Source organism: Lepisma saccharinum, chromosome 12 (assembly GCF_977018435.1).
Source record: "Lepisma saccharinum chromosome 12, izLepSacc3.1, whole genome shotgun sequence".
NCBI lineage: Eukaryota > Metazoa > Arthropoda > Insecta > Zygentoma > Lepismatidae > Lepisma > Lepisma saccharinum.
The window spans coordinates 23,169,436-23,313,614 of record NC_139240.1 but is presented as its reverse complement, the minus strand read 5'-3'; the positions used below and the strand labels follow the sequence as shown (position 1 = coordinate 23,313,614).

Sequence of the window (144,179 nt, the reverse complement as noted above, 5' to 3'; positions counted from 1 at the left end):
TTTTACTGTGTAATTTCGTCGAGAAGCCGCAGTTCAGTGGCATTGCCGTGAGTCGAACCAGCAGCCTTGGTGACTTGGATGGATTTCCGGGAGACTGTCTTTCATTGGTCCAGAAGAAAGGATGGGAAGAGATGCTGAGTGGGTAAGAATCGACGTGAGTTAACCAGCTCCAGTGCTGAGGGAAGAACGTGGATCTCGAAGTGTGTTTGTAGAGAACAGAAACTGCGGACAAGTGCTTTGTGTATATTATTATTATTTTTCTAGGTTACAGAACTTTGATTTTTCTCTCTTCAGGAAGGGGGGACTATGTAATGATGCGATCATTACTGGATCCTTTTCTATAAATTGTGTAAGTCTATGTATTCCTGGACGTTTGAGTTCTTGGCCTTTGGGGAGCGGTAAGTTTCCAGTAACAGTTTAGGTCATTAGCGGGGCCTATAAATAGGAAGAGCAGGGGAGCAGTGGGTCTCAGATGTTTGGCGCAGTACAGCAATGTAAGAGGTATCTTTTTCTCTGAGGGGAGCAGCTGGGCGAGCTTCCTTTCCTTACTATGTGAACCGACGGGGATGTTAACTTTCTTTCTTTTAATACACACACTTGCTCTTTTCACATTATTCCAATGGTTTATTTCATGTGGGAAACCGGGTACACAACACACATATCTTCAGCCACCTTTTTTGGTACTGAGGGTTATATTTTTTTTAAACTCGTGGAGCCAGTGGCTACGCGAGTCTACACACTCTCTTCGGGAAGGGGGACAGGGTACACCGGAATGTAATTTTGAGAATAACGGTCAATTATTAACTTCTGTAAATATAATATGAATAAACCTATATATATCTAAAAGGAAATGGGCGTTAAGCTATAATTTGAAGAAGTATGTGTCTATTGCCTAAACTAGCATCCACAGAACTTCAGGTACTGCAAGTTTTGAACCTCGGGACAAGTATTCAAAAATGTATGGTTGTGTATATTGTGTATGTTGCTGAGAATCAGCTTAAAAGCACAAAATATACCGATAGAACCTGCAAGAAATAAACGAAACCGAAACAATGAAAACGATAAACAAAATATCATCCAATGCCACTGGCAATGATGGAATGAATATTCATAAAATTGATTAAACTATTATTACCGCACATCTTACGTCCCCTGACACACATCATAAATTTCTCATTCTGGACTGGACAATAACTGGCCAGCTGGAAAACAGCATGTGTTGTTCCGATACCAATGAAAAAAGTAATAACGTCCCTGAATGACCTTCGGCCAATAAGTCTCTTATCTATATTATTGTTTACAAGCAAACTCGCAACCACGTTAATGACCTAGATCTGCTTCCGAAATGTTAATCCGGTTACCATCCTTCAAACAGCATGGCGACGGCGTTACTTAAAATCACAGACGATTTATTACGATCAATAGACAAGAGAATGACAGTAGCGTTAGTATTACTGGATCCCACTACAGCCTTTGACAGTGAACCTGCTCTTAAGCAAATTCAAATACTACAATTTTTCACCTCCCGCTCTCCGATGGTTTAGATCGTATCTGAACAACAGAGAGTATACACAAACGCTGCCATTTGCCCTCTCTCTCTCACACCCTGCCATTGGAAACTGCTGTCCCACAGGGATTCATTCTAGCCCCTATCTTGTATACCATTTTTACAGCTGACATACCTACCATAATCAATCACAATAAAGTTCACTTTTACGCAAATGACACTCAACTACAAATTCCTTTTCCATATATATATATATATATATATATATATATATATATATAGTTTTATCTGATACTTTCTCCCCAATCCTACCCCTTCAACCGGCAGTTGCTTCCCTGAAACGTAGCTAACTTAAGGAGTAGACTCACAAATACGTAAGTAAAACAGTTTTTATATGATATTTATATTGTGTTCATAATATAAATATTTTTGAATATTTAATATTGAGAGTAATATGCACCAAATTCAAAATGAATCCCTCAACAGTGGAAAGAATCCATAATTGTTCCTGTATTTAAAAAAGGTGATAAAATAAACTGCAATAATTACCATGGAATTTCTCTACTCTCAACAACAAATAAAATATTATACTGGTCAACAAGATTTTGCTTAATATTGTTCTATGATGAATTCTTATAGATTTCGACCCACTAAACATGAATCCGGCAACACTTTTTTTTTCAAAATACCAACATTCTGAAAGATATTAACATGTTTTGTTCTCTCACACTGTTGGCTTAGCCACAGGAGTATGGATGTATTTACGTTACAGTCGCTAGATGGAAGCACAGTTGCTGTTGATTATAGCTCGTGTAAAGGTCCGAAACTCCCCCTTCATGTCTACCTCGTCTGTGTGGTTTATCTAGATGAGTTTGTGTTTTTATCGGTGCGTAAATTTGAAGAGTACAAGCACCCACCTGAATTCCTACTTTGGCCTTGTGGTTGTGTGTTTCAATGTTGTTGTTTTTTTTGCCACCATGTCTACTACTTCAGTCTGTGTGGTGTGTGTTAATCTGCGTTAAGTTCATTTGCTTTGTTATGGAACAGTATGTCAGCGGGTCGGAAGTGCAAATTACATGCAGACTTGTTCTGTTATGTATGTGGATACTATATTGGGCCAAAGCAAGTTAAACATGTCATTGTGCCAGGGACAAAATTTTGTGAAGCCTATAAAGCGTACTTTGGAATGGCTGTTGGTGATCTGGACAAACCATGCGCTCCACATGTTTTGTGTGATAACTGCAGGTTGATGCTAGAACATTGGTTGCGTGGTAGCAGGAAAGGAATGCCGTTTGCGATTCTGCGAGTGTGGAGGGAACCTACAAATCATCACAATGATTCTTATTTTTGCATGATTGACCTGACACATTTCAAGAGAGGGAAGAACAGGCGTCAGCTACAATACCCCTAGCATACCGTCCTACCGAGCACCTGTTCCTAACAGTGAAGATCTTCCTATACCATCGCCTCCAATCCAAACCACCTTTGCGGAAGAAGGCAGTGATTTGGACAGTTCTGGTGACCCTGTTACTGATGATGAGGATAGCAAGAAACCACATTTACTGAACCAGAAAGAGCTAGATGACCTTATTAGAGACCTGAACTTACCAAAAAATAAGTCTGAACTTTTAGCTTCATGACTGAAGGAGCAGAACTTGCTACTTCCTTCCTGTAGAATAACAAAATACAGAAAGACACACCAGGTTTTTTTTTTTTTTTGCTGTGGAAGAGTCGCTGTGCTACTGTTTTGATATAAGGGGTCTCTTTAGTGCAATTGGATTTCAGTACGAACCAAAACAATGGTGTTTATTCATCGACAGTTTCAAAAGTAGTCTGAAGGAAATTATTTTACACAATGGTGACCAGTATCCTTCAATTCCAGTCACGTACTCCATCCACTTGAAGGAAAGTTGATGTTGGAGAAAATCCAATGTGAGAAACACCAGTTGGACATGTGTGGTAATTTCAAAATAATTGGTTTTCTTCTTGGGTTACAAAGTGGGAATACTAAGCATCCTCTGTCTCTGGGTCAGTCAAGCAAGAAGCAAGAACTACGAGCAAACTGTGTGGCCTGAAAGAACAGAGCTAATCCCAGGAAAACACAATATGATAAGTGCAGCTTTAGTGCCCAGAGAGAAGATTGTGACAGCATTGGATACTGAGTCAGCTGCTCTACAGTGCATAAAAAAATGTTTCCTAATCTGTCAGATGCAAAAATTGTGGGTGGCATTTTTACAGGACAACAGATTCGTTTCATGCTAAATAGTAATGAACTTAAACAAATTATGACCGAGCTGGAAAGAAATGATCGGGAGGCCTTCCACAACTTGGTGAAGGTATTTCTTGTCCACAACAGAAGTGAAGCTCTTGACGATCAAGTTAAGACACTAATTGATAGATATAGAACACTGGGCTGTAGAATGTCTGTAAAATTACACATGCTTCATTCGCATCTTCATTTCTTTTGGGAGAGATAAGCGAAGAACATGGCGAATGCTGTCATAAGGACATTCATTTCATGGAAAGCAGATACCAGGAAAGATGGGACTGTGCCATGATGGGCGATTACACACATGATGGGGATTAGTTCGTGACTAAGGGGAAGGGAGCATTTCCCACAAAAAAAACCTAACAACAAATATTCAATTTTGAGCATGTTGTCACATAAGATGAACTAACTGTTCATTTCATTGTATTGCTTTAGCTATTTTTCATTGTCTAAGGAATTTCAAATAGAAAAAGGAATTAAACAGGGAGATAGTCTCAGTCCTTTACTTTTCATTAATGTAATGGATGAAATAACTAAAATTTGCAAAAGAACCACCCCAAGAGTACAAATAGGATATTGGAATATGAGAGTAATACAACTCAAGTACTGCTATATGCTGATGATATAGTCTTAATTGCTAGCAGTGAAGAGAATTTACAGAGGAGCGTAATAGAATGGGGAGAAGAACTTGCGAGAAAAGGGATGAAGATTAATATTAAGAAAAGTAAAGTTATGCAGGTGGCAAAAGGAGAAAAAGATCATGAAATAGCAATTAGATATGGAAACGAGAACTTGGAAGAAGGAGATGAATATGAATATTTAGGAACCATCATAACAAGTGATGGTAGGTGTGATGAAGAAATCCTAAATAGGAAAAGAAAAGCAAATACAGTATATTATCAGTTCAGTAAAACAATAATGGGAAAGAAAGAAATGGCAGTAAAGACAAAAATGCAGCTATACAAATCAGTATTGGTCCCTACATTAACATATGGAATGGAAAGTTTACCACTTCAAGATAAACATCTGAGTAAAATTCAGGCTAGTGAAATGAAATACCTGAGAAGAGCTGTTAATAAGACTAGGAGAGATAAAGTGAGGAATGAAAGAATAAGAAGAGAAGTGGAACAGGAGTCGCTAGAGAAAATAATTGAAAAGAGACAGCTAAAGTGGTGGGGACATGTATTCAGAATGAATGAAGACAAAAAGGTAAAGCAAATTCTAGAAGTAAAGGTGCAAGGTAGGAGAGGTAAAGGAAGACCAAGGATAATGTTTGAAGACAGAATGGAAAAGATTGGAAGAGAAAGGAATAAGACAATAAGTATGATGAAGAGAATGATGAGAAACAGACAGGAATGGAGGAGATGGATCGAGGCAACCAACCCTACACTATGATGGCAGAAGGGGACTAGAGGAAGAAGAAGAAAATAAAAAGCAGGCTTAATTCAGGAAATGCATGTTACTTTTCCCTTCATAAACTTTTGTCTTCTCGTTTAATATCTAAGACACTAAAAGTTAAAATATACAAAAATACAAGTAATTTTGCCTGTAGTATTATATGGATGTGAAACTTGGTCCCTTACATTGAAAGAGGAACATATATTAAGAGTATTTGAAAATAAGATCGTTAGGAAAACATTTGGACCTAAAAGGGATGAGGAGACAGGTGAGGGGAGAAGGTTACATAATTTGCATTCATGTCCAGATATTATTAGAATAATTAAATCAAAAAGATTTAGGTGTGCAGGCCATGTGGCACGAATGGGAGAGGAAAGAGGAGTTTACAGGATTGTTGTTGGGAAACATGATGGTAAAAGACCTGTAGGAAGGCCGAGACGAAGATGGAGGGACAACGTTGAGATGGACCTAAAGGAAATTGGTAGGGATCGAAAAGAGTATATAGATCTTGCTCAGGATAGGGACAGGTGGAAGGCCTGTGTTGCTGCAGTCATAAACCTTTAGGTTTAAGATGGCTAGAGAGTTAAAGTTAGTTAGTTAATACAATCATTGATCTTTCCTATACTAGACTACTGCGACGTGATTTACGGACTAAATCTATCCATTTGAAACAAAACCAAAATTCATGTTTCCGTCTTGTGTACCATATAAGAAAATATGATCATATCCTCCCAACCCTAAATGCAAACAAAATTTTGAACATGGCCAGATGACGAAAATTACATCTGTGTTGTTTTATTCATAATCTTTTAGAACCTAAACACCTGAAAACCTATACCAGAAATTAAAATTCAGAATGGAAACACATGATTACAAGACAAGGGGAAAATCGAAACTTGAGCTTCCAATGCACTTGTACACAATAGTGCTTTTCGAATCATCATTCAATAATTCAGTGTCAAGAGCATGGAATGAACTTCCTCCTTCCATGACATAAACACAAATCAAATCAATCAATCCCTTCTTCTCCATCATGATTAACCACAAGGTAGAAAAGCGATGATAAATAACTCAGAGTGCATCACAAAGCTTCAGAAACAGGCTAACATTTTAACCTTGTATACAGTGGTGGTGATTGAGTTCCAAAACTAGGAGGGCAAGGACAGTTTACTTTCCCTTGGTAGATAAGATTTAGTAGGACTGCGCAAGAAAAAGTTGCAAAAAGTGGGAGGTACTGCCCCCTCGCACCACTAATCGCTGCCACTCCTTGTATAAATGCGAAAAGCACGCCCCCCCCATTTCCAAACCGATTCTAAAGGCATAAGCTGTGGTATTTCATTTCAACCCCATCGCAGCAATCACCCACAGACACGTAAAGAAAAACTACATAATATCCATAACTAAAAATAAATAACAAGTCAATCAAATGAAAGGATCGCCCATTCTTGTGTGAAGATAGCTAAACTATGAAATTTTGTCCCCCCCAAAAAAATTCCCATAATGCAGGCGTGTCATGAACCCCCCCCTTCCCCCTGTGGGCATCCCTGTCAAACACACAAGTACAGATCACCATCAGGATATGAATCTGTAACCACAGAATGCCCGTTCTCGAGTATTCTACAAATTCCAGAATGAACTGCACTGGAACAAGTGTTCCCTTTTGGTTCTTTGTCTCAACCAAAGAACTAGAACAAAGAACTACCTATAGAATGTCCATGGACTCACACTTCTTGGTTGTAAGGCTGACAGTCAGTGACTTTGAAAACATGTCAAACTCTTGAATACTATTGTCCTGACTGAAACATGACTCACTCCATCACCCCATTCCATTAACAATTTTCTTCTTTAAAAAGGAAACTCACTGTATTTGACTGTATTTAAGAAAAGATCGTTTTGCCTGTGAAGACACATGTTTAGGGCACAGGATTGAAGAACAGGAGTGATATTCAGAAATACATTATGTAAAAAAGTATGCTTCTAATATGGTTCTCCCTTCACAATATAGGCAGAATGAAATTACTATTGATTAATATTAATCAAACACTTCAAATCTCATATAGCATTAAGAACATTTATCTCTGAACAATATCTGAGTAAAACAAAATTACGAAAGGTACAGTGCAGCTGGGTATTGGTAAAAATAAAATCTACTGGTACAGATCTTGGTTCAACTCTACTAGATCAATATTCTGGGTGGCCACTCTAGGATCATGATAAAATTCAATATAATTTCCAGTTTTGAAGGCAAACTTTCCAAAAATTCAAAGGTACAAGCTGATGCTTTCTCTATTTCAACCTTATGTATTACCACCTTTCACCACCCACACACAAACACATAATTAACAAATTAATGGGTCTGTGTGATTCCATTGAATCCAAAAATTCTCATTTAATTCAATGTAATGCTATGGTATACACTGTTTAATATATTCAATTTAAGGTTTGGAGTTTTCATTTGCCAAGTTTAGACTCTAACTATTATCTTGAAAAAGTAAATTATGGCACAATTAACATCAAAATGAAAAACCAAAACATAATTTATGCATCAACGGTTAAAAATCTGAACCTTACTTTTGATCCAAATTTTTCCTGGTCAGCGCATATGTCAGCGCAGTGCACAAAAGCACTAACAATAATGAGATCACTCTACAGGAGAAGATACTTTTTCACTAGAGAAACGAAATTATCTCTCATCGAAACTCTAATATATCCTATTTTTGATTACTGTGATGTGGTGTACAGTATGAATTAACAACGTAAAATATCGAACAGAATACAAAAAATACAGAATTCTTGCTTTTGTTAGGTACTGTCGATCAGGAGAAATCAGCACATCCTAACCTTGCTCAATACAAACAAAATCCTTAACATGTCTAGGCAACATCTTCTGCATCAGTGTTCTACAATATATAAGGTGTTAAAATTGGAAACACCTAGCTATCTCCACGAGAAACTGACATTTTGAAATTCCATACATCCATACAATACTAGAGGTCGGCGAAAAATTGACATTCCCTGCCACTCTGCTGTCAGTTTCGAAGGCTCCTTCTCCCTCTGGTCTGCAAAAGTTTGGAATGTTCTTCCTGATTATGTTTCTTTTGTTACAACACCCAAAAACTTCAAACATCAAACAAGACGTATTATATTTATTGCAATCGAGCATTAGCTCATACGGATAAGCAACAAGAATCAAGTAAAGAAAAAACATGTATTTTGCAAACACTTATCTGACACAACGAATATTTCAATCTGTGTGCATGCCATTTTAGTCTCAATTTGGAAATTGCGTATGTACAAGTGTGTATGGGTGTGCGTGTGCATGTTAATGTATCTGTCATTGCATTCTCATAAAATTTTATTTTTTCATTTATGTCAAATTCATTCATGTTATGTTATATATTTGATTCCAGTATTATAAATATATGTATTGTAACTTTTAATCACCAGAGTTAGGTGGTAGAACAGCCCAAGGCTGAATCTTGCTCTGTAGCAAATAAAAATACTTTTCAATTCAATTCGATTCAATTTCCACATACTCAGGCTTAAAATACATCTACAAACAGAAGTAATAAATGTTACATATTATACTATTCTACAAAAAAATGTTAATTATAAGAATTTCAAACTCAAATTTACACAATCAACTTCATGATATCTTGCAATAATAGATTGTTCTACAAAGGGCACTAACAAAGTAAATGTATTGAGAGAGAATTCTGTTACATTTTCAACGCAGTTTTCTTTTCGTCCCTTCCTGGATAAAAATAAAAGTTAGACTGTGAAAAACTTACCTCGGGGTATTTGTAAATGTGTGAATTCATTTGGATTTTCCAAAGTTGCAAATGTTTACATAGAATTCACGCATAATTAGCCACCCTGATTTAGTATAGTTGTTGCAGAAAACATATATTTCAGTATGTATAAATGTTCTGAATGTGTATAATTGTTACAGTATTGTACCATCACGATCAAGGAGGAAGGGGACTATAAGGTTATTCAAGTAGTCTCAACTTTGTCCTAATTATGATATTTGAAGTTGTAACCAATGCTTTAAGCCACCCCCCTCATGTAAAGAAATTGCTCCCCTCGGTGACAATGGATCATTCGATCAGCACTGCTTGGCAGTATGTTGAAAGATAAAAAATGAAAAGAAGGAAGAAAACAGATGGGAGAGCGCCAACGGTTTTCTTAATGAGTCTGCATGGTGAGCTTGTGCCAAATAAGTAATTGCGGTGTACGGCGAGAATTAATACTTTTTTTAGAGGTATTTTATAACGTGGACTTGAAATTGAACAAGACCTAGACAATTTAGTATTGTGTCTAGTTTCTAAGGTACTTTACAGACAACATTACGTTCATAAAATATACTTTTGTGTGAACGTAATCACAAGAAGGAAGTTTATTATTGTGAGTATACGCAGTAAAAATATTGTTTATTAATTGTAATCTTGAATTGTCTGATAACGATAAATAGCTAAAGCTTCGGCTTAATGTATATATTGAGTAGGATCTCGTAAACCGTAGAAAGCCGAGTACCAGGGTCCTTTATGTAAATAAATATTTGTAAGGGTATTATTTAAACATGTAAAATTTATAAAGAAACAAAATATACCTTCTTGCGTTGTATGGTGCACGAAACACGGGAACAACTTTTGGTTATGTCATGTGTATAAAGAAAATGCAGACCCGTGCCCAGACATTCTGTCATCGAGCGAAATTGAGTTGCGTCAGCTGTTAGGCTTAAAGGAAAAAACTGACACCTCCTTGTTATGTGTTATCAGAAAGGGGAGAAGTAGGTCAGTAGAAACATGAATCGTATAACAGTGTCACCTTATGAGAAGGATCAGGCCCCCGAAATTCCCTGGGATACAGTGTTAGAATGCTGCGGGAAGAGACTGGACATTGATTGCACTGTTGAATGTACATTGTGTAAGAAATGGTAGCACAGAAAATGCGAAGATATGAGTGAAGAGGAGTTTATAAAATTTCAAGATAAGCCTGAGGAAATCTTTTCTTGTAAGTGTTGTCGAGATCAGCTGGAGAATGAAATGTTTAGAAAGGGAAAAGACAGTGAAATTTCACAGGGTGTCTCGAAAGTAGTGGACATATTTAAAGAAAAGGCAGATGTAGTTCTTGATGAGAGCTGTGATTTGAAATCTATTTTGTTTAGCATGTGAAAGGATCAGCTTAAATTTAGGGAAGAAGATAAACTAGAGCAGAGTAGAGATAAACAGGAACTACTTAAAATTATCGAGCAAAACAAGTTAGAACAGGATAAAAGATTTGATTTCCTATATCAGAGTATAGAGCAGACTAAACACACTTTTCAAGAAATAAGTGACCGATAAGGAGAAAAAGTAGAGAAATTAGAAGTTAGGGCACAAGAGAATGATCAGCAGAAAGCCAATGCTTTAGGACGGTATGCCAGTCCACGGCGTAATGTGGTCGTTGTCGAGGACAAACCAACTCAAACAAAATCGAGTTGTTGTGGAAATCAAGAGAATGCTGAAAAGATCCAAGATCTTTGTAAACAAATAAGTGCGTTAGAAAGAAAGATGGCAGATAATCAGGCTAGAATGAAAAAGGAATTAGAAGAGGCAATACATAATGTTAGGAATGAACTAACCTTCAAATGCAGTTTAATAATAATTATTTAAGCAACGAAAGGGAAAACACAAGATGACAGGTGACAGGAATGCAGTCTTCTAGTTCAAGGGATATTGTGATGGGCTATGGACGACGACAAAATAAGAAATTGAAAGAAAAGAAGGAAAGGAAGAAAAAATTGATAGGCAGAGACAAGGACATCAAGCAGTTCCGAAAGCGAGTTTTCACTGAGGGGTCGCAAGAAATAGAAGCTGTACCGAAAGTATGTAGATTCTGAAAGATCAGCAGGTAGGGAGAAGAACAATTGTGAAAGAGAAAAAGACTTGAAATATCTTCAGTACACAAGTAGTAGACAAGAGGTCGGCATTATGTATAGTGAAATTACTAAATTGAAAAAATTCTCTGGAGAAATGGATGAGCAACTTCCATCAGAATTTCTCCAGTACCAAGAGGAAAGTTTAACTTTAATGGCCTTGAGAGAGCAATAGTATTTGAATGTAATCCCTTTTGTTCTTGTGAAGACAGCTAAACTGTGGTTAATGGAAAATAAACACAAATTGAACAACTATGGTACTTTCAAGAGAAAATTTCTCAAGACCTTTGAATTCAAAGATGTTAAATCTACCACACAGACGCAAATTCTTGTGAAAAAATTTGTGTCATGTAAAGGAAAAAGGTTAGAGGAATTTTTCTGAGACGATTGATTGATTGATTTAGTTTATTTTACTTCGCGTTTTGTGCCTCTTGGCTAATTTGCGAAGATGGGGATGAGTGATGAAATGATGAAAATTGATGAATGGACATTCACAAACAACCAACCCCGACCGGGATTCGAACCCGGGACTCTTGGCGTCGCAGCGCGATGTGCTAACCACTCGGCCACAGGGTCGGGCTTTTCTGGGACAATGCCAGACAGCTCAGACTGCTACAACCATCTTTATCCAAAGACAAATGTATAAGCTTGATTTCTAACCAACTCCCGTTCAGATTGAGAGAAATACTCTTAACATTTAGATGCAAATCTTTATCTGCTACTGCTGACTTGTTACGCAGACATGAATTGCTCTGGTTGGAGGAGAAGAATCAGTCTTCCTATCGGAGTAAGAAGAATGATCAAAGAAGCAACAGAGGGAAGAACAGAGCTACAATGTTAGAAATGTTAATGTAGTTCCAAATTCTCCTCGTAGAGATGATTTTACAATTGAACAGAGTGGAAACAGAAATGGATTTGGCAATGGTGATAGGGGACCAGAGCTCAAATAGAAACCAATTTCAACATGGAAGAGAACGTAACTATGGAAGAAATTCCAGATTTCAGTGGCGGTCAAGAAGTGGTACCCAGACCAATGATCCTCAACAACAGTCCACTATTAGGGAGGCACAGCACTGAACATATGAGCGAAATTACTCTCCAATTGGATGATATGGAAATAGTGAAACTACCATAGCAGAAGTTCATCATGAGAATGATCCAAAAAACAAGGAAGCTGTCTGCCACTAAACAGTGAGCGGATAGAAAGAACGACTGGGGAAGACAACGATGAAACTACTATATTAAAAGTCACTCAAATTGACAATAATTATGCTAACACAACAATGAATAATTTTGAATATTCTCGAAATTTTGAAGTGTACTGTTCTGGATATTTAGAAGAAAAGAAAAATAAAATTTTAGAAATTCTCGAACAGATTTATAAAAGAGAAAGAGAGGAGAGAAATTCAAGAAGGTAAATTGGTATTTCTGAAAGTTAGTACAAGTAAAAGAGGTTTGTATTTAAGCAAATTAAAGCAATGATAATAACACACAAAAATATTTGTATTTGTTTGTGTGTAAAAATGAATATTTTTGTACCTCACTTATCTACTGATAAGTAATTATGTTATTAGAGTGCATTTCTATTGTAGTTAGGAAAATGCACTATTAAGAAAGGTTTAATTTTCCATTATTTAGTATATGCAGAAATATAAGCATTTTGGTTCAGAAATCAATATTATTGTTCTGTACTAAACTTCAGCATTTGTTGTGCTTGAGATAAGTTTACAGAATACCTAAAAAAATTTGATAAAAATTAATCAATAAAAATGATTTCCACAATTAGAAAATAACGAAAACAATTTGGAAATTGTAAAAGAAATAATAGAAATCTTTCTGCAATAGTTATGGTTTAAAGGTATACTTATTGCTAAAGTTGTAATACTATGTTCAAGTGTTATTGTGTTCAAGTGTATGTACAAGGAGTGATTGTCAAGTTTGGGTTAATATGACTCATAACATCATTAGCTCTCCAAATTTGTCCATCTAATGATTTTTTGAGGAAGTGGGCAATTGTAACCAATGTTTTATGCCACCCTCCTTGTACAAAGAAATTGTCCCCTCGGGAGAGCGCCAATGGTTTTCTTAGTTAGTCCGCATGGTGAGCTTGTGCCAAATAAGTAATTGCAGTGTATGCCGAGAATTAAAACTTTTTAAGAGGTATTTTATAACGTGGACTTGAAATTGAACAAGACCTAGAAAATTTAGTATTGTGTCTAGTTTCTAAGGTACTTTAGAGACACGATTATGTTCATAAAATATACTTTTGTGTGATCGTAATCACAAGAAGGAATCTGTATAAAGTTTACTATACAGTTAGTGAGGAACGGATCCAGCTTTAACGCAGTGTATAAAGCAATAAGAAATAATCTAATGAAGACAAGAACAAGTACTTACCAGTGTTTAGTGTTAGTGTGAGTACAAGTGAAAGAAGAATAATACTTGATACATTGGAATGAAGTCGTAGTTTATTATTGTGAGTATACGCAGTAAAAATATTCTTTATTAATAGTAATCTTGAATTGTCTGATAACGATAAATAGCCAAAGTTTCGGCTTAATCTACATATTGAGTAGGATCTCGTAAACCGTAGAAAGAAGAGTATCAGGATCCTTTAAGTAAATAAATATTTGTAAGGGTATTATTTAAATATGTAAAATATATGAAGAAACAAAATTTACCTTTATGCGCTGTAAAGCCTATATTAAGAATCTTCATGGGTAAAATCTATCCTCAAAATTGAACAATTAAAAGGCTTCTCCTTCATGTGAAGCCTAATATGTAAATAATATGTGGAACTTTAAAGTTGGGATTTAAAAGGGTTCTCATTGTGATGAATATTTATAAATGTGTTTCAACACCAATCCTCTCAAGTATTCACAATACAACAAATAAAACAATCATATATAGTGTTTTATTATAAAAAGACAGGATATTACATACACAGTGCAAAATAGAAAACAAAACATATTTTTAAGGTTCTGCCAGTTCACATGAACCAGTGAAATTATATGGTGATTTCTCAAGAATGGAAATTTTTTAAATATACTCGCATTACAAGTTATAATTTACAGAATTCTTCAACATGCATAAAACAACATATTCATTCTGATTCACTCAGAGTAACTCTAAAACAAACCCAAACTTGATCACCATTTCAAGTTGATTCAAAAGTGTGGAACCAGCCATATAATTTCTTCAGATATCACTGTACATGCAAGGAAACATGAAGTAACTGGAAGACCACTTGCATCATCCTTATACAACATCTTGAATTCAACTTAACATCTTCAAAATGGAATAAGAGCAAGTGACACATCAAAATCATGTGACATTTTCTGGCAAAGAGAATGGTGCAATCCATTTAACAATGTATTTAATCATTATCAATTTATTCAATGTTAAGGATAAAGACTGCCATTGTTGTGTGCATTCTATTCAAAAATGTTTGTTCCTTGTTATGCAGTAAAGCAACATGACATTGATCAAAGAGCACATTGACACTAGATTACATTGTGGTGAACAGAGTGCAAGGAAAGTTGCACATCTCTTCAACTACAGACACACTGAGAGGTGGCTGGCCAATTGTTCGTAGTGCAGTGGTGAAACTCATCCAGAAGTTGATGAAAATTAAATTCATCAATTTTATGTTCAAATAAATGTTACAATATTTCAGTGAGAGATACATCTTTTTAAGAGCTACAATCAGTTTTTTATAAATATCATTTTAACATGTTGTATTATGTAATATGCTGAAACATGATCATGTTTACATAGGTGACAATGCGCACAGCTCAGGACAATAAAAAATCCCTATCCACAATGGTCACAACGTACAGGAGAAAGTGCCTGCAATGACAGCTTCTTCTTTGTATGGTTTCTTGGATAAGAAACAGGCATAAGAAATGGTTTGCTATGTTAAAAATAAAGTATCGGCATTGATTGATTGATTGAATTGTTGTTTTAAGTCCACATTATGAACATAAATTCTAATCGGGACTGGACTTACACGGAAAGAAGGAGAGAAAGACCCAGTTTAAAGTGGGATCCAACCACTGTGTGCCTCCACCAGTTTTTGAACACGAGATCCCTTGATTACAAGGCGATGACGCTACCACTGTGTCATCAGGGAGGCTCAAGTATCTGTATTATCTTTCAACTACTGGTGAAATTTTTGAAAGCATGGTTGAGATCCCTGCTGGATATAGAGACATTCCTCCTGATGTGCAGACAATAGATTCTGATAATGCAGATGTCAAGATCCTAAAGCATGTGAGATGTGCACAGAGTCAAGAGATTTCCATTTAGAAATCTATTTACAAACACTGATGGTATGATTTCTAAATATTCAATACAGATCACTCTTTGCAATACTTCCTCAATGACTTCTGTTTGGAGTGTAATCTCCTCACATGAATAATAATAAGTTTATGCTTGCAGACAAAATATTTTATTCAAATTAATCAATTAATAGATTTCTGCTTCATGTGTGTGTCCCCATATGTACTCTGAACTTATCTTTACAGGAAAATCTTGTCACAAATTCAGTTTCACTTTAAGATGAAACATCCTCATATGTCTATTAAAGTTATCTTTCCGCCAAAACAACTGTTACAAATTGAAAAATTAAAATCCTTCTCTTTAGCATGAATGCACATATGCAAATTAAGACGTCTTTCATTCCCCAAACCCATCTTGCAAATTATACATTTAATATATTACTCTTGATTGTCAATCTTTATGTGTGCATTAAGGGTACTCCTCCAGACAAAACATCTCAGAAAATTCAACAATGGAAAAGCTTCTCCCTTCTGTGAATGCTCACATTAAGTTGGCCCTTAGAAGCAAAACCTTTGTTGTAAATTGAACAATTAAAAAGCCTCTCCTTTGAGTGACATTCATCCTACACTAAGATCTTTCTTACGGGCAAAATAGTTATTGCAAATTGAACAATTCGAAAGCCTTCACTTCAGTGTGAACCTTCACATGCATATTAAGATGATCTTTACGGGCAAAATCCTTGTTACAAATTGAACAATTGAAAGGTTTCTCTCCAGTGTGAACCCTCATATGCACATTAAGATGAACTTTACGGGCAAAATCTTTGTTGCAAATTGAACAATTGAAAGGCTTCTCTTTAGTGTGAATCCTCACATGCTGACTAAGATCTCCTTTACGGGCAAAATATTTATTGCAAATTGAACAATTAAAAGGCTTCTCCCCAGTGTGAACCCTCGCATGCACATTAAAATGATATTTATGTGCAAAATCTCTGTTGCAAATTGAACAATTGAAAGGCTTCTCTCCAGTGTGAATCCTCACATGCTCATTAAGATGAACTTTACGGGCAAAATCTTTGTTGCAAATTGAACAATTGAAGGTCTTCTCTTTTGAGTGAACATTCATATGTACACGAAGTTCTCTTTTACGGGCAAAATATTTATTGCAAATTGAACAATTAAAAGGCTTCTCTCCGGTGTGACCCCTCACATGATCATTAAGATAAACTTTACGGGCAAAATCTGTGTTACATATTGAACAATTGAATAGCTTCTCTTTTGAGTGACCACTCATATGTACATAAAGTTCTCCTTTACGGGCAAAATATTTATTGCAAATTGAACAACTGAAAGGCTTCTCTCCAGTGTGAACCCTCAGATGCTCATTAAGATGAAATTTACGTGCAAAATCTTTGTTGCAAATTGAACAATTGAAAGGCTTCTCTCCAGTGTGACACCTCACATGCTTATTAAGATCTCCTTGACGGGCAAAATATCTATTGCAAATTGAACAATTGAAAGGCTTCTCATTAGTGTGAACTCTCACATGCTCATTAAAATGAACTTTACGGGCAAAATCCTTTTTGCAAATTGAACAACTAAAAGGTTTCTCTTTTGTGTGAACACTCATAAATGTTTTACGCTCAGCTTCATGGACAAAAGTTTTATTCGAAACTGAACAATTAAAAAGCATCTGTCGTTCATGGGTAATCAAATCTACTTTGGCAGAGAAAGTGTTGTTGGAGATGGGATCTGTACATATCTTTCTCCTGTTATTAGCTCTGGAACCATCAACATATGTCTTGCTTGGAAGGGTTTTTGGTGAAGGTTCAGACTCAAAATTTTCTTCTCTACAGATACGTTCTGTAATTTCTCTTGGCTGCTCTTGTTCACTTAACTTTCCTCCAGATACTGGCAAATGTGGAACTGACCTTGGGACTCCTTGTATCTGTTCCTCCACATAGTTCTTGATCAGGTAGCTGAAAAAAATATGACACAAATGTAGTTTCACTTTCTGAGTAAATAATGAGAATGACTGACATGTGCAAAATCAATGAAAAAAAAGGAGAGTAAAATAGACTGTTGTTGGTGATGTATTCTTGAAAAAGTAAATACAAGTATATTATTATGTAGAACTTTCAGCAAAAAATGCAGGCTTCACCAGGACTTGAAGCCACATCTCTGGAATTCCACGCCATTGCTCTACCACTGAGCTACCGAGCCGGTCTGGAATTGACTGATTTTGAACTCAGTGGTCAAGGTCAAACTCCGGTCTTACTCTCATAAGTCTCTTGTAGGCAGGGAACCTGTCTGGGTGTTGAGCATTTGTAAGTAATTCATTCACAGTAGTTGGAATTGGGGGATGCCTCAAATAATTCAGAAAATGATTTAGGTGTTGCATTCACCTTACATATTCAGCTACACATTATGTCTGCTCCAATAACATTTATTAGGCACAAATACATGTTACCCTTCACCCTTCTCTTTCTTTACAATGCTTTCAAGATTGTAAGTACTTGTAAAGATGAATGCCATAGAAATTACAAATTGCTCCTAAAAATATTCTCTACATATTAAAATTACAAAAAGTCATTGTAAAAGGGCAAAATTCTTTTAAAAAATTCGACAATTGGAAAAAGAAGCTTCACATTTTTAGGAGTTTCCTGAGTTTTTAACATACCTGTACGTGCTCATACCTGTAGAGCACGATATCAGGCCCTAGCCTCCACGCTTCTCTGTCCAAAGCTTTTCTCCTACAATTTCTCATTTCTAACATTCCCTTCACACCTTCTTCCACAGCCTCCATACATCATCCCTTGAGCTTCCCTACAGTTCTTCTACCTCCTATACTATATGCATCTAACTTTAGTATGCATCCATTCCTTGGACATGTCCTGCCCACTCTAGTCTTTTTAAATTTTATGAAGTGGGATATACATAAATCTTTGTATAGATGGTACAATCCATTGTTATATCTTAATCTCCATCCATCCCTGTCTCTCACTGGTTCCCATATTCTTCTCAGAATTTTTCTTTCCAAAGCATCCAGGTCTGTCTCAGATTCCTTATTGAACGTCCAGCTCTCACATAGTACAATGTTGTGTACAAAGCCCTTAACATATTGTATACAAAATTATCGCAACTAGAAACAACGATCTTGGACGTTTTCCCACTCGTTCACAAATTACTTATTCTAGGTGAGGTAAACGCAGACTTCCTTTCTCCCCAATAACCAGAAACAGTATATTTACAATCAATTTTCAACTCTTTCCACATGGTCCAGATCATTAACCAACCAACCAGAATAACGGGAACCACTCAATCACTCTTCAATGTAGTAGTAACGAATGATCCGGATCTTGTATGCTTATCTAACGTACTACTCCTGTCGGAATGTCTGACCACTGTTTAATAAATGCGACACTTGCTATCAAAAAAACAAAATTAATTAAACAGTTTATCAAATATCAAAACTTATCTACCCTCGACAAAGAGATATGTGATAGGGATGTGCCACAAGCGAATGGATGCAAATAGATAGCTTTGACATTATCGACGATACAGTGCACTTCATTACTCAAAACTTAATAAATCTCTTCGACAAGCATGAGCCCCTTGAAATTAAATTAATAAAAACAAAAAATGTAAACTGGGGGTATTACAAAGAACTGAGAAACTTTTCCACCTCGGTCCAACGGCAGAAAAAGAAAGCCTATTTCAGTCATCACCTCCGCTGCAACAGTAACAGCAAAGAGTTGTGGAAAAAATTAAAAACGTGGGGTGTAAAGAGTAAAAATATCAACAACGAGATACCATCCGTCTTGAGAAACGTGGATTCAATTAACTGATATTTTTCTAGCGTATGCAGCAAAACGGATGTTTCAGAAGATGCCGTTAAAAAAACTCGAGACTTCTTCGATCGTAACACTTTTATCGAAAGCGCTCAAACTTTCCACCTCCAAGATATAAACAAAACCTAAACAATAAAAGCGATAAACAAAATATAATCCAATGCCTGGTAATGATGGAATATTCATAAAATTGATTATTCTATTATTGCACATCTTACCTCCCCTGACGAACATTGTAAATTTCTCATTCCAGACTGGAAAATACCTGGCCAGCTGGGAAACAGCACGTGTTGTTCCGATACCAAAGAAAAAAACTAATAACGTCCCTGAATGACCTTTGGCCAATAAGTCTCCTACCTATATTTTCCAAAATCACTGAAAAAACTGTTTACAAGTAAACTCGCAAGCACGTTATTAACCTAGATCTGCTTCCGAAATGTCAATCCGGTTTCCATCCTTCAAACAGCATGGCAACGGCGTCCCTTAATATCACCGACGATTTATTACAATCAATAGACAAGAGAATGACAGTAGCTTTAGTATTACTGGATCTCACTAAAGCCTTTGACAGAACTTGCTCTTAAGCAAATTAAAATACTACAATTTTTCACCTCCCGCTCTCCAATGGTTTAGATCGTATATGAACAACAGACAACAGAGAGTATTCATAAACGCTGCCCTGGCCCCTCCCTCTCTCACCCTGCCATTGGACACTGGTGTCCCACAGGAATCCATTCTAGCCCCTCTCTTCTATACCATTTTTACAGCCTACATACCTACCATAATCAATCACAATACAGTTCATTTTTACACAAATGACACTCAACTACAAATTCTTTTTCCCTATATATATAAATAGTTTTATCTGATACTTTTTCCCCAATCCTACCCGTTCAACCTTTCCTTGTATGAAAGAATGATGTGGCATGGCAGTATTGCATGCTTAAAGAATGCCTGAGGAAGGGGGCAGTTTGCTTCCCCGAAATGTAGCTAACTTAAGGAGTAGACTCACAAATACAGAAGTAAAACAGTTTTTATATGATATTTATATTGTGTTCATAATAGATATATTTTTTAATATTTAATATTGTGAGTAATACACACCAAATCCAAAATGAATCCCTCAACAGTTGAGAGAATCCACAATTGTTCCTGTATTTAAAAAAGGTGATAAAATTAAATGCAATAATTACTGTGAAATTTCTCTACTCTCAACAACAAATAAAATATTATCTAACATTCCTTCAACAAGACTAACTCCATATGATAATGAAATTATAGGTGATTATCAATGTTGATTTAAAAGTACCAGATCAACTACAGATCAAATTTTTCATATCAGACACTTGAGAAAGAGTGTGAATATAATCATAATGTAAATCAGCTATTCATTGATTTAAAAAAAGCATATGATTCAGTCAAAGGATATAAATTATATAATATATTAGTCGAGTTTGGAATACCTAAGAAGCTTCATGATAAAAGCATGCACCAGTGAAACAGAAAGTAATGTGTCTGCCAAATTTACAATTCATGATGGGATAAAAAAAAGGATATGCATTATCTCCATTGCTCCTTAATTTTGCCTTAGAATATGCTGATAGGAAGGTAAAAGAAACTAACAAAGGACTAAAATTAAATGGTGTGACTCAGTTGTTAGCATATGCAGATGATGTAGGCTTATTAGGGGATGATATAAATACAATTAAGAATAATGCTAAAATATTTTTCAAAACAGGTAAACAGATAGGTTTTGAAGTTAGCAAAGAGAAAACTAAATATATGGATACAGGCCAAAAAGCAAGTGTTAGGTAATAATCAAAATCTAATTATTGATAACAACTCGTTTGAACCAGTTTCCAAATTCAAGTACTTAATAATAATAATAATAATAATAATAATAATATTTTATTGTCATTAAGCTTGTACAGCAATAGACAACGTCAAGAACATAATACATGTGAAATATATTATAAAATAATATAAAATTATAACCCATTTTATGTTAAGTTGCACTAAAATACAATATTTTTAATTTCAAGAAATTCTTGAGTTGAGTACAATGGTGTAGCAACTAACCAGGCATACAGTTTATGTTTAAATATATTCATAGGCATATTTGTCACATCAAGAGGTAGCTTATTAAATAGTCTTAATCCTAGAGCTTCATAACTATTCAGGGATTTTGAGAGTCTGTGATAGGGTATATTTATACGCCTGCTGTTTCTTGTAGTGTAGGAATGTACATCTTGTCTACTTTGTAGCTGTGGCAAATTTTTCTTTACATACAACAGCACAGTGTAAATATATAGATTTATCACAGTCATAAATTTTAACTTAATGAACAGTGGCTTACAATGAACTAATTTGTGTGAGTTGGTAATTATTCTCACAGCTTTTCTCTGCAGTATTAAAATTTCTTGTACATAACTGCAGTTCCCCCAAAGTAGAATTCCATATGAAATAATGCTTTGAAAGAAAGCGAAGTAAGCTGATCTTACGTAATCTTCAGGTACATGACTGTTTAGATTCCTTAACAAATATATAACCCTGGATAGCTTGGCAGTTACATATTTAATATGTGGTTCCCATGATAATTTATTATCAATGACAATACCTAGAAATTTCACATTGTCTGAGCTATTGTCGATCGGGATGCCTCTAAGACTGAAAAACATATGCTGAGTTTTACTTTCATTCAGCAAAAAACCATTAGCTCTGAACCATAAAGAAGATTGATACAGGGTATTATCAGTTATGGATTTAAAAGTGTTAAAGTCAGAGCTGGCATTAAAGAAGGTAGTATCATCTGCATATAGTATTGTATGAGCAGTGACGCAAAATGGTAAATCATTCATCATGAGAGCAAACAATAAAGGCCCAAGAACCGAACCTTGAGGTACACCGCATTTGACCTCGGCTACATTTGACCTCTCCATTCCTATGCAGACAATTTGTTTACGGTTCTGAAGGTATGAATTATGTAGGAGTAATACTAACAAATGAAAATTATATTAAAGAGAAAATAAAAAGCAGGCTTAATTCAGAAAAATGCATGTTACTTTTCCCTTCATAAACTTTTGTCTTCTTGTTTAATATCTAAGAAACTAAAAGTTAAAATATACAAAACAGTAATTTTGCCTGTAGTATTATATGGATGTGAAACTTGGTCCCTTACATTGAAAGAGGAACCTAAATTGAGAGTATTTGAAAATAAGATCCTTAGGAAAATATTTCGACTTAAAAGGGATGAGGAGACAGGTGAGTGGAGAAGGTTATATAATTTGCATTCATGTCCAGATATTATTAGAATGATTAAAACAAGAAGACTTACGTGGGCAGGCCATGTGGCACGAATGGGAGAGGAAAGAGTAGTTTACAGGATTGTTGTTGGGAAACATGATGGTAAAAGACCTGTAGGAAGGCCAAGACGAAGATGGAGGGACAACGTTGAGATGGACCTTAAGGAAATCGGGAGGGATCGAAAAGAGTATATACATCTTGCACAGGATAGGGACAGTTGGAAGGCCTGTGTTGCTGCAGTCATAAACCTTTAGGTTTAAGATGGCTAGAGAGTTAAAGTTAGTAATTAATACAATCATTGATCTTTCCTATACTAGACTACTGCAACATAATTTACGGACCAAACCTATCTGTTCGAAAGAAAATCAAAATTCATGTTTCCGTTTCGTGTACCATATAAGAAAATATGATCATATCCTCCCAACCTTAAATGCAAACAAAATGTTGAGCATGGCCAGATGACGAAAATTACATCTGTGTTGTTTTATTCGTAATCTTTTAGAACCAAAACACCTAAAAACCTATTCCAGAAATTAAAATTCACAAGGGATACACATGATTAAAAGACAAGGGGAAAATCGAAACTTGAGCTTCCAATGAACACACTAGTGCTTTTCGAATCATCATTCACATATTCAGCTACAAGAGCATGGAATGAACTTTCTCCTTCCATGAATTGTGGGATGCCTCAAATAATTCAGAAAATTATTTAGATGTATTTGCCTCACATTTTCAACTACACACCATGTCCACTCCAATAAAATTTATTAGGAACAAATACGTGTTACCACTCAGCCTTCTCTTTCCTTACAATGCTTTCAAGATTGTAATTCATTGGAAAGATGAATGCCATAGATATTACAAATTTCTTCTATAAATATTCTCTACATGTTTACAGGTAAAATTAGAAAAAGTCATTGTAGAAGTACAAAATTCTTTTAAAAAATTCAACAATTGGAAAATGAAACTTCACATTTCAGGTTTTCTGAGATTTCAACATGCCTGTACGTGCTCCTTATGTCCACACCTCCCTCACTTCAAAATTCTGGATAAAGTATTCTGATATTTTAAATATTAGTGTGATTTTTTTTTTTTTAAAAAAAAAAAAAAAAAAAGTCCTCAGTTTAGTGAAAAGATTATCAATCAATAAGTATCACATGTTTTTCTGGGCAATCTTAAAAATGGCCACCTCCGTAAGCTTACTCTTTTGTTATTACCTACTAGCAAATGCACTTGTCCTGCACTGTGGCTGTGTGGTGTAAGACATCAATCAGGCTTTGGGTTCAGGGCATGGTAAGAGTGCTGGTTTGTTTCCTGGGTAAGTGTAACAACTATTCTCATGAGATTTCCTCCAGTGAATAAGACCAAGGTCACCCAACATCGTGAGAAAATTAATGAGCTATGAGTGAGTAGCATAACCCAGTCATCGAGACATGCAACAACGACTGGGGGTTTGATGTGCTGACCACACATCATTCTGTAAGTGGTTGGATGATCGCCAACCTCTGCTGAGGCATGTGGGAATAAGACAGGCAGTCATTATGTAGGCCCTGACCCTTACAGGCTGTTGCACCACAGGTTATGGAAAAAAAACAACTGCATTCATCGCAATTTTTATTGTATAAATAAGCCAAATTATATCATCTTTGAAGATATTATCAATGTACATTAATATCTCTATTTGGTGTCTGTTGCCATTGAGAGTCTCATGTTAATTATAATTGAATCTATTATCTAATAAGTACAAGTGCTAAGCAATTATTTTGAATATACATATGGTTGGTTTATTTCTTATGGAAAAGTACTAAAGCAGCCAGTATCACATAGAACAAAGTGTCTTTTTGGTACATGAAGATGTAGCTGCAACAAAGCTACATTTTTGGAAGATTAGCTGCAGTTGTAAAGAACCTACTCTTCAAGTGTAGCTTTCTCATTACTGCTAATATATTTCCTCAATATTGGTGCAGTACCAAAACAAAAATAGTAACAGGATAAAATTAAATGCTGTCTATTAATAAGATACAAATAAATTTTATAAAAATTCGTAAAAATGAAAAGTGTGCTGTATTTGATGAAAGGATGAACCTAGATTTATAGCTCAGTGTAGGTGCGAGAACATAGAGCTTTACACCCAACAGTCAAAATTGGACAGGCCAGACTCCAGACTTATCAATGAATGTGAATGCTGAAACTAAAAAGCCTTGGAATCTTGCCACCTTTTGGTGTGGGGATACTCAACTTTGAAGTAAAGGAGTCGCTTGTTGGGGTTTATTGCCTCTGTGTTCTGTAAAAATTGTTCTTAATATGATGAACAGTGACATATGGTAAATTCCCAGTAAAAGCAGAGAAAGAAATGATGACATATAGACAATTTTATAAGTCTCTAAGTCAAGAAACAAAAGATTCAGAAAAAGACAAAATCTTTAGTATGCTTCAAACAGCAGGGGTACCCATCCCCCAAGGCCTATGACAAACTCTTCCCAAAAATGGTAGAACATATCCCCCCTTTATGCCGAATCTCTTACTCAAATTATTTGGTAAGACAAAATTTTCGAAACAATGTAACACACACATTTAAGCATTATACTGTATGTTTACTTTAAGTATTGTTAAAATGAGTTTTCAATTTTACCATAAGGAAACATGCCCCACCGAACATATTCTATGGTCCTCAAAATTTAAACAGACTTCACTCGCAAGTGTAATGTGTTTTACATTGTTTCAAAAACAAACTAACTGAGCAGTATTGTTCCTCGATTTGTCACATGTTAAGTTTTAAATTCCATTCAATCTTCTACATTTTCGGTAGAAAATGCTTCTCATTGTGCATTTAGCAGAGCAACTTGTTAGCGATATGGAGATCATTGTATACAATACCTGCAAATTTGGAAAGGTCGAAAACTGGACAACAACACTGTATGGTTTAAGAAACCCATTCTTAACCTATTTCTGCTTACAAAAAATTTATTCAGAACCCGTCATGTTATCTGGACCGGAATTTTCTTTCTTTCTCAATCCCATCTTGCCGGCCGCCTTGGCGGAGTGATTAGCACATTGCGCTATGACGCCAAGGATCCCAGGTTCGAACCCCGGCCTGGGCATGGATGTTTGTGAGTGTCCTTCATCATTTTCATCATATCATCACTCATAGGGTGACCAGACACACACATTCAACAAAGAGGACAGAGCAGGCAAAAAAGGAGGACAAAGTCATAAAAAAGAGGATGCAGCAAAAAATGGCAACACATTTGACATTACTCATAATTTTATCAGTATATAAAAATCTTAATAACACTTTGCTTACAGAGACTTTTCAGGTGATCTCTATAAATAACTTTCTCTTATCTTTAAGCAAAGAAAGCAATATCCAAATCTGTCATTTAACAAATGACAAATAATATCTGAAATTTGAAGCACATATTTTTACTCCTTTTCTAATTCTTGGATATTACAATGAAATATCCCCACAAGTGAATACAAATGTAACAAGTAAGATTAGCTTTAACTTATTTCCAAACACAGAATTACAATTTTTAAGTTCTTAACATTTGGTAGAGAAATATGATTTTAATGCCATGAACATTTCTATCACTCTTTCAACAGCAGGGGAAAGTGACAGCCACCTTACAGTTTACCTCATATTAGTTTCTTCCTCCATCCTGGATATTTTCTTGCAAGATAACTGTTGAATTTACACTTTCGCATCGTTATTTCATGAAAGTAAGTATTACTTAATCAAAATTCTCACTATGCATTTCTGTATCGTGTATGTATAACTCGAAAAGGAACTGGCTGATCCCCGTGGCGAAGTGGTTTGCACACTGTGTCACAATTGCCGATTAGAATCCCAGCCTAGGCATGAGTTTTCTTTGTGAGTGCCCCTTCATCAAAATCATCATACCATCGCTCATATCCATCTTCGCAATTAGCCAAAAGTGACAGAAAAGCAAAGTATAATAAACCAAATCAATCAATCAAAAAGGAACTTAACAGACTACATGCGTTCCAGCAGTCTCAGAGGGCGAAACAACGAGTTAGAACTTAGAATAATAGCAATGACTAGGTGCCAAATTTTGCCTATTTGCCATTTATATTCCTTTGTAGTAAAACATAAGCTTCAATGTTCAAAGTTCGTTTCATTGTGTTTCTAGTCCTAAAACGCATTTTTATAGTGCCTATAAATGCCTATTTTGATTAATCGTGCCCAGAAATCACTATTCTGCAATTTTTCATACTTCAGCATTTTTTACGTGCCTTTGGCTTTTCCTAGATTGAACAATGTAATGCTTTGTTGATGTTGTACTGACTGAAATCTGGTATTTACCAGATTTGAGGGTCTCAATTGATTGGAACATTATTTCAAATTTTTATTTTTGTTACAATGGTGCAAATTGTTTTTTCATCATTTGTTCAAATTCGCACGATAGTTAGCACAAGATGTTTTTGTGAGAATTACTTTTCCCCACAAATGTGAATTTCAATCAAAAGAGTGTTAATTAATATTAATAGTTTGTTATCGTACTTTTATGGATAAACTGAAGTGTTAATACTAGGGTTTTGCAGGACAGAATTTTTTTGGTCGGGATGGGAATTTTTTTAAATCCCGACATTTGGGACGGGAAAAATTTACAATTTCCCAAAGCTCTGGAAATCTCAAATTCGACACGCCATTTTCACTTTAAGTTGATATTTTTGTATTTCTGGAATAAAAACTAACAATTTCCGATAAGTTCCAGACACTTACGGTCATTCCATGCGAAATCAACACAGCCTTTGACCTGACCATCTCCGATTTTCATGAAATTTGGGGAGTTGAAACTATCCATGGAACTTAGTAACTATGGAATTTTTTAGTTTCGTGCGTCTTGTAATTGTTAAATTATTCAAGGTCAAAGTTAGCATAAATTGCCCTTTTTGAGCCCGCTTAGCTATACTAAATCTGCTGTAACTCCGCCACTATTTCGCCTAGAAAGCTCAAATAAAGCTTATGGTACAGGGAATTGAACAAGCTTTCCAGTGATATATAACAAGCCTGCCTTTGGATAAAAATATAATTTTGTCACGTGACCTTGACTTTTGACTTTGAATATCTCAAAACATGTCATCACCAAAAATCGTGAAAAAAATATATTTGGTCCCTCATTCCATACTATAAAACATATCAAAAAATCATTCTGGGACTGCAATGGAATCAGAAGATACAAAATAATATGTGTAACTATGTGACTGATAAAAGCCCCATTACGTGAACTATGAAGAGTCAAATGTCTCTTAACACTCCCTACAAAATGTGAAGGAGTTATCCTGGGTATAATTGGTCATGAAAGAAATAGGTTTGGCACAGGGAGATCCCTAGCCGTGTGTGTCAAGTGCATGTCCGGCATATTGTTGACCACCATATTGAATTCAACGCAAAAATTTCAAAGGAAAGGGGTGAGGGGTTATTTTTATTAACTTCACCGTGAACATAAAAATTAGCCTCGTCACTGAAGAATTTTTCATTCCAAAGGAAGTGTCACATAATTGTTTGAGATACTTTTCCCAATATTCTTCACTATTCAACTATTTGGTGAATGAAGCTGATTAAAATCATATGCAATGGTGCGTATACTGCTTTCTCTCCCAAGATGTCAGCGTGATCTAGATGAGTTCCTAACACGTTAGGAACATTCCAATGATTTGTTTTTAACACCTCGAAATGGAGAAAATGGTTACAAGCATGCAGTAATAAATTTTTGCTGGTTAAATATATGTTGGATAAACCTTCGTCACTTCATTTCTCGTGAAATTCTAGCCTGATTTGATATATCACATCACCCCATTTCCTTTGAAATTTTTGCGTTGAATTCAATATGGCGGTCAACAATATGCCGCATCTGCGCTTGACACACACGGTTAGGGATCTCCCTGTGCCTAACCTATTTCTTTTATGACCAATTATACCCAGGATAACTCTTTCACATTTTGTAGGGGGTGTTAAGGGACATTTGACTCTTCATAGTTCATGTAATGGGGCTTTTATCAGTCACATAGTTACACATATTATTTTGTATCTTCTGATTCCATTGCAGTCCCACAATGATTTTTTGGTATGTTTTAGAGCATGGTATGAGGGACCAAATATATTTTTTTCACGATTTTTGGTGATGACATGTTTTGAGATATTCAAGGTCAAAAGTCAAGGTCACGTGACAAAATTATATTTTTATCCAAAGGTAGGCTTGTTATATATCACTGGAAAGCTTATTCAATTCCCTGTACAATAAGCTTTATTTGAGCTTCCTAGGCAAAATAGTGGCGGAGTTATAGCACATTTATTATAGCTAAGCGGGCTCAAAAAAGGCAATTTCTGCAAACTTTGACCTTGAATAATTTAACAATTAAAAGACGCACGAGACTAAAAATTTTCATATTTACTAAGTTCTATGCATAGTTTCAACTCCCCAAATTTCATGAAAATCGGAGATGGTCAGGTTAAAAATTGCACATATCTGTGTTGATTTGGCATGGAATGACTCTTACAATGCAGGAAATGTCGAAAAGTAATGAATTTTTAAAGTGAACATTCGGTATTTTATTTCCCGACTGCTCGGGATCCCGCATACCCCTAGTTAATACAGTCTGTGTGCATTGTAAGAAGAAAATGGAAATAAGTTCACATTCATTGCCTATTTTGATGTCTTCTCTTAGCTTATAGTGCCTATTTCAGAGGGTTTTAGTCAGCAGTATAGTGGTAAAATAAATAGTACCAGGGCTGTCCCTTCCCTTCAGTGTTTTCTTATAATAGACATCTTCGTGTCACTTACGTGGATGTTTCGAGGCATATTCACTGCACAGTATTTCATAAATTGAATAAATATTATCGTAACCTTCCAATTTCTCCCATAATGCAGCAAATGCCGAATTCCAATTTGGTTTTTAAAAATACAAGAACATTTTGATATGGAACTTACTTGCATATTAATAATTAAAAACTACAAAATAGAGGATAAGTCAAACGTTAAGGTAATAATTGTAAATAATTTGGAAATAATAATTAAGTAATTTGTAACCTTGTTCTCATACCTTCTTTTCATTTCAAACAGAAAATCAGAGAGCAACAGAAAAGACTTTTGTTTTAATCACCTCAAAACTCACAGCTGCTAAAAACCAACTGACGTCAATGTTTTTTTGGGGCTAACGTCAATGGTTTAATAATTACTCTTTATGTCTAAAATTGAACTTAATTCATGAAAAAAGCAAACTAGCACCTTGAAGAATCTTTCGCAACGCAGAATTGGTAAGTACAAATGCTATAAATGACTAAATAAATGAGGGAGAGGTGTTGGGACGCTATCGAAGTTTTATCGATTTAGGCTTTAGACAGGGGTGGTGCGAGGAGGTGCTTGTGCACCCCTTAATTTTCTTCTGCACCCACTTCAGCACCCTCTATCCAAAACCTATATTGTACCAAAAATATTACCTCTTACAGTGTCATATAATGTCATGTTGTTGTCATATTGAGGGCCGAATGTTATGTACTGAAGTGAGACTACTATCATTATTTACAACAGGCAAGCATTGATCCTACTCTCAATGAGATTCCACATTTATTTTCCTGTACTGTAACTTCAGCAGCCCTTGTCTTCATTTATTTAGATTTGTTGTTTCTGTCTGTTTGTGTTTTTCGTAGCTCAGTCAGGCTCACTGTCAGTTGTATTTTTTCCTCTGCACTGTTTGTACATGGTTTTGTTGTCCGCCTACTTGTTCATCCTCGTTTCCTCAAGTTGAATGGGAACAAACATTTAAGTTGCTTTCAAGTAAAATCAGGTCATTCTCGGAAAATTATTTAACGGGAGTTTTATCGTGACGGTAGTTTCTTTCTTGATTCGTTCTATTTGATCTAGGAACGTACCTTAGACTTTTTCAAAGACTGTTATGAAGATACCAAATATTCCCAAAGAAATGTTATAATTCGTTATTGGGGACAGTGCGGTCCAAGGAATTATAACTAAGAAGTTGCTATGCACTTATAGTCCTGACACCACAGCATCTGGGCAGACGAAAGGTAAGCAATGCATTATGTAAAATGAAAAGAGGGGTAACAAAGCATTGAAACATTTTCAGAAAAGTGGGGAGAAAAAAAAGTGAATTTATAATTACATAAAAGTGACTACATGATTTCGTATTTATTGTGTTATTTTATTTTTCAAATTGCAGAACTTTAGATTGCATACTACCGATTTCTTTCCTTTACCCAAAGCAGGCAAACTGAACACTCAGCAGTTGTTGTTAATTATTTGACATTTGATAAATAACTGAACTGCGTACCTCAACTGCTTGAGCCTTGTAATCAAGGGACACCGGGTTCGATTCGCGGTGGAGGCACATAGTGGTTCAGATCTCATTTTAAACTGTATGTCCACTCCCGATTAGTCTTATCAAGTGGACTTAAAACAATGGATGTCAATGTAAAGAGCAACGCTATTGGGTGGGGGGATATTCCTTTCCATGGAAAAAGGCTTTGCCTTGCTTGCCTTTCTATGAAAAAAATCCTCCAGTTCTCCATATATGCCATTGGCCTCCCTTGAAGAAGCTGTTCTTTTCAAATTTCCAAACGTCGTTGTTGTGCTAAAATCAGGCAAAAATGAAGCAAGTCAGTAGTATTCTTCAGTTTCATTAGCATATTGTCATAGATGCCTAATAAATGTTGATTATGTTTTCTTTATTTTCAACGTCGCACCCCATAAATTTCATTCTGTACCCCCTCAGCACCCCCAGGTGATCAATCCTGGCGCCGCCGACTTTAGATTAGGGTTTCATACATCCTTGTTTTCGCAGGACAGTCCTTTGTTTAGACTGCTGTTCTGCAGTTCACAGTTCAACTCCAAAAAAACAAGAATGTCCTGCATAACATGACTTATGAGCTTGAAAAATGCCTTCTTTTCAGTAGGAAGTGCATTGTAAGTTTCAATTAAAATACAGTGTGAATATTTTACAGGAATTCTGTGAATTTGTAGAAAAAGAATATTCCAAATTATACAGTTACAGTAACAAGATTAGACTTGAGTGGAAATTTTTGAACACTTCCTTTTTAAAGAGTTTGGTTCTCACAATTGCTGAACTTAGTTTATGTTTACTAGACAAAGAACAGACACAAGTGAGAGTCAGCCAGAAATTCTCCCTTTTTTATGCTTCACCGTCTTATAGCAACTAAAATCCATTGTTGAGAGCGAATGTTGTCCACACAATGCAGCCAGCTGATTGATCCTTTCGCCTAAATAACGGTTGCTTTACTGGCTATTTATAACAGAGTAGATGTATTCTATTATATCAGTTAATATGTTTTCGATATAGGCCTACATATATTTTAAGGAAGACTTTTAAAGGAAAAAATAGTTGTTACAAAAATAAAGAACCAGGGCGGTCCCAGGGGTTAAAAAAAAAAGTACTAGGGCGGAACCCTGGCACCACTGAACACCTGTTTTTAGTGCCAATAAATCCACACCCCATTAATGACTCAGTTGGGAAAGTGATTGTGTTGAGCTCACACATGCTAGGTGAGCATTGCTTGAATACTTAACGCACCCCAACTGATATGCCTTAAATGATGATCGTTATATGTAGAAGCATTCTCTAGGCAGCACATTGGCTATGGGCTTTGCTATAGCTACTCTTTCCAAAAAGGAGGACAGACACCTAAAAAGGAGGACATGTCCGGACAAAAGAGGATGTCTGGTCACCCTATTCACTCATCCCCATCTTCGCAAATTAGCCAAAAGTAGCACAAGAAAGCAAAGTAAACACAAATCAAATCGATCAATCCCTTCTTCTCCTACACGATTAACCACAAGTTAGCAATGTTAAATAACTCAGGGTGAATAATGTTTTCCATTGCAAATCTTCAGAAACAGTATCCTCTCATTAGGCTGATTTTGTTAACCTGGTCCTTGAACCTGAACTTGAAGCACTTTCATCATTGGTGTGATTTTGCCAAGGCCCACTTCCAAATATAAATTCCACAGTTAGAAGATTATTTTTAGTTTTATATACATCTTTAAGTTCAGTCTTTTCCACTTATCCTGGCGATGAATGGTATTACACATGTATTTGAACTGGCTTGCAAGACTCTTTGCAATGAATGTTCCCATTTGAATTTACATAGTCAACAAAAAGTAAGCTTTAGACAACGAAAAGTCACATAGAAAACCCCAGACATTGTTTACGATTGGCTGAAAATGCCAACAATCGAAAGGCGCATGACACTTCAAACTTTTCATTGCAGTTCAAATTAAAAGACTAAATAAAGAAAAGCACGCTCAATTTCATGTTTCCTAACATAAAACGTACAAAACTGCCTAGGCTCAGTGCCATTCTTAGTGTACTTAACCATATTCTTAACATTTTAACCTTGTATACATTGGCGGTCATTGAGTTCCAAAACTAGGAGGGCAAGGACAGTTTACTTTCCCTTGGTAGATAAGACTTAGTAGGACTGCGCAAGAAAAAGTTGCAAAAAGTGGGAGGTACTGCCCCCTTGCACCATTAATCACTGCCACTGCTTCTATAAATGCGAAAAGCACGCCCCCCATTTCCAAACTGATTCTAAAGGCATAAGCGGTGGTGTTTCATTTCAACCCCATCGCAGCAATCACCCACAGACAGGTAAAGAAAAACTACATAATATCCATAACTAAAAATGAATAACAAGTCAATCAAATGAAACGATCCCCCATTCTTGTGTGAAGATACATAGTATTGTTAGCTTAACTATGAAATTTTGTCCCCCAAAAATTCCCATGATGCAGGCCCGTCATGAATCCCCCCCTGTGCGCATCCCTGTCAAACACACAAGTACAGATCACCATCAGGATATGAATCTGTAATCACAGAATGCCTGTTCTCGAGTGTTTTACACCTTCCAGAAGGAACTCTACTGGAACAAGTGTTCCCTTTTGTTTCTTTGTCTCAACCAAAGAACTAAATGTCCATGGACTCACACTCCTTGGTTGACAGGCATGTCAACATGTCGAACTCTTGAATACTATTGCCCTCACTGAAACATAACTCACTCCATCAACCCATTCCATTAACAATTTTCTTCTTTGAAAAGGAAACTCCCTGTATTTGTCTGTATTCAAGAAAAGATCGTTTTGCCTGTGAAAACCACGTTTAGGGTACAGAATTGAAGAACAGGAGTGATATTCAGAAATACATTATGTAAAAAAGTATGCATCTAATATGGTACTCCCTCCTTCACAATATAGGCAGAATGAAATTACTATTGATTAATATTAATCATACACTTCAAAGCTCATATAGCATTAAGAATATTTATCTCTGAACAATATCTGAGTAAAAGAAAATTCCGAAAGGTACAGTGCAGCTGGGTATTGGTAAAAAAAAAATCTACTGGTACTGATCTTGGTTCAAAAGTGATAAAGAGGAACTCTACTAGATCAATATACTAGGTGGCCACTCTAGGATCATGATAAAATTCAATATAATTCCCAGTTTTGAAGGCAAACTTTCCAAAAATTCAAAGGTACAAGCTGATGCTTTCTCTATTTCAACCTTATGTATTACCACCTTTCACCACCCACACACAAACACATAATTAACAAATTAATGGGTCTGTGTGATTCCATTGAATCCAAAAATTCTCATTTAATTCAATGTAATGCTATGGTATACACTGTTTAATATATTCAATTTAAGGTTTGGAGTTTTCATTTGCCAAGTTTAGACTCTAACTATTATCTTGAAAAAGTAAATTATGGCACAATTAACATCAAAATGAAAAACCAAAACATAATTTATGCATCAACGGTTAAAAATCTGAACCTTACTTTTGATCCAAATTTTTCCTGGTCAGCGCATATGTCAGCACAGTGCACAAAAGCACTAACAATAATGAGATCACTCTACAGGAGAAGATACTTTTTCCCTAGAGAAACGAAATTATCTCTCACAGAAACTCTAACATATCCTATTTTTGATTACTGTGATGAGGTGTACGGAATGAATTTACAACGTAAAATATCGAACAGAATACAAAAAATACAGAATTCTTGCTTTTGTTAGGTACTGTCGATCAGGAGAAATCAGCACATCTAACCCTTGCTAAATACATACAAAATTCTTAACATGTCTAGGTGACGTCTTCTACATCAATTATCTACAATATATAAGGTATTACAATTGCAAACACCTAGCTATCTTCACGAGAAACTGACATTTAGAAATTCCATACATTCATACAATACTAGAGGTCAGCGAAAAATCGACATTCCCTGCCACTCTGCTGTCAGTTTCGAAGGCTCCTTCTCCCTCTGTTCTGCAAAGGTTTGGAATGCTCTTCCCGATTATTTTTCTTTGGCTACAACACCCAAAAACTTCAAACATCAAACAAGTCGTATTATATTTATTGCAATTGAGCATTAGCTCGTACAGATAAGAAACAAAAATCAAGTAAAGTAAAAACATGTATTTTGCAAACACTTATCTGACACAACGAAAATTTCAATCTGTGTGAATGCTATTTTAGTCTCAATTTGGAAATTGCGTTGTACACGTGTGTTTGGGTGTGCATGTGTGTGTTAATGTATCTGTCATTGCATTCTCTTAAAATTTTATTTTTTTCATTTATGTCAAATTCATTCATGTTATGTTATATATTTGATTCCAGTATTATAAATATATGTATTGTAACATTTAATCACCAGAGTTAGGTGGTAGAACAGCCCAAGGCTAAATCTCGATCTGTAGCAAATAAAAATACTTTTCAATTCAATTCGATTCAATTTCCACGTACTCAGGCTTCAAATACATCTACAAACAGAAGTAATAAATGGTACGGAATATACTATTCTACAAAAAAAAAAAATGTTAATTGTATAAGAATTTCAAACTCAAATTTACACAGTCAACTTCATGATATCTTGCAATAATAGATTGTTCTACAAAGGGCACTAATAAAGTAAACGTATTGAGAGAGAATTCTGTTACATTTTCAACGCAGTTTTCTTTTCATCCCTTCCTGGATAAAAATAAAAGTTAAACTGTGAAAAACTTACCTCGGGGCATTTGTAAATGTATGAATTCATTTGGATTTTCAAAAGTTGCAAATGTTTACATAGAATTCATGCATAATTAGCCACCCTGATTTAGTATAGTTGTTGCAGAAAACATATATTTCAGTATGTATAAATGTTCTGAATGTGTATAATTGTTACAGTATTGTACCATCACGATCAAGGGGGAGGGGGACTATAAGATTATTGGAAGTAGTCTCAACTTTGTCCTAATTATGGTATTCAATAAATCTGAGGCTCAAGTAAAGTATTCATTCATTTTGTTGAAACTTCTTTACAGAAACTACACATGATGCTATAGGAAGATAAAATTGATAACACTGGTCGACATTTTTTTAAAAGTTGAACGATGTTTTGAAATGAATAGGTGACTCTGAAAGGATTTTTCATGCTGAATTCAAATTTGAAAACCGTTTTGCTCCATCACGTCACAAGTTTTAACAAATCGTGAAAACTGAATAGCATATAGGGGTCTATTATGGTATTATTGGGATCATTTGGGGTTTATATAATCATATTACAGACACATAGAATAAATAATTTTTGCAAATATAGTAATCAGTGGGACATATATTGAGATTGTAAAATCTATATTATATACTATATTCATGTATATTTTCATTTACACATGTCTAGAAAGAGATATAACATAGTGCATTTCGAATTACTGAGACTCAGGATCGAACTTCATTCTTTTTGATTTTCTGCCTTCCCGACACCCAAAGTAGGAACATCTCTTATTATCATCCAACAAAAATCTGCCATCATGGAATCATTCCGTCGTCTCTGGTATCTCCGTTCCATCTCTGCTATGTCCTTGTGAAATCTTTCCCCGTGCTCCTCACTGAAGTGTCCGAGATTACTCGGAAAGAAATCTATATGAGAGTTAAGGAAATGCAATTTGAGGCTCATTTTACAACCAAGTTTACATAAATTCGTTAGCAGATTTTTCACAAAATGTTCATAGTTAACGTGTTTTTCATTGCCCAGAAAATGGGCAACCACCATTTTGAAACTTACCCAGGCATCCCTTTCCGTAGCAGTCATTATTTCTTCAAAATCTGCATCCAACATCAGTTTCCGTATCTGAGGGCCAACAAAAATACCCTCTTTGAGCTTACCCTCAGTGACGGATGGAAATTTCCTGGCAATGTATATAAAGCATTCGCCGTCTTTGTCTAACGCTTTCACAAACTGTTTCATTATCCCTAACTTAATATGCAACGGAGGAAGCAGTATTTTAGACGACTGAATTAATTGTCGTTGTGTCACATTCTTCTTCCCTGGGGAGAGAGATTCTCTACTTGGCCACGTTTTCACTTTCCAATGATTCTCCCTGTCCCGACTGTCCCATTCGTACAAGAAGCAGGGGAATTTTGTGTTCCCGGCCTGGAGACCCAACAACAAAGCTATCACTTTGAAATCTCCACAGACAGACCAACCATGTTCTTCATATTTCACTTTCAGTAGCATGAACCTCAAAGTTTCATAAGTTTCCTTAAGCGACACAGAATATGCAACTGGAATCGATGGGAACACATTACAGTTATTTAACAGAACACCCTTCAGACTAGTCTGTGATGCATCAATGAAAAGTCTCCATTCACTTACATTGTAAGAAATACCATACAATTCTATGACTTTCCTTATGTTGTTACAATAAACAAGGTTTTAGTCTTCAGTAAAGTATAGGAGTAGCTCTGTCTCTCAATGCCTGTACTATGAGAAATGTGTTCCTGGAGACAACAGGTTTTTCTTACTTAGTCGGGAACCAAGAAGTTGGGCACTCTCCTTTGGTAAATTTAGGTAGGTCTCTTATGAGATCATTCAGTTCATGTTGTGTGAAAGGTTGCGGAGTGCCTGTACTTGTACCAGGACAGAAATCGTCACTGTTATCATAGTGTGCACGTTCAACTTCAGTGTCACTTGAAGTGCTGCAATTATCACTACTCGTACGTGGTACAGGTACATTTGGCCCATGAGGCACGGGCCTAATGGTTGATTGTATGTTGTTGGGATAGCTCACATTGCTCTTGTTCTTAGCACTGAAACTGCTAACATCTATAGCACAGAAATAGCAGTCATCAATGTGATTTTTTGGTTCCCGCCATACCATTGGTATTCCAAATGGCAATGCTTTCCTCTTGCCACACTTCCACAATCGCAAAGCTTCCACACATGTTTTGCAAACTTCATGCGGGGCCCAGTTTTTGTCCTGATCACCTACTTTAACACCACAATATTCGTGGTAAGCAGACCTCACAAATGTGGTGATACGTTGTCTTTGCCTCTTCACTACATAGCTTCCACAAATGTAACAGAATACATGGGGCGAGTTCAAACACTTCCTGGACGACGACGACATTGTCTCTCGACACAACACAGCATGAACTATCGACAATGATGAAAACTTTATCAAATATCTTGCATTCCCTACTGCTATTTACATATATAATATCTACAATACACTTAACTAAGGTTTTCGGATCACATAACCTTATACACGGTAAATAAATTAAAAACTGTACTATTTGCATTAGTTGGTATCGAATAACAAAACTTAGAAACAAATTTATTGAATCATTCATTGTTACTAGGCATCTTCAGCAATTTTGTTAATCATATAATGTAATAAGAGGTGCACTGCCATCTATCCGGAATATTATTAACTTCTAATTTCTGGGCAGGAATTACGATTTATACAACAATGAAGATTTCTAAATAACTGAGGGTGATACAACAAAAACAAGGTCACTTCTGAAATCAGCATCAAATGTAGTTTCAGAAACCACAATTAGTTTCCAAACATCAGAACCAATTTCGACCAGTGTAATTTTTGTATCATACTGCCCTTTCTCCTTGTGTGCAGGTCACATTTTTTCCATTTGAATTTATTTCGCTATGAAGTTGTAACCAGTGTTTTAAGCCACCCTCCTTGTGCAAAGAAATTTCTCCCCTCGGTGACAATGGATTGTTCTATCAACACTGGTTGGCGGTATGTTGAAAGATAAAAAATAAAAAGAAGGAAGAAAACCGACGGGAAAGCGCCAACGGTTTTCTTAGTAAGTCCACATGGTGAGCTTGCGCCAAATTAAGTAATTGCGGTGTACAGTGTGTATTAATTAATACTGTTTTAGAGGTCTTTTATCGCGTGGACTTGAAATTGAACAAGACCTAGACAATATTGTGTCTTGTTTCTAAGGTACTTTACAGACAAGATTACGTTCATAAAATATACTTTTGTGTTATCGTAATCACAAGAAGGAATCCATATAAAGTTTACTACACAGTTAGTGAGGAACGGATCCAGCTTTAATGCGTGTTTAAAGCAAGAAGAAATAATCTAATGAAGAGAATAATTACTTACCAGTGTTTAGTGTTAGTGTGAGTGCATGTGAAAGAAGAAGAATATTTGATACATTGGAATGAAGTCGTAGTTTATTATTGTGAGTATACGCAGTAAAAAATATTGTTTATTAATTGTAATCTTGAATTGTCTGATAACGATAAATAGCCAAAGTTTCGGCTTAATCTACGTATTGAGTAGAAAAAAGAGTATCAGGATCCTTTATGAAAATAAATATTTGTAAGGGTATTATTTAAATATGTAAAATATATAAAGAAACAAAATATACCTTTCTGCATTGTAAAGTCTCACATGCAGTGGCGTGGCGTGGGATTTTTAAAAGTGTTACCAGTTATCAGTAGGACATTTAAGGGAGGAGCCGTCGTAAGACTTGGGCGCCTCCCCACCTCATGCCCCCCCCCAAAATGTCTTCCAAGTAGTTCATATAATATTAATCTGGTACGTCTGCAATTCAATACTAGATTTTGGTAAAGTTATTAATCAGAAATAAAAAAATGTTGACATAAGGACTGAAGTGAAATCGCAAACATTGGTTGTTGACACAATAATACGTAATTTGATACTTACAGAAACATCGAAGGCTACTTATAGAGCAGATCAATCCGACGACTCTTCTTTGAAAATGGTTATATGATGCTGGGGTCCCGGGTTCGAATCCTGGCTTGGGCATGGACGTTTGTGATGTCTATTCATCAATTTCATCATATCATCACTCATCCCCCATCTTCGCAAATTAGCCAAAAGTGGCACAAGCGAAGCAAAATCAATCAAATCAAATCAAAAAATTTCTATGATGCTGTCATAAAGTGAAGTTTCTCATTTGAATTTGAATTTTTGGGTGCATCATGGTCATGGTCCATGTTATCCACATCTGAATTCCACACGTTTTTTCACCCGAAAATAGAGTACATGACCAACAAAAGACTTTCGACAACTGCGTACATCCACATAACCACGGTTATCGTTATACCACGAAACATTGAAATGTCGGTCATATCCAGCAGACGACTTGGTTTTTAAATCGTTCAAAATAGGCTTTGGCCTCCCTTTCGCCACAATTTCGCTTTTTCATGCAAAACAACGAACCAAAAGATTGCTTCAGAATATCTTCTATCGCACAATTACACACACTGTTCAGATAGGATGAACCCGCCACCTCGGAACTCGGAGCAAGCTCCATTCCGCTTGTTAATTAATTGACAATGCCCGAAAACAACATAAAGACGAAATACACCATTCACAAAACTCGCACTGCACAGTCCCTCCTGCAAATCGTTGTTTACTTTTGTAACACGTGAAGCACCCAACTCGCCCCCTCCCCTCTCAGCATCAGCACTTCCCCATTATTTCCTTCGGAACCTGCAAGAAGTCCAGTTCTACTACTGTTGCCATCTTAGTTCTTTTGAAACCAGATTTGCCCAAATCGCAAAACTTTTCGTTTCAAATAAGACGTATGTAGAGTAGATGTAGTCTGTTTCCTAACTACTCCCACTCCCATGTTTCGCTAAATCCACAGAAATCTCATTTCTGACACCACTACTATTTCGTATATTTTACGTCCCTTGCTCCCTTTAAGGCTTTCGCTTTATAGGATAATCGTGACGATGAGGATGCATGGTGAATTATTGAAATAAAATTATTATTTCTTTGTGTATGTAATTATTAATTTTTATAATTATGTAAGTAAAATAATAACAACGAACATTGAAATAACCATTTGTTGCTGAGGATTCGAACCTGCGACACCTGACACTTCAGAGCATGCTAAGATGACAATCGGGAAATTATGCTTGTAAGTAATGTTTTCACCCAAAAACAGTTCTACCGCCTCAAAAACATTGCTTCAATCCGAAATTATCGTATTCCTGTCAATCTCAATCGGCCCTTTGAACAATTATCACAAATTCCTGTAACCAAAATAATATTATATGTGTGAAATATAGAATTTTAGGTTGACATTTTTAGAAGAACAACGGACCCCATGGCTATCCCCAACTCTCCTTCTCACCCATCATGTCAAAGAAGGACAAAGAGGACTTTCGTAATCGCTGATATTTAGTGTAAATACAAAATATCACTTGGTAGTTTGCTTTTCCCCAGTGTGATTTGACTTTTTAAAATTTTGATTTGGAGATTTAAGTTCACTCATGCACAGTAATGCTAATCGGGACAGTTTAAAGTGGGATCCGAACCACTTGTGCCTCCACCAGGTATCGAACCTGCGATCCCTTGATTATAAGGCGGCGATGCTACAACTGCACCATCGTTCCCCAGTGTGACTGGACACCTTCAGAGTAAGATAGACCCGATTAGGCAACTTAGCTCTTTTCTGTCAATTGAATGATCTGTATCCGGTAACGATCACCGGCAACAGCGGCGGCTAAACAGGCAGGTAATAACCCGCCTCCTCCTCCCACCATAACAGTCTTTGCTGCGGCGCGAAGTCTTCCTTGCGGTGGCTCAGGACCCTTTCCTCATGTTGCCTGAGGAGGGTACCAGATCAGTCCTCCTCTTCGCTTTTGCCGGTGTCAGAAAAAATGTCAGTCTGCAATGTTTACTTTACGACAATATTACCAGTTTATGTACGTAATAATAATATTTTAAGACAGGTTCTTCAATTCTTTATATTTTGGTGTTACCTGCGGTAACAGCGGCTACGTGCACACCACGCCTCTGCTCACATGCAGTGGTGGATTACCAACTAGGCCCACTAGGCACGTGCCTAGGGGCAACAACTCTTGGGGGCGGTAAATCTTTTTTCCAGAATATCAAGAATAATAAAAAGTGTCTTACGTACACAGTGACAATATAGACCTATGAAACCAATGTTTCAAATCAACGGTTTGCAACACTTTCACTTCATACGAAAGAAACCTTGATGTATCGGATTTATGTGTTATCAAGAAATGTTTCGTTGCTCTGCCTCCTTCAGGCGCCAATCAATTTGTTTTTAACCCGTGCTGTGGCTTTTATTGCTTACAATGACACATGGCCGTATTTAGAGGGGGGGTTTCTAGGGTTCAACCCCCCCCCCCCCCGAAACTTCTGACATGTTGGATTAATTGATGTTCAGAAGCCAAAATCTGTAACAAATTTTCAATTTTTTTTCGAAGCATCACAAAAATACAAGTAGACAATGTTGAAACGATCGAGCTAGAATTTTCACACATTTGGAATTCTGAAAGTTGAGTGAAACAGGATTTATTATCGGAATCGCAGCCCACCGGCGACCCCTCCTTTTTCACTTCTGCTGTCATCTTTCCAGTGTTGTTCCTGCGTCACAAGGAATATAGACTGAAGATTCCCTTCTGATTGTCCCAAAATTCCCTTTCCAGCTTTTAAATTCCCCGTTCGATAAAGTCGAAAATAAATCCCCCTTGATAGGAGTTCAAACCTAGTACCTCCAGTTTCGTAGCACATTACGTTCGCGATTGAGGTTACAATCCATGCACCAGGCTAAGCTTTTAAAGATAATAACTTGTTCCACACTTTTCAAAATTGCAGAAATTTAATTTTAAAGTCAAACAACAAAAACTTTATGACTAAAATTTCCATCTAACTTTTAAAGTTTTTTCTTGAAGGTATCTAAAGTTTAATGACGAAGTAAAATAATTGTGCATTTCAGTACACACTGTATGAAACGTAAAAAAAAACAAAAGAAACTTATGCTGGATATTCACTCATCTGCTGGATTGAGTAAGCCCCCTCAAGGATTTAACAATAATATAATAATTATTATTATTAGTATTATTATTATTATGGAATAAAATTGTTTTATTATTATGAAATTTTAATTATTATCGTACAATTATTATTATTATTTCTATTATTCAAATTTCTGGTGACGCCCTGGGAACAATTATGAATGAACCCCCCCCCCCCCCGAAAATTTTTCCTGCCTACGGCCATGCAATGACAATGCAATCCGCCCAGCCTTTGTTGATTTGTTTTTGTAAATACATACCCCTCGATCTTCCACTAAGCGTTTGTTAATGACCAGGCAGGAAAGAAGACTGATTGTTTGAAACTCGCATCTGTAACAATGCCAGTCTTAAAAAAAATAAACACATAAACACTGCTGATAAGTGAGTGAGTGAGTGCAGCTTTCGCGTGGACCGCAACTAGTTTTTGTCTTACTGGATTCTCTGGCTGGTGCATTCAGTTTGTTGCTAGTGCGTTTGCAATTGCGTGAAAGAGAAGCAACCTTACAGAAAAAGTTTGGTACAGTGGACACGTTTTTTAGGCGAAAAGAACAAGTGATTTCCGAAAGCAGTCCAAAAATTGAAGTGGAAGCAGCTACATCGAGTGAACTCTGTGAAACGCAAAATGTTAAAATATTGTGGGTTTAGTGGAGGAAGAAAGTGCACCTGAGGTAGTGTCCCATCAGTTCGTAGGAGTTCCTGATTGTGACAGTGAGAGTGCAAATTTCGCTAGTGACGATCCTGCCGAGTGGTGTCTGAATGAGTCTACAATTGACATTCTTCTAAGACATGGAATTAATCAGAATACTGAAAACGATTTTTCTAAATCGCAAAGACTCATAGCAGGTAAGACAAGATTTTTAAATAATAGTGTTTTTTTCGTAAACTTGTAAATGGAGAATCAATTTTGCGGAATTATTTGGTATATTCGTGCAGCACTGGTGCATCATGCAGGTTGTTCAAGGTCAAGACAAACATCGCAACTCACGGCATTTCAGACTGGAAAAACATTTCAAATATTCTAGCATCACACGAAAATTCTGAAGAACACAAAAACTGCGAGTTGGCACTCTAACCAAGGCAGAAATCTGTGTTGGACCTTGGGGAACAATTTTCAATCACATATTCAGACGGAACTTACGTACTAGGTCAGTGCAAATAAGTTACTACTTTTCTTTTGAGAAGGGCGCACATTAAGTTTGTGCCTAGAGGCGGCGAGGAAGCTTAATCCGCCACTGCTCACATGTATACATTGTATTAAGAATCTTCATGGGTAAAATCTATCCTCAAAATAAAATAATTAAAAGGCTTCTCCTTCATGTGAAACCTAATATGTAAATAATACGTGGAACTTTAAAGTTGGGATTTAAAAGGGGTCTCATTGTGATGAATACTTAAAATTGTGTTTCAACACCAATCCTCTCAAGTATTCACAATACAACAAATAATACAATCATGTATAGTGTTTTATTATAAAAAGACAGGATATTACATACACAGTGCAAAATAGAAAACAACACATATTTTTAAGGTTATGCCAGTTCACATAAACCAGTGAAATTATATGGTGATTTCTCAAGAATGGAAATTTTTTAAATATACTCGTATAACATGTTATAACTTACAGAATTCTTCAACATGCATAAAACAATATTTTCATTCTCATTCACTCAGAGTAACTCTAAAACAAACACAAACTTGATCACAAGTTCAGTGTGATTCCAAAGTGTGGAATATCCCATATAATTTCTTCAGATATCACTGTACATGAGTGGAAACATATGAAGTAACTGGAAGATAACTTGCATCATCCCTATCCAAAATCTTGAATTCAACTTAACATCTTCAAATGGGAACAGGGGGCAAGTGACAGACACGTCAAAATCATGTGATCTTTTCTGGCATAGAGAATGGTGAAATCCATTTAACAATGTCTTTAATCATTATCAATTTATTCAATGTTAAGGATAAAGACTGCCATTGTTGTGTGCATGCTATTCATCAATGTTTTTTCCTTGTTATGCAGTGAACAGAGTGCAAGGAAAGTTGCACATCTCTTCAACTGCAGACACACTGAGAGGTGGCTGGCCAATTGTTCGTAGTGCAGTGGTGAAACTCGTCCACAAGTTAATGCAAAGGGAAAGTCTGTGTGGTCACTATCAAGCAGCAACCATGGTTCTGGCAGTGCTTGTGAAAACAGTTCTGTAGGAATGCTGATATTGTTGATATTTAGAGGCACATCTGGGAAGAAGTCAAAAGATGAAAATTAAATTCATCAATTTTAAGTTCAAATTAATATATTGGTATTATCTTTAAACTATTGGTGACATGTTTGAAAGCATGATTGAGATCCCTACTGGATATAGAGACATTCCTCCTGATGTGCAGGCAATTGATTCTGATAATACAGGGTTATTACAAATGATTTTTCCGATTACAAACTTGAATAACTCACGTTTAGTAACACTCAGATACATGAAAGTGGTATCAATGGAAATGGAAACCCAAAAAGTTTTGTATTACATTTGGTATCACATCACATGTGCTCAATATGAACTCCCTGTGACATGTGACAAACATCGAGCCTGTAGTCCAATTCCTGCCATACACGTTGCAACATTGGATGATCTACTAATGCAATGGCCTCTGTGATGCAAACACGAAGATCCTGGATGGTAGGTGGTAAAGGTGGCCAATACACTTGTTGTTTGACAACACCTCAGAGGAAAAAATCACAGTGTGTAAAATCGGGGGAACATGGAGGCCAATGCAAATATTCACTATCGTCACGCCCAGCATGCACAATCCATCTCTTTGGTAGTCGCCTATTCAGTTCACGTCTGACATCTAAGTGAAAATGGGGTGGTGCCCCATCCTGTTAAAAAATTAAACCTTCAATATCCTGTTCCACTTGTGGAAGAAGCCATGGGCATAACATCTGTAGGTACGAAATCCCCGTGTGTGTTCTCGTCGAAAAAGAAAGGGCCATGAACCTTTTCATGGCTGATAGCACAAAAAACATTCAGCTTGGGGGAGTCACGTACATGCTCCACATAACCTCTAGGATTTTCCAGACCCCAGATCCTGACATTATTTTTGTGCACTTTGTCCGACAGGTGGAAGGTTGCTTCATCACTGAACACCAATGATTCCGTGAAACCATCAGTTTCCATTTCGATTTGCATATCCTCGCAGAAAGACAGTCTCTTGGCTTTGTCGACCAGTTTCAACGCCTGCAACAATTGCAGACGGGGAGGATGGAACCACAAACGTTTGTGTAAAATCTTCCACACAGTAAGTTGCAGGACGTCTAATTCTCTGCTGGCTGGGGTGGTGGATTTCTGTGGAATTCGTACAAAACTCTCTCTCACACGCTCCACAGTTGCCTCGCTTAAAGGTGAACGGCTGGTTGACTTTCACTTGCAGATGCATCCCCTTGCTTTAAAGTCAGAATACCACTTATGGATACTGGTCCCACTGGATGCATCTTCACCAAACATCCTTCTAAAATTATGTTGCACAGTGATAACAGACTGGCAGACATAAAAATCCAGCACACAAAAGTCTTCCTGCCTTCGTCGGCAGCCATTTTCTCTCCTATCGTCCCTAGCGACGAAATCAATAACTACGCGACAGTTGCACTAACCACTGAAACATTTTGAGTTTCAATTTCCATTGATACAACTTTCAGGTATCTGAGCGCTATTAAAAGTGAGTTATTCAAGTTTGTAATCGGAAAGATCATTTGTAATAACACTGTACAGATGTCAAGATACTAAAGCATGTGAGATGTGTACAGTCAAGAGATTTCTATTTAGAAATCCATTTAGAAACACTGATGGTATGATTCCTAAATATTCAATACAGATCATTGTTTGCAATAATTACTTAATGACTTCTGTTTGGTGTGTAATCCTCGCATGCATAACAACTTTAAGATGATCTTTACAGACAAAATCTTTGTTACAAATTGAACAATTGAAAGGTTTCTCTCCAGTGTGAACCCTCACATGCTCATTAAGATTATCTTCGAGTGAACCTTCATATGTACACTAAGATCTCCTATACAGGCAAAATATTTATTGCAAATTGAACAATTGAAAGGCTTCTCCCCAGTGTGAACCCTCACATGCTCATTAAGATTATCTTAGAGTGAACCTTCATATGTACACTAAGATCTCCTTTACAGACAAAACCTTTGTTGCAAATTGAACAATTGAATAGCTTCTCTAAAGTGTGATCCCTCACATGCTCATTAAGATGAACTTCATGGGTAAAATCTTTGTTGCAAATTGAACAATTGAAAGTCTTCTCTTTTGAGTGAACATTCAAATGTACTCTAAGATCTCCTTTACGGGCAAAATGTTTATTGCAAATTGAACAATTAAAAGGCTTCTCTTTTGAGTGAACAATCATGTGTCCATTAAGATCTCCTTTACGGGCAAAATATTTATTGCAAATTGAACAATTAAAAGGCTTCTCTCCAGTGTGACTCCTTAAATGCACATTAAGATAATATTTACGTGCAAAATATTTGTTGCAAATTGAACAATTAAAAGGCTTCTCTCCAGTGTGAACCATCGCATGCTCATTAAGATGAACTTCACGGGCAAAATATTTATTGCAAATTGAACAATTGAAAGACTTCTCTTTTGAGTGAACATTCACATGTACTCTAAGATCTCTTTTACGGGCAAAACATTTATTGCAAATTGAACAATTAAAAGGCTTCTCTCCAGTGTGACCCCTCACATGCTCTTTAAGATGATATTTACGTGCAAAATCTTTGTTGCAAATTGAACAATTGAAACGCTTCTCTCCAGTGTGAACCCTCGCATGTGCATTAAGATGAACTTTACGGGCAAAATCTTTGTTGCAAATTAAACAACTAAAAGGTTTCTCTTTTGTGTGAACACTCATAAATGTATTAAGCTGAGCTTCATGGACAAAAATTTTATTCAAAACTGAACAATTAAAAAGCATCTGTGGTTCATGGGTTATTAAGTCTCCTTTGTCAGAGAAAGTATAGTTGGAAATGGGACCTATACATTGATTTCTTCTGGTATTAGCCTTGGAACCATCAACATATGTCTTGCAGGGAAGGGTTTTTGGTGAAGGTTCAGACTCAAAATTTTCTTCTCTACTGATACATTCTGTAATGTCTCTTGGCTGCTCTTGTTCTCTTAACTTTCCTGCAGACTCTAGCAAATGTGGAACTGACCTTGGGACTCCTTGTATCTGTTCTTCCACATAGTTCTTGATCAGGTAGCTGAAAAAAATATGATACAAATGTAGTTTCACTTTCTGAGTAAATAATGAGAATGACTGACATGTGCAAATCTATGATAGGAAAGGAGAGTAGAATAGACTTGATGGGGACGTACTCATGAAAAGGTAAAAACATGTATATTATTACGTAGAACTTTCAGCAAAAAATGCAGACTCGATCATGACTCGAACCCGGTTTAATTAAACACTATACCAACACTAAGCATTATATTTTTAAGATGGAAGGTTATTAATGAATATCGAGAATATCGCTTGTCTTATAATGCAGCTATAGTATAAATCTTCACGTTCACCTCGGAATAGCATGCAACACGCATTCTTGAAACACCAATGAAGCGAGCAAGAAATTTTTTTTTTAGTCTTTTCCAGCTTCTCTTTTCGCATGTTCGGGGTCGAAAAAACATGTGGATACCATATCGCTAAATGCAGTCTCCAAAATTTAATGTTCAAACTCTCCCTCCTCTACAGAAATCCTTTTACAATCTAAGATTGAACAATTTTTCAAGAGCTTCCTATCTCCCCATCTAAATTTAATACTCAATCTTACCATCAAAATTTCCATGCCAATTTTAGACTTACTGTTGATATTGAAGAGTGGATATTGTCCCCCACAAACGTTTAACTCAGAACCCCCCCACCAGAACCGACGTGTCAATTAAGGCCTAATATATGTAGGAGTTGGATATTTTTCCCTTCCCCCCCTCGATAATACCCTTAAACACTTTATTTTCTTCGTCTAATGAATTAAATATGGTGTATTTAAGGTGTAAAATTTTTACACACTTATATTTTGGGAAAATATATAAATACTGAATATTATATTATTTGAAGGGAAAAAATCCCCCCAAAAATCTTGATGGTGCAGCCTGGGCACCCCTGGAGTTCTGTATAAATTGTTGTTGATATGATGAAGAGTGACGCATGGTAAATTGCTCAGGAAAAGCAGAGAAAGAAATGATGACAAATATAAAATGCGAAATGTTTATCAAACCACAATTTTATGTCAATAAGTCTTTATTGCTTAAGTCAAGAAACAACAAGATTCAGAAAGACATTATCTTTAGTATGCTTCAAAAAGACAAGTACGGATCACCATCAGAATATGCATCTGTAATTACAGAATGCCAGTTCTCAACTGTTCTACACCTTCCAGAAGAAACTCCACTGGAACAAATGTTCACATTTGGTTCATGCCCTCAACCAAATAACTAATGTATCTATGAAAATACACTCCTTGGTTGAAAGGCTGTCAGTCAGTGACTGTGAAAACATGCTGAACTTTTGAACACTCTATTGCAATGTCAAAAACACAACTCATCCCCCACATTCCAATAGCTCTTTCTTTCTTTGAAATGGAAACTCACTGCAGTTCTCTGCATACAAGAACAGATTGCCTTACCTTTGCAAAACTCATGTTTAAGCTACAGAATTGAAGAACAACAGAAAATGCATTAAAGAAAATAGTATGCATCTAATACAGGACTTCCCCTTTCACAATACAGGCTGAATGAAACTACTATTCATTAATACTACTGATTTGCTTCAAAGCTCATATAGCAATAAGATCATTTATCTATGAACAATATCGGAGTAAAAGTAAATTCCGAAAGGTACAGTACAGCTGTGTATTGGACAAAAAAATCTGCCGGTATGGATATGTATACAAAAGAGACAAAGTGGAACTCTACTAGATCAATGTAGTATACTTACAAAAGAAAACAAATATATAAGGTGCCATCAAATAAAAAGGTCCAATGGAAAATATCCCGAAATATGTGTTACCTGCGACAGTGCTTTCGGGTGCTGTGTATACCCATAGATGTATGTGACACGTCAGTGGCAGGGGATCAGCATATGCGCAATGTTGACTCGGGTGGCATTGGGTCATTGGCTCCCCTCCAGGTGAAACGTGGTACTGTGTAAGGGAACAATGGAGGAGCTGTTCACGGATGTGACTATGGAAGAACAACGTGGTGTGATACGCTTTCTGCACACTGAAGGTACGCATCCAGCAGACATTTACCGGAGAATGCAGGCTGTATATGGTGACAAAATGTGTATCGGACAAACAAGTGAGGAAATGGTGTCGACAGTTTCGTGCTGGACGCAACACATTGAAGGACGATTCACAGCCAGGACAATTGACAAAGCGAAATTCCTGATGTCAAAGTGAATGCTATTGACACACTCATTCAAGAAGACAGAAGGACACACCATTAATGTCAACATGTTCTGAGAAACATTGCATCATCTGCAGACAGCAATAAAGCATAAGCGACCCGGCAAGCTCAGCATGCATCATTTTACTGCACAATAATGTTCGTCCCCATGTCGCCATTCAAACACAGGACCTGTTGAATTCTTTTGATTGGGAAGTGCTCGACCACCCTGCTTACAGTCCTGATTTGAGTCCATGTGATTTCCACATTTTCGACTCAATGAAGAAACACCTCAGAGGACGCCGCTATGCTTTGGACACAGATCTGCAGGCTGCAGTGACAGAATGGTTTGCCTCACAACCCAAGGACTACTTCTACCAAGGCATTCATCAGTTGGTACCCAAGTGGGATAAGTGCCTTACCTCACATGGCAAAAATGTGTAGTCACCAAGGCATTCATCAGTTGGTACCCAAGTGGGATAAGTGCCGTACCTCATATGGCGAATATGTGTAGTCAATGTCAGTAATAAACTATGTATATGGAAATGGAGCTTTTCATTTGATGGCACCTTATATATTTCAGTATTTATAAATATTCTGAATGAGTATAATTGTTACTGTGCTTTACTATCAGGATAAACAGAGGCGGGAGGAGGGGGAGGGGGACAGTATGGTTGTTGGATTCAGTCTCAACTTTGTCCTAATTATGATATTCAATAAATCAGAGGTTCAAGTACAATATTCATTTATTCTGTTAAAACATCTATACAGAAACTACACATGAATAGTACAGGAAGTGATCATTTTGGTATCATGCTGTCCTTTCTTCTTGTAATAGGTCACAATTTTTTACCTTGAATTGTCCTTTGTTATGAATTCTGATAGGTGTATTAAGTTTCTTCATGGATAAAATCTACGTTTCAAATTAAACAATTAAAAGGCTTCTCATTGATGTGAAATCTCATATGCACATAATACACTCCTTGCAAAAAATTTGCAATATTGTTACATTAGGCACAAGTTTGGAATACTGTTATATTTGGAAGTAGGTGTTATGCACAGTGGCATATGTTGGTGAAAACATAAGAATATCCAGCAGACACAGATAGCATGTGCTGTTGCATTCCAAGGCTGTGTGCCAATCACCTAATGCCTAATATAACAATATTCAAACCCTTTTTGTAAGGAGTGTATATGGAACTTCTAATGTGGGCATTTAAAAGGGTTTTGATTGTGATGAATACTTAGATGAGCATTTTAAAACCAATCTTCCGAAATATTCATAATAAAATAAATAATCCAGTCAGACATAGTGTTTTATTATAAAAGGTCAGTGGAAAATAAAAAAAACACAACATACTTTTAAGGTTTTGCCATTTCACATTAACCAGCAAAATTAAATGCTCATTTCTCAAGAATTGAAATGTTTGAAATATAATGTATTTTGTTACTTACAGATTTCTTCAACATGTATCAACCAATATATTCTTATCAGATTGGGTTCCGAAACCAGGGGGGGCAAGGTGCCAAAACTGGGAGGGGGGCAAAGACAGTATATTTCCCTTTGTAGATAAGGTTTAGCATAGTGCAAGGGCAAAAGTGGCAAAAAGTGGGGGGCCAACTGCCCCCCCCCCAATCGTCGCCACTGATTCTGATACTCAAAGAGTAACTCTACAACAAACTCAAATTTGAACACAAAATACATGGTGATTGAAAAGTGTGGAACCATCCATATAATTTCTGCAGACATCAATGAACCATATGCAATATGTTCGAGACCAATTGCTTCATCCCTGATGCATGTTCTACACCCTACTCGGCATCTTGAATTCAACTCCAACTTTTGAAATGGGAAAAGGGGCAAGGGACACTTTAACCTGCCGTTACTCATGGGTGAGCACTGAGCTTACTTTTGCTTTGAAATACTTGTAATTCAAGCTTCATGGAAGTGTGAGGGCCAAACTCTCGTCTACCTTCCTTTTTGAGTATCCTCATGCAATAAAATACACTGAGCCATCTCTGTTTTCCATATGATTCAGAGGCGAGAAAAGAAAGGAGCACAAAGCTCACTCACGAGTAAATGCATTTTTCATGTGGCAATGAGTTACAGTTGATTTTATTTGATTATTAAATAAAGTAAGTGAAGCATTAAAAACAAAATACGGGGTGGTGCAAAATTCCGTTTACAACGAAGAGGAGGTGAATCGCCAAGTGAAATGAAGATGAAAATGTAAATGGAATTTTGTCGAATGACTCACCGTGTCAGAGCTAGAGGATGCCGAAATCGTGTGAAAATGGACTTCCCACCTCCATATGCCGACAAATAGTACTCATAAAGAAGATGCGGCACGATATCCTCAAAGAAAACACACCTTGGCTAGCGAATGATGCACAAATCGCATGTCAAAAATGAATGTGACAGGGATTCCCCAAAAGCAGTGACGGATTCCCGGGAATATGTCCGACATGGAACGCAGGTATCGAATGGGCATACAAAGGGAAATGACAGAGGTCACAGCACATGAAGAACATTTCGCCAGGAAGTGTCCAAAAAGCAGGCTGTAGAGGGGGATTCCCCAGAGAAGAGGGGACACAGACAACATGTGCAAGAGGTGTACTATGATGACACACACGTACACAAGTAGTATCCAAGGCTGTACGTAGAAATAAAATATGTACGTACACGTGAGAGAACAACCAGCACGTACTGATATCGGCTCCAAATACTACGACGGAAGACGTAGTAGTACATAAAGCTCCGCTAGAGGTGCTCAGCTGGATGCTACCTGTAATGGCCTGCTATCGCTGGTATACGTACATACAAACAACGCGTCAGTGTACACGACTAGCGATCTGCCTGTCAGTTATGTGTGTTGTCGCAAGGTGTTCATCCTGAGGCATGTGGTGAAACTGAGCACATTGCTAAAGTGACCATTAGGAAGTACGTAGTGCGTACCATCTGCGTTGTCTGTACGGGCTGGACACCTGTGTGGAGTGTTCAGTGCTGTAGTCGTGAACGGTACATCACAAGTTAGTTTTGTATATATTCGTGTGCTCCTTTTTGAGCCTGACAATGGCGACATACACCACCAACGAGCTTGCCAATATACGTGCATTTGGTTTACGGTGAAACACACAAAAACAGCCATCAGGCAAGGTGTGTGTATCGCGAACGATTTCCAAATCGGCGCCTACCATCACATGTCCTGTTAGGTCGATGCTCGTTTACGTTAAACTGTATCTGTATGACCTAGGTTGTGGGATCGTGGAAGACCACGCAGTGTGCGCAGTGTCCAATTTGAGGAGGAAGTGTTGGACAGGATACAGGAGACGCCAGGCACCAGCACCCGTGCCACTGCCCATGTGCGACACACGCACCATACCAATGTATTACGCGAGCTGCACGATGAGGGTATGCACCCATACAAAGTGCAGAGGGTGCAACACCTGCAGCCAATGGACTTTCCCCTACACCTTGATTTTTGTCAGTGGTATTTGCAACAAACCCTTGGAAACCCCAAATTTTCCAAATGCAGTGTTGTGGACCGACGAGGCACTATTCACCAGAGAAGGCGTCTTCAATACCCATAATAGTCACGTGGGGATGTGCAAAACCCGCATGCAATCATTGAGTGCCATTTTCAGCGACGGTTTGCAGTGAATGTGTGGTGTGGCATTGTCAGGGACAACCTGATAGGTCCATACGTGTTGCCCAATACTTTGTCCAGTGGGAACTATTTTGTGTTCCTACGGGAAGTTCTACCTGAACTGTTGGAAAATGTACCCCTTGCAATTAGGCAAGCTGTATGGTATCAACATGACAGTGACCCTGCACATTTTGACCACCAAGCCAGAGCTGTACTCAACAATACATACGGTGATAGATGGATTGGTAGGCATGGACCTGTTCTGTGGCCACCTCGGTCACTCGACCTCACAATGCTAGATTTCTTCTTGTGGGGCGAAATGAAGAGGCTGGTCTACGAAACCCCGGTGGAAAGTGTGGAGGACCTCGTTGCTCGAGTCACCGTCGCTGCTGGAATGATCACTGACATGCCCAACGTATTTGAGCATAGCAGAGCATCCCTGCTACGCTGATGCAGTCTGTGTGTAGATGTGGCTGGCGGACATTTTCCACAACGTCTGTGATATGTATCGTATGTCATTTCCACAGCCAATAAAGAATACTACTTGTGTACGTGTGTGTCATCATACACCTCTTGCAGATGTCCCCTCTTCTCTGGGGAATCCCCTTCTGCAGCCTGCTTTTCGGACACCTGCTGGCGAAATGTTCTTCATGTGCTGTGACCTCCGTCATTTCCCTTTGTACACCCATTCGATACCTGCATTTCATGTCGGACATACATATTCCCAGGAATCCCTCACTTCTTGTGGGGAATCCCTGTCACCTTCATTTTTGACACGCGATTTGTGCATCATTCGCTAGCCAAGGTGTGTTTTCTTTGAGGATATCATGCCGCATCTTCCTTATGAGTACTATTGTCAGCATATGGAGGTGCGAAGTCCATTTTCACACGATTTCGGCATCCTCTAGCTCCGACACGGTGCGTCATTCCACAAAATTCCATTTACATTTTCGTCTTCATTTCACTTAGCGATTCACCTCCTCAGCGTTGTAAACGGAATTTTGCACCACCCTGTATATATATATTGCATAAACTTCCTGATCTGACTCAAATTTAGCAACCAAAATCATTACAAATACGGAACTACTTCGGATGAGTGCCACACTCACCTGTGAGTAACAGCATGGCAGATCTGGCCACAAGTAGTACCAGGTTAAAATCAAGTAAAATTTTCTGCCAAATAGAAAAGTGAAATTCATTTTACAATCATTTTCAAGTTATTCAGTGTTAAGAATAAAGACTGCCATTGTTAAGTTCACGCTATTCATCAATCTTAGTTCCTTGTTATGTAGTGAAACAAGATGTCATCGATCAAAGTAGAGAACATTAACATTAGCTTACATTGTGGTGGACTGAGTGCAAGGATAGTTACAGACCTCAACCGCACACATCCTGAGAGATGACCGGTCAATTGCTCATAGCACAGTGGTGGCACTCATCCAGAAATTGAAGCAAAGGGGGTGTGTGTGTGTGTGTGGTCACTACGATGCAGCAAGTACTGCTTGGAAATGCTTGTGAAAAACTAACAAAAGCTGAAAGCCACCCTTTGTAGTTTTAGTGGGGGCACATGCCCCATTCATGTATGTTTGGAATGCAGATTCGGAAAGGCGGGGAAAAAATATGATTGTCATATGAAACATTTGTCTGTACCACTTACCATTTTCCGTGTAGATATTGGTTTTGCAAAAAAAGGAAGGTGAGCCAAATTGAGTATGCCGAGCTTAACAATTAACATAAGTGCAGCACCATAACAGTTTCGGAAAGTGCAGGACTCAAGCTTTCCAACAATATGCCACATGATGACTGCGGGACTAAAAAAGGATGAAACAGCATGACCCAAAAAGGGGGTCTAAAGTTAGGGAAGATCTCCAAAATTTCAAATGGCAAGGGGTTTCGAGTTTTAAAGGTCACAGAAAATGTAAAAAGGATGCGAACATGATTTTGCAATCCACTGACCGGTTTCAAAATGGCGACCAAAACAATTCCGACCCCTGAAGCTGGTGTTCCAAAGTGAGGAATTACGTATGTAAATAGCAAAACACAAACACTGGACAGAGGACGCTACATCCTGTACAAAGAATGCCAGCGGAACAACTGTTTATTCGTAACAACGTTTCTAAATGGTTACTGGTTCGCTACCATTGTCAGACCATGCCACCCGTCACATGTAACGTCAGTGTACTGAACGTCTGGGTGAGAGGTTTGCGGTTTCGTATTAGTACATGCCTCTGTGAGTGTACAACATGCAGTGAGTAGAACTTCAGGTCCATTGTGTACTACCAGGAATAAGCATAAGCCCACGTGTTGGGTAGGCTGAAGTACACAACACAGCATGCTGGCCCAGTCAGCAAATTACAAAGTACACCAATTACTGGTGCATCCAGTTCCATTAGACTGCACGTACGCTGTTCCCACTGCCCGGTTCAACAAAGGCAATCGGAAAGTACCACGGGTCGAGGTGTGACGAGCTCTCCTGCATAGCAGTCGTTTCCAGTGTGCTTCCACTGATAACGCGAATATGCCCCTCCAATCTTGGTTTCATTCACCGTTGTCTGTTACAAGTGGTTGCATCGTCGAAGGCATTGTGTGGTACCTCAGGATGTTCTACAGTGCATTCCTCGCAGGTAGTGTGCATTCCTGTACTTAATTCGCAGTGGCAATTTGTTGAATGTGAAATAATAATGCCTTTCACGAACGAAGAAACATTTGATATGCTCATGGTGTTCGGTGAGTGCCAACGAAATAGTTCTGCTGCTGCTCGTGTGTATGCCGCAAGGTATCCCGATCAGGAACATCGTTCAAGACATGTTTTTCGCACCCTTGCCGATTGTGTATGCAGAATGGGCAATGTTCAGCCTTCTAGCAGTCACAAACATGAATGCATTGCTCTGCCTGTTCGAGATGAGAGGTCTGCTGGTGTACTTGCAGTCTTCCATCTCAATCCTCACATGAGTATCAGGAAGTTGCTCGTTATTCTAGTGTCAGCGCAAGTACAGTGAGAAGGATTTTAAAGGATCACAGATTTCATCCGTACCACGTGTCCTTGCATCAAGAGCTACACGGAACTGATTTTCAAAGCAGGCTAGACTTTTGCATGTGGTCTCAAGCTCAAGTGAATGCATATGTTCGATTCTTTGACGAAATGTTGTGGTATGACGAGGCTACATTTAAAAGTGATGGGTCAGGTTATGACAATAAAAATATTACATTGTCATAACAACATTTGAAAATGGTTAGGCTAAGTTCAAAGTTCCACATTTGTGCAATATTTATAGTAAGTTAGTCATAACAGTTATTTTTGACTGGCAATATGAAAAACAAATATCTTCATTCATATGTGTTCTTTCAGACAAGAAAGATATGATATATTCAAATTTATAATTAAATTTATTGAAATTGTGTACATTTGCATTGGCTTCAAGGTTTATATACAAAGGTCAACTCTTTAAAATTGTTCAATGTACATTGTGATGTCATACTTGGTATTTTGTATCAACATTCAAAAAATGGTAATTGTGATCAATAGATAAGTATATTGTGATATACATAGTAAAATAGCTGTAACAGATCAAATATGTACATTTACTACACAAACATTCAAGCTGTTAAGCACTTATGGACAAAAATATAAAACAAAAACAATTGAAGATAACACATACTAAAAAATCTGGCTTGAACTAGTTGCTCTAATACTAGTTGTCTGTGACTTGGTGTGGAGCTCAAGATGGAACAAAGATAAGGACAGATATATCAATATGGGATGGTGATATATTTGTATAATAATTGTTGCTTTTAAAGATTAAACTTGGCAACGTTATAATAACTTGGATGTTTAAGTTATATAGAAGCCTTTTATGACTTGAATGAACTTTGATCATGATATAATCTTATAAAGATTCGAAAGTTATGGAATGACACTGATATGTATAAAAGATGCCATGTTGAATTGGAAGCAGTGAATAAGTATCTGTTTTCATCTTCCTTAAGGGGCTGGCTTGTGAATGTTACAGTTCCTCAAATGAGTGCTTGGAGGAAGGTCGCATAGAGTGACACTTATATGTTCTACGTTTGGAGGTGATTTGAGAAGATGATGAAATTCGAAAACTGAAGCTCAGAATTGTAGATACAAAGACTTGCTTTATCCTGGAAGGAGATAACAAAGATAAATATATATATATATATTCTTATGTATAGCATTGATATCTTATAAATATTCTTGTAAACAAAGGCATAATTTGATGCTATTGTAATTTTTGTTGTTTCTAGTTTTTTCTTTCATTTTTATCAATATAATAATTATAAAGTTATCAGTATATGTAAATTTAAATTTCCTTTCCAATATAGCACCATAGCTACTACCTATTGTGCTGATACTGAGTTTGAATTATACTATCCAACAAGGTTAAACATAGATTATGAGGACTCAAATGGTACAATTATTGGATAGGAAAGAATAAGTTATTGAGTTGTGAATATTCTTGTTTCTCATATTAGTTTCAATACCTAACATTATGGAGAAGGAGATCACATTGGCTGACATTGTGATGATGCTCAAATCGCAGCAGGCAGAAATGAAAGACGGTATCTCTGCAGTGCAAGGTGAAATGAAAGAAGGTATCTCTGCGGTGCAAAGTGAAATGAAAGAAGGTATCTGTGCTGTGCAGAGTCAGATGAAAGAAAGCATTGAAGCCAGTAAAGCTCAAAGTAAGGAACTTAGAGAAATTAAGGTAGATATTTCACAGTTCCGTAAGGAATGCTTAGATAGAACAGAAAAGTTAGAAAAGAAAGTTCAATTACTGGATCAAAGGATGAATGATGAGCTAGTTTATCTTGCTGCGGATATGGATAAAAAATTAGACGATACAGTTAGTAATTTATCCAAACAGTTCACTTCTCAACTGGATCAATGTCTTGAGGTTTGTGCTCAGTGTAGTGTATCACTTGGTACATTAAGTAATGATCTAATTAAGTTAAGAAGTGAAACCAAGTATGCTCATTCAACTGAACCACAGGTTGATGTCAAATCTATTGGCATACAACATGATGAGGTTGATAAAGAAGTTATGTCTAGCAGTGCAAGGCATATTATTATCACTCGCGTTCCAGAGAATGATGCAATTAGGAGTGATGTTGACAGTGATAAGTCGGTGGATATTAGTACAAGGCACAAGTATTATAGAGATGATGAATTGCATAAGTTGCATGATGTAAATAATAATGGCAATATCAACTCTTCTTTGGAATTAGGTGTTAAGAATGCACTTCTACAAATAGAAACCAATATCATGAGTGTAGTTAATAATGCATTAACACCATTGTCAACTCATGATATAATAGCAGTTAAGAATACAGCTAAAGCACAGAGTGACGTTACACCTCGAATGAGTTCTCACACTGTAAATCAGAGACAACATACAGTTGGGAATAAAGATGAAGTTTGTCATGGTTCACCAAAAAGTAGTCTTGTTAGACATAATATAGGAGTGAATACTGAATCTGAGATGTATAATAGTACAGATTCAGATCATGATAGAGTAAGTATGCTTAGTGGTCCATACCGAAATACAAGATTAGCATCTAAGCGTCGAAAATTGAGGAAGAACAAATCAGTTGCTAATAATAATGTTGATGACAAAATTTCATATGCACAACATGATGCTGGTCATATGACTAATGTTAGTCATTCAGTAGATGTTCCATTGAATAATTGTAATAAGAGTCAAATTAAAGTTCTCATTAAACCACAGGACTTGAGGCATTTCCCTCATTTTGATGGGATATCTTTGGAGTTTGCACCATCAGAATTCTTAGAAAAAGTAGAGGAAAACCTAGATATTTATGACATCAAAGAAAGTCAATTCTTGAAGTACATACCAAAACTTCTAACTGATTGTGCTAGAACTTGGTACTTAGAAGTAAAGAATCAGTTTACCACTTATTCTGAATTTAAAGAGGCTTTTTTGGCACATTATCAGAATGACCGCTGGAAATCAGTAAAGTTGACTCAAACTTTGAATTCTCCTTTTACAAAAGAGAGTAATGTAAGCCTGTTACAATATGCAAATAAGAACTACAAAATTTTGAAGTCTACTCAGCCTCATGCTGAAGAACCTCATTTGATAGCACAATTAGCCTCATTATTACCACACAGGATTAGTGAACACATGGTGATCAATAATGTACGTACATTGCAGCAAATGTTGCAAGTAATTGAAAATTTTCAATCTTTAAGAAATAATCCTGCAAGGTTCAATGACACGAACAGGAATAATTATAATCCGACGAATAAGGCTAGAGTAGCGTATGTTTCACATGCTAAGGATCAAAATAGGAATTTGAATTCAAATGAAAGAAACAATAGAAATAATAGTATAAATAAGAATAGATATTCTAATAAATTCTATAGAAATTCTAGGACTTTTTCTAATAATAACGAACAAACATCTTCTGATGTTAGTAATCAAATTCAACAGCAGCATGATAAACAATCATGTGATACAAGGGTGCAAAACACAGTATGCAGAGAGAGCAATAACAATGGTCCTGGTTATGATAAAATAGAATATTACCGATCAGATAGTGACGGTGGCCGTAGCAAAACTAGTGATGGTGGCCGTAGCAAAACTTATAGAAACTCTGCTTATACTCGGAGTTCAGCTTCTAATTGGAGACTCCAAAGCCAATAACAGAAATTAAATTTAGGAATCAAATTAAATATTTAAGTAGGCATATACATTATACTTCTTTATTTATTTTGTAATGTAAAATTAGTGATCTTATGCAGAAGTTTCTTGCCCAAGTTAGACAAGTTGATGTTTCTTTAGCTTCTATATCTTACATAGATGTAGTAACTGCTTAACACATCAACTTAAAAGGGTGGTTGGTTGGGAGTATCTTCTAGACTGTTGGTCTAGGGAGGTATATTTGGCCACAGTACTACTGTTCATCTTGATGGACAAAAATACAATATAATATTTTGAAGTACAAGTTTGTGATTTATTTTATGCACAATTTAGTTGCATGATCACTATATTTAAGTTTATTAGACTTAAATATAACTCCGCACGTTTGTGGGAAACTTGGCATTATTATGCACAACAAAAGCAAATTTTAAAACACTTTAATAGTTCATCTATGTAACAAACTTGAATAGCTGGTGAAAGATGTTACCCAAGATGTTAGTTAAGCAGTGGTAGTGTACCAAGAATGGAAGTGCATTTAAAATGCTTATATACGAGAATTATTTTATTTGCTATTAGGGAATTGTTAAGTCAATAATTCCTGAAGATGAATTGTTTCCTTGTATATTTTATGAAGTTGACATGTAGCAGAGACATCCACTAGATGATCCAAGCTCGTCACTTATAATTCCATGCTACAGTTGCATGAAAGCATTGTGAAGTGTTCACGTAAAGGCAATAGTAAGTCCTATTGTGACACTTAATGTAGAAATATTTATTACATGAATATATATATTTCTTTTTATGATGCACATGTATCTTTGGTGCTTTATCAAGTTTGGATTCTTCCAACAGTAATCGTGTATTGCTGATAGGTTAGGTATTTATGATTTCAAATACACTTATCAAGCTAAGCCACACGATGATCCTGCTATATATATGATGATGATTGAAGGTTGACTATTTCCACATCTTAGGGGTATAAATTTATGAAGGAAAGATACATATTGAGACCAGTTATACTAGTTTTTTCAGGGAATGTAATGTTCCATTTATGTTATAATATAAAGGTACTTAATTAAATAAGTGATTACTCTGAGCCACGTGTCTTATATTTATAATGATCTAAGTATCAAGTATCTTTTGAGATAACCATTCTTACCATGTTTTGGATTAAAGCTATGTTAGATGTATTTTTGATGACTTCTGAAATCACACATGACTACGTTAAAAAGGTTTTAGTCAATTAAGCCTCAGAGATATATTTTATCAATGCACTTGAACAACAACAATTAACAACGTTAATTTGTGATTTAAATTGACAGCATATTAAAGGACTTTGACATGATCATATGATATCTTTGCACTTGAAGATATTATAGAAATGAGCTTTCACAAGGTATTGTCAGTGTGATGTCATTCTCTATAAGTGTGATCTATATTAAGAGTAGACACAGATTGATTAATTATTTGACAATTTCAGATAGTATTTTCTCAATTGCAAACTCAAAGCAATTCTGATAATCAAAAATTGATTCATGGTTGTAAATTCCTTTTAATACACACATGTATATGTTTGACAGTGTTATACATCTGAGGTTATATATCCAATATTTTTGTTCATACTTCATAAATGTATAATGTAATATTTTCTTCATCATTACAAAACATGATAATGATATATTAACTGATAACATATTGTTTATTTTGTTGCTTTGAAGGACAAAAGATACTGCTTCGTTTCACAACCATACCCATGAGGGTTGCTTGGTTGAGTTCTTCTCTTAGACTGTTGCTTAAAGGGGGTACTGTGAGTCACAGTACTTTATGCACAATTTTTCTTTAGTCAGATGTCAATGTCAAAATTTTCTCATTTTTCGTGTTTCTTTCCTTGAGTCTGAAACATTAGTTCAGGTATGAAGTATTCATCTGTAGAGTTTGCCTTAAGTTGATCTTCGTAATCAGACATTGGTCCTCATTCATATATCTTGATCCTTAGTTGAGATTAACGGTGGAAAAATTCAATATAACAAATATTCTTTGTTATGTGTATTTTGGAGTGCAAAAAATGTATAATATAATGTGATAGCATGTGCATAATAGATTTTAATGCTAAGATTTACCTGTGGCTTAAAAACATTTACTAGAGCTATAAGATTCCAAGAGTTGAATTATAGGCTCAAATAGAAATAAACTTGACAAGAAGCAAGGACGTGTTGATCCAAGTGTAAGTCAAGTAGTAGGTTCCTTTAAAATGCTAGAATGCATTATGGCTCCAAAATGTGTTCACAAAGGGCAGAATAGGAAATTTGTGCCGTGACGCTGTGAGTTCAGGAACAACAGTTATTTATGATTTATAATTTTTGTGCGCACATCATAATTTATACATTTCTTGCATGAATTGATTTGTGATGTAAGAAATCTTAGTTTCGACACTCTGTAAATCTGAGGATGATTGCTTTTGATGCAGGGACTTAGATTTTTGTCTTGTTAGCTGATGTTACTAGATAAATGGATGAATTCCCAATGGGAAATTTAGTTGGATCATAGGTAACTTACTCTACATATAGAAAATTATAATTAATATATTTTTGGTTAAATAAAGATTAATATAGAAATTATGCTCTCAGATTAAGAATGAAGTTCTTAATGGTACTTCATTGGTTGATAATAAATAAAAATGTTATGTAGCTACATTGTTTTATGTAAAAATGGTTCATATGGAACTTCACTAGATAATAATTGTGGGTATGTAGAACTTGATTTTTTAAAATTTTGTTTTGCAACATTATTATGTACTAAAAACTCATTATGTGTAGTTGCACTGTATTGGTTCATGATGAACAAGTTCTGGTTGTATTGTTGAAAAACAAATATTCAGTTATATTCAGATGATTATAATGGTAAACATGAAAACAGTTTGTAAATATAGAGGCATTATATTAATTGTTATATGTTAAAATTCTCAGTAGTGCTCAGATCTGTTGTTGTGGGTTCGTCCCTTGTTGAGCGCCAGTATGACAATAAAAATATTACATTGTCATAACAACATTTGAAAATGGTTAGGCTAAGTTCAAAGTTCCACATTTGTGCAATATTTATAGTAAGTTAGTCATAACAGTTATTTTTGACTGGCAATATGAAAAACAAATATCTTCATTCATATGTGTTCTTTCAGACAAGAAAGATATGATATATTCAAATTTATAATTAAATTTATTGAAATTGTGTACATTTGCATTGGCTTCAAGGTTTATATACAAAGGTCAACTCTTTAAAATTGTTCAATGTACATTGTGATGTCATACTTGGTATTTTGTATCAACATTCAAAAAATGGTAATTGTGATCAATAGATAAGTATATTGTGATATACATAGTAAAATAGCTGTAACAGATCAAATATGTACATTTACTACACAAACATTCAAGCTGTTAAGCACTTATGGACAAAAATATAAAACAAAAACAATTGAAGATAACACATACTAAAAAATCTGGCTTGAACTAGTTGCTCTAATACTAGTTGTCTGTGACTTGGTGTGGAGCTCAAGATGGAACAAAGATAAGGACAGATATATCAATATGGGATGGTGATATATTTGTATAATAATTGTTGCTTTTAAAGATTAAACTTGGCAACGTTATAATAACTTGGATGTTTAAGTTATATAGAAGCCTTTTATGACTTGAATGAACTTTGATCATGATATAATCTTATAAAGATTCGAAAGTTATGGAATGACACTGATATGTATAAAAGATGCCATGTTGAATTGGAAGCAGTGAATAAGTATCTGTTTTCATCTTCCTTAAGGGGCTGGCTTGTGAATGTTACAGTTCCTCAAATGAGTGCTTGGAGGAAGGTCGCATAGAGTGACACTTATATGTTCTATGTTTGGAGGTGATTTGAGAAGATGATGAAATTCGAAAACTGAAGCTCAGAATTGTAGATACAAAGACTTGCTTTATCCTGGAAGGAGATAGCAAAGATAAATATATATATATATTCTTATGTATAGCATTGATATCTTATAAATATTCTTGTAAACAAAGGCATAATTTGATGCTATTGTAATTTTTGTTGTTTCTAGTTTTTTCTTTCATTTTTATCAATATAATAATTATAAAGTTATCAGTATATGTAAATTTAAATTTCCTTTCCAATATAGCACCATAGCTACTACCTATTGTGCTGATACTGAGTTTGAATTATACTATCCAACAAGGTTAAAAGGTAAATCGGCACAACATGCATTACTGGGCTGCTGAAAACCCAAGGTGGATGCAAGAGGCTCATCAACGTAGATGGTCTGTGAATGTGTGGTGTGGAATCATCGGCGGACAAATAATTGGACCTCATTTTTTTCAAGCGAGACTTACGGGTGTTGTGTACCGCACATTTCTTCAAGAACAATTGCCCAGTCTTCTCGAAGACGTCCCCTTACACATCAGAACACACATGTGGCTACAACAAGATGGCTGCCCAACACATTCTGAGCTGACAGCGAGGAATCAGGTGAATGCAATGTTTCATGGTCACTGGGTAGGTAGAGGTGGGCCTGTGCCCTGGCCTCCTGGGTCACCAGACTTAACATGTTTAGATTATTACCTCTGGGGACGACTGAAAGAAATTGTTTACCAAAATCGCCCTACAACGAGGGATGACATGATCGAGAGCATAGTTACTGCATGCAGGCAGATTAGTGAGGCAGAAGTTATTGCAGCACAGATTGATTTCAGTATCCGTGTGCAGAAATGAATTGAGACCGAGGGAAGACATTTCGAACATCTACTGTAAGTTGGTAAATGTGCACCACACTGGGTGCTTTACCTATTCTTCTCATTTTTGTTGTTCATTGGTTTCTCATTGCTCTTTCGTTTTTCTTATCAATCATTTCAGTTAAGCCTATTTCTCTTGTCAAACAATGGTTTGACAATCAATTGTGAGAAAAGGACCTTATTCGTTGGCTAAGCAGCCGTTAAACATGCCAACGAATTCCTTATTGTGCGTGACAGTAAACCATTCATTGCCAGTCCTAAGCTTCGAGAAAGTGTGACGGGCTGTCAAAGTTGCAGCTCAAACAAAGCTTACAGTAGTACGGTGTTTCAAGAGCGAACCCATTACCGTAATTGTTTGTACAGGATCTTATGTACTCTGTCCAGTGTTCGTGTTTTGCTATTTACGTACGTAATTCCTCACTTTGGAACACCAACTTCAGGGATCGGAATTGTTTTGGTCGCCATTTTGAAACCAGTCTGAGGATTACAAAATCATGTTCGCATCCTTTTCACGTTTTCTGTGACCTTTAAAACGAGGTATTACTCGAAACCCCTTGCCATTTGAAATTTTGGGGATCTTCCCTAACTTTAGACCCCCTTTTATGGGTCACGCTGTTTCATCCTTTTTTAGTCCCGCAGTCATCATGTGGCATATCGTTGGAAAGCTTGAGTCCTGCACTTTCCGAAACTGTTATGGTGCTGCACTTATCTTAATTGTTAAGCTTGGTATACTCGATTTGGCTCACCTTCCTTTTCTTGCAAAACCATTTTCTACACGGAAAACGGTAGGTGGTACAGACAAATGTTTCATATGACAATCGTATTTTTTCACCGCCTTTCCGAATCTGCATTCCAAACATACCCTTCCCATTTGAAAATTGCATGAACGGGGCATGTGCCCCCCACTAAAACCACAAAGGGTTTGAGCCAAAAAGACTAGGATGTGAAATCAGTCAATTCTCTTTGGTTTGAGCCAGTGTTGTTTGCAGGAGGATCTTTTCCAGAAACAGGGAATATTGAAGCCTAAAAATTACAAAAAGGGGAAAAAGATGAAACACATAAAAATGAGTAAGCAAATCAGAAATACTAATTAGTGTTAGATATAACAGTAATATTAGTTATAATAATACTAATGTACTAAACATTTGCAAAAGTGGCGCAAGGGTAAATGTATTTAAAAAGAATTGAACATTTGTACAAAAAAAATGGAGGAGGGAAGGGGTCCGAAGTATGGGGATAAATCGCTGACCACGCCTGTCCAAAAATGCAGAAATCAGTACAGCAGGCAAAATGCTAGACAGAGGATTATCCAAAATTTTCCATCTCATGGGGTAAAAGTTCGAATTTGGGGGTAGGGGTAAAATGGTAAATTTAGAGCCAAAATGACCATAAATTAGGCGTCAGTAAAAAAAATTAGGGAATGTGTGGTTAAATCACTGATGCTGAGCTTACAATGTTGGAAAGGTGATAGATACTCCACCATTGGACTTAATATTTTGTTAAAAAGTCTAATTTTACTGTACTACATTAGAGCAAACTATGAATATGGACACTATTTAAAAACAAGGTACAAGTATCTACATCAGCTTATTAAATTTTATCAACATTGAAAAACGTAAAAACAACCCATTGAAAAATTTCTGTGCATGAACATTTATAATGTAACAAGAAAATTTCCCAAGTATACAGACTTAAAATTTGATTTGTATCTCTCGCAACATAAATTATCTACAGAGTTCTATAGCAATGCTGATTTTGTTGCTATTTATAGGCACACTTCAGGAAAAAGGTCAAAAGACAAAATTTAAGATTATAAATTCTAAATTCAAATTAAATTATATAATATTAATTTATCTCAGTGCATCAGTAGATGAAGGAGCACAGCTTGAGTTCTATGTGGTGAGAGAAATATAGTTTCCAGGAGCTACATCAGTGGTTTTCAAAACACCATTTTAACATGCTGTATTATGTAATCAGCTCTATGAATCTTGTGTCACATAAGAACTACGACAATGAGTACATAGGAGACAGTACATACAGCTTGGTAAAATTCAAGTATAATTCCTGTTTTCAAGGCAAATTTTCAAAAAAATTCAAGGCCACAAGCAGATGTTTTCTCTATTTCAACATTGTGTATTACCGCATCTCAACACCCACACAAGTGCGCCAGAGGTGCAACTATGAACTTTTGTCTGGGGGGTGGGGGGGTGGGAGGGGGCAAGTATTAGGAAAAATGTACCAATAATAATGACATTATTATGACTATTATTATTAGTAGTAGTAGTTGTGGTAGTGTCAAAGACATTATCATCCTCGTAAATTACACAAAAAGAGGGGTAGAAGTCAGTGTTAAAGCATTTGTGCTGGAACATACAATTTTAAACATTTTTTTTAAAAAAACGTTCAATTTCACATTCATTAATAATAGAAAACAAGTACACAAAGTGTATTTTTGAATGACAGAAAATGCATGATAAATGCAGTCCGAATATTATTATTTTTGTATATATACGATATTCAAGATAAGAGCCGTTGTAGCTCAGTTGTTAGGGCATCTGACTACCATGGGAGAGACAAGGGTTCAATCCCCGGCGGGGGAGAACCGAGATTTTTTCCACCTGTTCAAGAGGTTCCGGCACCCACCCAGCGTCACATAAAGTGGGTACCTGCAGGAAACTCTGTGGGGTAAAGGCAGCCAGTGGCGGGGTGCTGATCACATCACCCCCATCTTCGGCCATGATCAATAAAGTGTGGGGCCCTAACTCTACACCCCTTATATGCCTTCATGGTGTGGTGCAAAGCACAGGGGAGCACTTTACCTTTTTCTTTTTTTGTATATATAAGATGTAAAACTTTCATGTACAACATATGTTTTGCACATATTCAAAATGGAGTGATGTAAAATAAGAAAATACATGCCAACACTAAATTGTGTATGTATTCAACATCACTTTCATATATATATATATATATATATATATATATATATACACACACAGCATATAGGACTATTATTTATGTTTATTACATAATCAATTCATCCACATCATAACAAACCAACAGCAAAAATTATATCAAATGTCTCTCAAATGTGCCCGCTCCTTTTCCTACTAACAATTGTTCATGCATTTAAGACAAAATCAATTAAGAGAAGTCTTATTTTTCTCTCTGGTAATTTACAATGCATTACAGAAAACAATCACATTGTAAGTGAAGCGAACAAGAACATTTTTAATCCATTTTCTTGCAAACTGAAAACAATATTGATTTAATAGAGCACAAATAATTTCTTAAGGTGGCATGGCATTCTCTCTCTTACAACTTTTATCATTTAGATTATTTGGCGGCCAGGGCAGACTCCCGCCACTATGAACTTGAGAAGACTAAGAAAAGCAGGCATGCGAGCAAGCAAATTTTATGAAATGTATTTTTATTTGCATAAAATTGAAATTGAGTTGGATAATTGCATCTCTGTGCCCTCTGAGGTGCCCTTGGCCATCAATATTTGCACCCTCGCCTTCCTTAGAACTGATTTCCATTCAAGGTTGGCGGGGGGGGGGGGGGCAATGACCCCCTGCCCACTGTGGTTGTGCCAATGATATGGACACAAAAATATAGTAACAATATGAAGTGTCTGTGTGATTCCAATGTATCCAAAAATTCTAATTTAATTTAATTAAACGGTACCGTATATTTAAAACATTTAAATTGAGGTCCTTAGTTTACATTTGCCATTTCACATACTCAGACTCCAAATACATCTACAAACACAAGTCACACAAATGTTACGGTGTATATTCTAACCTGCGAAAAATTGTAATTTGTGTAAGAATTTCAAACTCAATTCTACCTAATTATCTTCAAGAAATCTTATTTTGCAATAATCTTCCATTTGTCAGATTGCTCTACAAACGACAGAAAAAAGTAAACAGATCAAGAGAATTGTGTTTTATTTTTCACACAACAATATTTTCCTAGCTCGGTAAAAAATAACTCAACTGTGAAAATCTCTCTTCAGGGCATTTATGGAGAAAAATTCAACCAGAATTCACGCATAATTCCCAGAGCCAACTGTTGAACATTGTACAAAAGACACACTTTCCCAACATGGTCAAATTGACTTATCATTTGTTTTTGCTCTGTAGTGAGTAGTCTGTGGAGAATGCTCTCCAAGAAGGTTGTATTGTACCAAGAATGTAGCAATGTACATCGCGTCGCAGTCGGTCGCGTTAGACACTAATAAAGTGTTAATTAACTGTTAGCACTTGTTGTTACTCCTTGTACCAAGTTACGGAAATATCTGCGCTGAAGTTCACAGGTTATGGGCCCAGATACGTTCCCACTGCGCCCGTGAAATTTGGTAGTTTGTCGGAGTAAGTGTCATCATTGTTTGGAGTACAACGGGAAGTGTCCTTTGTCTTCCTAACCGGACTGGTGAGAGTTTTACACTTTCGGAAAAAGCGTGTTTCGTTTGCTGCTGAAGAGGGAGTTCAAGACAACAGTAGACAAGCTAGAAGGTGCAAAGAACTGGCCGAGATGAAAACGACAAGTGGAGCTGCTGTTACGACACCACGATGTCCTAAAAGTTGTGGATGGCACGTGTACTTCTCCACAGGAACTTGGTGCTGAGTGTACTACGGAAGATCGACGTAAGTACGAAGCAGAGTGTAAAACATTTCAGAAGGCGGACATTATGGCACAAATGATATTGGTAAATAGTATGATTGATGCAAATTCGTAACTTACCAGCACGTGTGATACGTCTAAGGAAATTTGGAACAAACTAATGTCAGTATATGAACAAAGTTCAGCACAGCGTTTGGATCGATTGTCAGAGCAGTTCTTCAATCAATCCAAAGATGCAGCGGACGACATTGCAACATATGTGTAAATTACAGAGAAATTTTCGTGAAATGAATGACGAAATGGAACGTCTCACGAAGTCCAAATTTCCAGAACTGCTTCTAATGAGTCGAATCATGTCTACCTTACCTAGTGAATATTTTGATTTCTAAAGTGTATGGGAATCAGTTCCAGTGGAAGAGCATACTGTAGACAGGCTAACTGAACGACTTAGACTAATTGAAATGAGACTTCCCAACAAGAGTAGTGACACAACAGCTTTTGTGGGGAAAAGTGATGATCCGAAGAAACACAAGAAACGTCCAGAAAAAGCGAAAAAGTGTTTTAAATGTCACAAGGTAGGACATTTTGCCAAACAATGCAAGTTGGTGTTAAATAGATCTTCAACCAGCGGAAGTGACCGTGTTCCAGAAGGAGGGGCATTTGTGAGCTTTGAATCGAACTGTCCTGTTTCGGAAGTTTGGATTGCAGATACTGGAAGCACAGCACATATGACTAACCGGAAGGACTACTTTCTACAGTACCAAAAATTCCCAGCACCAAAGGAATTACAGGTGGGAAATAAAGCCATCATATTAGCACATGGCAGTGGTATAGTGAATGTGGAAATGTTGGTCAATGGTAGGTGGGTGAAAAATCATCTTCGTAATGTGTGGTATGTGCCAAATATCAGTAAGAATTTATTTTCTGTGAACTCCACAACAAAAAGAGGTTTTCTATTCTGTGCAGACTACATGAAGTGTTTACTAAAGAAGAATGGTAAGGTACATGCATGGGGAAGTATTACTTTAAGTGGTTTGTACCAAATGCACATGCGTGCATTACCCCCCAAAAATTCTGCTGAAATGTGCTTAGTGTCAGCTTCCGATACATTGCAGCTGTGGCAAGAAAGGTTGAAAGGTTGGTACACCAAGGTAAGCAACATGTTCGGAAGTTTCTAGTGCAGCACGGAATTGATGTAAAAACTGATGATCAGTTTTGTGAAGGCTGTGTGGTTGGCAAGCAACATCATAAAAGTTTTGGACAGCGGGTTACTCATGCAGAAAAACCAGGTGAAATAATCCATGCTGACGTGTGGACCAATGCAAACAAAATCTTTGGGTGGTGCACTGTATTTTGTTTGTTTCAAGGATGACTTTTCGAAATTCCGACTGGTGTTTTTTCTGAAACAAAAATCTGAAGTTGCTGCAAGACAAACAGTTTTTAGCTGAAGTCAGTGTTGCAGGTCATGTAGTAAAAGAATTGCTCACTGACTGTGGGAAGGAATTTGATAATGCGGAAGTGAAGGCTTTGTTGAAAGAAAAGGGGATCAATTTCAGAACCACCATGCCTTATACACCTGAACAGAATGGAGCTGCAGAACATGAGAACAGAACATTGGTTGAATCTGGATGCTCAATGTTGCATTCAAAAGGTCTTCCAGTGAAACTTTGGGCTGAAGCAGTGAATACTGCAACGTTATGTTCTGAACAGAACTGGACCAACAACTGTAGAGAAGAAGACACCATATGAACTTTGGTATGGAAAAGACTTACCAAGTGTAGATCATTTGAAAGTGTTTGGAACAGAGTGTTTTGTTCATGTACCAAAGCAAAAGCGACAGAAATGGGACAAAAAGAGTATTAAGGGTCTTCTGATTGGTTACTGTGATGAAAAAGATGGTTACCGCATCTGGAATCAGAAAACTGATAAAGTGTTGCTCAGTCGTGATGTTGTTTATTGCACAGAAACAATTTTGCCAGTAAAAGAGTCTTTTGAAATTGTTTCACCAGAAAAATCAGTAATGTTTGAATCTACTGTGGAAGAACCTGATAGCCCTGGTAGTGAGTCTACATACTATGATGATACATGAAACAGATGCATCACCGGAGATGTAACTGGTGGAAGTGAACCACGTTATGAATTGCGAGATCGTCAAAGGGTGCAGAAACCAGTGTGGCAAGATGGTTATGTGTTACAGGTAGATTGCTTAGAACCGAGCTCATATAAAGATGCCATGTCATCAAGAAATACTGCAGAGTGGAAATTAGCAATGGATGATGAAATGCAGTCTTTGGCTAAGAACCATACTTGGATACTAGTTGAACCTCCAAGCAATAAGAAAGTTATTGATAATCGGTGGGTTCTAAAAGTAAAGACCAAAGCAGATGGCAGTATCTACAGATTTAAAGCAAGACTGGTAGCAAAGGGTTATCTACAGAAGAGTGGAATTGATTACGATGAAACCTTTAGTCCAGTGGCTCGATTTGATACTGTACGAACTGTGCTGAGTGTTGCAGCTTGTGAAGGGTTGAAGTTAGCTCAATTTGATGTGAAAACAGCTTTTCTTTATGGTGAACTTGATGAGGAAATCTATATGTGTCAACCTGAAGGGTTTGATGATGGGACTGGTCGTGTGTGTAAGCTAAAAAGGAGTCTTTATGGACTGAAGCAAGCACCTCGTTGCTGGAATAGACGATTTGTGAATTTCATGTCGAAGCATGGTTTTACATGCAGCAAAGCTGATCCCAGTATGTTCATTCGTAAGAAAAATGGAAAGAAAATAATCGTAGCCATCTATGTGGATGATGGTTTGGTTGCTGGAAATAATATTGAAGATATCAACAGTTTTCTCGGAACTTTAAAAGAAGAATTTGAAATTGTGGTTGGGTCATTAGATTGTTTCTTGGGCATACAAATAACACAAAAGGAAGATGGTTCTATTTTTGTATGTCAAGAAAACTATACAAAGAAAATTCTTGAGAAATTTTGCATGAGTGAAGCAAATGCTGTTTCAACACCTGCTGCAAAGGGAAGTGTAAATGCAGGGGAAGAAAACACACAGCAGTTAGTAGACACTAGTGTACCTTACAGAGAAGCAGTTGGCAGCTTGATGTATCTGGCTACAGTCACTAGGCTAGATATCTCCTATGCTGTTGGATTAGTGTCGCAAGCATTAGACAGTCCAAGAGTATCTGATTGGCAAGCAGTGAAATGAATTTTCAAGTATCTATGAGGAACCACTGCTTATGGAATCTGCTACAATTCAAATCATAATCCTGGGATCCTGGAAGCCTTCAGTGATGCAGATTATGATGGAGATCCAACAACAAGACGCTCAACAACTGGAGTTCTATGCAAGTATGCAGGTGGAGTGATATCCTGGATGAGTCGGAAGCAGAAGTCAGTTGCTCTATCAACAACAGAGGCTGAATTTGTGGCAGCCAGCGAGGGAGCAAAGGAAGTGATATGGCTAACAAGACTATTGGATGAGATCTCTCATCTGACAGGAATGCCCACACTGCTGGTGGACAATGCTAGTGCTATTAAGTTAGCAAAAAATCCTGAATTTCATAAACGCTCAAAACATATTGCAGTGCATTATTATTTTGTAAGAGAAAAGTTTCAGGAAAAAATATTAAATGTGGAACACATTGATGCTGAAAGTCAGGTAGCAGACATTCTCACGAAACCATTAGCAAAAGTTAGGTTTGCTAAATTATGTGGCTTAATGGGAGTGGGAAATGAAAAGTAGTGTACTTATTGTTATGTTAAAGTGTAACAATGTTCTTTTTAATAAAGGGAAGCTTGTGAAAGTTGTTTTTGAGGGGAAGTGTTGAACATTGTACAAAAGACACACTTTCCCAACATGGTCAAATTGACTTATCATTTGTTTTTGCTCTGTAGTGAGTAGTCTGTGGTGAATGCTCTCCAAGAAGGTTGTATTGTACAGAGAATGTAGCAATGTACATCGCGTCGCGGTTGGTCACGTTAGACACTAATAAAGTGTTAATTAACTGTTAGCACGTGTTGTTACTCCTTGTACCAAGTTACGGAAATATTTGTGCTGAAGTTCAACACCAACAATTCATGCAGAATTCCTGGAAATCAAGGAATTTCCGGTGAGTAGCCACCCTGCTACCGATGTGTAGATATCAACAATTGATTTTGATGAAACAGATGTTGAGATCCTAAAGCAAGTGAGATTTGTTGACAGTCAAAAGATCTCTATTTAGAAATCTACTTAGAAACACTAATGGTACGATTTCTAAAATTTCAAGAGATCACTGTTTGGCAAATCACTCCTTCCCGCATCCATACAGCCTTAATGACTTCTGTTTGGTGTGTAATCTCCTCACGTGCATAATAATTTATATTTACAGACAAAATATTTTATGCAAATTGAACGATTAAAAAGTTTATTTTTTGTGCATGTTCTCATATGCACACTGAAGAAACCTTAACAGGAAATTCTTTGTCGCAAATTCAACATTTAAGATGTTTCTCTTAGACATGAAACTTCCCAATATGTCTATTCAAGTTATGTTTCCAGCCAAACATTTGATGCAAATTGTACAATTGAAAGCTTTTCTTTAGTGTGAATGAACATAGACGTCCTTCATTGCAAAATCTTTGTTGCAAATTGAACGCTTCAAAGATTTCTCTTGACTGTGTAGCTTCATATGTATATTGAGTGTGTATCTCCAGACAAAACATTTATTGCAAATTGAATAATAGAAAGGCTTCTACTTAGTGTGAACGTTCAAATGTGCATTAAGTCGATCATTACGGGCAAAACCTTTGTTGCAAACTGAACAATTAAAAGGCTTCTCCTCGGAGTGAACCCTCATATGCTGAATAAGATTACATTTACGGGCAAAATCTTTGTTGCAAATTGAACAAGGAAAAGGCTTTTCTTGACTGTGAATTACCATGTGTGTATTAAGGATATATTTCCGGGCAAACTTTTTGTTGCATATTAAACAATTAAAAGGCTTCTCCTTGGTGTGAACTCTCATATGCACTCTAAGATCTCCTTTACGCGAAAAACTTTTGTTGCAAGTTGAACATTTGAAAGGTTCCTTTTCCATGTAAAGAGCCATAAGTATATTAAGGTCAGCTTCATTGACAAAAACTTTCTTGGAAACTGAACAATTAGAAAGCACCTCTGGTGCATGGGATATCAAATCTCTCTTGTCAGAGAAAGTGGTGTTGTAGATGGGACCAATATATTGCTCTCTCGCGTTATTAGTCTTGGCATGGTCAATATGTGTCTTGCTTGCAAGGGTTTCTGGTGAAGGTTCAGCCTCAAATCTTTCATCTCTACTGATACATTCTGCAATTTCGTTTGGTTGCTCTTGTTCTCTTAACTTTCCTGCAGACACTGGCAAATGTGGAACTGACATTGGTACATCTTGGTACATCTTCTTCGATCCTTGCATATAGTCTTTGTTCAGGTAGCTGAAAAAAAAAATGACATAAAAATGTAGATTCACTTTTGGAGTAAGTAACGAGAATGACTGATACTTTGAAAACATGGAAAAGAAAGGAGAATAGAAATGACTTAAGGAGACGTATGCATGAAAATATTAATATATTACTCGTTCAGCATTGAAAATTTTTAATAAAACTTAAACAAAAAAATATTAAGGCCAGTCAATAAATATCCATATTGTTGCTGTAATTTTCATTAGGTTGGCCATAATGCTTTGTCAGGGGCGGCACTAGAAATTTTTGACCGGGTGGGCAGAAGCTGTATATTGATAGATTAGGGTGGGCAGGTATAAATGTAAGGCCATATAATATATATATATATAAGCATGTAAGGCACATACATGCATATGTTTCCCCTTCTCTCTTACACTCCCGATTTCCTTTCACTTATTTTCCCTTTCCTCTTCATCTCTTCTGTTTTACTCCCTAATGCCTTTTTATATCATCTTTCTTTCTCGGCTTGTTACCTCTTTCTCCCTTTCACTTTCTCTCGTCCCATTCTTCAAATGTTTCCCTTAACTGCCATCATGCACACACACACACACATCACATGTATGTGTGTGTGCACGTGTGTTTTTGGTGTCTTTCCTCTTTCTTTTCTAATCTATTCTCGCTTTTTTTCCACTTCTCTGTCACCGATGGACACAATTATTTCAATTTAAGTGTTTGTGTCTGGGTGTGCAGCCATACATTCTAATCAGTAATCACATTCTTTCCTTCATGTCAATGTAGTAAAATAAATGTGAATTGGTTGCACCACATTTTGTCCTTCAAGTGCAAAAATACAAGGCACGTACCTACTCCATTCTATATATTAGGCGACAGTGATAGAAATTGTGATGGTAGACAATGGTGAAGGATTAAATTACATTTTCGTAATTTAAATGCATGTTCCGGATCATATTATTTTCATCATATCCGAATGTTTGCAGTAACAGCTATCGGGTGCCAAAACTTGGGGACAGTTTACTTTCTTGGTAGAAAAGTCGTAGCAATAAGCCATAGTGCGTGGATATTTGGATTAAAATGAATGTCTTATTGGGAATGCAAACACACACACACACACACACACATGGAGAAACAAATTCTTTGTTCATTCTGCATAAAGTATCCCAAGACTTATGAAAGGCTATTTTGACAAAATCTCGCCCAAAAGTAATAATCAAGTAATATTGAAAAATCTGTTAGCTAAGTTGTTATTAGTTTTCTGAAGTAAGTCTTTGTTACTCATGCGGGAGAAGTAACACACGTATGGTTAGATGAACACCTGCACTGAGCGTCGTCGCCTTGTAATCAAGGGGTCCCGGGTTCGATACCCGGTGGAGGCACATAGTGGTTCGGATCCCACTTTAAACTGTAGGTCCCGTCCCAATTAGCCTTACTGTGCATAAAGTGGACTTAAACACCAAATCAATCAATTAATCAAAAACATGCACTCAGGTAACAAATAGTTTACATTTTGTAGAATGTGATTTTGGATGCAAGGAATTCAACGAAACTGATCACCATACCCGGTAATTTATGTCTCTTTCACAAACGACTTGGGTTGTATGGCGTGGCCTTTTCGAAAGCGCCCAAATGTCAACCTCTATCCTGCGCAGTATACCCTGGAAACTTTAATTTTGCAGGCGAACGAGTCTCTGGCGCCTGGAACCACAGGTAAAATAATAATTTGTTGGGGGTTGTATTTTCAATGTCTTCGTGTATTTGTCCCCCCACCCTTTCGTCACTTTCATCTAATCACCATTGAACCTCATTGTCGCCATTAGCCAAAATTAACAGAAAAGTGACTTTCCATACAACAGATCAGTGGAACCAGCAACAACTTACTCCTCCAAAACTGGAGTTTAATTAGTTCATACCCTTCGAAAGTTGAGGTGGTAGTTTCAATTTCACAGTTTTTCATTGTTGGATCAAGTGAACAATAACGTTGTTTTCCGAATGTCTCAAATATTTGTCTCTGGCAATACACCCTCTTAAATGAACGCATCTTTTATGGTGATAATTAGAGCCCGGAAGTTCAGGCATTTATTTTCGTTAAAATAGGCAGGCAAAAAGGCATTTATGTGGAAAATAGGCACTAAAAATGAAAAAAGGCACAATAAACTGAAAAAAAGGCACATTTGGAAGTCGCTTACTTTTATCTATAATTTCTGGCAAAATGTTAAAATCTACATTGGGTATAGCATTTCGATTTTCTCCGTCTTGATTGCACATACCTACAAGGTGTTTTTTTCAAAGTTCTCAACATTCATTGAGAGAATGTTTTTCATAATAGAAAATGATTTTTTCTACTTCGACAGAAGTTATTGGAGCATACCTAAAACAAGCTAATGTAGCTGGACTCATTTCGGTAACAGCATTTTCACCTTTTAGAATATGACAAATTGTTTCAAGTCCTCATTTGCACTCACTACCCGTTTGCACTTTTCCGCAACAGCTGACCCCTTTTCTCCTGGCACTTCCATCATCTGCTGCATATATTCCTCGAAGATTTTCATGTCTCTCACCTCTTTTTTCTAGCTTTGTAATTGTCTCTGGCAATGCACCATAATGTGCAAAAATAAACGACAGTTCATTCTTCAGTTCTGAATAGCACAGGAGTTTTTTCACTTCACGAATTGAAGCAGCTTCATTTTCTGGAAGAGCATCGATCACCTCACTGATTTTTTCAAGGTTGTTAGCATAATATATAGCTGCTGATATCCAGGTTCCCCATCTCGTCAAGACTGGTTGCAGAGGTAAACTAAGCTCAAGCGCAACTTCCTGAAATTTTCAGGTTCGAGAGGGAGATTTCAGAAATATCTTCTTTGTGTTCGAAATCAACCTGTCCACTTCTGAGTGCAACACTCTAACTTCTTCGGTGACTCTGTGCATTGCGTGGGCTACACATGTGATATGAAGCATGTTCGGGAAGAAATTTTTCAATGCTATGGCAGCCTTCTTCATATAGGGAGCTGCATCACTGATAAAAAGTAACACGTCATCATGATGTACACCATCCTGGCCAGAGCAGAAGTAGGGAATTTGAGAATAACTGAGCTATTGACGAACCATTGGCTCTCTCTAGTTGTTCTGACGTGAGAAGGATGTAGCATCCCCAACTTTAGCACAAATTCTTTGCAGAGCTTCTTCGTAGCAGACGCTTAAATATGTTTTCCGCAGTGTAGATTCCAACGGCACCGTTCATTTAGTGTATTTCTCCAGGAATTTCCTCAATGACTTGTTTTCCACTTTCCAGAAAGGTATTCCTGCTTCGATGAAAGCTTTGCACAATTCAAGAGAAAACTGAGATTGCCTGTTGGATGAAGTGCACACGGTTGAAATCAGGGATATCTAACAGCTGCAGATTTATGTTTTGCTGTTGACAAATGCTGAGATATAAAGTATTTTTTTTCTCATGGTTGATTGTTTTTTCACATACCTTGCAGAGTAGAATAGTACTGTTTGTCGAAAATGTGCTTTCACCAAATTCACGCACTTAACCATGTAACTTACCACTTAATGGCACACTAAATTTCGGCATGATGACAACTACAAGATCCTTTCCCTCCAAAGTGCAGAACTAAACTAAAGATAGAGAACTTGATTTTAAAATTCATGCAAAGGTCCTTGGGCATTGGTGCGATTTCTTGTCAATAACCTACTGACACGGACGCTGGACGTGATGACGTAATTGTGCAGGTTTTCAGCAGTCAATCATGCACAAGGAAATGTTAACCGAAGGACAATATCCTAACTCAGCATGAAATAATGTATTCTCACACTTTTCTCCTTCAGAAATGTTGAAACATGCGTGAGTTCAATATTACTTAAATAAGTTTAAAATTATTCACATAATAAACGGAAGAACAATAAATGCCAACAACGTTTTTGGGGAGAAAAATAATTTATATACACATTTTTTTTAAAAAAAATGTCAAATTTCATTGAAAAAGGCAAAAAAAGGCATTATAATTAAAAATAGGCAGTGGGGTCCCAAATAGGCAAAATGAAAAGGCTTCTAAAACATTCAAAACAACATAAAAAACGTATATTCGGAAAAAAAATATCAATATATGCAGTAGATAAAAAGAGGCATTTTGCCAAACTTCCGGGCTCTAGTGATAATATAACACGTTCCCTGCGAGTTCTTTCTGTATATTTTTTCCTCCAATGTCATAACGTTGTCGCCTTATAATGAAGAGGTTCTGGTTTGTACTGCTCCCTCCTCTGGTGGAAGCACAATGCACGCTGGTTCGGACTCCACTTAAAACTGTAGGTTTAGTCCCGTTTAGCCTATATGAGCATAAAGTTTAAACCGTTCTCATCGTGATTGATTAGTTTTCTGACGCCCTCAAAACAAAGCTTTCCTTCCAACCCCTTCTTCTTTTAATTCTACGTAAGTTAATCACAAGAAAAATCGCATGATTCCGTAACTGATAGGCAAAATTTATGTGTGAAACTAGGATTTCTAAACAGAATTAGCCACCCATTATCAATTCAATAATTCTGTTGCTTCTTCCAAACCCACATAACTGTTAAATCAAAATTAATATACCTCGGTATTGTAGTGGCTATTGTCATTGCTTCTTATTAGTATTTATTAGAACGAATACAAAGTTGATATTTTGTATACCATGTAGATATTTGAAAATGGCAGGTATGTAAAATATAAATATCGAAATTATAATGAAATAAAGAAAGATATATTTCTGGATTTTCAATGTAGACCTAATTAAAAAGTTGAAATAAATTATTGTGTTGCTGGAGGATAGAACGCTGAGGTTCTTACTTGTTTATTTAGAGATTATTTTAATCATACGCAGGCCGGGATTTATGTACATGGGAAGACCCGGAGCTTACAACACCAAGACCCCACCCAAATCCCCTCCACAGTTTCAGTTATAACTTTTCGCCAAGCTACATGAGGTGGTTACTTATACGTATTTCTACATTTTTTATCACATCCAAAGTACCTATTATTTTCTTTATGTGGTACTTTTCAAAATATTTTTTCCCCCAATGAAGGCCCGGAGCTGCAGCCCTCAAGCTCGCCCTAAATCCTGATCTTATCTTGACCATACCCTACATAATTTTGAGCCTCCTAAGCCTACTAGCTGCTTCTAATCATAGAAGTATTAAATTGGTCACAGTCTTCTTGTTTCATGATCTCTGGTAATTTCTTTTGTTTTCTATGACAAAGTTAAATCAGCATTTTATGGGATGATATGTGAACATTTCTAGTATAGATAATATTCATTAGTACATGTAATGAACACCAGAATACACTTATTTATTGCAACATTCACATATATCTAAGTATATGTACTTAGTGAATTTGATTGGGTGGGCAATCGGGTGGGCACAGGAATTTTTGGGTGGGCGCTTGCCTACCCGTGCCCACCCCTGTCGCCGTCCCTGTGCTTTGTGCATGTGCAGATCAATAGTATGACAATTTGTTTTGATCATTTGATATTTATTATTCATTTATTTTCTTGTTGTTGCAGGGTAAACAAAAGTTACATTAATATCTACAAGTGACCAGAGATGTCCATTGAACTTAGGCCTTGCACTGGCACTGCCCAAACAAGCAGAAATGAAATTCCCTGACTTTTCCAGGTTATCCAGGACAAAATTTACATTTTTCCCTGACAATTACAAACTAAACTAAATCCTTGTTTTTGCAAATGGAAATAATAAACTCATAAGGTTCCAGGTATGGATTTGTTAAGTATGAAATGGACTTTATTTCTCTATTCTCTATGATTTGAATTCAAACTGCAAAATTGTGAATTTGGAAAATTATTGCAATTCACAAGCTAGGGAAGGTTTGTGGAATTTTATCATACGCAGTAAGTTTAAAAGTTCCACTGAGGTTTGGAACTCTCTACTTGCAAGAACCATGAGTGCGGACTCATTTTTCGATGCATAAAGCTACTTGTCTGTTCTCTGTAAAGCAGTCAAATTAACTCTTGCATGTAAGTGAAACAATTGAATTGTACAAAAGAAAGTGTCATATTTCCTTAATCAATGGGATTTCTGCTTCAGTACAGTATATCCAAGTCAAGTATTGTGAAACTGACAACATGCAGTTATACAATTATTGTTGACGAAAAGGGTATGTAGGTATTAGATATTTAATGCAACCAATTTATAGATTTGCATTGTATAGGCACCTGATTTAGCTAACCAAATATTAAAACAGGAACACTCTGTTAATAACAGCATCTGAAAGTTCATATACGAGGGGCATCCTGAAAAAAAGCTCCAATGGTGACTGTACGCAGCACTAGTGGCCGGAGAGCAGGCAGGAAGAAGTGGCCTATAGCTGTAATCTGGTACAGTCACAATTCAGCAGTTTTAGGACAGTTCTAGGTTAAAGATTGCAGCTCTCGTACAGTCTCCCACCGACTGTGATGTAGCCTACGTGTAGTAATCAGATTTTTTCATGCTCAGAATTTGGCACTGAGCCACCAGCAATCGTGTGAGGTGTGCAGACCAAACGTCGTGCGTGATAGTATGGTCAGACGATGGTGCAGACAATTCACGGGAGGCCAATCGAATGTTCACAACCCCATACAGCTGAGTACACGTGGGCCCTTTGCATCACTTCAGGTGAGATATCTTGGACCACTCCATGTACAGCCCTTGCCTTGCATGAACAGACTTTCGTTTCCTTGTTCAATTGAAGAGCTTTCTGGCAGACAAAGATTTGACAGATACACTGCGGTAGAGATTGTTCCAGTCTTTGTGGTCAGACACATATGCCATGAGCATACAAAATTTAGTGCCATGCGACGACAAATGCCAGAACAAAGGTGGTGATTATGCCGGAAATTAGGTTAGGACTCACTGTTACTAATGCAATAAATTACAACTGATATTCTTGGTTGTTTTTTTTATGCCTAATACGTAGGGACCTTGATTTTTGTGGGTTTTTCCTTTCAAATTGATGTATTTTTTTTAATTTCTTTTACTATTCGGTGTTATTTTCCCCAAAATTCACATTTTCATTTTAGTGGATTTTCTGGTAAATACCTGAAATTATATCTTCACGGTGTTTTTAAACTACTGTTTCAAAATGTAAGTCACATGGCCTACCCCTCTTCATGAGAGTTTCATATCTTGGAAGTTATTTCAGGAAACTTATGTTCCATACCACCTTTTTAATTTTGTAAGGGTTTTAGATAATGGAATTTTCCCTATACATACTGAAGGGTGCATAATGACTATAAGTGGCGACACACCCAAAAATTTTAAATCAATCAATCTCAGGTGGCATTATCTTTTTTTGACTTGTTAGTGTTAAGTTTCTCAAAATTTGCGTTTTTGTTTTAGAACATTTTTCTGCCAAATATACCAAAACTTAATACTTCCATTGTGATTTAAACTATTATTTTAAATTGTAGGTCACATGGTCTACGTATTTTCGTGACAGTTTGATATGTTGGAACAGATTTTTCAGGAAGTAAAAGTAAAGTGCTCCCCTGTGCTTAGCACCAAGCCATGAAGGCATCTAGGGGGTGTGGAGTTAGGGCCCCAAAACTTTCTTGATCACGGCAGAAATTGAGGGTGATGTGATCAGCACCACGTTCCTGGCTACCTTTACCTCCTCCCTCCAGTTTCCTCCAGGTACTGGCTTGATACGACGCTAGGTGGGTACCGGAGCAGTTTGAACAGGTGGAAAAGATCCTGGTTCTCCCCCGCAGGGGATCGACCCCAGGTCTCTCGCATGGTAGGTAGTATTTCTCACTCGAAAAATGCCAATGGTGCGCACTTAGCTTGGAAATTCAAAACACATCTCGCGCGACAAATACTGAAGATGCAGCTCCCGTGTGATGGTAGATATGCACTCGATCTTCTGTTAGAACCTGCCACTTTGATCTGTGATGCAAATTGTTTTCATAGAAGTTGAAAAAATCGTGGGAAATACATGATTTAATGTGGCTCTCGGAAGAATTCCATGCATAACAAACACTACAGTTTACTCTTGAATAAAATGTTGGAAAACTTGCACATTCTATGTACAAAAAATATGGCACATTTTGTTTCTTTAAGCCTAGAAAATACAAGGAACTTGGATTTCACGGAAATTTTCATTGTTTTAGGACGTTTAAAAAAAATCGCTAAAAACGCAAAAAATTTGCGTTATTTCGATATTTTGAACGGGCAAAAAATGTGTCCAGACATCACTGCTCATTCATAAACACAACTTATCTTAATAATAATTTTTTAAAAAAAGTCAATCAAGACAAAATTCTCTAACATTTCCTTGACTTTTTTTGACACCTCAAATTCCCTGATTTTTCCCAGTTTTCCCGGTCTGTCGCCACCCTGCCAGTGTCAAAGCTCAAGGTCAGCCTCTGAGATCAAGGCCAGCTTCTAGCTTCACATGGCCTCAGAACACAAGGTCGACCTCTGGTCATACATGGTCTCACACTCATAAGTCTCTTGTAGGCTCGGTATCAGTCTCTGGAGGCTTAACATTTGTGTGAGAAATTCATTCACAGGAGTCGGAATGGGGGGATGCCTAATATTCAAAACATGATTCAGGTGTCGTATTTGCATGATATTTTCAGATACACACTATGTACATTCCAATAAAATTTATTAGGCACAAATACATAATACTGTAATTCCTTGTAAGCATGAATGCTACAGAAATTACAAAATGCTTTTGTAAATATTCTCAACATATTTACATGTAAAATTACAGAAAGTCATTCTAGAAGGTAACATTGGACAATTGGAAAATGGGAGCTCCACATTTAAGGTTTATGAGTTTTCATGTAAAGTGCTCCTTAATTTTTGCTCACCACTCTCCACCTGCATAAAGTATACTGATATTTAAAATGTAAGCATGACACTTCCTTCTTATTAAAATTCATATTTAAGTTAATTTATTTTTCAATCCACAATTAACACACGTTTCCTTCCAAACTTACAAATGGCTGTGAAAGGCATCAGGATTTGGGCTCGGGCTATGGGACGTATGCTGGTTCAAGTCTCCTGGGGGAAGTGTAACAACTTTTATCATGAGATTTCAACCCGTCCATGGGACTGTTGGCCACCCACAATTGTGAGAATATTTGGAAGCTAGGAATGAGTAGCATAACCCAGTCATGGAGACCTACAACAATGACTCGTCGTGCCCTCAAAACATCATCCTGTAACTGGTTGGATGATGGCCCACCTCTGCTGAGGCATGTGGAGTGAGGCCAGCAGTCAGTAAGTAGGCCCTCGACTTCACAGGTTGTTGCACCATGGGTTGAAATAAAAAGCAAGTGTATTCACTGCAATTGTATGTGCCGTGGTAGCTCAGTCGTTAGGGCATCTTTCTACCATGTGAGACACCCAGGTTCGATCCCCAGTGGGGAGGAACCGGGATTCTTTACACCTGTTCAAGCGGCTCTGGCACCCAACCAGCTTAGTACAAAGTGGGTACCTGGAGGAAACTCTGGGGGGGTAAAGGCGGTCAGGGGCATGGTGCTCATCACATCACCCACACCTTCGGCTGTGATCAAGAAAGTGTGGGCCCTAACTCCACACCCCATATATGCTTTCATGGCATGGTGCAAAGCACAGGGGAGCACTTTACCTTTTTTACTTTTTCATTCGCTGCAATTGATTGACAATTTTTATATAATTATTATAATTATTATTAAAAATTGTTTTGGTCATTCACTAGTCTTTTGGTTGGAATTCACCAATCTTTAACTATTTCTTTCATATTGAAATGTATTTGCTTTAAAATATTAATCAATGAAACCCAACGTTATGATGAATTCATTCATGCAATTTGCTTGGTTTTGACCTAGAAATAAAGTTCTGGTAAAATGTTCTTAGCTGGTTATTTACTGGTGCTAAACATAAGCAACAAAATGAAGTCACCCTTTTATCCCAATTTATGCTCAAATATGATAATTGGAACTGTACCTTTAGTTTAAAGTAGGATCTGAACCACTGTGCAGTTTGCCTCCAGTGGGGATTAACCTCAGAAACCCTTGATTACATAATGACAGCTTTAATATTTCTTTAACATATTGTGGCTGGGTGCATATTACTCACTATATAATATAAACAATACTAAAGATGGTGTAAAGTTGGTTTAGAAGGCTGCTTGCGTAATTGAGTGTGCGGTTGTTGGGGGGCGGCGTTTCGGGGTGCAGCTGCCCCCTTCATCGGGTTCGTAATTCCGTCTAGGCACTGAAACGTGGTGCTGCTTTGTAAAGTGTAATATATAACCCTCTACCTAATCCTCATATTACACTTTACAATGCAGCATTGTGTGTTGGTGCTTGGAGGGAATTGTGAGCCTGATGGGGGAGGGGGCGGTTGTGCTCTGGGGCGTCGTTCTTCGGCGGTTGCATGCTCCTTTGCGTGAGTAGTTTTTGAACTGGTTTTATACTGTTTTTAGTGTTGTTTATATTTAATATGCCTTTTCTTAATGATTTTGATATATTTACAAGAAATGTAATTTCTAAATCTTGATTTTGTGTCTTAGGTCAAAATGAATGCACATTTAGGCATACTTGTTACAACAAAGTAAAAATACCCTTAAACTCAGGTCTGAACCAGTAAGTACCTCAACTCGGATTTAACCTGGGGCCACTTGATTACAAGGCAACAATGTTAACTATTACACTATTGAGGTGAACACTTATCTTTGCTGTTCATTGTATATTGTATGTAGTTATGTGTTTATTGTGCAAAAAAAAAACTTCCAATTTTACAAATATAAATTAAATAGTTTTTCTTCCTCAGGTGTGTGTCAGAAAGAGGTATATATATATATATACTTACATGTGTGCAATACAGATGTTGTGAAGATGCCTTAACTTTTAATATGAGTGACTCAGGAATAAAACTTCATAAGCCTCCAGGGTGGAAAAAAATCATAATTTCTATTTAAAAAATAATATTAGATGATTTTTTAAATTTAAATCAGATTTTTTTATTTTAATCGATTTCTTATTTTAAAAAAAATAAAAAATAAAATTGCTTGTATGGTTTTTGGCACTTCTAGATGTACTCTATAATTGTAACTTAAAATATTAACTAAAATATTTTCATAGTCTTTGTAGCAGAATTTTGGCAATTTTTTAATGATGGTTTGAAAAATATTAGCTAGCATGTTTATTTACAGTTTAATGATAATGACACTATTTATGGTTTAACCTGATTAGTATTTTGTATATTTTTCTACACAAAATGTTTGCTTTTTTTTGTCTATAAAGAATACTGAATTTTAAGTCAAGAGAAATGTAAGTGCGTTTACATTTCCTTTCTTGGAGCCTAATAAACACCATTAAATGATTACAAGATTAATGTACTTTCACCAAAAGTGATTCTGATATCTACAAAATCCTTATGTACATTATTCTATAAATTATTTATTTAAAGTGATCTAAATTGTGATTTAGATCAATCCACCTTGTAATCCACACTGCTTTCAAAATTGAGTTAACACGAGATTCCGTTGCTGTGCAATAGTACATGGTGGCCGCTGATAGTCAGGAACACACGGGAACATCTTGGTAACCCATAAGCCACAAAGTAATGGACAGACATTCACCTCCATTTTTCTCGGTGTCATACTTTTGTGGGTTATCAAGGTTTACTCCCGGGATGCTCATATAGTCTTGGGGTGTTATACATTTCAAAAGTAAAATTTATATTGCTAGTAAGAATTTTTATAATTGTCTCATTTAACGCTTTTAAACCCGCAATTGTCTTTTTTTGTACCGAAATTTAGCTTTTATATTTACCAAAATTTTTATATATAAAACTACAAATAGCCAAAAGTAAATCATTTGTGAAGATTTACAAAGGAAATTACATAATTGTGGATAGCATAGAGCATTATGGAAATCATATTTTGTTTTGATCATGTACATTCATATCCTATTGAATTTAAGTAGTCGTTTGTACTTACAGTTTGCTTTGAATTACAGTTAGGTTTGAGTATGAAGCTTGACTACAACATTAAAATAATTATTGTCAAACCATTCTGCATTGTAAAAATTTTGTATTTCCAACTGTAAGGTACTTCTTGTTCTAAATAACAATGTACATAAACTTGTGATTTTGCAAACTCGTTGCTAAAATATATTAATACAATTTAAAAAAAAAAGTAAGAACTGAATGTCCATTTCATTACTTTTTTCATTATTCTACCTCCATCTTCTACCTCTTGCGACAATGAAGATGAATTATTAATTTATGAAATGAATGATGAGGATAAATACAATGAAACCAGGGTTCGAACCTGGACGAACCTGACTCCATAAAGCATTGTACTTGCCACATTATATGAAAACATATCCAACGATTATTTTGTGTTTTTCTATGAATGGCACAGTGGTAGCGTCGTTACCTTGTAATTAAGAGGTCCTGGGTTCGATACCTGGTGGAGGCACATGGTGGTTCGGATTCCACTTAAAACTGTAGGTCCAGTCCCGATTAGCCTTACTGTGCATAAAATGGACTTTTAACACCAAATCAATCAATCTATGAATGGAACAATAAGTGCTGCTATTATTTATTAATGCACATTCCTGTTAGGTACAAATTAATGTTTAACAAACATTATAAAGTTGGAACTGATGCATTGAAGTGATAGCCTACTGTGTAGCAAACCAGTAACCCTTTAATTACAAGACGATATCATCAACCGCTGTAGTACCATTTAGATCTATTATTTTCACGTCCATTTACAGAAGATACGTAAGTTTTGTATTTCATTATTAATATTTAACTTATCTAAGGTTGTAACAAGATAATGTAAATATTTTTAAAATGCATTATAAGTTGACTCATACACGATGTTAACTTTATCTTCTTTTTCAGAGAAGCATTTGAGAGTAACTTTTGTAAAAGAGGACAACAAAATTGATTGACAATGGCAGATGTCCACCATCACAGCTTGCGGATAAGATGCTGTGAAATACGAGGCTTGTCCGGAAAGTAAAGATACAAACCAAAAATAAGATATAAAAGAAATGTATTGCTCGCAACTAAAGTTACACTTGATGCACTGATACAGAGGCTATTTCTCCACATAAGTGCCACCATTGTCCAAACATTTGTTCAGACGCGGAACAAGTTTTTGTATCCCTGAATCGTAGAAATCTGCCGCCTGCATCTGGAACCAAGTTGTGACTTCTTCCCTGACTTCATCATAATCGGCAAAGTGTTTTCAACCAAGATTTTTCTTGAGGTACAGGAACAGGTGGTAGTCGCTGGGTGCAAGGTCAGGGCTGTATAGCAGATGGTGAAGGACCTCCCATTGAAACTGTGCAAGCAGATCCTTGGTGACATTTGCTGCATGGGGGCGGGCGTTGTCATGAATAAAGCAGATTCCACTTGACAACATGCCTCTCCGTTTATTTTGAATTGCACGTCGAAGATGTTTCAAAGTCTGGCAGTAGGTTTCAGCATTAATCGTTCTTCCAGGCGGCATGCATTCCACCAGGAGGATGCCGTGGTGATCCAAGAAAACGGTTGCCATCAGCTTACCGGTTGAAATTGATGTTTTGAATTTTTTGGCTTTTGGAGAATGAGTATGGCACCACTACAGTAACTGCTGCTTGGATTCAGGCTAATAGTGGAATACCCACCTATCACAATGGAGTCCAGGAATGCATCTCCCTCTTCTGCGTTAGTGAGTAAGAAAGTAGTGCATATCCCAGTCGTTTGGTTTTGTGTTCGTCAGTCAAATGTTTTGGGACCCAGCATGTACACAACTTTCTGTACCCTAACCCACTCAACTTCAGTAATAGTGGTTTTCGAACTGTCAGGAAACATTACACACAATTCTCGAATTGTCACCTGCCTATTCGCATGCACCTCTGCTTCATATACACAATACAATTGCGAAGGTCGTCAGTGATCACGGACGGCCTCCCACTTCTCTCTTCATCATGAATATCATGTCAACCTTCTGCAAAGGTACGGCATGATTTCTCCACATTTTGACGATTCATTACGTTTCCGTACACAGTCACAACTTCTCAGTGGATCTCCGATTGACGCTTTCCTTGTGACTGAAAAAAACTGATCACGGCGCGCACTTTGCACTTGGCGGGATTCGGTATCACCTCTGCCATTTCCAACGCTTGTTCCTCGCACAAGACTCAGCACAGCACTGACGACTCACTCCCAATCCTCATCGTATGGATCACGATTATTGCCAGTGTTGCCAACTTTGATTGATTTGATTGATTGATTTGTTGTTTTAAGTCCACTTTATGCACAGTAAGGCTAATTGGGACTGGACCTACAGTTTAAAGTGGGATCCGAACCACTATGTGCCTCCAGCGGGTATCGAACCCGGGACCCCTTGATTACAAGGCGACAACGCTACCATTGCGCCATTGGGGAGGCCCTGTTGCCAACTTTGTTACACATTTTTCCCCTACCATGCAAATGTGTTTGTATCTTTACTTTCCGGACAAACCTTGTACAAATCATCAATGAGGATTGTGTGTAATTTACATAACAGAGTAATATACGCTCTTTGGAGTGCATAGGCCTTCATTGTGTTTCGTTTCTCTAGACAACTTGGTGCAATGGAGATGATTTACTAGACATCAAGAGTCCATAATCTCCTATAGAAATTATGATGTATGCAGTATGACGTATACAGAAATTGTGAATTATATTCTAGAGCTACTAAACAGGAACAGTGCATGTGGTGCGATCTATTTGCCTTGTGTATTAATGAATGGCAAATAATCATCGAGATATTTTGGGTCCCGGGTTCGATCGATACCCGGTGGAGGCACATGGCACAGTGGTTCGGATCCCACTTTAAACCGTAGGTATAAGTGGACTTAAAACACGAACTCAAACAAACTCATTGAGATATATGTTAGTTGCAATTTTAAGGGATATTTTTTCCCCAAAACTTAGGACATTAAGTTCGTCATGAACTAGATGAGTGTCGCACAGCAAGAAGCATAAATCTCAGAGAACCAAATAATGATTTACAGGTTATGAGGAGAAAAAGTACCAAGATACATTGAAACAAAATATTAATGTAAATTTGGATGATACCCTAAGTATCTAATTTTAGTAGTCTCTGTAAGCAGAATTTGTTGTACGTACTTTTGACTTTTTGAACTAAGGACTATTGCATTCTATTTGATAAAACTAGTTAAATATGTTTCATAACAACGATAACACTTTTCACCGATGACCACCTTAAGTCACATAAAATTAAAATTTAGTTAATATATGTTTATACATAAAAATATATGTGCAATAACATTTAAACTAAATCTCTGTTACTTAAAAATGAAGATCAGGCTTTTATTTTTGTTTGGAAAAATATATTTTTGAAGGAATGCTGATCAACTAAGAAGTTGTGTATTCCCAAGATAATTGTCGAAGATTGCATGTGTATGTACTCATGTCATAGGTGTACTAATATAAATAAGGTATGGACACGTGAAGTTGTTGGTTTTTGGTGATGGAAATATGTTGTAGATATAGTTACCAATTAGCCTTTCTGTGCATAAAGTGGATTTAAAACTAAAATTAAAAAAAAAATGATATTAATTTATAAAATATTTAATAATTTATATAATTATTTAAATATTAATTATATAAAAATATATTATAATAATAATTATTATTATTATTACAATTTTAATAATCATCCTTCTTTCAGTCTGAAAATATTGCCAATTTGCAGCTGAAGAAAATTAACATTAAAAGTGAATTTTAAGCATTTATTCAATAATGTTTTTATTTCTTTAAAAAGCTGGCCCCCATGGCAGTGTGGTTAGCACATCGTGCTGCAACGCCAGCCATCGGGGGTTCGAATCCTGGCCTGGGCATGGATGTTTGTGAGTGTCCATTTATCAATTTCACCAATTTCATCATATCATCACTCATCCTCATCTTTGCAAATTAGCCAAAAGTTGCACAAGAAGTGAAGTAAGATAGAGCAAATCAATCAATTTCTTTAAAAAGTAACATCTCTAGAAAATATATTGTGTCTGTGACTTCATTTTCTAATTTAAAAACTCTCAAAACATATATTACGAAACTAAAACGAATACATTACGTGGTTTCTAAAATACTCAACTCTCTTTAGTCTTTCTCTTGGAAAATGTTATCTATTTTTAAAATCATCTAAAACTGAAATGTCTACCCAAGAAAATTTTGACGTAATACTAACAATCACCATCACATGCAAGTAAAAAATTCCTAGAACAAACACGTACTGACTTCTATTGTGGACCCAGGACTCTTGCATTTTATTTATTTTCAAAAATTGTTGTATTTCTGTAAAATATCTTATAAGAAGGAACCATAACTCCAGAAATAGTTAAGTCCAAAGAACTCAATCTTTAGTCACTTATAAGCATAGGACTGGAGAATGACTAGAGAGTAACTATGAGAAATATTGATATATTGAAGACGGAACTTCCTCCTGCAAAGTTATGAAGAAAATATGGAAAAGATTTCTGATAAAAGCAAGAAATGTCATCAAGTAGTGTTATACAAAATGGGTTATCTGTAAGTATCTTCAATAGGTGGGATTTATGTGATGTCAGGATGTGCACAGCATCATATACAGTACTAATAGATTCTCATATACTAAAAAAAACGAATAAATTCCTCTCATACAGTACTAATAGATTCTCATATACTAAAAAAACGAATAAATTCCTCTCAACCGATTACATAACTTACAATACATTACTCCAAATCATCACAGAAGTGTTAGACATTCTTAGTTCACAGAATCAATTTTTCGCAAACAATATTTCCAAAAATACATTGGTGGATCACAGAGTGCGAGACGGCAAAAACCAACCGAAAAAAGAGTGTGTTTCATTTTGTATCATACCCCACCCTTGAAAATTGTATATTATGGAAAAAGTCAATATCACAAGCAAAGAAAATATTTCTGCAAGCCAAACGTCAAGCGTCGATTGAATATTGCAATTCAGTACACATGCAGGAATTATCCCGAAACGTGTGGCATAAATTTAATTCCTTACGTAAACCACATTCACCTCGTCAACAGCCAATACATAATAGCTGGTAATACCAATTTTTAACGCAATTGATTCCACCATCGGTACATCTAAATGGAGGACAATAATTCAAATTTTACACAAGAATTCCCTCCTGTTACTACAGAGGAACTAAAAAATATAATGAATGATGCTAAACTCACAGCACCAGGCTTGGATGGAATACCTTATGAAGCTATAAGATATTTACCGGAAGCAGGTTTAGATATACTTGCAACATATTACAACAACATATTCTGTACTGCTATAGTACTGAGGGAATGGAAAAATTACGTAGTTCTCCCAGTTCTGAAAGCACATAAACAACCTCATTGTGCAACATCATACAGACCCATAGTGCTAATTTCAGTCTTGGAAAAAATATTCGAGCAAACAATCTATTTCAGAATTACCTGGACACTAGAACGCTATCGTTTTTTTATCCTACTCAACTTGGTTTTAGAATTAATTATGGCCGTCAAGATGCAATAGCCATCCTTAGTGCTCCAATTCAAAATAGTAAATTTAATCGATCATACTGTTATAGTCTTTTTATAGATTTAGAAAAAGCATATGGTTCAATGAATTGATATATGCTCTTCAATAAATTAGAAAACCTTCATATTCACCCCAACTATTGTTAATTATATGGAACCTACGTATATTCCAACAGAAAGATGCATGGATGGGTCTCAGAAAAACTTAGTGACGCTCACTTTACTTCAAATGGAATTCCTCAATGTGCACCATAGAGTCATATTTACACTAATGAAATGCATGCCTTAGCTCTTTATCCATTCCAGATAGTACAATATGCACATGATTTTTGTTTTTATAGTACTACAGATGATGCAACGCAAGGTGTAATAAAAATGCAGAGATTAATCATCAACATACAAGAATGGTTCTACAATGCAGGATTAACCCTTAGTGAAAACAAATCCAAAATTCCAGCACATATCCCAATAATATTCTACAAATTTCCGACATCCCAGTGACAGATACTCGCAAATATCTACGTGTGTATTTTGATAAATGCTTTACATGGAATACACTCATTACGACATTTACAAAAATTTACAGAAATTTTTAAATATACTCTGTAGTATGGCAACAACTAAATGGGGTGGGCACCCAAAAATTTTACTTCTCTTTTATAAAAATGGTTTTCGTTCATCTTTGGATTATGCAGCTTTCAGTTACAGGGGAGCAAGATCCAGTCTACTCAACAAAATAGACATATTACAAAGAAAAGCATTGCGAATTTCTTTAGGTCTCATGCAATCAAGCCCCAATGTAAGTGTTTATATGGAGAACAAAAGAAACATGCTTGAGACACAGGTGGATTCAATTAACAATAAAATTCCTCCTTAAATCTTGGGAAAATCATCCTCATCCATTTAATAAACTGTTTGAAATACAAAAACAATGGACTGTTGCCGATGTTATAAATCCACAAACAACCTCACATTTCTTTGTATACTGCCATTACTTAGACCCAGAACTTCGGTCCAAGACTTTCACTCTCCTACATCCTTTGATTTATCAACTTGATATACCATTAACAGTGGCAAAGCGTGACATTTTTACGTAGTCATCGCAAGACTTGCCAAACGTCAGTACCAATCTTTCATCGGGAGGTGGGGGAAGGGGGGATATTTCTCCAGGATAAACACCAAGGTCATGCGTTATGTTGTACGATTCATATTCTAGTATCTGATTGAAAATACTATCTGACGGTACTTAGCATGTCTAGATTATCAGAAGAAAACGAAAAATTTTGAGTCTGTTTACCATACATTTTCGTCAGATGAGAAGTTCCGAAAAATTGGGAGAGCAAATGCTATAGAAAATACAAAATTTCAGATAACCTGAAAAATGGAAAAATTGTTAAACCTCTTTCCCCGAAATTCGTATTGCCTCCAAAATCCAGTCACAGAAAGCCTACCGTGGTTGTAAACAAGGGGACTGAAAAAAAGGTATTTTATGACCAGACTTTCAAGAGCGGGAGAAAATAGCGGTCGAAGGACTTCGGATTCGCAGACCTGCTGTGATGACTTGGGCCGCCTGACACCACTGTACTTAACAGGAAACATAGTGGAAAGGTTGGGCACGGGCGGTAGAACTGGGCTCCCATTTTGATACGCTAAACTTAGCGAATCTCTTGTGTATCTCTAGCTGTATCATGGCGTCATTTGACTAATTTCGCACAAAGATGCGAATACTTATTTTTACTTTTTCTCTAAAATATTTAAAATGCAAAATTTTTATTATTTTGCTTCGTCTCCGGATGCCTCGCCTCTGACCATTAAAAACACAATGTACAATACACTTCAGAGATCTAGAACTATATGCATTGTACAGAGAAAAATGGCCAACACACGTAATTATATACACTGATGGTTCAAAGGATACCCAAGGGGTAGGATGCGCCTATTACATCCCAGAGAAAAAAAAGTACAAGCAGTTTAGATTACCTATAGATTCATAAATTTTCACCGCGGAAAGTTAAGCATTATACTGAGCTGTTCAAAGTAGAATATCCGAAGGTTATAAAAAAAATCTTATCCTTACACATCCTTTGAATGTATTACAAGCTTTATCTATATCTTATCCTAAATTATGCCGTCAGTTTATATTCAATATTCTAATAATTCAACAAGTTCAATTGGCTCGTAAAAGGAACATTGATATACAATTTAGTTATGTTAAAGCATATAATTATATATTAATGTGGGAAATGAACGAGTGGACATATATGCTAATATAGCCAGAGATTCACAACACATAAGTTTCAACAGATTATGGTACACAGATTTATTACCTTGAGTAAAAAACAAACTCATGAATCATTGGAAAGACTGGTGCAAGGAACAATTTAAGGTAGTGGGTATTACTTATGTAGATGGATAGCAGATTTTACAAATAAAAATCCATGGTTTAATTCATATAAAATTCCATGGCAAGTCATAGTTTATATTTTACTTCAGGTGTACTGATATGTCTGATCGCCTCCAAAGCTGGAGTTACTAACTTAAACGTGGGTGCTTGTTTATCTGAATTTAAGTGTAGGTACCTTTATCCCTTAAGCTTCTGATGTGACAAGTGTGTCAGATTTTGTTCAGGTCGCTAACTCTGGCATGTGACACATATGCCACATGGAACATTTTAGACTTTTGGAGCATACTGTACCTCAGGTAATGTTCAGAGATACAATATTTTGAGTGCTACATAAGTCTTCAGGGGGATTTTACATTTCCCATAGAAAACAAGCATGGTTTTTACATTAGAAAATATTTCTATCTACAAAAGTATCAGCAACAAGTGCAAAATTCTTGACACAAGAATGGAACAAATACATCAGGCAATATGTAGGTATCATTTTGAACACTCACATCCTGCCGTTGCACATGTGAGGATCCGACAAATTTCAGTTTTTGTATAAAAAAATGTGTATTTACAATCATCTTAGAATTGTTTCTTCGACCGTAGGCTTATAGCCTACTCAGTACTGAAGAACATGTGGTATAATTTGGCTCTAGCATTCATAAGTGCGTTTGAAAAGTCCCCGCACTCATACTTTTAAAAAAAAAAAGCTTCTAAGGCATTCATCTGAATTAGTTGTCAAGTCTGCCAGTAGTGATTGGTATGACCTTGAAGAACGAATTTATGTTATGCTTAGAGCAGTGCCGCTGCTACAGTCCTCGGTGTGGGATGTACAATCACAGTTTGTCAACAATGTCTTTTAAGCACACCACCCACTGAGATGCGGGGAAACACTGAGTAATGTGGCAACAGGACTTCTGTTGTCTGCTTCCACTGAAATCGAATGGTGTAATGCCCACTACAGGGAAACGTGGGGAACAGAAGCACAAAATTTCCGTCCCAGAAGTCTGCAGGTTATCTTGAAGGTTATCGCCCACCGAGATGTCGGAAATGCATCAGTTGGGTTCTGCTTCCGTGTCTCTCCACGTCTCAGTGGGCATTAAGCTTTACGCACACAGAGCGAATCACATGTTGGAAGCATATTTTCAGTACGTCATATGAAACATGTGTGGAGAAATGGAGAAGTCTATTTGCTGATGATCCCGCACCAGGTACAACTGCAACGGAGGATTGTTTCAAATTTAGTTTCCATATTTTTTTGTGTATTTCATGGTACGGAAAGTGGTATGCCATCTTGTCAGTGTGTTATTGACTTCAGAAATTGCAGTATTCCTCACATTTAGTTTACAAATTATTTTTTGTGGATTTCAAGATATGTATGTATTCATTACATTGACAAGCTCAATTAATTATAAGCAAAAAATTCTCAAACTTTGAGTGCGGGGACTTTTCGAACACACTGTAGTTTCTGAGACAAAGTGCAAATTTAAAAATAAAAATAAAAAAATATTAAAAAGTTTACTTTAGTCCTCCTCCTCCTCTTCTTGACAAATGGAAATTCATTTTTTTAGACCATAGATTTATAGCCTAGTCTGTACTGAAGAAAGCTTTCACATTAGAATGTTTCTTTCATCAGAAATTATCAATAACAAGTGTGCAATTCTTTCCACAGAAGAATGGCACACATATCAGGCAATACGCTGGTACCATTTTGAACCCCTCCCCCTTCTCGGTATTGCCTAAGTGGGGGTAAAATGAAATTCAAATTTCGTAACAAAAATAATTTTCTCACAATTTCATCTTCTTCTACTTGATAAATTATATTTTTTACCATAAGCTTATAGGCTAGTCTGTACTGAAGAAAACGATGTATAATTTGTAACTCTGGCATTCATAGGTTCCTACATATAAAATATTATAAAAACCTTGCGGCATTATAAAATTCTCACTGAAGACAAGCACAGCATTTGCATTAGGAAATATTTTTCTCTGTAAAATTATCAGTAAACAAGTACACAATTTTGTCATGAGAATGGAACACATATGAACCACCACCAGCTTTGCCAGACAAAGTAACAAATTTATTTATAAAAATATTTTTTTTTTAACTTTCTTCTTTTTCTTCTACTAGTTGATAAAGGAAACATAAGCTCATAGCCTAACCTGTACTGAACAAAATGAGCTAATATCTGTTACTCTAGCATTCATAGCTTACAAGATATACATTGTTATTTAAAGCTTTGCATAATTTTAAATTCCAGTTGGAAAAAGGCTCGGTAATGTCTAATGAGGGAAAATCAGGCTCAGCATTTAGGGGTTATATCAGGATGTAGTCTTCTTAATATTTTATTTTTATGGAATAAAAATATGTCGCTATAAATCACGCACAAAATTCAGCATTGCAAAACTATGGAGGAGGAATAGTAAAAAGCCTACATGGTAAAAGGTAAACAGTTGAATGCAGAAGTCCACATCCCATGCAGTGCTCAAATGCCGAAAACTGAGATTTTAAACCCATCATCCCCTACCAATTTATCCAATCTCATTGCTACAGTTAAAACAGCATTACAGATACTGGTTTCTCTTCATAACCAAGTGATTGCACACACAAAAATGATAATACAAAATACATACAAATATTTTCATGTAACTGAAATTATCAAATAAATTGGAAATCATATTATCACTTTTCACCTTATGACCTACCTTGGAATGGAATAAAGTAAGTTCATCAAACCCCCTGACAGCTGACAAGGGTGCATGCATCATTTCACCATTCTTGATGTTCCTGGGCCTTAGGCTGCAGTGCAGGTTAGTAGTGGGTAGAGTGCTGCAGCAAGGGCTATTTGTTCGAGTGTCTAATAGTTCGTAAGGATGACGCTAGACAGCGTACGTAATTGACAGGTGCTCGAACAGGCAAATTGAGCGGTATACGCTCAAAGCCCAGTAGCACACATACAATAGTAATTTTCCTGTTGTAGTGGGCCTTCAAATATGAATCATCAAGTGAAAGACGCAGTGAAATTGAAACTTAAGTGAATATAGTCTTCATCTCCATGTTAAAATGTTATTTAATCTATCTTACAGTCCCGCAGAATTAACTTAAGAGAAATGGCTGCCGGTGCTGCTGCAGGAGTACCAACCTACAGCAAATGCTTGACTCTCACGCGAATCACGGGCAATCAGCTGACAACGGGAGATGGGAGACTTGAAAAATAATTACATTGTGTAATGGAAATATCACTGTATTAAGAGGACATGCTAAGAAAATTATAAGCATTATAATTATTCAATCTTACACAATAAATGGATAAACAGTTTAATCCGTAATTTGAAAACACCTGAGGTCATCATCCGTGGAGTCTCCATCAAGCCCTGTTATGTTGCAGTCGTCTTGTTCACTGTCTGAGGAAGAATTCGACAGAATACTTGACTCCCCAATATTGATGATGAAATTGTCAATATTTTCTTCGATGATACAGTCCTTCTCCCAATAAATTTTTTCCCATTTACGCGCATTCTCAACCGCTTTTCTCCAATCTTCAACTGATACTTATTGGAATGCCTTGTCAATGAGAATGCATACACTTCATTCTGTGAATGTGCAGTTCTTTCTTTTCTGATTTGGCTTCTATCCATTTATCGCGCTGTCGAAACAATTACACACAGACACTCACTAATACAAGAAATAAAAAATCAGAAAGAAAGCTCTATGCACTGCCACTTCGCTTGCTTCACCAGTCACTGCACGCGAGTCCTTTCAAAAGTTGGTAACGTTTCGCATGCCCGAACATTAGAGTTTCCGTTGGCCCGTTTCAGCGGGAAGTCTCCCGCTTTAGCCAATTCGAGTGCAGTTGCATCACTTACAGAGCTGCCATTTATCTCAAGTTAATTCTGTGAGACTGTACCAATACATAGCCATATATGAAAATGAAATAGTTGATTATGGGCTAAAACTACCAGGGTGGATTTTACACATATATTTCTACGATTATTGTCTCATTGAAAAGATATTTGATTCCATACATTCTGAAGCGTGGGAGACTCAAATAACTATAAGGGAGGGAAAGTGGTCCTAAGCAGTACTTTAGTAGTGGTTAACTTGAAACCTAAAAGGTGGGTGGTGAAGTAACTGAAGTATCAGTCGTGAAGAACTTTTTGTTCTCAATTTTCTTTAAAAAAAAACAAAAAGACTCCTTTCTTTTGGCTTAAACTTCAGCAATAAAAAGATGTTGAGATCAGAGTCAATGAACTGCATCTCTTATACAGCATAACACTAATCTCACTTATTTTTTTACAAATTACATAGAAAATCTGATAAAGCCAATTGAATTGCATCCCTTGTAAATACTTTGTGTACAACAAGGCACATGTACTAGGGTTGGCACACTATTTTGAGAAAATACCACCACTGCGACATCAGGGAAGCCTTCTCAGAATAGTTATTAAATGTGGTTATAAAAGTACAGCTATACCATTTCAGTCTGTAGGCCGCGGTGGCTCAGTCGGTAAGGCATCTGACTACCATGCTAAAGGTCCCGGGTTCGATCCCCGGCGGGTTCATATCCAGGAACTTCTCTAACGATGGAAGCGGCCCCGGCACCCACCCAGTGTCGAATAACATGGGTACCTGGGGGAATCCCTGGGGGGTAAAGGCAGTCAGGGGTGTGATGCTGATCACATCACCCCCACTCACGACCGGATCACGAAAGTGTGGGGCGTTACCCCCACACCCCATATACGCCTTCATGGCGTGGTGCTATGCACAGGGGAGAACTTTACCTTTTTTTTATACCATTTCAGTCTATTTCTTCCATATCCAAAAGTTGAAATATGATACTTAAGTTCGCACACTTAATTTCAGTCAAAAAAATATATATCTATGTACTTTGTATCCCATGATAATATCTAGAAAAATATTCATAATCTGTTTGCAAACAGACATGATCAACTGTTTGAGGCTAGTGATAGATCAGTACTGATCATTGCTTGATGAATTGCCACCCACTTCCCCAGATAACCCTGCACTGCAGCCACACCTGAAAATCCTATTCGCTCTTTTCAAGCTACACACATCAAACAAGAGACAAAAAAAAACATAAGAAACCTCAAATGTCAGATTGTAAATGAACATGACAGTAATAATTTAGGTCAGCTTTTATATATCAAAAAGCTCTACTACTTTAGGAATGGTAGGCTGACATTACGGTGTAAAAATCTCACAAAATTTTGTCTTCCTGGTTTATGATGAAAGGATATCAAAAACTTCTCAGTAATGCTTGCTGAGACTGGAGTGGCAGAATTTGAACAAGAAGCCCTGTGAAAGAGGAAGAAGGGGTCGAGATTTGATGGGAAATCCTTGAACAATCAAAAAGAATATTAACCGAGGATAATTGTAAAATGTATTTTAACAATTGACATATTATTTTTATAATGAGGGACATGGTGCAAATAATCATGAATTTTATTTTGTTTCTTGTAGTAAATTTAATGCTGTCTTCAATGGCACTCAGCATTGGTCTGGATGGAATCAGCCCAGATTTTACCATATGGATTCTTTCATAGAAACCTAGTTCAAATAAAACTCCCCAAAAAGCAAATTAAGAAGTTGGGCTTGTCAGAAAAAGTTGTAAATTAATGCTTTAAATATTTGTGACATCAACAATTGTAAACAGCTTAAGGGGAAGAGTTACAGTTCCGCACTGGTTGTACATTTATTTCAAAATTGTCCGAATGAGCAATGCTACTACTACTACTAAAAAAAAAAAGACACTGTGTATGAGAAAGTATGAATTTCTCCCCATGTTCTTTTTTATGTTGATTATTAAGCTAGACACGATATTTGAAAATATGATTAATAACAATTTTCAGAATCCCATGTATTCCTCATGACAACTTCAAGTTACGGCTAGTCAAATGGAAGTTTTGACTTTTCTGCCTTTCAATGAGATCCTCAATCTGTCCTCCTTCATTGATATCTTTTTCTATGCCATCCAAGTTTATTATTCCCAAGAGAAAAAATAAAAATAATACTCCCACAAGTACAGTGAATTTCTCCTTGCCTTCTATGAAAATCCTGGTGGTGTTGCCAAACCTGATGTGCATAAAAGAGCTACATTCCACCTTCAAGAGAGTTAAAACTGACTTTCAAGGAGCTATACAAAGGTTGGATAAAGTGCCTTCTAGGATAATTTTAGGTGTTAAAGGGGTGGAAGGCACTGCTACACCATCTAGATCCGGTAACATCACCCATCAAATCCACCGATGGTCGTATGAAATCGAAAATAAATTATTCCGGGATAACAACATTATGCCATCTTCATGTCAGCCATGGCCCTATAGAAAAGTAGCTGGAGAGGTAAAGCAGCCAGTTTAACAATATCACGCCACATGCAAAATGTATACTAATGGCAAAAATTGGTCTGTGGGGGCTGGAGCCATAGTGGGGCATGGGGGTAGGTGGCCCAGTTCACAGCAAAATGAGTGAACAAAAGAGCCTCATCGAAATCGTTCCTCATGCTCTTAAGAAACGTTGGGGGGGGGGGGGGGGCTTAGTTGAGCTTACTACTCCAAATAATTCAGTAGTCACTTTCACAAAATATGCCACACTGTCGGTTGTGGTATGTTGTGTTCCCTCCGAAAACATTCTATAAATGGATTGTTCTATATAAAAAGGTATGTACATACTTCCAGAATATGGTTGAACAAGGTGCTTCTACTTGTGCTTAGTAAAAACCATGCATTTCATTGTGTGGTTCACATTGGTTTACAAACTTGAATATCTGTAAAAACAGCAAACCAAACAGTTGTGTTTTGTTTATGCACAAAAAGAGGCAAAATAGCCAACACTGATGGTACTTAGTCCAAGCTTGTAAAAATTAATAGAAAAGTTAGAGGCAAATGTGTGCATATTAAACACCACAGTTTTTCAAATTGCAAGCATTTGGAGACATTTGATTACATTTTACGTGATATTTGAAATCCCCATAAAATTTTGATTAAGTATTATGATAAATTTCAAACTTTTATGTTAATAATTGGGTCTGAAACTTTTGAGCAATGTGAAGTAGAGCATGTAAATTCACAAAAAAATCCATCAAATGGCAGAAAATTTTAAAGAACTATAAATTTCAAACTAGAGTTGATATTCCTAAAACAAAAACAAAAAACAATGGGATACTATATTTATCCAAAGATATCACACCAAATTTCATCCAAATCTGAGATGGTGGGGTGGATACCTGGATGATCTTGTATGGAATAACCCACTACCACTGCAGCATTGGTGACAATATTCAATAAATTAACTGCATTGTAACTCGTACGTAATAAGGTCCAATTTTGAACTTTAGTACTGTCATGTTCACTTTCAATCCTAAATCACTAAAATTTCCTTCACCTACCTTTCTCCAGGATCTGTCCTTTTGCCTTCCACTTCTTCGGTGATCACTGCATTCTTCTTCCTGTCATCGTCATCACTTAATACTAATGCATCATTGTCATTGTCAGGATAAAATCCTTCACTTTCAGAAACATTCTGTTCACTAAGAGCTTCCTCACTTGTGCCTTCAAAATGCATCAATTTTTCATCACTCTCACTTTCAACTTTATCAACTAAAGTTTCATCAATGTACTGACTGGATAAATTGATGTCAACATTAGGAGGCTCTTCGAATGATTTGGTTTCAGTCTTGACACACGACTCGTCTGGAAGCCAAACATTCTCCAGAGATGATTGTTCACAAACTAATGAATCAACACTTTCCATTTCAGACTTTATTGTTGTCACTTCAGGAAGAGGAAAACCCATATCAGATACTGGAGCAGGCATAGTTTCTTCACTACTACGAGACGAGGATGCAGAATGCTTCTGAAATACAACCGTAACATACATAAATTTTATGATATTGCCTTTTCATATATAAAACAACCCTTCCCTCTTCCTACAGAAATCACTATCCTAATTGTGCAGTTTAGAAGCCACCAACAAAGAAAGGCTGCTTTAGTGTTCCCAGGCACACCTCAACGGTGAATGAAGGATAACATTTATCCTCCACGACATAAGATTGCATCTGCACTCTTTATTTGTTTGCATTTGCTTGGTATGAAGGCTATCAGTCAGTATCATGACTCCTCAGTAATATTTTTTTCTACACCAGATGTTACAATGAACACACACACTGATGTAGAAGTTGATATTTTGTCTGCTAGAGTACACCGTCATGCAGCGCAATGTACTCTGGGAACCCATTCTCTACAGCAATTATGGGACTGAGTTACAAGGGTGCATGGGTTGTTTTTACAGAAAGTGTAGTTGATTCCTGGAGTGAGTGATCTCAGGTGGAGTTTTCAGGCAACATCCCAGCTCCAATGATCACCCAACCTCTAATCAAAGAGGCTCTGGTGAATCTGGGGGAAGGAGTACTGGCTGGAGTCTCATGCTGATCACTTCACCTTGACTATGGCTGCCTATTAGGCAGCAGATGTTGCCTATAGTGGATTTCAGTGTAGGAACCGAGCACTTCGATGTATCTAGGAATTTTGAGGGCTAATGCTGGTGTGATGCCTATGTCAGGGTGGCTACAAACAAGCAGAAATAAAATTCCCTGACTTTTCCAGGTTTTCCAGGACAAAATTTACATTTTCCCCTGACAATTACAAACTAAACTAAATTGATGTTTTTGCAAATGGAAATAATAAACTCATACAGATCCACGTATGGTTGTGTTAAGTACCAATATTATCTTCTATGAAATTGACTTAATTTCTCTATTCTCTATGATATTAATTCAAACTGCAAAATAGTGAATTTGGAAAATTATTACAATACACAAGCTAGGGAAGGATTACAGAATTCTGTCACACACAGTAAGTTTAAAATAAAATACTTGATTATTTTTAAAGTTACGACTGAATGAGATAAGAGTGAAGAGTGATTGACTAAGAAATACATTTCAATGAACTAATGACAAACCTTTTCTTTTTTCCAAGTGATCTGATAAAATGTACTCTATAGAAGAGAGAATAGCCGTTGTTTGTGCTCGTCTGCGTGGAATGACATATGAACAGGTGCGGATGGACTTCACTCTGAAATTCAGAAAACCAGGCCCCACCAGGCTGGCTATTAAGAACCTGGTCAACAAATTCAAGTGAATAGGTATTGTTGAGGATGAAGAACGTCCTGGTAGGCCAGCCATAACACCACAAATTGTGGAAAATGTAAAGGACGCGATCACACGTATCCCCACCACATCCATAATCCCAGCATCTACCAACTGTGGCTCATAGCATGGTGGATTGGGGCACACCAAGCTTCTTACTATGCACCAACAGGATGGGGCACCACCCCATCTTGCCATCATCGTTTGTGATCACCTAAATGAAGTTTTTACCGGTAGATGGATTGGTCGTGTCTCGCAATGGGGAGTTGCCCCCCCCCCCCTCAATCTGTCCCCATTAGACTTTTACATTTGAGAGTTTATCAAGTGTAAGGTGTACGGGGCGAGGATTCAAAGCATAGCCCAGTTGAAACAATGCATTATGGCCGCAGTTGCTGAGATTACACCAGCTATGTTGGAGGTGTTTCGGGCTATGGTGGATTGTTGGCATATGTGCCTAGACTTGAGGGGTGGTCACATTGAGTTATACTGATTTTGTGTCCTACTGTGATATATGTTTCAGTACATATTGTATTTTGCACCATAAATCCTGTTCATGCAGAAATGTTAAATGACTTTATAGACACCCTGTACAATTTGTAATTTATCAGTCTCCTTATACATTCTCGGTATTATATGTTGATATTTCCACTGAGGTTTGGAACCCTCTGCTTGCAAGAACCATGAGTGCGGACTCATTTTTCAATGCATAAAGCTACTTCTCTCTTCTCTGTAAAGCAACTTAACTCTTGCATATAAGTGAAACAATTGAATCGAGCAAAATAAAGTGTCATATTTCCTTACATTATCAATAGGATTTCTGCTTCAGTACAGTATATCCAAGTAAAGTACTGTGAAACTGACAACATGCAGTTATACCATTATTGCTGACGAAAAGGGTATGTAGGTATTAGAAATTTAACACAAGGCATTTATAGAATTGCATTGTATAGGTACCTGATTTAGCTAACCACACATTAAAATAGGAACACTCTAATAATAAAAGCTTCTGAAAGTTCATATACGAGGGGCATCCTGAAAAAAGCTCCAATGGTGCCTATACGCAGCACTAGTGGTCGGAGAGCGACACACATACACATGCAGGCAGGAAGAAGTGGCATGCAGTTGTAATCTGGTACAGTTGCAATGCAACCGTTTTAGGACAGTTCTAGGTTAAAGATTGCACCAGCAATCATGTGAGGTGTGCAGACCGGACGTCGTGAGTGATAGTATGGTCAGACGATGGTGCAGACAATTCACGGAAGGCCAATCGAATGTGCACAAGCCCATCCAGCCGAGTACCCACGGGCCCTTTGCATCACTTCAGGTGAGAGATCTTGGACCACTCCCTGTACAGCCCTGTCCTTGAATGTACCGACTTTCATCTCTTTGTTTAACTGAAGAGGTTTCTGGCAGGGCAAGGATTTGACAGCTACACTGCTGTACAGATAGATCCAGTCTTTGCTGTCAGACACATATAACATGGGCATACAAAATTTAGTGCCTTGCTACGACAAATGCCAGAACAACGTTGGTGATTATGCCGAAAATTAGGTTAGGACTCGCTGTTACTAATGCAATAAATTACAAATGATATTCTTGTTTTATTTATGCCTAATCCATAGGGACCTTGATATTTTATTATTTTTTTTCAAATTGGTGTATTTTCTTATTTTTTTATTTTTTACTATTGGGTGTTATTTTTCTCAAAATTCACATTTTCATTTTAGCGCATTTTCTGCCCAATATCTGAAATTATACCTTCATGGTGTTTTTAAACTATACTGTTTCAAATTGTAAGTCACATGGCTTATGTCTCTTAGTGAGAGTTTGATATCTTGAAAGTTATTTTGGGAAAGTTATTTTCCATACCCCTTTCTTAATTTTAAGGTAAGGATTTTAGATAATGGAATTTTCCTCGTATATACTGAAGGGTGCATAATGACCATAAGTGGCGACGCACCCAAAAAATTAAAATAAATCAATCTCACGTGACAGATACCGATATATTATGGCACCAAAAATTGGTATTATCTTTCTTTGACTTGTTAGTGTTACGTTTCCCAAAATCCGCGTTTTTGTTTTAGAACATTTATCTGCCAAATATACCGAAACTTAATACTCCATTGTGCTTTTAAATGATTATTTTAAATTGTAGGTCACATGGTCTAGTATTTTCATGACAGTTTGATATGTTGGAACAGATTTTTGAGGAAGTAAAAGTAAAGTGCTCCCTTGCACTTTTCCATGAAGGTGTATAGGGGTGTGGAGTTAGGGCACCACACTTTCTTGATCACGGCTGAAGGTGGGGGTAATGTGATCAGCACCACGCTCCTGACTACCTTTATCCCTCAAAGTTTCCTCAAGGTACCCACTTCATATGATGCTGGGTGGGTGCCGGAGCAGTTTGAATAGGTGGAAAACATCCCGGTTCTCCCCCGCAGGGATCGACCCCGGGTCTCTCGCATAGTAGTCAAGATGGCCTAACGACTGAGCTCCATTATTACTCGCTCGACAAATGCCGATTGCGCGCACTTAGCTTGGTGATCAAAACATATCTCGTATGACAAATACAAAGATGTAGCTCCCGTGTGACGGTAGATATGCACTCAATCTCCTGTTAGAACCCTGCCACATTGCTCTGTGATGCAAATGGTTTTGATAGAAGTTGCAAAAATCGTGGGAAATACATGATTTAATGTGGCTGTCGGAATTATTCAATGTACGTATAACCCTATAGTTTACTTTTGAATAAAATGTTGGAAAACTTGCATGTTCTATGTACACAAACATGTCCTAGAAAAGACAAAAATGTTGGATTTCATGAAATTTTTCGTTGTTTTAGACATTTCTTTAAAAAATCGCTAAAAACGCCAACAGTTCGCATTTTATGCCAAATTCGCATTATTTCGATATTTGAAACGGGCAAAAAATGTGTCCAGACATCACTGCCCATTCCTAAACATAACTTCGCAGCAATTACCATTTTGCACGGTTTTGGCGTTTGCAAAAAATCAATGTCCCTACTAATCAGAAATTACTTTCTGGCCACCCCTCGTATAAATCAGTAGATGGAAAGTGAAAATGTAGCAGGGCTGGCAGAGAAAAGTCAATTCTTGAAGAAAGTGATTTGCTTTTATGATTGAATGACTCGAGTAAATATGATATTAAAATATTTACATATTTATTATTAGTATTTTATTTCATAATATTGGACATTAACCTTACTCAGTGAGAGATTAATGACCATCTCTCACGAGTTTAAACAGACAGGACAGAGAGTGGCATTAATTTCATTGCAATAATAGTGTTGTAGTAAATTTGAGGTTGGGAGCTTGCACCTGCCAATTTTTATAACGTTCACCAATGCAGATTTATGATTTACTTTTTCGTGATAGTATTCAATATATATCCCGTTTGGTTGGATTCTTCTTGATATCTAAGAATAGTGCAATGTCATTGTAAACGTATGTTAACTTGTGCGAAACCAGTAATACGTCAGGATGATGAAGACCTTTGTAAGCACTGGTACATTAAATAAGGTGAAGTGAGCCAGAAGAGTAATAAAATTCCAGCAGCATATTTGCAGTCTAAAGCTCTTCTTGTTTATGCATACGATTTTTGTTGGATGTTGCAGTCCATGCAATTTCTGTGAGATACTTTGTCGGGTGGCGATATTCGACAAAAATCGTATGCATCAATGGAACCTATTTGTTTCCATGTTCCTTCAGTTTCTCCAACAAAATGCCTTACTACGACGTCTGACAACTATCGGCCGGCGCCACCTGCTCTTATCCCCTCCATCTGTTGACAAGTCCCCTTACTACTCCCATATGGACAAGAAAAAATGATAATTCCAAGAAATTTTCACGTAATATTTAGAGGCTTAACCTTTACTCCCCCGGTTTTTGTGGAGTTTTTTCATTGAAATTCGGTAGTCGCGCCCCCAAACCCCCCTTCCTCGGTTCGGCATTCTGAATTGTACACGGTTATCTATTTTTCATAAAAAAAACAGAGTTTCACATTTTGGCTTATTATTCAACTTGTATGGCACCCAAGAACATGAAACATGTTTCATTCTCTTTGGAAACGTCCATTCTTTGAAGGGAATACTAAGGTTTGCGCCTTCTCCCCAAAATAGTGTGAGAAGGGGGACACAAATCCAGATTTTTGTTGTTTGTTTTTCATTGAAATTGGGAGGTCGCGCCCTCCAAACCCCCTTTCCTCGGTTCGGCATTCTGAATTGTACACGTTTGTATGCGCTGATGTTTTAGCTGCAAAACAAAACTTATCCGAAGTAGATTCCTCCCATAGTGCCCGAGTTATAACAATTCTCCTACAAAAATGCAAATTACCTATTTTTCGTAAAAAAAAAAAAATAATCACATTTTGGATCATTATTAAACTTGTATGGCACCCAAGAATATTAAACATGTTTCATTCTCTTGAGAAATGTCCAATCTATAAAAAGAATACTAAAGATCGCGCCTTCTCCCCAAAATAGTGGGAGAAGGGGGGCAAACTCCAGATTTCTGTTTCTTTCAATTGAAATTCGGAGGTCGCGCCCCCCAAATCCCCCTTCCTCGGTTCGGCGTTCTGAATTGTACACGGTTGCATTCTCTGATGTTTTAACTGTAAAACAAAACTTATCCGAAGTAGATTCCTCCCATAGTGCCCGAGTTATAACAATTCTCCTCCAAAATTGCAAATTACCTATTTTTCATAAAAAATAATCACATTTTGGCTCATTATTCAACTTGTATGGCACCCAAGAACATGAAACATATTTCATTCTCTTGAGAAATGTCCATTGTTTGAAGAGAATACTAAAGTTCGCGCCTTCTCCCCAAAATAGTGGGAGAAGAGGGGGCAAACTCCAAATTTTTGTTTTTTCCATTGAAATTCGGGGTCGCGCCCCCCCAAACCCCCTTCCTCGGTTCGGCGTTTTGGATTGTACACGGTTGCATGCTCTGATGTTTAAGCTGAAAAACAAAACTTATCCGAAGTAGATTGCTCCCATAGTGCCCGAGTTATAACAATTTTCCTCCAAAATTGCAAATTACCTATTTTTCATAAAAAAATAATCACATTTTGGCTCATTATTCAACTTATATGGCACCCAAGAACATGAAACATATTTCATTCTCTTGAGAAATGTCCATTCTTTCGAGAGAATACTAAAGTTCGAGCCTTCTCTCCAAAATAGTGGGAGAAGAGGGGGCAAACTCCAGATTTTTGCTTTTTTCCATTGAAATTCGGAGGTCGTGCCCCCAAACTCCCCTTCCTCGGTTCGGCATTCTGAATTGTACACGGTTGCATGCGCTGATGTTTTAGCTGCAAAACAAAAGTTATCCGAAGTAGATTGCTCCCATAGTGCCAGAGTTATAACAATTTTCCTCCAAAGAGTGTTCGAATTTAAAATTCCCGCCGAGAAGCCCGGGCGAGTGAAATTTCTCTCTCTCTCCTCCTGCCATCACTGGTTTCTGGCGCCATGGTTGTGTTGCGCATAAAAGGGGCCTAAAAGTTGATGCCGAAACTTACGAATGAGACTTCCTGCTCCCGTGCAGAGTTCCATAAGGATATCTTTAAATAAATAAATAAAAAAGAAGTCAATGAAGACTAAATTCCCTGACATTTCCCTTACTTTTTTTGACACCTCAAATTCCCTGACTTTTCCAGGTTTTCCAGGTCTGTCGCCACCCTGCTATGTAGATTATCATATCTCTGGGCAAGTAGTATTATTTGCAATTGTATACTATTGAGACAGCCTAAAACATGCAACGTGTTAAAAGTAATTATCTTCACAAACTGTACAATTTCTTCAGTCACATATTATTTTTCTAGATTTCGTGAAAACCGAATTTGAGAATCCCCCTTAACAAATGATGCCTCGCTGATGGCACAGTGGTAGCATTGTTGCCTTGTAATCAAAGGGTACCAGGTTCGATACCCGGTGGAGGCACATAGGGGTTCGAATTCCATTTTAAACTGTAGGTTCAGTCCTGATTAGCCTTACTGTGCACTTAAAACACAAACTAAACTCCTTAACAAACTTTTAAATGAATCAAAAATTTAAACAAGTGAATACATTGTTGTCATTTTGAGGTAAATTAATTTTTTGGGGCTATTTTTGGTTCATATGAATCTGCCTCGCACAATAAGTTTATTTTATTGGGTCAAGTACAATAGCCAACCATTGCAATAATTTGTTTTTTAATTTTGATTTGTTGTTTTAAATCCACTTTGTTCACAGTAAGGCTAATCGGGACTGGACCCATAGTTTAAAGTGGAATCCGAACCACTATGTGCCTCAACCCCTTGATTACAATGCGAGGACTCTACCACTGCTCCATCGAGGGGGCCCTACCAACCCTTGCAATAAGTCACTGGAAAGACATACATGTGTGGTTACAGAAGCAACTAAAGAATAATTATATTCTTGTGGTAAGGAGCCATTGTCATTTAACGAACATTATTGAATTATTCCATCAGCATTATTGAAAAATATAGTCTCATGCTGAACTTATCAACTTAAGAATGGCACATTGATTGCTTAACTCTTTCGCTGCGGTCGTCGCATTTATGCACAGCATGCCAGGTGCCTTGCTCTGCAGAAGTCGCATTATTGCGAGTTCATACTTCCACTCGCTGCGGGTGTCGCATTTCCGCAGTACGTTGCTTTTAGTAGCCTTCAGACATCTGTAGATACTATTTGGAACTATTTGAACTTGTAGTTTTGTTTATATCCGTATGATGTCGCTAATTACGCCTCCGTTTAGAATACGAGAGTTGAGTGCTCTGACATGTCAGTTTCAAATGCATGTTCGAATGTAAACAACATGGCTTCGTCAAGTCGTCAACACTTGTCTGATAATGATGTTACTCAACTGTTGAATCAGAAGGTGAATTAAATTGTGACGATAATAGCGACAGTTTTTATGAGACTTCAAACGGTGACAGTGATTGTGTAGTGTCTGATGAAGAATTTGTACCGCCGTCAGTAACATTATGGAGCAGAGTGCAAAGCAGCATTGATCTAGGTGCGGGAAGTTAGACACAGGCAAGTGCTAAGTTACTTGGTGACAGTACAGTATTTAGCACACCATTTTCTTGTTTTATCAAATATTTCCCCCCCTCAGTATTTGAACACACAGCAGAACAAACTGAAGTTTTCACCACCCAGTATCTTGATACTACTTACGAATTTCCACGCCGCTCCACCACTCAGTGTCATCCCGTGTTTTGAGAAATACCATACCATCAGGGACTACAGAATGGTTTGCCGGTGCAAGGAATGACTTTTGTAATTTCTCTATAACATATTTTGCAATGTAATTTTTTAAAATTATTCTTTCTAAAATTTTTTTTCAAAATTTCAAAATTTCAAAATTTTTCAAAATTTCAAAATATTTCAAAATTTTTCAAAATATCATACCACCAGGGACTACAGAATGGTTTTCCAGTGCAAGAATGAATTTTGTAAGTTCTCTCTCATATATAATGCAATGTAATTGTGAAAACTATTTGTTTATAAAAAAAATATTTTTTCAAATTTAATTACGCAGCCAAGGGATATTGTGTGCCAGAGAATTCCGCAGCGAAAGAGTTAATGAGGCATTTTCCTTGTGTTGCAAAGCAGGTTCAGTTTTTGGAGTATTACAATGTTTTACACAGTCCCTTCGAATAATTTTGTGAATATTGATGTTTTATCAGAGGGACCACCCCTGAATAAATACCTGTGGATATTTTACAGGTTTCATCGTATTTTAGATGGTAATTTTCTGATGCAACTTTCCTCCTTATAACATGTACTTTGCCACTCAGGCTGAAGATCCTGATGATGCTGACAAAGTTCTGATTCATAGTTGGATTTGTTTGATTTGTTGTTGTAAGTCCACTTTATGCACAGTAAGGCTAATCGGGACTGGACCTACAGTTTAAAGTGGGATCCGAACCACTATGTGCCTCCCCCGGGAATCGAACCCGGGACCCCTTGATTACAAGGCGACGACGCTACCACTGCGCCATCGGGGAAGCCTGTTCTGATTCATAGGTGGCAACACTTACAGACAGGAACAACCTTGGCAGGAAAGAAGTGATTGGCACCATGTTCACAGCTGACTCAAAAAGTCCCGCAACCGACAGAACTTGAAGCGCTCGGATCCTAGGGTAACATACATTTTAGAGCACCATTCCACCCTTGCAAGTGGAGTTGGAGGGGAGAGGTGGAAGGTGCAACACAAGTAGGCTTTAATTCACTGGGGCCCTGCACCTGGCAGCCATAATGCAACTGCCACTTTGCAGAGGCAACATTTACTGAATAGATGACGTAAAACTCAGTGTTACTTTGATATTTTTTTGATGACGCTGTATGTAGAAAAATATTAATTGAAGAAATCACATGCCACATTTTTAATATGAAAAGTAAATAGGTGGAAATCATTGTGATGTTTACTTGGCATCTGCCTTGTGCTTCCGTACTGTGCACCTGCACCCCAGAGTGCGATGGGTAATAATGTTTGAGCTGACACCTGGTGGGAAAAGTAGCAACCATACTACAAGGGGACACGTAGATTTGGACCACTTCGCCAACACACAAAAGCAACGGGAGAGAATGGGATTGAGCACTTGCCAATTCGGACACGGCCTATGACAGACTGAAAATACTTGGGATGTACAGTACTTCTGCAACTTGAATCTGCATTCATGGCACAGTGCAACACACAAGAGATAGCTATACTCTTTAAGCCTGATTTACATTTACAGTCCAGTAACGCTCAGATCACCCTCCCCCCATGGTCCAGTCAAATATCATTGAATGATTTTTAAAGAGAAGCATTCACACCTGGTGCTCCGGTCAAGGTTCATTCGATCATGCTCAGCTCGCACTTCGGTCACAATCGGCTGGAAAGAACACTTGACTGGAGCGTGAGGGGGCAGAGCTTGACCTTGAGAAGCTCGATCCTTGATGTGAATGTCTGATACAGTTCAGTAGCAGTCTTGAGCCCTGTTGCAGAGGATACGTAACCCAGTTTTGTGCGTAAAAGATGAGCCGTCAGAAGGCAAAGACCTATTGAAACACATAAAAAGGAGATAAATGATAACATTGATTGACGGGGGCATTGAGCAAAAAAAAATCCCACAATATTTTCCTCTTAATTCTGTTCTGATTTTCATGTCAAACCTAGACCGACAAAGTATTGTTACCATTGTTGACATTTACAGTTTTGCACATTGTAGTTGTGAATAAATGTTTGCCACTTTCAAACACAAAGTATAACATCAATAAACAACATATTTATAATAGCCAACCTCCTGCCTGAGTGGTTAACACAGCATGCTAAGACACCAGTTTCGAATCCCAGCCTGGACATGGATGTTCCTTCATCAATTTAATAATATTACCACTCATTCTCATCCTCACGATTAGTCAAAACTGTCATAAAAGCAAAGTAAATCAACCAAGTCAATGAACCCCCTATTCACAATTATTTTTCTTCTAATTAACGCCAGCACTGCGTCGTTGAAAATCTCTTAAATATTGCAGTTAGTGCAATCGGCAGGCTTTTTATACAAAAAAATCTGTGTCCTCTGTGAAGAAACCAACACCAGAATCACGTTGATCATACCTTGACTGGGGCGAAGCTTGACCGCTAGTGTGGATACCCCCTGACCGTGAGCAGGGCATTACGGGAGAGTGACCTGAGTGTTGCTTGAGCGTATATGTGAATCAAGCCTTAATGTAACAAAAAACAGGGAGCACTTAAAAAAAGTGATTAACAAAATGCCCACCATTTACCACTGGTAGCAACAATGAATCACGGAATCCGATAATGACCTTATACCTGCCTCTACACATGACATGTCAAATTTCCTCAGAGTGATATGTGGTGGTAGCACTATGCTGACTTGGGTAGTGCAATCTTAAATGATGTTCAAATGAAAAGAACTAAATCTGTACATCAAAATTCAAATTGTATGTGGAAGAAATGCTGCAAAGTGTCACAAAGGACTTGTGCAGGCTTGTGGTGATGAAGCACTTCGATATCCAACATTGGTTCACCATACTAATTTGCCAACACTGTGAAAGTTCTGACAAGCACCCACCAACATTTAGGTGGTGCATCTCATTGCCTACAACTACAAGGTCGTTCTCCTTTGTCACTCTGAACAGTGGGTATTACAGTAACTTTCTGGATATGTCCAGTGTTATGTCAGAAATGAGAAAAATTCTTGGTAGACATCCGATTGTGCTGCACCATAGCCCAAGGAGTCATGGTGCAAATTTAGAGGGCCCACTGGTTGAGTATTGAGGTTCGGAAATGCTAGAAGATCCACTACAGTGATGTCAATGACGTAGTGCACATCATAGATTGGTACTTCAGTGATATATAGAAAAATTAGGGAGGAGTCAATATGAAAATTACCAATGCCGATAACCAATCTTCGACTGATCCTATATAAAATCTTAAATGATCCTTGAAGAATCTAAATGCTTCATTCATCTCCTTAATAAGTGTGTGTTACCACTTGAATGCAAGGGAAAGAAGCTGCATATTTAGAGATTTACTTTCAACAAAAGTATGGAGATTGTATGTTTATATCCCATAAAAATTATAACAAAATGGCAGAATATTACAATACATTATTAGATATTTATAGATACATTGGATGCAGTAAAATTATCGGTAATTTTATCGATAAACCAATATGCCTATATTGGCCAATACCAACAGTGTACCAATTAATCTGTCCCATCCCTGGAAAAATGTTTCTGCTGAGAGAATGAGATTATTGCCAAAACTTTTGGCAATATGTGCTACATTTGGCCAAAGACTATGCAGTAATTTCATCCTCCACAATAATATAAGTAGTCAGTTACTTTCTTAAAAATGATCTCACATATTTCACAATAGACAACTTTCTCTGGCACTGTGCAGAAATCTCAAGAAAAATGATTAGTTGAAAATACATTTGCAGGTTCAAAAATATCCATTTAATAAGTGATTGTTCTGATTTATTTTACTTCACTTTCCTGTGGCTGATTGCAAAGATGGGGATGAATGATGATATAATGACATTGATGCCGATGCCTAGGACAGAATTCGAACCCAGGACACCTGGCATCATAGTACGATGTGCTAACCACTCTGCCACGGGGGCCAGCTATTCATATAATAATTGTGTTACTAGGATAAGAAAGAGCATGGGCTGGTCGACACATTAATTGGTTAATAACTTCTGTGGTTCATTGTGTCTGTGCCTTATATGAACTTTTCATGCTGCTCCAAGTCAGAAAATGCATAACAGTTATTGTATTTACAGTGTAACTTAGAATAAACATTCCTCGGGGGACAGTAGTATAGAACTTAAAAGGTGGGAAAAAATAAAATTAAGAAATTAAAATTAGGGTTCCACTGTTTGCTATCCGATCTTGTTAAATAAAATGCAAGACATACTGGGAGTGATTCATAAAAAGAAAGTTCAGTGTTTAGATCTACTAAACAAAGATCTCTATCAGGAAAGTTTTAACACAAAACTGCCTTTGTCCTTCTCCAACTTGGCCTTTTAATTTCCTCATTTTACAAAGTTCCTGGGGAAGACCCTTGTTAGAATATTGAACACTGAATATGGCATTTTTATTATCCACTCCAGGTATGACATTTATTACTATTATATTACGATGAGTGCAGTGACACATACATTTTAAGTAAAATATTTATGCACGTCATTGAATTTTAAATCATATTTTTAAATATTGCAATATTTAGTTCAGGTTATTTATATATACCTAGTCATATCATAAATTCTGTTACAAAGTTTAGACAGGGATGGCAACACTGGTTGGCAAGGTAACCTGCAATGTTGGATCAAACAACAACCAGTATCATTGTGTGTTCGGCTGTGGTAGCGGAAAGGTGAATTTCACTGTGAATCGAATGGAGTGGGGTGTATGCGAGAACCCTGTGGCAGTAATCGCACTGCACAAAGTGGGCAAATCACCATTGGACATTTTCAACATCCTGAAAAAGCTGAATATCAGCAGGATGTTAGTGCATCGGACCATCAACAGATACTGTGACACAGGGACAATTGAGGACTGCCCCAAGAAAGGTAGACCTTGCAGCGAGAGGAGCCAGAAATTTGTGAAAACAGTGGCAGCACGGATTCAATGAAATTCTGTCAGGAAACAAGCAGTGATGGCTCGAGAGCTGAACATTTCGAAAATCTTGATGTCGCATGCTATGAAGTGAGCTTATTGGTAGTTTATTGGTGAAGTACTGGTCACTTCCTCCCTCCACAGCTTAACGGCCAGAGGGAGCAGAAAACAAAAGGACTCCTTCAGTGTTATGCAAATGGTGGCCACAAGAGAATCCTTTTCACGGACAAAAAAATCTTCACGATTGAAGTGTCTTACAATCGTAAAAACAACCATGTTTTTGTCTAGACATCCCAGGAAGCTCGTGAAAACATGCCACGGATCCTCAGAGGCCATCATCCTGCCTCAGTGATGGTTTGGGGGTGGGTTTCGTACGATGGCACAACAACTGACCACCACTTCTGTGAACATGGTGTGAAAACACTGCAAAAGTGTACCAAGCGATAGTGTTGGAGCCACTTGTGAAATCGTTGACCCCACCATGTTCAACAATCAGCCGTGGAGCTTCCAGCAGGACTCAGCACCGGCCCACAAGGCAAAGACAACACACGAGTGGCTTCAGAGGAATGTGGCTGATTTCATTGCTCCGGCTGATTGGCCCTCCAGCAGCCCCGACCCCAGCTCATTGGACTATAGGTTGTGGTCCGTTTTGATGGCATGGTCTGTATGAACAGGCATCCAAACCTTGCAAATCTGAAGCGTTCTCTTGTAAAGACAGTGGTGGACTTTACCCTCGAGATCATGCGTGCTGTGATCAATGACCGTCCTCGGAAACTTCGGGCCTGTGTGAAGGCCAGAGGTGGCCATTTTGAACAGTGATTGGTGCTCTGTGTTGACAAGACTTGTACCTTTGTAACATCCAAATATTAGTACATTAGCTTGCTTAGTGTGCCTGTAGTTCATTACTAACTTTGTAACAGAATTTATGATATGACTAGGTATATTTCATTCTGAATGTAATTTCAAAAAGTTTACAATGAGGTCCATATTGCGTACAAAAATGAATGAATGAAAGATTTGATTTATTTTACTTCAGGTTTCTGCCACTTTTGGTTAATTGCAAAGATGAGGATGAATGGTGATACGATGAAGTGGATGAAGAACATCGCAAACACACATGGACGACACAACACAATTCCTACAGAGGATTATACTGGCTCAAGTGCTAGAGTCTCGTTAGTCTGCAACAATGCAGACCAGAGTCTGCTATGCGTAAGCGAGGTTGTCATTTGGATGTCTTTGGAAAGGGTCACCTCCTACATCCACAAAAATGCATTGCTATTCAAAACATTGAGGAGAATAGAGTAATAAAAAAACAATTTTATACACAAGAGCCCAGAAAACCACATACCACTTTCACTATGGGTCTTCACGAAAGAATACATGATTCCATTCTTAGCAGTAGCATGTATACAGGGTGGCTACAAACAAGCAGAAATGAAATTCCCTGAATTTTCCAGGTTTTCCAGGACAAAATTTACATTTTCCCCTGACAATTACAAACTAAACTAAATCGATTATTTTTGCAAATGGAAATAATAAACTCATACAGATCCACATATGGTCTTGCTAAGTTCCAATATTATCTTCTATTAAATTGACTTAATTTCTCTATTCTCTATGATTTGAATTCAATCTGCAAAATAGTGAATTTGGAAATTACAATTCACAAGCTAAGTAAGGATTATGGAATTTTGTCATACACAGTAAGTTTAAAATAAAATACTTGATTATTTTTAAAGTTACGACTAAATGAGATAAGAGTGAAGAGTGATTGATTAAGAAATACAATTTGTAATTTATCAGCTTCCTTATACATTCTCGGTATTATATGTTGATATTTCCACTCTCTGCTTGCAAGAACCATGAGTGCGGACTCATTTTTCAATGCATAAAGCTACTTCTCTTCTTCTCTGTGAAGCAAATAACTGAACTCTTGCATATAAGTGAATCAATTGAATTGTACAAGAGAAAGTGTCATATTTCCTTACATTATCAATGGGATTTCTGCTTCAGTAGAGTATATCCAAGTAAAGTACTCTGAAACTAACATTATTGCTGACGGAAAGGGTATGTAAGTATTTGAAATTTAACGCAAGGAATTTATAGAATTGCATTGCATAGATACCTGATTTTGCTTAACCACACATTAAAACGGAACTCTCTAATAATGAAAGCTTCTGAAAGTTCATATACGAGGGGCATCCTGAAAAAAGCTCCAATGGTGCCTATATGCAGCACTAGTGGTCGGAGAGCGACACACACACATGCAGGCAGGAAGAAGTGGCATGTAGCTGTAATCTGGTACAGTTGCAATGCAGCCGGTTTAGGATAGTTCTAGGTTAAAGATTGCAGTTCTCATAAAGTCTCCCACCGACTGCCATGTAGCCTACATTGCACGCTCACAATTTGGCACAGAGGCACCAGCAATCGTGTGAGGTGTGCAGACCGGACGTCGTGAGTGATACTTAGTATGGTCAGACGATGGTGCAGACAATTCACGGAAGGCCAATCTAATGTACACAACCCCATACAGCTGAGTACACGCGGGCCCTTTGCATCACATCAGGTGAGAGATCTTGGACTACTCCCTGTACAACCCTGGCCTTGAATGTACCGACTTTCATCTCTTTGTTTAGCTGAAGAGGTTTCTGGTGGGGCAAGGATTTGACAGCTACACTGCGGTAGAGATAGTTCCAGTCTTTGCTGTGAGACACATATGTCATGGGCATACAAAATTTAGTGCCATGCTACGACACATGCCAGAACGGTGGTGATTATGCCGAAAATTATGTTAGGACTCACTGTTACTAATGCAATAAATTACAACTGATATTCTTGTTTTATTTATGCCTAATCGGTAGGGACATTGATATTTTGTTTTGTTTTTTTCAAATTGGTGTATTTTCTTATTTTTTTATTTTTTACTATACGGTGTTATTTTCCCCAAAATTCACATTTTCATTTTAGCGCATTTTCTGGCAAATATCTGAAATTATACCTTCATGGTGTTTTTAAACTACTGTTTCAAATTGAAAGTCACACGGCTTACACCTCTTCTTGAGAGTTTGATATCTTGAAAGTTATTTTGGGAAAGTAATTTTGCATACCCCCCTTTTTAATTTTAATTTAAGGATTTTATAATGCAATTTTCCCCGTATATACTGAAGGGTGCATAATGACCATAAGTGGCGACGCACACAAAAAATTAAAATCAATCAATCCCACGTGACAGATACCAATATTTTATGGTACCAAAAATTGGCATTATTTTTTTTTTGACTTGTTAGTGTTAAGTTTCCCAAAATTCGCGTTTTTGTTTTAGAACATTTATCTGCCAAATATAACGAAACTTAATACTCCATTGTGCTTTTAAACGATTATTTTAAATAGTAGGTCACATGGTCTACGTATTTTCGAGACAGTTTGATATGTTGGAACAGATTTTTGAGGAAGTAAAAGTAAAGTGCTCCCCTGCACTTTTCCATAATGGTGTATAGGGGTGTGGAGTTAGGACCCCACACTTTCTTGATCACAGCACCACACTCCTGGCTACCTTTATCCTTACATTTAGTTTATGTTTTATAATAAAATAAATTTCTGCCTTGGTCAGCATATTTAGTTTTTATATCATGGAAACAAGGCTTTGGTGTTATAATATCCCTAAAAGTTTTCCTCAAGGTACCAGCTTCATATGTTGCTGGGTGGGTACCGGAGAAGTTTGAATAGGTGGAAAACATCCCGGTTCTCCCCCGCAGGGGATCGACCCCGGATCTCTCGCATAGTAGTCAGATGCCCGAACGACTGAGCTCCATTATTACTCACTCGACAAATGCTGATAGTGCGCACTTAGCTTGGTAATTCAAAACATATCTCGTGCTACAAATACGAAGATGTGGCTCCCGTGTAACGGTAGATACACACTCGATCTCCTGTTAGAACCCTGCCACTTTGCTCTGTGATGCATTGATAGAATTTGAAAAAATCGTGGGAAATAAATTATTTAATGTGGCTGTCTGATTTATTCCATGTACGTATAACTCTATAGTTTACTCTTGAGTAAAATGTTGGAAAACTTGCATGTTCTATGTACACAAACATGGCATAGAAAAGACAAGAATGTTGAATTTCATGGAATTTTTGGTTGTTTTAGGACATTCCTTTTAAAAAAATCGCTAAAAACGTCAACAATTCGCATTTTATGCCAAATTCGCATTATTTCGATATTTCGAACGGGCGAAAAATGTGTCCAGACATCACTGCACATTCCTAAACATAACTTTGCAGCAATTACCATTTTTCACGGTTTTGGCGTTTGCGAAAAATCAATATCGCTACTAATCGGAAATTACTTTCTGGCCACCCCTCGTATAAATCAGTAGATGGGAAGTTAAAATTTACCAGGGCTGGCAGAGAAGAGTCAATTCTTGAAGAAAGTGATTTGTTTTTATGATTGAATGATTCGAGTAAATATGATATTAAAATATTTACATATTTATTATTAGTCTTTTATTTCATAATATTGGACATTAACCTTACTCAGTGAGAGATTAATGACCATCTCTCACGAGTTTAAACAGACAGGACAGAGAGTGGCATTAATTTCATTGCAATAATAGTGTTGTAGTAAATTTGAGGTTGGGAGCATGCACTTGCCAATTTTTATAACGTTCACCAATGCAGATTTATGTTTCACTTTTTCGTGATAGTATTCAATATATATCCCGTTTGGATGGATTCTTCTTGATATCTAAGAATAGTGCAATATCATTGTAAACGTAAATGTTAAGTTGTGCGAAACCAGTAATACGTCAGGATGATGAAAGAAAACCTTCGTAAGCACTTCTACATTAAGGTGAAGTGAGCCAGAAGAGAAATAAAATGCCAGCAGCATATTTGCAGTCTAAAGCTCTTCTTGTTTATGCATACGATTTTTGTTGGATGTTGCAGTCCATGCAATTTCTGTCGCATGTTGTAGTGAGATACTTTGTCGGGTGGCGATATTCGACAAAAATCGTTTGTATCAATGGAACATATTTGTTTCCATGTTCCTTCAGTTTGTGCATCAAAATGCTTTACTACGACGTCCGACAACTATCGGACGGCACCACCTGCTCCGATCCCATCCACCTATTGACAGTACTGACTACTCCCATACGGACAAGAAAAAATGATAATTCAATGCATTTTCCACGTAATATTTAGAGGCTTAACCTTTACTCCCCCGATGATACCATATGGTATCATGGTGCTGATTACGAAATGAGCTACCGGTGGAAGCGGCCCCGGCGCCCACCCAGCGTCGAATAACATGGGTACCTGGGGGAAACCCTGGGGGTAAAGGCGGTCAGGGGCGTGATGCTGATCACATCACCCCCAGTCACGACCGGATCAAGAAAGTGTGGGGCGTTACCCCCACACCCCCTATACGCCTTCATGGCGTGGTGCTATGCACAGGGGAACACTTTACCTTTTTTTATGTGCTTTCTGGACCTTCATACTCTTATGTTTGGGTGGAAACTCTGTCACAGGTCTCGAGCAAGCCTGGGAAATTCATATTGATGACCAACTTCCCCCCTCTCCGCAACATATCCATGCCACATTTCCGAGCAGAGTTTCACATTTTGGCTCATTATTCAACTTGTATGGCACCCAGGAACATGAAACATGTTTCAATCTCTTTGGAAATGTCCATTATTTGGAGAGAATACTAAGGTTTGCGCATTCTCCCCAAAATACCGGGAGAAGAGGGGGCAAACTCCATATTTTTATGTTTTTTTTTCATTGAAATTCGGTGGTGGCACCCCATCTTCCTCGGTTCGGTGTTCTGAATTGTACACGGTTGCATGCTATGATGTTTTAGCTGAAAAAAAAAACTTAGACGAAGTAGATTGCCCCTATAGTGCCCGAGTCATAACAATTTTCCTCCAAAAATGCAAATTACCTATTTTTTGTAAAAAAAATAATAATCACATTTTGGCTTATTATTCAACTTGTATGGCACCCGAGAACATGAAACATGTTTTATTCTCTTGAGAAATGTCCATTCTTTGAAAAGAATACTAAAGTTCGTGCCTTCTTCCCAAATATCAGCAGAAGAGGGGGCAAACTTCAATTTTTTATGTTTTTTTTACATATAAATTCGGTAGTCACTCCCCCAACCCCAGTTTCCTAGGTTCGGCGTTCTGAATTGTACACGGTTGCATGCTATGATGTTTTAGCTGAAAAACAAAACTTATCCGAAGTAGATTTCTCCCATAGTGCCCGAGTTATAACAATATTCTGATCAATATGCAAATTACCTATTTTTCGTAAAAAAAAATCACATTTTGGCTTATTATTCAACTTGTTTCATGTTCTTTCGTGCCATACATGATTCATTATCTTGAGAAATGTCCATTCTTTGGAAAGAATACTAAAGTTTGCATCTTCTACCCAAAATAGCAGGAGAAGAGGGGACAAACTTCAGATTATTATGTTTTTTCCATTGAAATTCGGGGGACGTGCCCCCCCAAGCCCCCCTTCCTCGGTCCGGTGTTCTAAATTGTACACGGTTGCATGCGCTGATGTTTTAGCTGAAAAACAAAAGTTATCCGACGTAGATTGCTCCCATAGTGCCCAAGTTATAACAATTTTCGTCAAAAGAGTGTTCGAAGTAAATGAAGACTAAATTCCCTGACATTTCCCTGACTTTTTTTGACACCTCAAATTCCCTGACTTTTCCCGGTTTTCCAGGTTTTCCAGGTCTGTCGCCACCCTGGTATAAAAATTTTAATTTTTAAAAATGCATCTATGTATTACCACACCATGAACAAATAAAGTATGACTTACTTTTACACATGCCACCATTTGTTCAAGTATAAAATTATCTTTACCTTAACACTCGACTTCCTCTTGCTCCCCTTTTCTGCAGACGACAGGTATTCCTTGAGAAAGTCTTCAGATTCATGACACATGCTGTGGAAATCCTGGAAATCTTCTAGCTTGTCTACACACAAATAGCACACAAACTTTGGCAAACTGTTATCCTCTGTAACCTGAGATGGAGAAAATTAAATTCATAAGTAGGGTTGGAGCATGGGTATTTACAAACTGTGTAGGTAAATAATAGGTTTTTATGAAAATGTTATTTGCCTACCCCAAAAGTAGATATTTATTACAAATTGCACATCAAATGTCCGACTTCGATACTCCAATTACTTGTGGTTACTTTTGCTGTAGATAGGGTTATAGCAAATGGATATATCTTAAAATACAAAAGAAAATAAACCACCCAGTGAAAAATGTTGGTTTCACTAAGAAAAATGTGACCTCGTTTCGGTACTATAGCCTGACAAGTCAAGACCCGATATGCGCAGATCGCTGTGGAGCACTTTCTATTACGTCATCCTCCCCACCACTCTTATACGTACTAGTCTGGCCTTGAGACTACGAGTGGTGCCAACTCAGCAAAATTAAGCTAAAACAAATATGACAAACTATTTTTACTGTGTAGATTGTCGGTTCCGGCTCATATCAGTTTATCAGTGGTTCATTTGATTTAATCCGGTCTTTGAAAATGTGTGTGGTGTGCGGATCGTAAACTGTAGTATTACGCACGCACGTTAACGTTTGTAACGAAGAGAAAATACTGGGTGAATGACTTCATTTTCTGAATGCGACATCAAACAGTGGCGTGGTGTTTTTTAAAGCCGAGTGGGGTGGGGGTTCTTTTGTTTATCATACAACAATCACTACGAGAAGGCAATCTGATAACACGCTTGCCTGTGTTCTTTTTTAAAGCACTGAAATGTTCTTGCTCTTTACTCTTGGATGCATATTTTTGAAATGCAAAAATTAAATCATGCCGGGTCCAACAAAATCCACAATCTGCTCTGGAAAGCCCCTTAGAGGACAGGCCAGAGAAATTGTTTACAATGTTGCAAAATATTTGCAAAATCAGAAGGAGTATCTAAATGGATAGTTTCTCAAGTTTTAAAAGAATTGGATTGGATTAATTTGTTGTTTTAAGTCCACCTTATGCACAGTAAGGGTAATTGGGACTGGATGTACAGTTTAAAGTTGGATCTGAACCACTATATGCCTCCACCGGGAATCAAACCCGGGATCCCTTGATTCCAAGGCGACGATGCTACCACTGCACCATCAGGGAGTTCTAGTTTTAAAAGAAGGAAAAAGAGTAGTTGGCAAAAGGTGAGCTGAAGTTCTGTACATCAACAGGTAGAAAACAGCCCAGGAAAAAGCGAATACAAATTTTGTTGAAAATCCTCAGACCATTCCGATCCCTCCAGGTTGCAACACTGTTAACCAACGTTGCTGCGAAAAATGGAGTGGAGAAATGTGGTGTGAGCTGCGGAACAACTATTTGCAGCGTCTTGTTTTTAAACTTGTCAAGTTATAATCTGATATTCCCCGGACAGATTTCTTCATTTTTACAGAAAAAACTACTTATGGTAATAAGTTCCTGTAGCATTGTCTAACATCTGGAAGGTGTTTTGTGTAATGTGGGAATGTATGATAGCGCAAATTCATGTTCTTCGTTGAAAATTAATTCTCCGACGGAGAACAGCCTTTGGTGCATACACTTTCATACAACATCACGCGTCATGATTGTGTTTTGTTCATGTTCATTGGGTATCCAGTGTTTCGAACTGTCTGTGTTTGCAACGAAAGTTAGAAACATGACGTGTCATGGATGCGAGGTGAAATTTGTATCGGGTGTGGAACATCCAGTGGATATTTTAATTGAACATGGGATCTTGAAGAAAGGGAAGGAATGTCCAAAATGTGGCAGTGAATATTGAATGTAAGCTACTCTTTGAAGGAATGGGCTGTGGGTATATGCATGTTCAAAGAGAGTCCAGGGATGTGGGAAGTTACAGCTTAAAAGAGTTCCGTGTAGATTTGAACAGGAAACAGATTTCTTCAAATTTACAAGTTTGGGCCCCATTTGGGGCAGGTGACTCCAGCCAATTTCTAACATGCCTTTAACAGGGACTCTAAAGAGAAAGCCGGGTAGCCGGAGTGAAGCGGAGGTGGTGCCACGGTAGCAGTAGGGGGCAGTGGGTCAATAACCCCAGGAGCGGAGCCCGAAATCTGTGGGAAATTTGGACTTAAAATTTCAAACGAAAATAATTTTTTAGTTTAAATTACAATTTTCTTCGTAAAACAATGCGAGAAACTTTTAAAAAAATTAGATCAGAAGACATTTTTTCACGGGTATTTCTTGGGTTCTGAAGGTTGAAACACTGCATAACGAATGAAAATCGACAAAACACAAGCACGACGTTCGATTATCAAGGAAGCTGTACGTGCCATATTGTGTCTCAGGCAAGCGAAAAGACTACGAGAAAGAAGTACTCGTAATGTGGAAAATTGCAATTACTTTTATTAAAAAAAAAAAAAACTTGAATACACCCCAAATGGTAAAAATTTACTATCCTTCGGACACCTCTAATTTTTTCGCTTCATCAATTTTTGACATTTGTACTGATGTATCTGCTTCGCGGAACATTCCTGAAGGTGTATCAACGTTGTTTTGATTAAATTAATTCCAATTTTTCACATTACCAGTACGTCTTTCTGATAGGCCTTTTCGCTTGCCTGAGACGAACTAACCTAACCACATGCCAATGGTTCATGGGGCTAGCGCCAATGGTGCGATAGGTAATAATATTTGAGCTGACACCTGGTGGGAAAAGTAGCAACCATACTACAAGGGGACATGTAGAATTGGATGATTTCGACAGCACACAAAAGCAACGGGAGAGAATGGGATCGAGCGCTTGCCAATTTGGACACGGCCTATGACAGACTGAAAATACTTGGGATGTACAGTACTTCTGCAACTTGAATCTGCATTCATGGCACAGTGCAACACACAAGAGATAGCTATACTCTTTAAGCCTGATTTACATTTACAGTCCAGTAACGCTCAGATCACCCTCCCCCCATGGTCCAGTCAAATATCATTGAATGATTTTTAAAGAGAAGCATTCACACCTGGTGCTCCGGTCAAGGTTCATTCGATCATGCTCAGCTCGCACTTCGGTCACAATCGGCTGGAAAGAACACTTGACTGGAGCGTGAGGGGGCAGAGCTTGACCTTGAGAAGCTCGATCCTTGATGTGAATGTCTGATACAGTTCAGTAGCAGTCTTGAGCCCTGTTGCAGAGGATACGTAACCCAGTTTTGTGCATAAAAGATGAGCCGTCAGAAGGCAAAGACCTATTGAAACACATAAAAAGGAGATAAATGATAACATTGATCCCACAATATTTTCCTCTTAATTCTGTTCTGATTTTCATGTCAAACCTAGACCGACAAAGTATTGTTACCATTGTTGACATTTACAGTTTTGCACATTGTAGTTGCGAATAAATGTTTGCCACTTTCAAACACAAAGTATAACATCAATAAACAACATATTTATAATAGCCAACCTCCTGCCTGAGTGGTTAACACAGCGTGCTAAGACACCAAGTTCGAAATTTCCCCACGAATCATTACAATTTTCTTCGTAAAACAATGCGAGAAACTTTTAAAAAAATTAGATCAGAAGACATTTTTTCACGGGTATTTCTTGGGTTCTGAAGGTTGAAACACTGCATAACGAATGAAAATCGACAAAACACAAGCACAACGTTCGATTATCAAGGAAGCTGTACGTGCCATATTGTGTCTCAGGCAAGCGAAAAGACTACGAGAAAGAAGTACTCGTAATGTGGAAAATTGCAATTACTTTTATTAAAAAAAACTTGAATACACCTCAAATGGTAAAAATTTACTATCCTTCGGACACCTCTAATTTTTTCGTTTCATCAATTTTTGACATTTGTACTTACGTATCTGCTTCGCGGAACATTCCTGAAGGTGTATCAACGTTAAATTAAATTAATTCCAATTTTTCACATTACCAGTACATCTTTCTGATAGGCCTTTTCGCTTGCCTGAGACGAACTAACCTAACCACACGCCAATGGTTCGTGGGGCTAGCGCCAATCGTTCACAATTATTTCCAATTTCTAGATCCTGATACTAACACGACACCAAATTTTAACTAAGTTTCCTAACCTAACAGAACTAACCTATCCACGTGCCAATGGTTCGTGGGGCTAGCTATTCTCCGTCGGAGAATTAATTTTCAACGAACAACATGAATTTCAGTTATAAAACATTCCCACATCACACAAAACACTTTCCCGATGTTATACAATGCTATAGGAACTTATTACGGTAAGTAGTTTCTTCTGTAAAAATAAATAAATGTGTCCGAAGGATAGTAAACAAGTACCTCAAATTTTTAACCTTTACCCTGGTTTCTATGTCATAGAATCTTACTGATTGATTACTTACTGCATATTCTCTGGAGAATGATTTTTCGCTTCCATAAATTTCTATAGCCCCGTGTAGTTGGCTGCACTTTTTGACTAGATTTGACTCTGTTTGCACGGTGGGTACTACTTTACTATAGGTGAATCATATATAAATCATTTATTTCGCACTTTTTTACATTGCTAACGTACTATTCTGCATTGCGGAACATTTATTTAGGTGAAATAATGAATTTCTTGCGGAACATTTATTTAGGTGAAATAATGAATTTCTAATGAAAATAATGTCATATTCTTACATTAACGAATACTTACTGTTCCTACTTATTTCCACACACAATATGGCGATAGCTTACCTGTTCATCGTGCGTTGAGCCAGTGTTTTGTCAATTTGGTGTGTGCATGCAGAGTTGCAACCTTGTTTACCGAAGAATACCTACTTTCGTGCCTGGATTTTTTCACGAAAAAAAGTCCAACGTTTGACATAAAGGTAATTATTGAACCATTGGCGTTAGCCCAAAAACCATTGATGTTAGCCCCACAAACCATTGATGTTAGCTCCACAAACCATTGACGTTAGCCCCAATAATTCACGATAGCCCCACAAACCATCACGGGGATGAGGTATGCCTACGAGGTTAGGTTAGGTTCCATTAGCACTCATTTCGTTTAATGTAGCATATATGGACAATATCGGGTTTTTTCTCTCCATGAAAGAAAATACACGGAATTCTTTTGAATTTTAACTTTCCACGTCCTACATTACACTTCTTTCTTCATGATTCAGTGTTGATTTAAAAATTTAATGGCATCTTCCACACCTGGCAGCAACTTCACGTCGCGCATCCTCGACACGTCATCTTGTAGCGATAACACGGCGTGGTTTGAAACACTGACTATGAGATTTACGTCATCTAACACACGGAACATTCTGCTCTCATGCAGAAAGCAAATGGCGGCAGCAACAACAGCATGTCGGACATAGATTTTCGCAGAAAACAACATGCATTCGCATTAAAATGGATCAAAACTACATACACGAACTTCAACAATGCTACAGAAAATGATTTGCATAAGTACTTTCTCCTGTAAATTTGAAGAAATCCATCTCACCTATAGTAAAGTGTTACCGCACGGTGCAACACAGAGTCGTCTTTAGTTTGTTGATTTGGAGGCAAGTAGTGTATTTGTTGTCTGCACCGGTAACAGTTCCGATTGATTTATGATTTCTCCTAGCACAAAGACTAATTATCATAGGATTTTGGAAATAATTGTCACACAAAATTTGAACCTTCCTTAAAGTAATGAGCAGTGTTTGGTCTCAAAAAAATGTATTTATGTTGAAAAAAAACAACTTGAAAAATACCTTATGCACTTCTTATGGACAAGATATTCTCCGTCGACAAGAGACAGTAAATATTGTAGAAGCATGGGAATGAATGTAGAAGTAAATTATCTTAGTTAGAAATGAATTATTTCACCTTAGGAAATGTTCTGCATTGCGAAATAGTGCATTAGCAATGTAAAAAAAGTGCGAAATATATGATTTATAGGTGTCTCCCCCATACTATAATAGTACCAAAGCTTCATGAAATAATAAATGAAAAGTAATGCTTACAAGGGTAACGATCAGAAATACCGGAAACACATTTCTTGAAATTTACAGGAGAAAAGACGAGGAAGTACTTACGGAATTTAGTTCTTGTCGACTTTCTGAAGCTGGGAAAAGTGTATTTTCGAATTGTGCAAGTTATTCAGCCTGTAAATAAGGTATTTTTCGACATTCATGTATCTCCGTTGTACGATAGTTCGTGCCACCATTACCGTCGACTACGTGAATCAAATATTCCGTGCGTACGATAACGTAACCACCTGTCAGTGTAGCAACCAAGCGGTAGTTTTACAAGATGACGTGTGAGCAGGATTTATTTTTCCAATTTAATTTTCTGTTTGCCTAATCTAATTGAACCTAACCTAACCTTCCGTGAATGGTTTGTGGATTAAAAACAATCATTTTTCGGTTAATAAGTGTTAGTGTAACAACCACGCGGTAGTTTTACAAGATGACGTGCGAGCGTTTTTTTTTTTTCAATTTAATTTTCTATGTTTGCCTAACCTAACTGAACCTAACCTAACCTTCTGTGAATGGTTGGTGGATCAATTTTCGCTTAAAAACCTTTTGTGAATAGTTTGTGCGGCATATATCGGTTCATAAGTTTGGAAACACTGCATATCATCTGACGACACAGCATATCAACTGACGATAAACAACGTGAGTCAAAATTTGGCCGCCAATTAGCAATGACCAATAAATATTTATAATGTTAAATATAAAGCTTTTTCAATGAAAAAAAAAAGGAATACCTAGTTGAAAAATGTTCCGCTATGCATATGAGGTAAGTAGAAATGAATTTTATTTCAAAATAAACGAGTTAAATGTGTTTCCGGTATATCTAACTGGTACCCTGACAAGTAATAAAATATACTCACAATGAGGGATAGACAATTTAATATCTTCCCTTGAATATCTCGTCTTTGTCCTTCATCTAGGCAGATGTTCAGTTTCGAACTAGTGTTCGTCAAGCAAAGCCGACATAAGTTATGGTAATCCTCTCCAATTTCTGTGTGCTTATAAAAATTTCTATTCAGTAATTTGGGTCTCATCGTTTCAAACTAAACTATTACAAAAGTATCATATTTTCACAGTGAAAAATATAAAACAAGGATTGCCTCATTGGAAGTTTGTATACGACGGGTCTTTCTTGTCGCACAACAGTCTTGCTACCTTGTGTTCTGACGTCAGATATAGTTTGCCTACGATGTTAGGTTACGCCTCTTAATTTATGTTCCATTAGCATCAATGCAATGAAGAATTATTATTTAGGATAAGAGAACTAAGCATAGCTAGCCTATTTTAACAACGTAGGCATTTAGCCTAAAATTAAAAACTGTTCTTCCGTGACGTCAGAACACAAGGTTGCAAGTGTATCGATCCGTCCACCACTTTCGTAACGAAAGTGTTCATTGCCAAACGTTTCCGCTAAGCTGCTCGTCAAGTCAACCTTGCAGCAGGTTTTATGTATCAATCCGCGCGAGAACTGAGCTCAGAATCTTCCGTGCCAGTCTTTCCTCAACCGCCGAACTGCTTACATCGCAGACACTGAGAAAATCCACAGTATTGCCAACCGCACAACACATCAAAACCCGCATGCATGTCAAGTGGAATGTATTTTTGCTTCTCTTTGTCTCCTGAAACATAAAATTTTAAAAGTACTTTCTGCGCATAGATTATTTAATAAATGTGTCATTACTTAATATAAATGCGAAATATCTTCGAAACATGAGAGCGTGTGTGTATATTTCGAGCACGCAAAAATAAAAATGAACAAAGATAAAAGTAAACAACGATAGGCCCTCTTGAATTTAATGACAATTTTTTTTTTTTTTTTGGTTTAGAAAGAAATACATTTATGAAAAACGTGGTTGCTTCGTCCGCAATACATCCGTTCCTGTAAGACACACGCAATTCAAGTTATACCACCAAAAAAGCATCATTTGTTATTGGTGATATATACAATCAGGTGCATTGTCTGTCGCTATTACTCTGGTTTCAATTTATGAATCACTTCACTAAACCAGGATTCAAATCTTGGTCTGTCCATTTCTTGCGGATAATCACCCTTCCCTTTCTTTGCTTGGAACAGTAAATATGCACCTTCAACAAAGCTTTCATTGCCGCCAGTGGGTGAAACAATAAGCCTCCCCCTTCCCCTCATCGTTGGTTTCTTCAGCCCTGGCGTGGTTTTGCATGCTGGTATCCTTCCATGTTTTATTCCCCCTTCCCCCACCCACCGAGTTGAAGGACGTCTCGTCCAAATAATAAACATGTTTCTTCTCACTGCGATATCTTTTAATACCGCGGAGATTCTTTTGTCGTCAAAAAACAAACAATCGTTTCCTCTTGCTAAACTCAAACAGCAAATCATTCAACACCCGTGATACAATTCGTGCGCACATTGACGGCAAATCACCTCACGCCCTGTTTTACTTTGATCTTGTTGCCGCAAGGAGGATTATGCATTCAAAACAACTTGCTTGTTTTTGAAGAAAATTTCCCTTCGGACGAAGTCCAAAATAACATTCGGGTAAAACCGCGCGCTGAACAGTAGATTCAGCCATTCTCGCCGCTCTACAATAAACATAGGGTTAAAATAGTGGGATGTGCAACACTGGTATCGCCGATTTCACGCGTTCTGCAACGCATTCAGTCTCGCTCGACTCGCTCTAAAGTTTCAGTGTCTCTTCAACGCACTACACATTGCAGTTGGCGAATCTACGGTTCCAAGTTCGTCTGCACAGTGATTGCAACCAATTAAGTCCATACCTGCTAATGGATGTACTATTTTGTCTGTATATTACAAATTAAATAACTGTTTTCTTGCAAGTATGCAGTTGTGTCGGAATAGAACCCGTCTCAGTGGAACTATGTTCTTGCGCGCACGTTTGGAACTACATATGCGAAAACCTGCTGCAAGGTTAACCTGACGCTTGGCTTAGAGGCAGTTGTCATGCTGTTGTGTCCCTACATCGGGTTACCAGACGTCCGGATTTTCCAGGACGTGTCCTACATTTTAGCCTTATGTCCGGCATCCGGGAGGAATTTGAAAAATATCATAAATGTCCTACATTTTGAGCGTCACATAATATTAATTAGGAAAATACGTAACAGAAAAAAGTCATGCAAATTACAAGTCTATGGACTGCGCTTCCAAACTCAAAATTGAAATTTATTTTGATTCAGTCATTGCACAAAATGAATAAAGTTTGTCCTGCTATTAAACAAACGGTAAAACGGAAGTAATTAATGAACGAAGTCTTGGGACCACTTTCTGATAACGTCACTGTTCAGTGCCTGAGCAGAATTTATTGCCTTAGGGTTTATACTCAGGGTTGGCGAAATTTGTGTTTTTTTAAAAAGAACAAAACAAACTGTATTTTTTTGTATAAAACATTTTTTTATTTTAAACATAGTTTTAAACATGAGATAAAAAAACATTCTTAAACAAAAGAAAGTCAACCTTTTCCCAGTCAATTATAGTTAAAGTCGTTAAAAAAATACTCATTTTTATGTGTAGCAGCGGCAAGGAGAGTTTCCTCTTTTCTCGTTCAATAGTTCTAGTTTGTCTGCTTCAAGAACCTTAATGATTTCATTCTTGGACGAGAGCTCAAGATGCAGTCTTTCTATCTCTCGTTTAGTTCTGTCGCACTCACAACAACCCGGCATTTTGTGACTTTTCACTCACTTTACCTATTTTCCGAGCAAATACAGTTGTCTTGTTGTGACAATTACTTTTGTCACCAGTCTTTTTTGTAGTTTAAGTGAGTGTATTTTAGAATTTCGTAAATACTCTTTAACAACTTTCTGTAGCCAGTTGTGCTTTTTGGCTTTTCTTGGATTTTCGGTTCTAGACGGCGAGGGTAGGAAAAATAGCGAGTTGTGGAATTTTTGACACTAAGGGTGACTTTTACTTGTCCAGCAATGGGAACAACGTCCGAGCTACCGACCGAGGGGGAGTTCTGTCGCAACACGTGTGAGGACTGCTCTGTTTTTTTTTTCTTCACCCCCAAACCTCCCAAGTGGACAACGAGCCTGGAAGAAAGACCACCGTCCAGCATTTTTTTCTAAGCTAACGAACTGCGAGGCGGTTGATTTTTGAAGTTTCAAGTTTTCCTTAAATACCCCTGGACTCCAGAGGACCGACACAGTTTAGCGCCATATTCAGACCGAACACCATCTCCGCGTTACTTTGCGCGAGATACGGAACTTTGCTTTGTTTTAACTTTTCGACCGCGTCGTGTTAATTGTAGTGAGTGTGTGATCACAGTGACAGTGCCAGGAATTGAGGTCGTGTTAATTACGTGTTTCACGTGCTCCAGTTGTGTTTTTCCCTTTTTGTAAGGAGGGACATTGAATAAATATGGGCGGCTAAAACTACGAGAGGGACGGGACCTTCGGGTTTCCGATTACTGCTGCCATGAAGCCAAGAGAAGAAGCCAGGACCCTTGCTTAACTATACGACGCCTTAAGTCAAGAGAACCGCACCACGACGCTTGCATAACGGCGTCTGAGATGAAAGCCACGCCGCAGCGACAACTCGCATTGCCAACCCAGATGAGAGACGAAAGTACCACAACGGTGAGACGGATGTTACGCCGAGAAAAGAAGAAGAGATAGAGAAAAGAGAGAGATGAAACGACGTCCGCCCTTAGACGACCCGACGCCCTGCGTATCCCCGAACGGCCATTGAAGCCACGATCGGATGCAACGCCCCGAGCAGACAGATGGAAGCGAGGTGCTTTTCCGCCCATCTTCGTCGCCGCGATGGAAAATAGGAAGAAAAATGAATGTTACGTCTAAGTCGAAGAGACAGTTTTTGCCCGCCAGGAGGACAGACTGGCATAGCCACGAGTATCGTCGGGACGCCGCAACGAGGACAGTTGACATCAGCGAGGACCGCGCCGCCATTGAGTCGGTATAGTATCCTCCAGTTTTCTCTTTATGTGTGAGAGTGAACATTTGTCCACCTACGTCGCCACTGGTTTGTCATAACACAAAGCGAGATGAAATCGAACAATGTTGCCTGCAACTACTAATTATTTAGGCCAATCAAATCGAAAGTACTGTAAATCTTCATAAATTAAGAACCTATTTCGCTCACCCTTCGAAATTCTATAAATGTAAAAGACCTACTATTTGTTATTGTTTTCCTATTCTCGCGCCGAGTATTTATATAATTAATTATTTGATTTTTACCGTGCTCTTTGATATATATAGGTATTAGAAAACTAGGTACTCAATAGTATAGCTGAGTTAATCATTTTGAATATATCCTAGTTTATATTACGGTCGTTTGTATTATCAGCACTCGTGTACTTGTAATCAAGTTAATTTCCTCTTGTCATTCATTTAGTGTATGCTTATTCCTTTTGCATAGTGCCTCAACAAGTGTAATGTCAATTATTATTTACTTTTGGTAACTATGACGCCTAGCTAATCGCGTCTCATACGTGACAGAGCGCTGGCCGCGCTTATTTACATTGAAAGCAAGCCTAAGGGGCTAATAGAAATCTCAAATTCGAAGGTACACGGAAAATAAACCAAAGAGGCGGTTAGATATTTTATCATGTAATGGTATATTGTGTTCACCCCTGCAGCGTGTGTGTGTGAGTGCATGATAGAATGAGAGTGAGGGGATATGTAATGGTTACATTATCATTGTTGTGTTTATATTTGCCGAATACACGTATATATTCGTTATCCTACAGGTGTTCTTGATTCATTTATATGTATGTATAGATGTATATCCTCGTATGGTCGATATTTTTGGTTTTAGTCCTGAGTTTGAAGCTGCATAGCTTGTCTCCATTGACCAGAAGGGTTATAGCTTTTTCTATTATTACAACAATTATTATTATTGCAATAAAAATGAATAACAGCACCACTTTATGCACGACGTGGCTTACCGCCGGAGGTGTAAATAACCGACCCGGTGACATGAACCTGGAATTAAACCGTTAGCTGGTGGTAGGAATCGTGTTTCCTTAACCGGAGACGCGAACCAAGGACCGACGACCGTCCAATCGGGCGGCCGCGGAACCCTGAACCAACTGACCAGCGGTAGAGTTGTTTGGCACCTCGAACTGGGGACTTCGGTCTTCCGGCTACGAGGACAAACCCGTTACAATTTGGCATCCCGAACAGGCACCGGTCTTCTTTTTCGCCTTCGTCGGGAGTGTAACGGTAGTAGTTTTACAAGTGCATAATATTTTGTCAGTAAGCGTGGAAATGTTTTTATACGTATTTTGCTATGTTTATTGATATCCATATTTAGTATTCGGTGTTTATGTTATCTCGGCGCGAATTTGATTAACGTAAAGGGCAATTATGTAGGCAAACATCGGCAAGGGCGATATTTCAAGGCAGTATGTTATACAGATTTAGTGGCAATTTTTTGTGTGTGCGCGTCGTTTTTATTTTCATTAGGCTTCTACAAGGTAGCAGGAAAGGACCCGTCGTGTCCTCCTCTCTGCATTTTTGATAGGTAATTGTTTGTATTGTTTTTCTGTAGTGCGTTATATATTTTTGAAGTGCAGATTTATTTTCTGACGACCTCAGGTCATAGTGAGTGTTTTAAATATCTAATGAAATTGAGAAGTGAGAAAATTATTTATGGAAAGATGAGCGAAGCAGGGAATTGTGTAGTTTGCGGGATTGAAATCCCATTAGGTGAAATGGACCCGTCGAACGAAGCGCAGCGGCGCTGTAATACTTGTGTTATTTCGTCAGGAACTCCAGGATACGGGGGCTTAGTTGTAAATACTGAATCCACGCTAGCTTCGGAAGAAGTCGCTCCGAGGGAAGAAACAAATGATGCATTGAAGAATGGCGCCGGCACCAACGACAGGATGTTCGAGATGATAAGACAGCTGATCCGGGCGGAGCATGCAGAGACACAAAAGCGGATAGAACAGCTTGAGACCCGATTCCAGGAAGTGGTGCGTGTTTCGGCGGAACAAATAACTGAACGTTTTTCCACGCGCTTGCAAGACTGTGAAAAGAAACTCGACGCAGAAGTCGCTCGCTTGGATTCCCGTGTTGATGACCAGGACCAGCAGTTGGCAACGCTGTCGCGACGGACAGACCAGACGGACCAGGATTTGACAGTATTGAGGAAATCCTCGGCCCAGCTTGAGGCGAGCTGTCACCAAAACTTCGAAGGTATGAGAGAGCGCGTGGCGAAAACAATAGGCGAGGTTGATGACCATTCCCAAAAGATACAGGCTTTGGAAAGAAGAATGGACATTTTGGACCTTTCTCACCCTCGCGACCGAGAAACGCCGGAGGCCAGGAGAACTTTACCACCCCCTGCTGCTTCTAATGTTCCTTTGCTCAACCGCGATGAACCTTCAGCGCCGAGGAGGACAAACGGCGAAAGGGGGGCAAGGAATGATACATCCCCACTCCAAGCACCCAGCTGCGAAGGTCATTATTCGCCACCCACAATTGCGAGGCGATCTATTTTCCCTCTTGAATATAAAACCCATTTCAAAAGATTCAACGGGGCTGATCGAGTTTTACCGTCTGCATTTTTAGAACGGTTCGAAACTACCTCAGAGGAGCTGTCCTTGAGGAATAATGAAAAGATCCTGGTTTTGCGAGGTTTAATGGAAGATCGGGCCAAAAATTGGTTTGAAACGAATGAAGGGCATTTCACATCTTATGAAGCTTTCCGGGAGATGTTCCTAGGGCACTTTCAGCGGCCGATCCAAGTAGAACGCATGTTAATGGAACTGCGCAACGAGAGGTACAACCGAAACGCGGGAGTTACTTACGCCCAATATTTCTGGAAAAAATATAATGAATTCAAGGCACTGCAGCCACAAATGACGGCTCCAGAAATAATCGCGGCGCTGATATATCATTTTCCTCAAGATGTCCGGCGTCACCTTAATGGCAGTTGTGTGTTCGACCCCGACTCGATGTCGCTGACGCTGGAGAACCTGTACCAGTGCTCAGAAGAAGAAGAACGCGACAGGGCAGAGCGCTGGAATAAGCGTTCCAGAGGGGAAGATGATCGTCACGGCCGGAACCGACGCCAGCGAGTTCAGATGGTTCAGCGAGGACAGCACCACGATCCACGCGCCAATGATCAGAACTTTCATCCCTTACCACCTTCGCCACAGAGAGAACAGCGGCAGTACCAGAGAGGCAGACGTGGAGGAGGAAATATGCGTCGACCGCCGCACGGCACAGTGCAGGGCAACCGCGACGATAAGTTTCAACTAGGTCAGATACGTGATGGGTATTACCGACCCCACGGTCGATCAAGGAGCCCAAAGTCGGACCGACGAACTGAAGAGCGAAATCAGGTGCAAACAAGAAGTGACTCTCCGACACCTGGCGTCTCCGGACTTCAGCGTTCGGGAGACCGCTCTTAGAGACTTGAAGTTTATGTTAATGGACTAGTTATATTTTTATATTTTTCTCTTGTGTCATTATTGATTTTTTATATGAGTATATTCCAATGTATTATCTTTTTACGTCCTTTAAGGATTGTTTTATTGTGTATTTACTCATAAAAACATTTTTCAAGTATAGATTCGATTCATATACAGGGTGTTTCAAAAAAGTGTTCATATACAGGGTGTTTTAAAAAAAATATGTAACCTTAAAAAATCTCCCCAGCCGAGAGCGATTTTAAAGCCTACAATTTTTTTTGAAGTTAGGGGGGGCGAGATGTGACAATTACTTTTGTCACCAGTCTTTTTTGTAGTTTAAGTGAGTGTATTTTAGAATTTCGTAAATACTCTTTAACAACTTTCTGTAGCCAGTTGTGCTTTTTGGCTTTTCTTGGATTTTCGGTTCTAGACGGCGAGGGTAGGAAAAATAGCGAGTTGTGGAATTTTTGACACTAAGGGTGACTTTTACTTGTCCAGCAATGGGAACAACGTCCGAGCTACCGACCGAGGGGGAGTTCTGTCGCAACACGTGTGAGGACTGCTCTGTTTTTTTTTTCTTCACCCCCAAACCTCCCAAGTGGACAACGAGCCTGGAAGAAAGACCACCGTCCAGCATTTTTTTCTAAGCTAACGAACTGCGAGGCGGTTGATTTTTGAAGTTTCAAGTTTTCCTTAAATACCCCTGGACTCCAGAGGACCGACACAGTTTAGCGCCATATTCAGACCGAACACCATCTCCGCGTTACTTTGCGCGAGATACGGAACTTTGCTTTGTTTTAACTTTTCGACCGCGTCGTGTTAATTGTAGTGAGTGTGTGATCACAGTGACAGTGCCAGGAATTGAGGTCGTGTTAATTACGTGTTTCACGTGCTCCAGTTGTGTTTTTCCCTTTTTGTAAGGAGGGACATTGAATAAATATGGGCGGCTAAAACTACGAGAGGGACGGGACCTTCGGGTTTCCGATTACTGCTGCCATGAAGCCAAGAGAAGAAGCCAGGACCCTTGCTTAACTATACGACGCCTTAAGTCAAGAGAACCGCACCACGACGCTTGCATAACGGCGTCTGAGATGAAAGCCACGCCGCAGCGACAACTCGCATTGCCAACCCAGATGAGAGACGAAAGTACCACAACGGTGAGACGGATGTTACGCCGAGAAAAGAAGAAGAGATAGAGAAAAGAGAGAGATGAAACGACGTCCGCCCTTAGACGACCCGACGCCCTGCGTATCCCCGAACGGCCATTGAAGCCACGATCGGATGCAACGCCCCGAGCAGACAGATGGAAGCGAGGTGCTTTTCCGCCCATCTTCGTCGCCGCGATGGAAAATAGGAAGAAAAATGAATGTTACGTCTAAGTCGAAGAGACAGTTTTTGCCCGCCAGGAGGACAGACTGGCATAGCCACGAGTATCGTCGGGACGCCGCAACGAGGACAGTTGACATCAGCGAGGACCGCGCCGCCATTGAGTCGGTATAGTATCCTCCAGTTTTCTCTTTATGTGTGAGAGTGAACATTTGTCCACCTACGTCGCCACTGGTTTGTCATAACACAAAGCGAGATGAAATCGAACAATGTTGCCTGCAACTACTAATTATTTAGGCCAATCAAATCGAAAGTACTGTAAATCTTCATAAATTAAGAACCTATTTCGCTCACCCTTCGAAATTCTATAAATGTAAAAGACCTACTATTTGTTATTGTTTTCCTATTCTCGCGCCGAGTATTTATATAATTAATTATTTGATTTTTACCGTGCTCTTTGATATATATAGGTATTAGAAAACTAGGTACTCAATAGTATAGCTGAGTTAATCATTTTGAATATATCCTAGTTTATATTACGGTCGTTTGTATTATCAGCACTCGTGTACTTGTAATCAAGTTAATTTCCTCTTGTCATTCATTTAGTGTATGCTTATTCCTTTTGCATAGTGCCTCAACAAGTGTAATGTCAATTATTATTTACTTTTGGTAACTATGACGCCTAGCTAATCGCGTCTCATACGTGACAGAGCGCTGGCCGCGCTTATTTACATTGAAAGCAAGCCTAAGGGGCTAATAGAAATCTCAAATTCGAAGGTACACGGAAAATAAACCAAAGAGGCGGTTAGATATTTTATCATGTAATGGTATATTGTGTTCACCCCTGCAGCGTGTGTGTGTGAGTGCATGATAGAATGAGAGTGAGGGGATATGTAATGGTTACATTATCATTGTTGTGTTTATATTTGCCGAATACACGTATATATTCGTTATCCTACAGGTGTTCTTGATTCATTTATATGTATGTATAGATGTATATCCTCGTATGGTCGATATTTTTGGTTTTAGTCCTGAGTTTGAAGCTGCATAGCTTGTCTCCATTGACCAGAAGGGTTATAGCTTTTTCTATTATTACAACAATTATTATTATTGCAATAAAAATGAATAACAGCACCACTTTATGCACGACGTGGCTTACCGCCGGAGGTGTAAATAACCGACCCGGTGACATGAACCTGGAATTAAACCGTTAGCTGGTGGTAGGAATCGTGTTTCCTTAACCGGAGACGCGAACCAAGGACCGACGACCGTCCAATCGGGCGGCCGCGGAACCCTGAACCAACTGACCAGCGGTAGAGTTGTTTGGCACCTCGAACTGGGGACTTCGGTCTTCCGGCTACGAGGACAAACCCGTTACAATTTGGCATCCCGAACAGGCACCGGTCTTCTTTTTCGCCTTCGTCGGGAGTGTAACGGTAGTAGTTTTACAAGTGCATAATATTTTGTCAGTAAGCGTGGAAATGTTTTTATACGTATTTTGCTATGTTTATTGATATCCATATTTAGTATTCGGTGTTTATGTTATCTCGGCGCGAATTTGATTAACGTAAAGGGCAATTATGTAGGCAAACATCGGCAAGGGCGATATTTCAAGGCAGTATGTTATACAGATTTAGTGGCAATTTTTTGTGTGTGCGCGTCGTTTTTATTTTCATTAGGCTTCTACAAGGTAGCAGGAAAGGACCCGTCGTGTCCTCCTCTCTGCATTTTTGATAGGTAATTGTTTGTATTGTTTTTCTGTAGTGCGTTATATATTTTTGAAGTGCAGATTTATTTTCTGACGACCTCAGGTCATAGTGAGTGTTTTAAATATCTAATGAAATTGAGAAGTGAGAAAATTATTTATGGAAAGATGAGCGAAGCAGGGAATTGTGTAGTTTGCGGGATTGAAATCCCATTAGGTGAAATGGACCCGTCGAACGAAGCGCAGCGGCGCTGTAATACTTGTGTTATTTCGTCAGGAACTCCAGGATACGGGGGCTTAGTTGTAAATACTGAATCCACGCTAGCTTCGGAAGAAGTCGCTCCGAGGGAAGAAACAAATGATGCATTGAAGAATGGCGCCGGCACCAACGACAGGATGTTCGAGATGATAAGACAGCTGATCCGGGCGGAGCATGCAGAGACACAAAAGCGGATAGAACAGCTTGAGACCCGATTCCAGGAAGTGGTGCGTGTTTCGGCGGAACAAATAACTGAACGTTTTTCCACGCGCTTGCAAGACTGTGAAAAGAAACTCGACGCAGAAGTCGCTCGCTTGGATTCCCGTGTTGATGACCAGGACCAGCAGTTGGCAACGCTGTCGCGACGGACAGACCAGACGGACCAGGATTTGACAGTATTGAGGAAATCCTCGGCCCAGCTTGAGGCGAGCTGTCACCAAAACTTCGAAGGTATGAGAGAGCGCGTGGCGAAAACAATAGGCGAGGTTGATGACCATTCCCAAAAGATACAGGCTTTGGAAAGAAGAATGGACATTTTGGACCTTTCTCACCCTCGCGACCGAGAAACGCCGGAGGCCAGGAGAACTTTACCACCCCCTGCTGCTTCTAATGTTCCTTTGCTCAACCGCGATGAACCTTCAGCGCCGAGGAGGACAAACGGCGAAAGGGGGGCAAGGAATGATACATCCCCACTCCAAGCACCCAGCTGCGAAGGTCATTATTCGCCACCCACAATTGCGAGGCGATCTATTTTCCCTCTTGAATATAAAACCCATTTCAAAAGATTCAACGGGGCTGATCGAGTTTTACCGTCTGCATTTTTAGAACGGTTCGAAACTACCTCAGAGGAGCTGTCCTTGAGGAATAATGAAAAGATCCTGGTTTTGCGAGGTTTAATGGAAGATCGGGCCAAAAATTGGTTTGAAACGAATGAAGGGCATTTCACATCTTATGAAGCTTTCCGGGAGATGTTCCTAGGGCACTTTCAGCGGCCGATCCAAGTAGAACGCATGTTAATGGAACTGCGCAACGAGAGGTACAACCGAAACGCGGGAGTTACTTACGCCCAATATTTCTGGAAAAAATATAATGAATTCAAGGCACTGCAGCCACAAATGACGGCTCCAGAAATAATCGCGGCGCTGATATATCATTTTCCTCAAGATGTCCGGCGTCACCTTAATGGCAGTTGTGTGTTCGACCCCGACTCGATGTCGCTGACGCTGGAGAACCTGTACCAGTGCTCAGAAGAAGAAGAACGCGACAGGGCAGAGCGCTGGAATAAGCGTTCCAGAGGGGAAGATGATCGTCACGGCCGGAACCGACGCCAGCGAGTTCAGATGGTTCAGCGAGGACAGCACCACGATCCACGCGCCAATGATCAGAACTTTCATCCCTTACCACCTTCGCCACAGAGAGAACAGCGGCAGTACCAGAGAGGCAGACGTGGAGGAGGAAATATGCGTCGACCGCCGCACGGCACAGTGCAGGGCAACCGCGACGATAAGTTTCAACTAGGTCAGATACGTGATGGGTATTACCGACCCCACGGTCGATCAAGGAGCCCAAAGTCGGACCGACGAACTGAAGAGCGAAATCAGGTGCAAACAAGAAGTGACTCTCCGACACCTGGCGTCTCCGGACTTCAGCGTTCGGGAGACCGCTCTTAGAGACTTGAAGTTTATGTTAATGGACTAGTTATATTTTTATATTTTTCTCTTGTGTCATTATTGATTTTTTATATGAGTATATTCCAATGTATTATCTTTTTACGTCCTTTAAGGATTGTTTTATTGTGTATTTACTCATAAAAACATTTTTCAAGTATAGATTCGATTCATATACAGGGTGTTTCAAAAAAGTGTTCATATACAGGGTGTTTTAAAAAAAATATGTAACCTTAAAAAATCTCCCCAGCCGAGAGCGATTTTAAAGCCTACAATTTTTTTTGAAGTTAGGGGGGGCGAGATGTGACAATTACTTTTGTCACCAGTCTTTTTTGTAGTTTAAGTGAGTGTATTTTAGAATTTCGTAAATACTCTTTAACAACTTTCTGTAGCCAGTTGTGCTTTTTGGCTTTTCTTGGATTTTCGGTTCTAGACGGCGAGGGTAGGAAAAATAGCGAGTTGTGGAATTTTTGACACTAAGGGTGACTTTTACTTGTCCAGCAATGGGAACAACGTCCGAGCTACCGACCGAGGGGGAGTTCTGTCGCAACACGTGTGAGGACTGCTCTGTTTTTTTTTTCTTCACCCCCAAACCTCCCAAGTGGACAACGAGCCTGGAAGAAAGACCACCGTCCAGCATTTTTTTCTAAGCTAACGAACTGCGAGGCGGTTGATTTTTGAAGTTTCAAGTTTTCCTTAAATACCCCTGGACTCCAGAGGACCGACACAGTTTAGCGCCATATTCAGACCGAACACCATCTCCGCGTTACTTTGCGCGAGATACGGAACTTTGCTTTGTTTTAACTTTTCGACCGCGTCGTGTTAATTGTAGTGAGTGTGTGATCACAGTGACAGTGCCAGGAATTGAGGTCGTGTTAATTACGTGTTTCACGTGCTCCAGTTGTGTTTTTCCCTTTTTGTAAGGAGGGACATTGAATAAATATGGGCGGCTAAAACTACGAGAGGGACGGGACCTTCGGGTTTCCGATTACTGCTGCCATGAAGCCAAGAGAAGAAGCCAGGACCCTTGCTTAACTATACGACGCCTTAAGTCAAGAGAACCGCACCACGACGCTTGCATAACGGCGTCTGAGATGAAAGCCACGCCGCAGCGACAACTCGCATTGCCAACCCAGATGAGAGACGAAAGTACCACAACGGTGAGACGGATGTTACGCCGAGAAAAGAAGAAGAGATAGAGAAAAGAGAGAGATGAAACGACGTCCGCCCTTAGACGACCCGACGCCCTGCGTATCCCCGAACGGCCATTGAAGCCACGATCGGATGCAACGCCCCGAGCAGACAGATGGAAGCGAGGTGCTTTTCCGCCCAT

General features: G+C 37.7%; 1 protein-coding gene across 2 annotated transcripts; it reads right to left on the bottom strand.

The window, feature by feature from the left end:
- Window positions 1–46,757: 46,757 nt before the first annotated feature.
- Window positions 46,758–130,639, bottom strand: LOC145996411 (uncharacterized). Of its 2 annotated transcripts, none has more exons than XM_083132864.1 (4): window positions 130,381–130,639; window positions 123,433–123,594; window positions 102,643–103,109; window positions 46,758–47,938 (listed from the first exon to the last, which is right to left on the bottom strand). In XM_083132864.1, the coding sequence occupies exons 1-4, from the start codon at window positions 130,552–130,554 to the stop codon at window positions 46,795–46,797; spliced, it is 1,947 nt and encodes a 648-aa protein (XP_082988990.1). In that variant the 5' UTR covers window positions 130,555–130,639; the 3' UTR covers window positions 46,758–46,794. The 2 variants fall into 2 exon arrangements, with proteins under 2 accessions (XP_082988990.1, XP_082988991.1); XM_083132865.1 differs by lacking the exon at window positions 46,758–47,938 and adding an exon at window positions 73,835–75,308.
- Between the last annotated feature and the right edge of the window lie 13,540 nt (window positions 130,640–144,179).

Bases quoted from the DNA above. Each gene is read 5' to 3' on its own strand.
- LOC145996411 (XM_083132864.1), bottom strand. From the start codon at position 130,554: ATGAGACCCAAATTACTGAATAGAAATTTTTATAAGCACACAGAAATT. The intron at 123,595-130,380 runs GTGAGTATATTT...TCTCCATCTCAG, and splicing joins TAAATTGTCTATCCCTCATT to GTTACAGAGGATAACAGTTT. The intron at 103,110-123,432 runs GTAAAGATAATT...GTTGTATTTCAG, and splicing joins AGAGGAAGTCGAGTGTTAAG to AAGCATTCTGCATCCTCGTC.